At 44.3% G+C, this 142,234-nt stretch overlaps 2 long non-coding RNA genes across 2 annotated transcripts; both read left to right on the top strand.

Moving 5' to 3' along the window:
* The first annotated feature begins 54,853 nt into the window (after positions 1-54,853).
* On the top strand, positions 54,854-110,478 carry LOC308071981. The gene is made up of 2 exons (XR_013931452.1): positions 54,854-66,295; positions 67,502-110,478. It is a non-coding gene; the product is annotated as an uncharacterized lncRNA (long non-coding RNA).
* A 7,172-nt stretch (positions 110,479-117,650) lies between these two features.
* LOC308071982 lies at positions 117,651-136,684 on the top strand. Its single transcript, XR_013931453.1, has 2 exons — positions 117,651-122,409; positions 124,149-136,684. It is a non-coding gene; the product is annotated as an uncharacterized lncRNA (long non-coding RNA).
* The last annotated feature ends 5,550 nt before the right edge of the window (positions 136,685-142,234 follow it).

Here is a 142,234-nt window from a genome sequence, read left to right as displayed (position 1 = left end):
CCACTTTGACCAAGCTTTGCACAGACACAGGGCAAAATGGCAGTAATTGTTCCTGAATGAAAAAAAAATAAAAAATCTCAGTTTATACTGTGTGGTACAGCACAGAGAGGGGTGGCATGATGAAGCAGGTATGATCAGTGTGGTTTCAGCATGGCAGGAAGGAGGGACTCCCCTGTGGAAGGACATTTCTCCTTCTGAGCTGAAATCTGGAGCAGAACTGGCCTGTAATGGACCAGAACAGAATATCAGTGACATAAAAGTTGTCTGGATTCAAAATTGCATCACACTTGATGAGAGCATCTGTCTGTACCTACCATTGCTGTGCTCCCCATGGTCCCAGTTACTCAGGGATTTTAATGCAACCTCTTTTTATCAGCTCTTAACTGTACTTGAAGGAAGAGAGAGAAGGGAAAAAATTTAGTCCATTTCCATAGCTATATCTCCTTTTGCATAATCCGAATGATAATCTGACACCAAAGTTTCTGTAGTCAGCTGTTCCTCAGAAGGGATGAAGCAAGAAAAATTTCTTGATGTTTCCAATTACAAATGTAACAATGTCCACAGAACAGAAACCAATATCTGTCTGTAACACAGACAGGTTGGAACAGAAGATGTAGAAGAAGAAGAACAGAAACAAGACCACAACACACATGTACAGAGATGCTTCTGACATCTATTCCCCAACAACCCTCTGTCATTATTTCCTGGAAAACTCAATTGGCTTGTTTGGGGATGAAAAAAGGAAAAAACTCAAAACCCAGAAACAAAGAACCATGTGGCTGAAGAAGGGGAATGTTCTTCCCTCCCATGATCTCCAAGGTTTTTGGAAAGCTGATCCCTTTCACACAGCTGGACATCCTTGTGGGATCTAGCAACACATAACTCCTAATGACAGGTAGCAGATGGCATTTGTTCATTTTATCAGAATGTTGATATTGTTAGTTTTGTCAGCTCTTGGACCTGACTCCCATGTCAGTTACATTAGCAAAGTCGGGCTGTTGCTCTGCATCTTCTCTGGGGCTGCCAAGGACAGAATATGGTTCACTTTGGGCAGTCAGGTCATGTAACATCTTTCTTGTTTCTCTGATTGCAGGAAGCAATTGCCCACGTCTGGAGGGAATACGATTGGTGTGGTAAAATTGGTGCCATGTGGAATCACAGAACAGTTGGGGTTGGAAGGGACCTCTGGAGATCATCTAGTCCAACCCCCTGCTAAAGCAGGTTGTCCTAGAGCAGGTTGCAGAGAGTCACGTCCAGGTGGGGTTTGAATGTCTCCAGAGAAGGAGACTCCACAGCCTCTCTGGGCAGCCTGTGCCAGTGCTCTGTCACCCTCATGGTAAAGAAGTTCTTCCTCGTGTTCAGAAGGAACTTCTTGTGCTGCAGTTTGTGCCCATTGGCTCTTGTCCCATCACTGGGCACCACTGAAAAGAGCCTGGTCTCCTCCTCTTGACACTCGCCCTTAAGATATTTATAGACATTGATAAGATCCCCTCTCAGTCTTCTCTCCTCCAGGCTAAGCAGACCCAGCTCTCTCTGCCTTCCCTCATCAGGGAGATGCTCCAGTCCCCTCATCGTCTTCACAGCCCTCCGCTGGACCCTCTCCAGTAGTTCCCTGTCCCTCTTGAACTGGGGAGCCCAGCACTGGACACAGCACTCCAGATGTGGCCTCACCAGGGCAGCACGGAGAGGGAGGATCACCTCCCTCGACCTGCTGGCCACGTTCCTCCAAATGCACCCCAGGGTCCCGTTGGCCACCTTGGCCACACGGGCACACTGCTGGCCCATGGGCAACTTGCTGCCCACCGGCACTCCCAGGTCCTTGTCCACAGAGCTGCCTTCCAGCAGGTCAGCCCCAGCCTGTGCTGGTGCCTGGGGTTGTCCCTCCCCAGGTGCAGGAGTCACCTAACCCACACTGCCTGACCTTACCGATGGGGACGTTATGGGGGACAGGGTCAGAAGTCTTGCTGAGGTCAAAGGAGACAACATTCACCACTTTTTCCACATTCTGTAAACTTCCTTCTGCTGTTTGAGTTTAGCCAGAAGCTCCTTGCTCATCCACTCAGGCCTCTTGCTTACTTTGCCTGATTTCTTACTCATAGGGATGCCCTGATCTTGAGCTTGGAAGGAAGGATGCTTGAATATTAGCTAGCTCTCTTGGACCCCCATACCTTTTAGCCCTAACCCATGGGATTCAAGAAGCTTGTAGGTTCATTTTTTTGGTCACCTGTGGCATTTTTGGGCTTCTGTTTTAAAAACAAAATCAGCAACCTGTTCCTCTCTACTAATTTAGTCTTATCTTAAATGTGTTCCTGCTTCCTGAAGGCTTTTGTAATCAAGCCTCACAGGCTGTTTGACTTATCAGATGCAGTTGTAGATGATAAGGTGATGACTTATAGGAGCGATTAGTCCAGCCAGCGGAGCCACTGGACACAGCATGGTTTTGCCAGAGTGGTTTATGGAGAAATGTTATCTATTTAGACATCGGTCTTTCCTGAGCTTGTTTTAACATTTTTTTTGAATCTCTCCCTGCCTCCCCTAAAGTCCTTGATCCTGGTGTCTCTCCGTGGGGGGCTGTCCCTACTTGTCCTGAGAGTGTTAGTGCTGTATGTCTGTCCAGGGCAAGGGCAACACAGGGGGCTGTCAGTTAACACTGTGAAGCATTCTCTGCTCCACTTCTTGTCTGAGACACCTGAGATAACCTCAATATAGCACCAAGTGTCACAGAGCTGAGTGTCAGAGAACATCAGGCACTTCACAGAGCTCATTCCCAGGAGCTGCTGGCTAGGCAGCTCTGTGCACTGGCAGCCTGGGTACAGCCTTGGTACTTGATAAATTGGGTGATGCCTTGAGAGCTGGCTCCAAGAAATAAACCACACATGCACAGATACGTCTGGCTCAAAGGAAGGGAGGCTAGAGTGACTATCAGCCAACCTGATATGTTATTTGTTTTGGACTTCTTGGGGTAGATAAAGGCTCTGACATGATGTAAATCAATTCCCTTTCCTCTGCCTGATTTGGTCCTGCTTGGTTTTTCTTCCTGCCTCCATTAAAACTCTACATGGCATTGCCAAGTGGCAAGATTTACATCCCAACCTGGGTCCACCTTCAGCAGCAGCCGTGTAAGGTGGCTTGTCCTGTAGCGGCTGGAAATGCAAAGGAAGGGCACCGCTTAGTTTACTCCAAGTTTATTCCTGTTTTGAAGATTTTTCTAGCTTGTTTCCTGAAGGATGGGGAATTTCATGCAGTTTCATCATTTTTCATCATCTCACAGGGATCTGCTTGTGGCTTATTGGCTCTGTCCTTGCAGCCAGGTGGGGTGGGTGAATCAAGCCAATGACGCTGTTGTAACAGTTAAAAAAGCAGTTTTATTGACTTTGTTGCTTATTTTCGTTTGAGAACTGCTCTGAACCAGGTTGACAAAACAAAGATAATCTGTATTTCTAGCAGGAAGGCTTGCTGGGATAATTGCAGCTCTGTGTGTATGCTGACCAGCCCCTTTCACTGCATATGCAACTTTCAAATGTGTGGAGTGACAGCTTCTTTGGGCTCTAGCCAAAAGACTGGGATGCATTTCCCCACCACGTTTTAGTTAAGTGGAAAAGAACAGCCCTGCCTGCACATAGTGTGTCATGAAGCCTGTCTTGCAGGAGCTATAAAAGCCAGGGTCTGGGGTCTGTCTCCGCATGAGTGTTTCAAATACTGACCTGGAATATGCATAAAGCTACGCCAGAGCCCCAGCAGCGGCTGTCAGGTTGTATTCAGGCAGGCTGTGGGTGCCAGGGCACAGAGTCGGACACGTGGGTTTGGCAGCAAGAAAGGGGCTGCTTAGCCACAGGGTTCACGGGAGACCCTGACCTGTTTGTTTCTGCTCAGGTGGAGGTCATGCATCATCTAACTTGGTTAAAATTCTATTTACTGCAAGTGAGGCAAGTACAGCCTAAATACTCTGGTCTCTAAGGATGGTGTTTCAGCTCCAGCATGTAGCCTTGGTTAAAATGCATTGACTTCTGGGCTGGTAGGCTGCTGCTGGGAACGAGTTTGTTTCAGGCTTTGTCAGGTACTGACACAAGCACAATGCAGCCACATTGTGCAGTGCTGGAAAACCAGGGAGGATTAATGGGAAGTGAAAGTGATTCAGCCCTAGGGCCTGAGAAATTCTCCTCTAATGCCCGTTTTCCAGCTGAGCAGTACCTTGACTTTAGTGGAATTACCCCTGATTCATACCAGTGTACGTAAAAGTCCTGGAAACAGACCAAACTGGGGTGAGTTTTGCATCTGCCTTAGCTTGCTGCTCACATTTTAGTTTTCCAATATCAAGGGTGACTTGGATACCAATCCTATTTTCTCTCAAATCCCAGAATGCAGGTCTGTGGAAATATGGTTTGGATTTGGGCCCCATCTCTGCCAGCCAGTCCTAACTTCACCATCCATCTAAAGAAAGCCTAAACCTGAGCAGCTGGTGCCACTGAGGAAAACAAATGAAATTTGAAGGCTGTGTTAGGTTTAAGACTGGAGATAGAGACTGGAACAATGAGAGGTTTACAAGCACGGCTTGCTTTGTTAATAGCTCAACAGAGGAGACATCAGTTATCTTAATGTGATTCCTGCCCTGGTAATGTTCCTTTAAGAAGAGCAAGGCATAGTGAGATACTGTAAGGTTTCATTCCCGCTGATGGGGTCTTTGCTGTGATGTTGTTATTCTGATCAGCTTTGGCATGGTATAAAATCGCACTTATTCTCCAAGTAATCCGAGAAGCTCTTCAGAATTCATGAGGTTTAAGTCCAAATAATTACATTTATTGATCTCTGCTATGTGAAGAAAATTTTCAATTTATTGCAGACTTGTTTGGTGTTAGACCTCAAATTAGGCCATGTCAGGAATTTCTCTTTTTCTGTCTCTATTTTTTGATGATTTTGTTGGGCGTGAGATTGTTCACCTGATAATAAATGCTGTCAAAAGTATTGTCACTGACAGGTAAACTGGGATGCCTGGTGCCAGCAGCAAGCCCCGGGCCAGGCAGATGCTGTGCTGGTCCAAGGGGAGGAGAGAGGGGCTCAGGTCTACATCTCAAATCTCTGATGTTCTGCTCCCCACCCTGCCATGGCCTCATGGCAGGAGGCTGGGGGCTGATTGCTCTGATCGTCTCTGGAGAATGAAACAGGGATAGTACTTCCTCCAGTACGGTGAGGTTAAAGCCCAAGCACTTGTAGATCCCCAAATGCATCCTCTGCCCAAAGGCTCCTCCTCTAGGAAAAGGAGGCTGGTGTTCCTGCTGGTTGTGCCAGAACTAAAGGGGAATCACCAGTATGGCTTAGCAGTGGCTAGAACATCCACCTATGCTATGGCTCCATCTAGAATAATTCCCAGAGGTACCAGATCTTAATCTTTGCTGGTCTGGGGCTGCTGTAAAGCACAAGTGGCTTAAAGGTGTCCTCATCCCCATTAGCCCACTGCTAAAGAACCCTGAAACCACAGTGAGGGAGAGAAACACTCCATCCCTGAAAAGCAGACATTGCAGACCAGGCCTGAGGTGTGCAGACACAGCTCCAGGTGTACGTACATGTACCTTGGAAGAGATGAAGTCAGGCATCAACAAACTCATCTGGGCAGCACAGTTCTGTCAGCACCAAACTTTGGGTTTGGAGTCAACTACAAATGACCAACCCGGTGCCTGCTTGGGACCTGGGATGGATGGTAGGGTCCTGGAGAACTCAGGTTCTGGACACAGAATTGTAGAATCATTTAGCTTAGAAAAGATGTTTAAGATCATCAGGTCCAGCTGTTAACCCAGCACTGCCAAGTCCACCACTAACCCATATCCCTGAGCACCGCATCTAGGCATTTTTTAAACACCTCCAGGGATGGTGATACCACCACCTCCCTGGGCAGCCTGTTCCAATGCTTCATCATCCTTCCAGTGAAGAGATTTTTCCTAATATCCCATCTAAACCTCCCCTGGTGCAACTTAAGGCTGTTTTGTCTTTTCCTGATCCCTTGTAACCTGGGAGAAGAGACTGCCCCCCCCCTGCCCACAGCCCCCTGTCAGGGAGCTGTAGAGAGCGATAGTCTCTCCCTTGAATCTCCTTTTCTCCAGACTAAACACCCCCTGTTCCCTCAGCTGCTCCTCACAGGACTTGTTCTCCAGCCCCGTCCCCAGCCCCTGCCCGGCTCTGGACACGCTCCAGCCCCTCAGCGTCCCCCCTGCAGTGAGGGGCCCAAACCCAGCCCAGGGTGCGAGGTGCGGCCTCACCAGGGCCGAGCACGGGGACGGTCACTGCCCTGGCCCTGCTGGCCACACTGTCTGTGACACCAGCCCGGAGCTGGTGGCTCCCTCGGCCCCCTGGGCACACGGGGGGCTCATGCCCAGCCGGCTCTGACCAGCCCCCCGGGCCCTTCCCCGCCGGCAGTTCCCAGCCCCCTGCCCCAGCCTGCAGCTGCGTGGGGCTGGTGTGACCCAGGGGCAGGACCCGGCACCTGTTGAACACACACATTTCTGCTTCTGGAGGTAGGTCAGCAGGTCCCTGACAGAGCAAAACATTTAGTGCGAGCTTTGCCTTAAGCATGGACATTGTCCAGGTGCTTAAAACAAGCACGTTTTACAGAATCGGCTAGCTCAGAAGTTCAGAAGCCAAAGCTGATGCATATAAAAGCCGTAGCAAAAGCCACAGGGCTGTCTCAATATCCACTGCATCATGTGGCGGCTTTCTGCTGGGGAAGAGAGGGCTGCACGGGTTGCTGCTCACTGCCTCCCTTGCCGCCGGGCTCTGCACCAAGCCCTTGGGTGGGGTGGCTTGGCAGGGGCTCCCCATGCTGGGGGCACTGGTTTGGCCCGTCAGAGGCCACAGGAAGCCGTCCCAGCACCCTGGGGCCACGCAGCTCCCTGCCCTGCTGCTTTGGCAGGGTAGCGTGGGCTTTGCTGGGGCTGGGGAGCGATCCGGCAGGCAGGAAGGGAATGTTTGTGCTTTGGGTTTCCTGTGAGACTGGAAGGTGTTGGCAACAGTTTAATAAATGATGCCTTTCTCCAAATATGCCTTTAAATTTAGTTCTCAGTTTAATAAGGCAGTCCTCACATGTTCTTTCAGGGCACATGTATTATTTAAAAAACATTTATAAAGGATTAAAGTACTCTGGAGCCCCACTGACATGAATCTCTGTCATTTCCAGTGCCAAAAGCCAACACAGTCCAGCTCATTCTAAGAAACCCTTTTCATCTGTGTGTTTAAATCTGTCAGTGGGAAGAGTTCTAGACCCACAGCCTTTTGTCTATCTACAGGAGATTGTATGGGGTCTTAAATATTGCTGCTGTCTGGCACACTTCTGGAGTATGGGCTTATGTCAGAAACACCATCTTCAGCTGTTCAGGGCCAGCAGCAACCTTGCTGGGCAGTGGGAGGGTGGTGGCCAGCTTCCCTCTGGTCCCACGTGAGCACCCCTTATGCAGTCCAGTTGTGCTGCCGTAGGCATGCAGCTGGCGTTGGGGTGCAGCAGGGCTCCCTCCGCTTGGGCTGACCTTGCTCTCTCTGACCAGCAGAGCTGCTCTGTTAGGCAGAGGGGGGACATGGCAGGAGGGGCGGGAGGTCTCTAGTTTTCCCACAGAGCTAAGTAGAGAAGGTGGGATGACAAGGAGAGCGAGCCAGGCTGTGCCTGTGGTCTCAGCCTGCAGAGAGAGGTAGTGGTGGGATGGACAACAGCCCAGCCTTGCTGGGCCTGGGGGGACACCTTCCCAGGAAGTGTCTGTACCTGCACACGGGGACGGTGACAACCCTCGAGCCACTGGCTGGGCTCCATCTCAGCTGCCTGCTTGACTCCATGTGCTGGGGAAAGTTGTGGGGCTGGGAGGCTGGAGAGATTTCTCCTCACCATCAGCATTGTAGAAAGCAGTTGGTCATTAACGATCAAAGTTTTGCTGGCACCTAAGATCTTTGCAAATTATTGTTGTGCGCTACTCCTCTCCTGCCCTTTCTTTTCTCTGTGCTCCTTCCCCCAGGCCTTTGATTCAATAAATCAAAGCTTAGTGCCAAATCTTGTTACATTCCAACTTCCCTGTTATTCCCTCTCTGCCCTTTGGGAGATGAAAGTTTGGAAATGTGTATAATAATGAGGGTTGTGAGATGTGAATAAAAGAAAGACATGAGAAATGTAAACTAGGAGGATGATCAAAGATGATGCATTAGCTGTGATGATGAACTATATTGTTTCTAATAGGGTGGCCAAACCCAGACAGAACAACAGGAAAAAAATCCTTTCTCTAGTGCTGCTGATAAAGTCTCAGCCTGCATTGAGAGGAAGCCAGAGTGAGTGTGATACCTGCACTCACCTTTGGTGGCAGAGGTGGATAGTCTCAGCTCTTGAGGCAGCTGAAGGGCTAAAACATCCAGCAGAGCTGGTGAAAAATATCATAGAATCGTAGACTGGTTTGGGTTAGAAGGGACCGTAAAGATCACCTAGTTCGAACAGCCCTGCCATGGGCAGGGACACCTTCCACTAGACCGGGTTGCTCCAAGCCCCATCCAACCTGGCCCTGAACGGTTCCAGGGATGGGGCATCCACAACTTCTCTGGGCAACCTGCTCCAGTGTCCTGCCACTCTCACATAAAAGGATTTATTCCTAATATCTAATCTAAATCTACCCTCTTGTATTCCTGTTTCTTTCATATTTTTTTCTTAATTGGAAAGAGGAAATAACATTAATTATTTTGATTTTATCTTTTATTGTTTAACTGCCATCTTTGGAACTTGACAAGTTAACAAGTTTTTAGTATGAACTTTTTGACTTTTCTCTCTGCTGTTCACCCGCTATTTTCATTTTCACCATCCTATTTTTTTTTTCTTCAGCAGAGTGAAGGGAAAATAATAGAGGTGTGAATCCAACCCTTCACTAAGTTTTTAAACGTCAAAACCCCCAAAAGAGGGAAAAAAATTCCTGATTTCCATTGGAAACCTTTTTCTAACAACTTTTTCTAAAAAAATACCTTCCCTGTTTCCCAGGCCAAGCAATGCTGTGTCCTTCACCATCTCCTCAGTGCCATGCTTCCTTAGCTTCTGTCTTTCTTGCAGCTGTCTTCTACATTTTCATCTGCTTCAATCTTCAGGTCTGGTGCACAGCCCCGCATACCAGACACCAGCCCAGCCCTCACTGGGGTGGGAGAGCACAGGGAGATCTCCTCATGATTTTTGCAGATGACACTGAGTAAGAGATGCCAGAATGAGACTGGATTCACCTTGGGTTTGCATTTCACTGTATCCTGAAATACATGCTTCTAACTTACCAGTTATCCCCCGTCCGATGTCTCAGCATTTCCTTTCTTTTTTCCTAGTTTCATATTTTGTTGAAGGCTTTATGGAAATGTGGCTTGTTGATTTCAGACCATTGCTCCAATTTATTGAGATTATTTTGAATTCAGGTCCTGCTCTACAAATGTGCTCTTAAATGAGAATGATTTGCAGATTTTATAATGCACACTCTTCTGTTCTTCTAGTTACTGATGAAGAACTGGAACAGATCCAGGACTGGGACAGATTCTTCTGGGATCCAGATGAAATCTCAGACTGGTAGTTAATTACTGACACTTTGTCTGTTTACTGTTTTTTTTCCTACCTAGTTGCACTGATGGAAATTTCACGTAGGCCAGTGACTCCCACATCATCATCATCTGTGAATTGCTGATGAGCCACAAACCCATAGCACATGGTCTGTAGTCGATCCAAGGAAGCATTCTTCCTTATGAATGTTTTCTTATTAAAAGTTTAATGGTAAAGACAGACAGTATTTGCAAGGGAATTTATGGCCAGTAATGCTCAAGGGTCCAAAAAGCCAAACTACTGCTAAGCTAGACTGTACTTCCTTGGTTTGCTTATGGCCATGTGGGACAATATTGAGAGCTTTGCTGAAACGTATTCCTGCTCCTTCTTCCTTACCCACAAAGCTAGTTACCTTGTCAAAGAGGAAAATTAGTTTTCTCTGGAATGAACAACTGATTTGACGTCCTTTTCATTGAAATGAACAACTGAAATGATTTTTTGCTTGCAAAATTCATTATGCTGGGCTGATTTTTATCAACTGGTTTTCCTTTGGGTTTTTATATATTGATCAGGTAATAGCCTGTGCTAGTGTTTTTCCAGGGAGACTAACTAGTTTACACTTTTCCATGTTCTCCTTCTCCCTCATCTGAAATAAAGATATTATATTTGCTCTTCCTGTGTCTCCTGAGATCTCTCCCATACTATGAATTTCAGGGATGAATTCTGAACAGATCAGAGTTTTCTACAGCTGGTACCTTCAGTGCTTGAGGGTGGATTTCAGAAGGCACTGACAATTTGACCATATCTCATTTACCTCTAGATTTTTTTCTTTCTGGCTTACATTTCTGTCCCCTTGTTTGAATCAATTTTTGAAGTGTGTTATGAAGCCTGAAACAGAGATGGATTAGGCTGCTTCATCCTTCTGTATATCAGCCATTGTTTCCTCTTTTCCCATTGAATAATAGCCTGTATGTTCTCTTTTTCTACCTCTGCTGACAACCTAGCACTTTTACTTGTGGCTTTTTGCACGTTACTAATTGTAATTAATTTCGTGTTTTAGCATTTCTGATTTTTATGCTGTTCTTTTATGCTGGTCCTTAGCTTTGTGGTCTAGTTTTCACTTTTCCTGTAATTTCTTTTTCATTTTCAGGTCCCTAAAGAGCTCTTGACACAGCTATAATGGTCTCTTATTCTGCTTCCTATCCTTCTATCACCATTGTGCTTTAACATGTTCTTTCTCAGTAACTGCCAATTTTTTTTGCTCTCCTCTATGCTTAAATTCCCTTCTCTGGAGACCTTATCTGCCATGTTGCTGGAATCTGGGAGGGAGAGTACAATTTCCTTGGGTTCCTGCTAATTCTGCCTCTCTTTCAAGGAACAGAGGGTGCCAGCGTGTCAGAACGACTGCACCCAAATGACTTCCCAGCTGAGATTTTTAACTAGCAGCTACCTACTGGTTGCAATCAAGCCTAGAAAAGTGGCTCCACCAGCATCTTCCTTCACTGTTTGAAACAAATCCCCCAAACATTTGAACAACCTGGCATACTGCCTGTCCCTGCTTTACTTCTTTTCCAACGTTTCTCGTGCCAGATGGATATTGTTACCCACTGCCAGCCACAGTGCTGCCCTTTTGCTGCCTCTGTTAATTTATAAACACAAGAAAGCCAAGCTTCAGCTTCTCCTCGGTGAGATGGGGTACAGCAGCATTTTCTCTTTATCTCAGCCTTAGTCTTGTCTTTGCTTCACTTAAAAAGCAAACCCAAAAAATCCTTGGTTTTGGTTTTGTGTTTGTTTTTTGGGTTTTGTTTTTTTTTACTTCAGAGTCAGGTTACATGCGATCCTCCATCTGTTTTCATTCTGCCAGTCTTTTCCTGGGCAAACTGTACTTTCCCATCCCAACATCCCAGCAGTAACCCATCATCAGTGGCATGTGATATGACTCCCTACAAGGAGCTCCCATTCTTCCTTGCTGTTGTTCATACTCCCTGAGTGAGTACAGGCCACTCACCTGCCCCACATGCCGCCCTCACGCCTCCTTCACCTGACATCGCGCATCTTCCATGCAGCGTTTCCTTTTCCTCACCAGTAGGTTTTGCTCCCATGTCTTGCCAACTCAGTGAAAAGCCACTGGCACCCAGAGGTGGGCAGGTGAGCACGTGGGAACGTGCTTTTGCTGCTCACCCCATGGATGCACCCTTCGTGCTCCCACCCGCACAGTCCGGGGAGCAAAGGCGGGTCCTGTGGATGGCCAAAGGAGAGCATATGAGGCAAAACTGTTAACTGGTTTTCACACACAGTATTAAAAAAGCCCCAGTGTTTTAGTGTCTGCTGTGAAATTTATTGTTTTCCAATAAACTGAAAATGCTTTGGTTAAAACCAACTGCTTTATCTGTTTTATTTTTCCTTTTCCTTCTCTGAAAATTATCTGGAACTTTTGGGGTGGTTTTTTTGTGGGCTTGTTTTTGAGTTTGGTGCTTTTGTTTGTGTGTTTTGTTGTTGGTGTTTTTTAATTTTTTTTTTAACACCCTTAAAACACAGAGAAAAGGACACTGTTCTGGATAAATGTCTATTTTTCTGTAAATGGCTTTTATAGAAGGTATTTAGCTGGCACTATAATTTAGTGATTTCCTTTTGCTAAGTACAACTTACCCATCTTCTTTTCTTTATCTTCTCTCCCCAGCTTCCCTGGAAGGTGCTGGGAAACCATCCTGCAGATCCTGTGATACTATCAGCTGCATTTACAAAAACTCAGGTAAATATATTTGCCCTTTTTATTCTCAGTTTAATTTTATCCTTGCTTGTTTTAATATGAGCAGTTCTCCTTATCTAAGGGTGGGAGGAAGGAACTAAGAAAAGAAGAAATAAAAATCTATAGCAGAAAAGCCTTGCTAAGCAGGGGCATTACCTTCTCCTCTCCTTATCTCCTGTCTTCCTGGTGCATATCCAGGAGAGATTTGAGCAGAGCAGAGGAAATCCACTGTCTTCTTAGCTGAACAGTGGGAAGGAAGGGAAGTGAGGTGAAGAGAGAAACAGAAAGACTCCAAAATGAGGGCAAAGGAGAGAAAAAGAGTATTAAAAATGAGAAGAGAGTGTGCAGAGAGGGATATGATGAGGAAAATAAAATCCTTGGAAGTGTGTCAAGAGGAGCCCCAAAGAGAGAGGGAATGATCTTGCCAAGTAGTCTGAGGAAGGAGCAGTGAAGACATTGGAGGAATCACAGCACTTTTCTTCTGCCCTGGCTCGGGACTGCGTAGCTGAGGGTGAGAAGGCATCTGAGGAAATTGCAGGCAGTTGGGATGAGAGGACAGCAGGCTCAGGGGCTGCAGCCCAGCAGTGTGGTGAGGCAGCATGGTACCCAGGAGGAGGGCTGGGGGGGCCACGCTGATGCTGTGGGAGGGAAGGCAGGCCACTGAACGTGGGGGCAGGGGCATGCCCAGCTCCCCATCGCATGCTGCTTTTAAAAGTTGATGTAGTACAGCCCGTGAGACTGTAGCTGATCAGTTTTTGCCCACACACTGTTCAGCTGGTTTCTGATTTCACACAACAGATGTCTGCAGCAGTGGTACAGCTGCTAGAGGGGCTGGAGCAGGGCAGGACAGAGAAGCGAGTCGTGCTGCTGTGGTGAACTGCTGCCTACTGGGAAACACTGGGGAAACCAGTGCATCCTGTGGTGTTATGTGCCTCTGATAATGTAACTTCTAGATCTTTCTCGGCCAAGAGACAAGCCTGTGGTGTATCGTCGGGGACTGATGACATAGCACCAGCTGGGCACCAGAAACAATTTTGTGACTGTCTGCTGGGGAGCTAAGGGACTCCAACCGTTTGTGTTGGCTGACTGTCTCAGTCTTCAGAGCCATATTCCTGCATGCCCTCAGATTGCTACCCGACTTGCTAACAGGTCCTTCTTTTGCTCTGATCCCGTCTGCCAGCTGTTACCTGACAGCACTCCTGCCCCAAATCTGACACCGCTGGGTCCATCAGATCCATCTCTGACGGCCAAACAGACATCCTTTGGCCAGGCACCGGGGAGCCACCCTGCTCACCAGGCAGCCCATGGACAGGGCTGCAGCCTCAGAGCAGGCTTCTGGGGTTCTGTCAGCTCAGGCAGAAGCAGCTTCTGTTTGTGGTTGCTGAAGGCTTCTAGTTGGGTCTCCAGCATACTGGCTGAGGTGCTGTCTGTGAAATGAGCAGAATGGGGCCCTGGCCAGGGCCCCAGGTTGCAGTTGCAATATTAATGAAAACTGCAGGGAGCATGGACTCTCCCTGGCTCTTTTTCCAGCCTGGAAGTGCATGGAAAAATCAAGGCAGCAGAGCTGGCACTGCAGGTGTCCCAGTGCTGCCTCACTGCTGTCCTGGCTGGGATCAGGGGACACAGATGTGACAATGAAAGTGCTTATTATTTTTCATTTTTATTGCAGGTGTAACTTCTTCATAGGTTAGTAAAGTCTCATTTTGGGGCCTGGTGATTAGTTCTGATCTGGTCACTATCAGCTTGCCATTATCTCCACCAATGATGCTTCCTTAATACCTCTGAGAGATACCAACTATGGGTTTACCTACCAGCTGAGGAGCCCACAGAGAGCTTTGTGTTCCCTCAGTCTGAAAATTAAACATTTGGATGCTGGTAGCTGTTCTGCTGGCAGTTTTTGTTAATGATGAAGAATTACCTATTATGCTAGCGCTAGGTGGCTTTGACAATTCCATTACATATTACTAATAGTGCTATTAATGTATGGTAGCTTATCCTTGTCATTTGTGTGTGTGTGTGTGTGTGCATATATGTCTGGGTGTACGTGAATGCTCAGTGGGAAACAGTAACAGAGACAACAAATTCATTGGCAGAATGCAGCAGCCACTGCTGTCACCTCTCCCTTCCTCCAATGGGGAGACCACACTGGCATAGTCTGCCAGGGGAAGACCTGGCTTTGCCTCTGCTGGGAGGAGAAGCAGGAGTGAAGTTGAATGATGTGAAAGATGCTGATCTCTGGTACCATGGCATCCTCCTCTGCTGCGTAGTCTATTTGCAGCGGTACAGGGGTGACCAAGCAATGGAGGGTGCAACTGCTTTGCATTGCCATGTCCTCAGCAGCAGTTTAGCTCATAGGATCAAAAAATGAAATAAAATTCTTGCAGTGCTGTCATAATATAAAAGACATTGATATGACGTGCATGTGACTAGTGCAAAACTAATCCTTATTTCAAGGTTTCATGGAGGTCGTACACATGCAGCCTTGAGGGGAAGGGATGCATGGGATTAGGGGGACTGCAAGCCAGAACAATTGGGGATTTTTGTCAGTTCCCATAGGTAATGTAGGGATATAGCTAATCTCTTCCCAGGTGCTGAGTGGGCAGGGATGGGTGGCTCAGCCCAGGGGCAGGCTGCCCTGCTCGCCTCCCACAGCCCAGTGGCATGGGCAGCTCCTGCCCAGCAGGTAAGCTATCACCAATGCAGAAAAGGAGGGAGGGTGGCTGCTTTGGTTTTACTTCTCTGAGGCAGGGAGAGAGCTTGCAGCAGCCCTGTCTCTAAGCCCTCTGCCTGACTGGAGTCTTTAAACATCTGTTGATGCAAACATCAGAAGCGTGTGTGTCTGTCCACCCTTCTCACCCCTCCAGTATCTGGACAGTCCAATGTATGTAGATTTATCCCAGCAAGGGGAAGAAAAGGTGGAATATGTCTGCTGTCCCCAGAGTGCTTTCTTTATACAGACCCCTTTCTTTTCCTCCGTACCTGCCTAATTTGCATGATGTTTAAGAGCAAAACTCTCCCATACAATGCCTTGAGCAGCACCAGGATATTCCAGCCCTGGCAGAACCTTGGGCGTTTCTACACAGCAGTATGAACATTAATACTTTGCCTCGCTGTCTTCTGCTGATCTGGGAGCAGGACTCCACTGCAGGGCAGTATCAAAGGCTTTTGTAAGACACAGCTACTGTCTTGGGCTGCCTTCTGGGCTCCAGCACTTGCTGGGGTCATGGCAGTCCTACAGAAGCTAAGGACACAGCCCTCACTTGATCTCCTGTTCTTTCCTTGCATCCCTCTTACAAGGAACCATCTTCTGCTGTCTCGTGCAGTGCTGGGAGTAGGTTTAAACATGTCAGGCCACCTAGTTCTAGCCTGGTCTTTTCTCTTAGCGTTGGTGGGCCAGAACAGGATGAGAATGTCACTCTCTTTTTTTCCCCAAAAATTTGTCTCATCATGAAATACCTGGGATGAAGTTTATGAAGCTTCTGAAAAAACACCTCCCTCTCATTTTTTTCCTTCCCGTTGTTTTGATCTTAAACCATCTGCAGAAGAAATATGTTTAGAAATAGCTTGTGTATCAGTGCAGGTGAATTTTTCTGTGTCTTGAAAAATGGAGTAATACTTTCCTACAGCTATTGATTGTCATTCCACATCCATGCTGTCCTCCTAACTTCAAATCAATTTGTGCTTTACCAAGCTCTTTGATGTCATCTTATGACAGAACGCTAAGTTTTCCCCTTAAAGGCTATTTATCTCTGTCTCTTTGTAAGGTCAGTGAAAATCACTGTACTCTGGCCCCCCAAAAGTAATCCATCTAGTGGAGGAAATGATGAGGTAGTATTATGTCTGGCAGTCTTTTTAAACAAGTCCTCAGAAACATCAAGAAAAACCTGATAGATTTGGACAGGGAGGGGGGAGTTGGGGATGTTGCAAGAGTTGTTTGAAAGCAATCAAGGGAAAGCTTGGAGTTTATATTCCAGGAATGTCCCCTCTTCCTGAATCTATTTACAGATACTTTCTGCTGCTACTGAAGGGGGTGTGGGAAATTAATAATAATCCAAGCAGGCTCCCAGGTGACGGCTGGCCATGAGTCTGAATCGGAAGGATAATTTATCTCCTCCGCCACTTTGAAGCCTTTTAGCCTGGGGGAGATCCCTTGTCTAATGAAATTAATTGAATGCATCTACAGTCTGGGTACTTCATCTGAATTTCAGTTTTTACCTCACTTAGAAACTGCCAGGTATCCACTCACCTCCAAAACACCCAGTGCCAACACAGCGCGCATCGCGCGCTGCTCAGTCTCATGCAGAATAAAGCCTCAAGTTCAGATACAGCCTCCTGCTGTCTCTACCACTGTCTGCCTGTGTTGCCACTAAACTGCATGCACTGCATGTAGTCAAATGATCAAATACAGTTAGGAAAAGTTTTAGAAGAAACTGTCACAGGCCATTTTTAAGCGCAAAGTGATAACGTTCTGGAAAACTTCTGAACAGCAGGTTGCCAGAAGGTAGAAGATTGTAACTGAGAAAGGGTTTATTTTCATTCTCTTCTTATGTTAGTTATTGACAGTTATTAGAGACAAGACACTGGAGCAGCTTCATCTTTGGCCCAACTTACAATAGTAATTTCTGCACCTGCTGCTGGCTCAGGAGAGTCCAAAGCTCTTGGTGGAAATGATATATCAAACATAAATCTCCGATGCCCAATTAAAGTATCCCACGCTCCTTTCCCCAAGAAATGTACAACTTTCAGATCAATCAGACACTGAGAAAATGAGAAACTAAGCTGTACACATCCATGTGGTTGTGGCTGCTTGTGTTGTGGATCGCTGCAGGAGCCTCCTCGCCTAGGTGGGAGCTGCCTGGGAGCTCTGCAGTGGTCAGGAGAAACATAGCTAGGTGTCCCCAGGAGCAAGTTGATCAAAATTTTGAAGAAATCAGTAGAAAGGAGAGCCCCACTTTAATGTAGGTCTGATGGGGAATGATGAAGCATTTAATTGACCAAGAGGAAATGGGGGAAATTGGTGACAGGCAGTGTAAGTTACCATAGATGGCTAGACACTGTAAATGGGATTGTGTCATTTCTTCCTTTTGCTCCTGCTACAAGTCCACAAGAATGCCACTGTTATCTGAATATGCTTACATTTGTTTTCTGTTCATTTTTTCTGCAGCCTTCTTTTCCCTTCCTTCACCAAGCTGCGTTCAATTTCTATGCTTTTCCTTTGGAGCAGATTACCTGATTTTATACGGATTTATTTGTACGTTGCTCTGAGATTGCATAAAAGTGCCAGCAATGTGACAGTGGTTTGCGTAGGCATGAATGCTGTATTATGTGGATAGCCAGCAGCCCAGCTTCATCCCAAATAGATGCAGATTTGTTATGTATAGATGTGTGCTTATTTGCTGAATACTTATGTCCTGTCAGCTCTGGGAGCTTCCAGGAGGCAGTTGTGTTTGCGTGACAGTCTTGTTCCCAGGAAGAAATAAAATGCTTGTGCAGAAGTGCTGGCCCTTAGTCAGATGAGGGAGGTTTTTCTTTTCCCATGTAGGTTACACTGAAATTAATACTGAGAAAGCCAAACTCTGAGTAGCAGAAGCCTGATTTTTGTGTGTGTGTGTTGCGTGTGTGATATTTTATTTATTTCTTTTTTAGAGGGACCTCTAGCTGGTATGTTCCTCTCCACCAGTGAAAAACAAAATGATATTGATAGCTGGCTTCTGTTAGATTCAGTGGGAATCTGATGTGCTTCGATGCAGTGAGGTGGCTAGGTGAGCATCTGAGCATGCATGTGTCCTCCTCCTGAGGCATGAAGACACACTCTTACCTCTTTCGCTGTAGGAGGTAGTGCTGTTCTGCTGTGCCTTGGCTATTCTGTAAAGATATGTGGCCCCATTCATGCATAGCAAGGTAGAAATCCCGTTCCCCTGTGTCATTTCTTTGCCTTGATGTTGCAGAGTGAGCTATGTATTGGTCATGTACTACAGGGCTGACTGTGACCCAGAGAGACCCTCAGGATCCTTTAAAAGGGGTGGTACAGGGAGCATTGCCATGGCAGGGTTTAGCAAGCAAGAGGTGGCCTTAAAGACGATGTGTGCAAAGAAATCTCCCTGATTGGAAAGTATCAAATGTTTCATGTTGGAACAGGAGTTCATTCCTCTGCGTATGAATTTCAGTCCTATTGGTTCCAGCTGAGGTCCAAAGTTTGCGAGTCTCATCCTGGTGTGCCACGTTGCAGGCATTATTTATTTAATACATCTTTTCTCACCTGTCACTCCCTATCCTGTTCCTTGTCCTAACAGGCACCATTATTAGAAGCAATTAAACAGCCACCCCAGTTTCTATTTCTGTATTCTGTAGTGCTGAAGTACTTAATCAGAGAGTGGATCAATACTGATGCCTGTTCTGCCTGCCATGCTCCCCTCAAGTGAAGAGGCCATCAGCAGCAAGGGGTAGCAGACTGGATATTTTTTTAAACCTCACCAAAGTTAGCCTTGACATTTGCTAAAGGTCCAAGAAAATGTGACACACCCACCCCTCAAAAAACCATCTCTTTCACTTTTTTTTTTTTGTAAAAGAATATAAACAAGAGAAAATGATGCAACATTTTTCCATTATCTGCACCCCTGTTTAAAGCAAACGTTCTTCCCCAGATGATGTCTAAGCAAAAAAAAAAAAAAAAAGGGCCAAAGTGAATTGGCTTTTATAGCAGACATGAAAGGTGCACCAGTGCCCTCTGTAAATACAGACAGTGTTTGATCTGTCTGGATCCACTGTGCAATGAGTGAGACAGCTTAATGACAAAAGATTACGCCATCCTGGAGAACTTCCAGCTCCTAATCCCGAGGGGAAAACAGCAAATCCACCTCAGCTCTGCCAGAGGAATTTTAATGCCCACTTACAAAGCTGTGTGGAGGGAGGCAGTGTGGCTCTCCCTGTTGCTGCAGGGACCAGGGCCTGAGAGAGAGGTTCCTGTGCAGAAAGGTTCGGGAAGTGCCGGGGAGGAGCCCTCAGGGACTCTGCTGCCCCATGTCAGAGGAAGCTGTGGGACGTGTCCAGCAGGAGGGAACCCATTGCCAGAGGGGATGGATGGGAGGTTGCTTGTGAGCAAATAGCCCTGAACAGGCTTATTTTTCAGGCTAAACCTACATTATTCATAGAACGTGTAAATCTAATTGAGTTCCTGGGAAAGAATGCTCCTTTGTCCTCTCTGAATGTCATACAACAGTGGGATGATGCGGGAGCAGCAAGGGAAGGACCTACATATTTTTCTCTGAAGACCTATTTTCAAAAGCTCCCTTGGTCACACAGGAAAGGAGTGTGGTCCAACAGTGGGGAATCCAGCTCATGAGTCTGCGGGGTGCTGAGCAGACTCAGATGTAGTACTGGTCACAGCACAACATGGGCTGAAGGGCATCAGCAGAACTGAAAGGAAGTGTTTGCAGGGTTTGCTGTCCGTATACTGCTGCAGTCTTCCTCCCATAAGAAAAACCACTAAAAATAATTCCAGCAGAATTGTATTTCTCCTTGGTAAGTGTGATGAAGGCTGACTTAGCATGGTAGGTCTGACTGATGTAGATCTGGCAGCTGAGCAGCAGCCTGTCCAATACCTGCAATCAAAACTGACGTATCAGAAAAAAAACTTTAAAAAGAGGCTTGTGGGACTCTGAATTCCTTTAGGAGAGGTGAAGTTTAACCAAACATTTCTCCAACTGTTGTTGTGGCTGTCAGTGCTCCTGTCTGCCCAGGTAGACCTTCTGCTTCTACAGCTTTGTTTCACACCTGTATTTTAGAAGCTAGAGCTGAATATAAAGGACGCAGCTCTTCAACAACTATAAATGATATAGCGTCAGACCTGATGTTGCTAATTTGTACCACTGGAAGGGCCAACCTCCCAGATGATTTTTGTGTCATTCCTGCCTGAGCATCATTCTGAATAAATCTGGACTTGAGTGTGAACCTGGCAGCTTCTCTGAGGGCAGGTACACACCATGAGGGTTGCTGGACTCAGAGGCAAAGGAATCTGTATTTTGTTTTGTGTGAGGATAGTGAGGATTGACATTAAATCTCTGATGGTTCAGAGATCCAAGACATACCAAGAACCCAAAAAGAGTTTACTTCCCTTTCATGAAACAGTATCAATAATACCATATACTGACACAGAATTAATGATGTTGATATTAGAATCAGAGATTGCAGTTAAAATCCCAGGGTCCCAGTCCCTTTGTACCAGCTGCTTCCTGTACACGCAGCAAGAAGCTTTCTGCTTTACAAAGCCGATTGCCTTCGTCCCCCAGAGAGACAAAAGAAGAAAAGACCTAGAGAAGGGAAATGGTGATGACAGATGTAAGTGAAACCGGTATCTGAATGGTAGTCTAGTTGTCCTCTCTTCCAAATGCAGCTGCTGGAAAAATAATGCAAGCATTTCTTTGTGACTAGCTAGAGGATGGAAAGGCTACGTTAATTATATGCCAGATCTGGCACAAAAGTAAAATTAACAGTAGTGTCCTCTGCTGCATGAGGCATCTGGATTAGTTTCCTAAGGAAGATCTGTGACTGCTGTAGAAAATGAGACAAGTGCTAGTATAGGAGCTTGGCTTCCCAAAAGCCCAGTAGAAGTTGTATTTATTCGGTTTGTTGTCTTTAGTAATGTTCATGTAGGCAGAAGGAATACAGAAAGGGATATTTTGTTGTAATAAATACAGAATATTATGATTTCCAAAGATTAAACAAATAAACCCTTTGCATCTTTCATGGAAAGACAAAACAAAAAGTTAACCTTGGTCAGACTGACTTCAGTCTTTTCTACTTAAATATTTTCTGCTAGATGAACATGACTGTGCTCATGCAACCTTGTGCCGATAGGGAACACAAGACTGATGGTGCCAGCTGAGTCAGAGGAGAGCCTCTGCTTTCCAGAAACACTGTGCAGCATGAAGATGCTGGAGACCTAATGCCTGTGAGTGATAAGCTGGCTCAGTTATAATGATCCTTCCTGATCAACAGTGAGAAGTTTCCTGGAAAGGTGTATGTTCAGGGCGGGAAGACCAAAAGGCAAAGCCTTTCCTGTGCAGAGCGGAGCAGTCCTGTGGTGGAGGACAGCCATGGAGCTGAGTGGTGCTGCCAGGTGCCCCTGTTCCCCTATGTCTCCCCATACTCCTATTGCCCTCCCTGCTCTGCTCCTTGCCACAAGCCACGGAGCCCTTGTTTCAGTCCATGATGCTCCTTAGCTAGGAGAAATTCCTGAGTTTCATTGCAACTCATTAATGGCTTTTTTAGTGTTGCTGGAGTGAGGGATAGGTGGGAGCGTCTCTCTGAGTGAACAACATGGAATGATTAGGATCTCTCCCTCTCATCTGCCACAGCACCAGCTCATGTCCCTTCCTCTGGTCTGCCAGAAATCACATTTTTCCTCATATCCAGGATATTCTTGCTGACCCAAACCTATATAATCCCCTCAACTGGGTGACTGCAGTGAGTGTGCTTCCAGCTATCTGGGAACGGCAGAAGGGAGGTGTTTGGCTGTTTTTCCAGATAGTGGGAGCCCTCTGAGCTCCTCAGACTTCATGGATGGTCAGTTCAGGTCAAGGTGATGATTTTTGTCTACATGTATTTTTATGCTTTGGCTTCTAGGTACCTGAAGATTTCAGTAGTCAAAGTGACAGGGCTTCAGAAGCTGTTCGCTGGACCGTGTGCTCCCGTGGATCTTGAACTGTCTGGATTTGATCATCTGTGAGGATATTTGCATGGGTATCTTGGATACATGTGACCTGAATGGGTATCCAGGTTGATTCTGAAGTGATTTCTCTGGGGAACAGAAATTTGTTTCCTATGGCTATTACTTTGTCTGCTGCAGAGTGTCTCTAAGCTGCCATTTAGAAGTGATGTTTCACTGTTTATTACTGCAAATGTATCCAGAGTTTAAAGAAAAAGTTGCATTAGCTGAACAGCAAGGGAATAGCAGAGATCTGTGAACCTTGCTGCCTGCAGTCCCCTTGCTCCTTGCTCAGTAGTGAGATGGTCCAACAGAAGCAGCCCCCACCAAACAGCACATCGTGAGTCACCATATGGGGCCAGCGGGAAGATGTGCCATAGCTGCTGGCAGCCACAGCCTTCAGGAAAGAATAGCAAATAGCATCTCATAGCAAATGATGATGAGACAGGGTCAGGGCATGCATCATTTTTGTAATGTCGCTTGGTACTTTCCAGCTTTCCAGCAGCCAGGAAAACAAATTGCCTCTGGGCATAGCAAAGGTCAGGGTTGCCGTCAGCTAAGCAAAATCGCTGGCGGTAATAGTCCCGTCGACATTTCCCTCTGCAGCAGCTGCTGTCAGCACAAGGTGCTTTCATTAGCTGTGGGCTGGGCTTTGGTGGGATCATTTTGTATTTCATTTCAGTGAGAGACACTTCTCACCTGTCATGTTCCTGGTGAGCTACTCCCCCCAGTGCAGCAAGGACAGGGGATGAGAGGCTCACAGAGACAACCTGCATTACAGTGAGGTGTTGGAAGTGGCCAGATGCGCCATTGTTTGCAGGGTGGCAGGAAGGAAAGCCAGCTGGTCCCAACAGCCCTTTAACTCTGCAGGTGCCCCTCTCAATGGTGCAACCCAGAGGAGTTAACATCTCAGCGTAGGTGTTCACCTTGCAACTTCTCTGATGGGAAAGCTGATTTAGTAGGTGCCCCTGCCCTGACCCTTTTTCCTCTGCACTGCTTCCTATTTCTCCTTTTCCCCGTTGCCTTGCACTGCCATTATGGTTTTGGTTTTGAAGTTTGGTTTTAAACACCTCCCTTTCCGAGGGCTCATTACTAGTGTGTGCCAGATGCATTGAAATGTCAATAAATGGTCCTGCAGCACTGCTGGCTGCTGCTGTCTCCTCTGGTATCGTCAAATTAAATTGCTAAGTGTCAGCCATGGAATGTGGGACATACTTCATGGGTCAAACCACTGTTTGTCCCCAGAGGCAGCCTCTGTTTGGAACTAGGTATATACTTGTAACACTGCTGCTTCTCCAGAGAATGGGAGCAGATAGGCAGGGACCTGGCTGATGGGATGAGGGACTTGAAAAATAGGGTGCGAGCCTGACCTTTTCTTCAGTTCATGGCAAAAACAGCGGCAGCAGAGGCTGTGCAGGGGAAGAGGAGGGCTCTGGGGCTGGCAAGCCAGCTGCCAGAGCACTGTTTTCATCTTGCCTGCTTTGTGATCAATGTATTGGCTTTAACATCTGTTAACATGGACTGCGCTTTCAGAAAGGGAAACAGAACCCTTCTGTGGCTGCAAAATGCAGAGCTGGGAGACACGAGTTCTTCCTCATTTTCCTATGGACTTGATAGTTGGGCTTTGCTGAATGACTTAGTTTGAATGACTCAGTCCATTGTGCAGCGATTTGCAACAGGGCACAACGTTGAGTCAGGTACTGATGCTCTGAGCTGGTAGGTTGCCACCTGACTGAAATGACTACACCAAGTGCAGGGCTGGCATTAGACCCCACAATCCTTACCACCTTGGAAAGCGGCTGTCTGTGAGTATGAGCTGAATAACTGCAAACCTGTGACACTGTTTACCAGTGTGAGAGCTCCTTTTACCTGATATTTGAGAACTACTTCCCTTGCGATATTGAAGTCTGGGACTCCCTTAATGTTGAATAAGAATTCCTTACCTAATAAAACAGCCCAATGACTTGCAATTGTGTATTTAGCATCTAACTGAATGGCATCCAAAAAAACTTCTTTGCATTTTTGCCTGCATCATCTTGCCTCCTTTCCTGACACACTCCTTTACCTGCCCTTGCTGCCATGCTCTCTTTTAAGTAATTTCTTATGATCTCTCCACCATCAAATTAGAGGAACAACCCAGAGAGGCATCATGGATCTCAGCTATGTGTTACAGCCGTGTAAATTCGCTTTGACATTCAGCCAGCCTCGATTTCTCCCTGCCTGCAATGGGAGTCAGTGAGCTGGAGAAGAGGAGATGGTTTGCATTATGCAGCCATGACAGTGAACCAGCACGAGCTTCATGCTGCAGGGGAAGTGCTTTATGGGTCTGGTTAGGTAGCAGCAGGCAGGGAAGCTGAAAATTTGGGCTTTGGAAAAGGTGATCCTGGAGTGTGTGTGTAGGGTTTGAAGCCTGAGCCTGTGGCTCCCAGTCCCATGAGACTGTGCTGCTTCCCTTTGAAAGGGGCCAAGCAGTGTATGAACTGGTTTAACTAGTAGCCATATAAACTGTGGCGATGAAAACCCAAAGCCACTAGTCAAGGATAAGAGGGGATAACTCTAACTGCACATAATCACATTCATTTAAGTAAAATTCTTCGGTCTGTTTTATTAGATGAATGATCATAATTGCTCCTTTTGGATGTAGAAGCTATGAAATTGTTTAACTATGTTCATCGTTCCCCTGTCATTAGAAACCTCATGAAGACAGCATTACTGCTACATTTGTAGATAAAAGCTACACACACACGTGTGCGCTTAGTGCAATCATATCTATGGCTGGCGAATATTAACAGGGTCAAAAAAGCAGGCATTCAAAATGGAAGCAGTGCCCAAATTAACACTGCCCACGCAAATTATGGTCTGTGCACCTGTGCTCTGATAGCCTTTAGTTACATTATTGCATATGTTTTATGTCTCCTTTCAGGGCTCAGGATACACAGCGTCCATTTAATGAGCAGCTGTTCAATATTTTGTTTTACTACCACTGGCGAAGACACATCCCCTTTCCTTATTACTGGGAGCTAATCAAACCCTGCTCTGAGGACAGCATGAATCATTTCCACTTCTTTTTTTTTTTGTGCAGTGCTTGCCACTGATGTATCTGAAAACTTTCCCCTTTAATTTGTCTTTGGATGATGGGGTGCTGTTTTCTACTCTTTGCAACAAGTGAGCTGAGGGAAAAAAAAAGTTGAAGGGGGCTGTTAGTTTTGGATGCCCATATGTGATACTGAGAGCACCTTGTAAATAAGCTCTGTTCACAGTGGGACACCACTGTGGTCTGCAGCTGCTTTTTGTGTGCTTCTGCCAAGCAGACCTCCAGATAAAGTGTCAGGGAGCCAGAAAATAGCCACATGAATAAAGATTACTTTAAGTTGCTTGCGCAATGTTTAACACCCTTTTGTGTTTGCAGTCACTGTCTTCATTCTCTGCAAATCTTTCAACTTAAAAAAAAAAAAAATAAAAGAGACAAGATGCTAGGATAAAAAGTAAGGATGAAGGAGCATAAGAGGCCTTGTAAAAAATCCTTAGGAAGCAGAAAAAATCAAATTAAATTAGCTGGCTAGGGACTGCATTATAATTGCACAAAAAGATTGCATACAGATCTTCATTTCTAACATTTCTGTCCTTTGCATGCTTTTGCTGAATTTGAAACCAGAAGTATGTTCTTTGCAAGTGGGTGTGCATGTATGCCTGAATGTATGTGTGCAATTCCCTAAATTTAAAAACAAAGTAGCTGAAAACAAGATTTCCATCATGTAGCAATACAGGACTGGGTATGAGCCATCACAAGGTTTGGAACATTTCCGTTGCACAGCATGGACCTCCAGCTTCTGAGTTAAAGGAGTGTCTGATAGCAGAAGAAGGTTGTCATCATCAGCTTTAATTCTCTGTAGGGGAAGAAGAGACACTCTGTCAACATCTATTCACAGATCCTTGCCTTCAGCAGAAGACTGGTGACAGTCAGGAGCATGGGCTCCCCTTCGAGATTCTCAAGGTCTGGTGTTCTGCAAACTCTTCTGCCAGTGAAGGACAGCATTTGTTACGTCTGCTTTGCTTGCCATGGAAGGAAAAACGAAAGAAATCCAAACAAAACTGGTAGGAAAGACAGAAAATACATGAGCGTTCAAGAGGAATTTTCTAAGTGCAGCTGAATGTGGCAAAAGATCTGTCATTTCAGCTTCTTTATTCTCTGTGTGGGACTTGCTGAATATTTGTCAAAAATGTACTGTGCTGAAGGTTTGATTTAAATACATGTTGTTGTGGGCTTGAAAGATAGTTTTATATAGAGAAGAACCTCATTAAATGGCAGTAATGACCAGAAGTCCCAGGGTACACTGATATATTCACAAGCCAGTTAATCAAATACACACAGGAAAATATACAGTGACCCCTAATGAGAATGGTGCCTGAAGCCGTTGTATTGTATTTGTAATTGATTTGAAAAAAATTTTTGTTTAACTTATTTTTGATAACACATGACAGTGAATTAGTGACTCCACTGAAGTGCATGTTACAACGCAAGGGGAGCCTGAAAACTTGTGATCCCGGTTCTGCTTTTCAGTCCTTGCTAGAGAATGGGGAGAGAGCCCTGCATCTTGATTCAGGGGTATTCAACAGCGAAGTGTTTGTGAGTGAGCTTTTCAAATCATCTAATCTAATCATCAAGTAAAACAAAAGCTGCTAGACTTTGTCACGCCTATGTAGTGATTAGAGTACTAAATGGTTTTCATGAGTGCTAGATGTTTCAACAGAGGAGCAGAAGCCTCACAGAGGGCAATTCTGGAATCAGGTTTTTTTCCTTTCACCTGTCCTCTTTGCATGTCTCAGTTATTATTTCCTAGTATTATCACATGTTGGAGGCTACTCCTAGTTCCGTACAGAAGTAACAGCCACTGGAGCTGAAAGTCTGGTTATGGAGTGAGGCAAGACAAGGACACGAGCAGTGGGACTTTCTGGTCACATTGTCTTTCACAGGACCATCCTGATGGCTGGTATCTTCCAGGAGGTATCTCTGAAGGAGATTGTTTGACCAAGACAAGAGCTGCTGCTTAGAGAACATACACACAGAGGTGGGGAAAAAAGGACAAGAGGCGGCTGCAAGAAGTGTGTGTAATCAAATCACCAAGAAGGCATTGCAGGTAAGAGAAGTGTGGGAAAGGGATGCAGATAGTACATGGCAGGAGGCTTGAGCAGAGATGCCAGCAGGGGCTCTTTATCTGTTTGTATCTTGACTTCATTACAAAAAATGATGTTGCCTACAGAAACGAAGACAGCATTGTTTGATGCCAAGAGGTTTGTTGCATGTTATTAAATAAATCATCTTCCTATTGTATGATGAGTTCTCAGGTGTTTTTTTGCCTGAGGTCACCCAGATTCTTTTTGTGAACAGCTGACTGTTGCAACACAGCAAACTTTGTCTTCCTGTTTACTCCATCTTCACTCTGTCTCAGCTGTTTGAGACTTAAATTATTTCCTGGCTTGTGAATCTCATTATGTATTTTCTGTTTCTTGGAGCTATGCTGCTTGTGGAAAGCAAAACTGCAAAGGAAATTTTTCTCAAGGGAGGTACCACAAGCCCCCAGGAGCCGTTTAGTGTTTTGCAGAGTGACTTTGTCTCCTACAAGAAGTCAGCTGTCTTGGCTGCTCTACAAGCAGGAAGAAGGGGACCACTGTGCTACCAGTAATGAATAGGATGCCATAGAACAGAAGATCTTGCATCTCAATGGGGTTGTCAGGTTTGCTCATTTTCAGCTAAAGAGTTTTGGGGTTTGGTTGAAAAGAGCATCCAAAGCCTCCTCTGTGCTTTACAACAACCTCGATGACCACAGCTGGCTACCAGGCTTGCCCTGGCATCAAGAACACGGTGCGATAACCTTAGGGAAGTCATGGCTTTCCATAGGTCTAGCTGAGGTTCTCTGCACGCCGTTGTACTGCTGTGTTGGGTTCAGACCGCCAATTTTTGAATCTCTAGCATAAAAAAGCAGAATAGTTTCAGCTGCTTGTACTGCAAAGAATCTGAGTCTTGAGCAAGTGGGTTTTGCAGAAGTTGCCTACTGTATCCTAGATCTGACAAAGCTGGTGAACTGTTGACAGTTTGCTTTAGAAATTATGATGAGCTGTTCTGGACACATCTAAAGTAAAGAAAGAAAAATGCTGTATTTTTATACATATATTTTGGTCAACTTCAACTTCTTTAAACTTCTAGTACTTGAAAGACATCTTCAGGTACCTGCAGATAATTTGCATCTTTTGAAAAAAGGCACGGTAAAAAAGGCAGAGGTCAAGTTATCAAAGAAAAGGGGGGATGCTATGGGTGAACTTTGCAGCAAACTTCCCAAGTGTTTCCTCCACCCATACATAACCCACGATGATGCTGAATCATGGTGAGAAGAATCTTCTTTCTATGATTTTAATGATAATTGCTGATATGCATATGAAAAAACAGGTGCACGTTTGAAGCAGCATTGGTCTCATTTTCAATTTTACTTTTGAGTTTGAGTTGAGATTTTTCCTTTTCTCTGTTAGCTCCCCAGCCAGGCTTTGAAATACGCTTTATGGAAGATTTTGTATGGGACGCCTATCTCAGCTTGAGCAGAACTCATTAATCTTCTGTGGCACTGAACCGAAAGGATTAATGAAAACGCCTCTTCTGGATTTGTAGTTATTTTGACCCTTCATTTTTATTTCTGATTTCCACTTTGAATTATTACTAATAAAACTCTTGGGACTCACCACCCACCATGTAATTAATTAGTGATAATTTTCCAGTGTATTGGGTGTGGCTGAGGTGGGGTTAATTTTCCCCACAGCAGCCCCCCCAGTGCTGTGCTGTGTACTGGTGGGCAGAAAGGTGGTGATCACCCACCGGTGGTTTGGCTGCTGCTGAGCAGCGCTCGCACAGCATCAAGGCTGCCTCTCCCACCCTCCCTTCCGCACCACCGGGCTGGCGGTGGGCAAGGTCTGGGGAGGGGACATAGCCAGGGCAGCTGTCCCGAAGTGACCAAAGGGGCATTCCATACCACGTGACATCTTCATGACGTTTTCTCAGCAATAAAATCTAGGAGAAAAGAGGGGGGGGGGGGGAATTAATTATTTATGACATTTGTCTTCCAGAGCAACTGCTACGCATTCTGAAGCCCTGCTTCCCAGGAAGTGGCTGGACATCACTTTTTTTTTTTTTTTTTTTTTTTTTTTTTTTCCCAATTTTATTTTCTCCTCCCCGTCCTGCTGAGGAGGGTATTGATAGAGTGGCTTGGTGGGCACCTGGCATCCAGCCAGGGTCAGCCCACCACATCCAGGAACTGGATTGCTCCATGGATTAATTTTTAAATCACTGGTGAGCTTATTGGGAGTCTTGTCATCAGCAGGGTGCCTCTCCAAGCCACAGTTTCTGGAGGCAAGCCATTACATGAGAGCCTCTGCTTTCCTGAAAATTAAAATAAAACAAAAATTAAGGTCTCAAAGTCTCAGGTTGTAACAGTAAGCCTGAAAGTCTGACACAGCCATGTGCTAATTCTCACAGTTCAGGACAGAGAAAGAAAGAGAACAGCATTGATTTGTAAGTCTCATTCTTTTTACAGTCGTGATTCTTGGGTATTTGATTTCTGATTTTTGAATTCCTCAAACTGTCACCCTCAAGATTTCTTCAACAGTTTGGTCATGGTGGTCTTCCAAGCTAGGCCGCTGATGTCATGTGCAAAAGGACATTAGGCAACGCAAAAAAGAATAGGACATCTCAGTCCAAGTCTTAACCACAAGGTATCCATTTATATTTGTTCACCCAGGGGTTTCAGGAAGGTTGTATTTGTGTTGTAAAGGCAGCTAGTTCTACCTGTTTACAGGATGGGGGGGGGGGGGGGGGCGGGGCGGGGGAGAAGAAAAAAGAAAACCAAGAAGGATGCCTCTGGTATAAATTAGCTCATCTTCAAACTAAACTTAGGAACGATAATTTGATTTGTGCCACCCAAGAAACATACTCTTGGCCCTCACTGCAGTCTGTTCAGCTCTTCTCCGTCACACTGAGCAAAGAAATTCTATCACAAGGAGTGGTTATTAAACCTGATATTTCAAGAAAGCTGGCTTTTCCACCTAGTAATAGCACCTATATATTTTCAAAAGTGACATACTTCAAGGTTAAACACTGACTATGATTTTACAAAAGCTTGTATTACTGCGGCAGCTTTGTGTGTAAACATTTGCAGTTAATTGCAGGAAATCTGAGTGTAGTGTCAAGGCTAAAGAAACAGGTAGAAGCGATTTACACTTCAAAGATTTCTCAATAAACATCAATCCAAGCATCTTACACTTGATTCCACTATAGCTTATATAGGTGTAAACGAGGAGTAATTTTATTGAGGGCATGAACTGTGCAAAGCTAAAATGGCACAAAGCAAGCTCCCTGAAGACTGTTTTGCTTTAGCAGAAGCATTACTGGGACTTCTTATGACTGGAAATAAACCATTTCACTTAGTGGCTAACACTGAAACCTGTGCCAATATGTTTGTATTTATTTGATGATGTGCCTTCAAACAACCATGTGGAGAGAGTCTGACCATAGGTATGATTGGGATAAGGATTTTTGAAACAGTTATGAGAATACCGACTTCCTCTGTGGAGGGGTGCCTAGGTAGGGAGAACATCAAGTGGCCACTTCGTATTCTTGTTATTAAATAACTGTCAGCTGAAGTAAAAATAGAATTGAATGGAAAATGTAAAATAAAAAGTAAAACATTCTCTTAAAATGAAAACAATCTCTGAACTGTGGGGTCTGCCAGTCAATGGATGTTCGTGTTTTAGGGCTATCACGCCAAGATCCACAAGCTTCGAAGTGTTAACTTGGATATGTAAATTTTGATTTTCTGACTGTTGCAGTGTTTTCAATACCAAGGGCATGACAGTGGTGTAGGGGAAAGGGGAAGCAGACCCGCTCCGCATTGAAAGTGGTACTTCAGCTGTTCAAACAGTTCAGAGATGCCAGCATGGGATGACACTGCTTTCCTTTCTTCCAAGGGATTTGAATGGATTACCAGCACGCAACTCATCTGCAGGCTGTTGGTCTTTATTGCCTGAGAAGTTGCCTTGCACTGTCTTGTGTGTATAGCATGTTTGTAGAGCAAGTCGGGAGTTCTCTGCAGTGGCATTGATATTTCAGAATAGGATATTATTATCTGACCTTGTCATTCAAGATTCAGGGGAAACATCTGAGTGTGAGGTTTTCTTCTTAAGATTAGAAGCACGGACCTGCACAGTGTATGCATGAGTTAGTCTTTCATTATTGGACTGGTAAACACTGCCATTTTTGTTTGCAAATGCAAAAACTGAGTAAGCTTGACGTTTCTTTTAGGACGCTTCTTGAAAGACAACATTTGCAGGTGACTCAGAAAAAAGTGGTGTGTGGGGAGAGATTTTGAATGAACTTTAAAACTGCTTAGTATAATTAAAAAAATTTAATACATGCACAGACACATGCTATTTACATCTAAAGACTATCTGTGATATTTATTAGATTGCAACTATGCCTGAACAAAGGAAACAAAGAAATTCTGCTTTCCCCTTCTTAATAGTACTAGTGCAATGAAATGGGAGTCTGGATGGGAAGGATAAATCTGGTTTTATTGTACAATTTGACCGATTTATCTGATGGATAGTTCAGTTGATGATCCTTCTGCTAGTTACCACAGGTGATTAGTGCTGTGTAAGTTCAAAGTATTTTGGGAAGATATGAGCCCAGTATTCCTCTCTGAGCCAGTATTTTTTTTGAATTACAGAAAAAAATTACACTCAGTCATTTTGCCTGAGTGCTTCAGGGACAACTGATCACACAGCACCGTCTTGTGTGGCAGTGAAATGTCTTTTCTTCTCTTTGAGGTTTGACTTCATTGCTCACAATCCATGGCAAGGGGGGGTCAAACGAGAGGATGGGCATGGCTTTGGAAACATCATGATGATATTGCAGCTTCTTCTAACCCACAAATTACCTGTGACATTTCACTTAAAACCTAAGGTGCCATAAAAGAAGGTATCCCTGGCTGCAGCAGCATTGACAAATACACAGGACAAGCCGTGCAAGAGAAAGGTTTTTTAAAGTTAATTTTGGGAACAAGAGATTTGTGGGGATGGTGGTCCTCTCAGAGGAGTGAGGAGAAGAAAGGAAAGGCTCTCAGAACCTCTGGTCCTACCAGTGCTGGCTCTCACTCCTGTTTGTGCTCCTGCCTTGAAGCAGAACCTTCCTGAGGCACCGCCGGCACTACCCCTGCCTCCGCTTCGTGTTGTGCCCCATCAGGGCGCTGATCCCAGTGCTGCTACAAACCGAAGGAGGCACAGGGTGAGTGCATGAATAAAAGCCCTCCAAGGCGGCTGTGGACATGAGGGTTGGTTGCAAGGGATGACAGACTTCCCAGGGAGGAAAAGATGCATGAGGAGATGACTGGAGACTGCTGTGACACTGGTGCTGCCATCCAACATGTGCAATAGCAAAATGAAACTGTGACTGGCCAAGCATCAAACTTCACTGTTTATTAATATTGTCCATAACTCAGGTTTTTTTTCAAGCTGCAAGCTGATTAATCATATTCTCTTCTTGCTTAACATTTCCCCTATACTTTCAAACAAAGGTATTATCCTTAGGCCTTCCTTTTAAAATGTGCCAGTGCGTAATGCTGTTTGTGCAAACTGGCCAAGGCAGCTACATTTTGAAGCAGATGTAGGTTTCTTACACGTATGTGCAGACAAATTGCGAGTCAGCATGAGCTGGTGCAGTCTGATTTACCTTCTCTCTGGAGACTCTGGTCTCCAGCCATCAAATTACCTCTGAAGACTTCAGACCAAAGGGTTTTATTTTCAAGCCCTTCATTAAAAGTCACCTCTTCCCAGGCTCCTGCAGGTCCTGCTCCTTCCCCAGAGATATGCTTACCAGTGAATGACACTGCTTTGGTACTGCTAAGTAGAATATAAACAAAACAGACACTCGTCCTGCCAACCAAGGTGCTTCAGAAATCTCTGGCCCTGATACACTGGCCAAGTCCTCCAGCTGCCTGTTGGTAACCCCAACCTGTGGTGCTGCTTGGTGTGGAAACAACATTACGGCAGATATTAATAGATGCCTTCAGGACACAAAGCTCTTCTCTTATCCCTCTGTAAAGCAAGCCGCACTATTTCTGCTCTGTAAACTAGAAGTATTTATGCTCCTGCACACGCAGATTTGTTGCCATTGCGCTGTTTGTAGTCCGAAGTCAGATATGGGATTACTGCAACATCTTCTGTACTGTTGATGCAACAGAGCAAAGCCTGTCTGTCCTCTTTATTGTAGAATTAGGATTATAACATGTAGGATGGAAGAGACATTTCAAACTTGAGCAAAAACCTGCCCTGTTACTGTGTTACTGAGTCCTCAGAAGGTCTTGAGAAAGTCATCTGATCTACATCTTCTCCTCTCCTCTGTACATGCAGAGACTGCACCAGTTCTGTCCCTAAAGCAGAAGCAGTGTGGGCTAATTAATGAATATTTGTAAAGTGCTTTGAAGAGGAAACCTGCTACATCTTATAATTACCTGATACAAGCCAAATCCCAGGGCAGCACTCCAGATGGCTAGTGCTCCATCCTCCACCCCTGCTGCTGAGGCCAGTAAGGGGAGTGATCCTGTGCTCTTCCAACAAAGCGCACAGGGAGCCCCTGGGGGATGCGCATGATGTTTTCTTGGAAATGAGATTTTATTTTTTAAAATGAAAGAATAATTTTGTTATCTCTGCAAAACTAGATGTTTGAAGTCTGCCTGTTTCCCTTTGATCTTCACTGCCTTGCTTTTTTCATTTGCAGCCAGACCACCAGGCTGAAAGTAGCACAGAAGAGGGGGCAGCTGGAAGGAAAGCTGAACAAGTGCCTATCCCAGCCCTGCTTTTACCATTATGCATGGCTTATGGAGAGGTGATCTCCTTAGCTGCCTTGTTGCAAAAAGCCAGAAGGGATTTCTGGGTACTTCGCATGCATTTCTAACCTTAAAAGCACTGATCGCTATTTTTTTTTTAATGGAATAAAAATCTGTTGATGCAGAATGTATCATGTACAATGCAACAATAAGTTGCCCTGAACACATGGAGCCTGGCTTATTTCTTCAGCCATGCCAAGACCTCTTACCACAATTGCCTTTGCTACAACAATATTTTTTTCCTTAACTTTAAAAGCTGTCTCTAGTGAGCTATTTATGTTGCCTAGAAGGAAAAGAACGAGATTGCATAAAATTTCAGAGAGTGCATTCTGTGATCAATGTATTTTGTAAGAAAGGCATTCATATAACACAGGGATAAAAGTTGGGAAAGGGTTCTGAGAAGAGCCGAGGGGATGATCAGAGAAAACAGCCCTTCTGGGAGCTTAAGCTGTTTGTTTTTCAAGAGAGAAGGTTAAAGTTTGGCTCGAGCGGTCTGATTACGGCATTCATTTAATTTTCAGTCTCTGCAGTTCAGGTGTCTATCTCTGAGCGTAGCTGAACCACACTGAAGAAAGGCCTGTTTCTCATCCTGACCATAAAGGTGGCTCAAGCAGATGCAGACCTGTGGTCTGGTTCACCTTCAGTCATGTGTTCAGTTCATAAGACAAAGAGAGTCAGGGACTGGGAATTAAAGCTGGTCTGGTTTATACTGAAAATATTAAACAGGTTCATTACAATGAGAGTAAACAAAAATCGGCATGATGTAAAAGGCATATGGTGAATTCTGCTCCATTGTAGACTGGAAAGTCTAGGCAGATTGTTTATCTTTCAGTGGTGACTCTATTCAAAGAATAGTGAATCTGAAAAAGTCCTCTAGCTGATGGCACATAAGAGGTCAGCTTAGATTATTTGGATGGAGCTTTCAGGCCAAATGAATCCTTCTGCTACCTGTTCCTGTGAAAAGACCCTAAAGCTCAAAGTGAAACTCAGTATCCACCCAAATTCACGTGGCTTCCCACTGAAACTATGGGGATCAGAAAACAGCAAATACTTCTAAGAAATGATGCAGCAGTCTGGACTGTCTGAACATGTTTGCAGAGAAAAATGGATGAAACTGGGAAACTGTTTTCTTCAGTATTTTGGGACCTGACATGAATTAGATTCTCATGCATGCTGGGAGACATGCCCTGCCCCAGCAGCTTCAGGCTTGAGGGGATGTCTCCCTGTGCTTTCCTCCTGCATGGCATCATGTATGCATGTGGGCTGAAAGAGCCTGACCTGGGGAGATGTGCAATAACAGTTAAAATCATCAGAACTGCAATAAATCCTGCTCATGGAGCTGTGATGAGTAGCAAGGGCAAAGATCAAACCTGAGAAAAGTGTTACTATGGGTGTGAAACAACAGAAAAGAGAGGAGTCTAGACACTGGAAATTACCAAAGAATCACAGGGCAGCAGTGGTACTTCCCTCCCCTCTTCCATCAAACATGAGCTTGTCTCCTCTTTCAAGCTGAGAATTTGCATCTTGTCTCTGATCAGCCCTCAAAGACAGCCTCTTCTGCTGCTGGTAAAGGTACTCAGCAAGCCCTTTTCTTTTGTTATATCCCTTGCCTTTTGGGAGGACTTCATGTAAACATGCACAAATACCTCATTATCCTTTGCTAGGGCTCTCATTACATCCCTTGGTGCAGCCCGACAGAAAGGTTAGGCTGCCTGATTTGCAGAGGTCTGCCACCTCCCTCACTGACCAGTATTACCCCATTATTTCCTTGCGCTCACCTGGGCTTGACCCACTGTTCTCTGTCTTGGATAGCTTGGAAAAATATCTGCTCTCTACACAAGAAGCTTTCAGAATACTGTATTGAATTATTTATTACATGCTCTGTGTTTACATATATCAAAATACATACATAAGTATTCATCTATTCGTATACATGGAGAGTCCCTGTTGCTTGTGTGGTTGTGTAAATGGTCTTATCCTGAAGATGTGCCAAAAAAGCGCCTGGTACCAAACTGGTCCCTCACAAATCCCAAACAAGCTTTCTGTTACCGTGAGTCCCTTTGTGCATGTGCTATCACAGTATATCGTTTCAGCTTTCTCCTCCCAGACCCAATCTTTCCTCTTGAACCCTCTCCTTTCCAGGGCTAAATACACTTCCAGATTAGGCTGTTGATTTGCACTTCTTTCCATGCAGAACCTACCTATGTGCCAAACATAACCAATATTTTAGGTTCTTTGGCCCTTATCATCCTGTCTAACACCATCTGCTGTAGACAATCAACTTGTCTACTTTAGTGTGCTCTTTGTGGACCTCTTTCTCTGTCAATTTTATGTTCACACGCCACAATAATGCAAGCAATATTGGATCATAGCTGTGCTGACGCAGGTCCTTGTGGCTACATCTTCTTCCCTGAGCTGGCAAGAGCTCTTGACAGAAGAACATTTGTGGATTACCTGAGATACAGGGAATGGAGAACCTCCATCAGAAGGCGGGGACTCTAGCTTTACTATCTGAGTACTAAACCTGGGCTTTAAGGATATACATAATGAAGAAGCTCCAGTGGCCTTTTCATAAAGAGCCTAAACCAGTGGTGGTTTTGGCAGTAAAATAGTTTTTCTTCTTTCTTACCATCAGTGCTCCATAGCAGGGACACAAAGCTCCGGTTTCAGAAGCAAAACCAAACATCTTCTGCAGTTGTCTGTTCTCATTACAGCCTTAAAGTTGTCAGAGGAAGAGGTTAAGGCTGTGTCGATTTTGGTTTTTGCTGCTGTCTTTGTCAAGACAGTGAATTGTAACAAAATCTCAAGACCTGTTCTCTTCTCATTAGGTGCTCTTTTCAGCCTGAGAGTTAGGGGAGTTGTAATGAAAACAGACATCGATGCAGAATGAGCATGTTCCTACTGATGGCTACCCCAGTGCCAATATAAGTAATTTAAATTCTTGACCCTGCTGGAGCTTAGAGATATGTTTGTACTGAGTGGAGAAAGGGAGACATCTATTCTGGGTTCAGCAGCCTCCAAATATTCCTTAAGGCAAGATATAAATGAATATATAGAAGTCATCAAACAAAAAGACAACACCATGAATCAGTGTTTGCCTCATTCACGTGTGAACAAAGTCTACCTGAGTGTTTGTGCATACAGAGAAAACACATCGTTAAGCAATTCCTTCAAAAATGCAGTGGCCAGATAACACGAGGTTTTAGTCACCACTAAAAGGGATGGGAGTGGTGTCTTCAGCTTCAACAGCTCCTGGTGCTGGAAGAAAGTCTTAAAACTCTGAAGTCTGCCTCTGGAAAATACAGCTGTCTTTCCAACAGGAGTTGTGTTTGGGAGATACTGTCGAAGTCCAGTGCCTAGAAACCCCCAGCCCAAGCTCTCAGGACTTGCTGTACCTTCTTTCATGCATAACAGGTTGTGCCCATTGTTGCAGGACTGTAAATTAATTGATTACAACATTGTCTGAGACTAAAAATTGCTCAAACAGTGGCTGGGACTGATCCAGAAATCTGCAGGCATGAAAAAAGTTGCCATGTATGTCTGAGATGTGTTTAGCTGTCAGCTGCCTTCATAGTAGCCCAGGGATCCTTGCAGATGGAGCAATAATGCGTCTTGAGTCATTCATTTTCAGTACTCTGATTGCAATGGTAACCTGATCTGTGGTCATAAACAAGCCTTTTTAACTCCAGGTTTCTAAAACCTTAATCTGAATGCATGCTGTAGCCTCACAGAGCTCAGAATGACAGCTAGCATTATATAAGTACACTTGCTCTTTTGAGATGGTAACATATGAAATGCCTGCATTAAGGTGTTAGCTCAAAACTACATCCTATGGATCAACACAAAGCCGTATGATTTCTTACTCTTTCCATAAAGTGATCAAAGCAAGTTATGTTACTGGAAAAAGTTAGTACAACCTTCTGTACGCACTGCCAGTCATCCTGAATGTTGGTGTTCAACCTGTCTCCTGATTTGGGTGTTTTAAACTCCATTTTGTGATATCATTAGGACATTTAAGCTGGTATCAACAGTTCATCTTTCATTAAAGCTTCTCTAAGACCTATAGTGTTTGATGCCTTAGTAAAGCCTTTATCTGAGCAATATAGGAAGTGATCAGTGCTCAGAAAGACCAGAAACATGTTAGCAGATAGGAAGGGACCTAAATTAATTCTAATCTTGCTAATGCTATTTTGGCTGTGTGCTCTTTTGACTTAGTGTTAAGGCTTTGAAAATAAAAGGTTAAAAAATGTTAGTTTTTTGCTAGACCTTCAGTTCCAACAGGCTGAAGTTTAGGGCATTTCATCCATCAGGATTTTTTTTTTTAGTTTGTCTGTATTGAATATCTGACCATCGATACGTTTTAAGTGAAGGTGGAGATTAGATTTAAGGTTTACTTAGGGGCAGAGAACAATGGAGAGACGAGTGTCCTCTCAGTCTTTTAGAATTGGCAAACATCATCCCTTATTCTTAGTGCATGTTCTAAAGAAGGTGCACCATGAAACTGGACTCCTTATTTTGTACTTTTCAAAGCTCCAGCCCTTAGCCTAGAAAATGGCACCAAAATTGCACAGTATCACTTAGGCCCTTCAGATGCAAGTGTTCATCCTAGCCCAGTGGAATCAAGAAGATCCATCAATAAACCAGATTAGTTGCCTTTTCATTTTCAAACTATAGACTTAGTTTCTACACTAACTACAGGCTTGGATATAACAACAGTTAGCTGAAATGCAGTAATCCTTAAACCCTTGCTAACAACGGTCATGTGTACCACAGGCTAACAAACAGGAATCTGGAAACCCCACACCTTGTTTTTCTATCCCCTTATGTGAGTCATTATGAGCTGAAAGTATGAAACAGGTGATACTAGCTGCTCTACAATGTCTCACAATACACCAAATGTGGGACTGATCATGTTTGACAGATGACAGCAGGCACCATAGAAAATCTGGCAATAAACCTATGTTTTGGGGTTTACTTACCTTTTTCTTTCCCCTTCCAAATCCCTATCTTTAATTAAACCTAAAAATGATACCTCGGCGGCTGATACCTTCAGTGAAAGTACTGACCTTCTTGACTTGAATTTTGAACGGAGAGAAGTAAAATAAACTTTATCCCGCCCAACAAGTACTCCAGAAAAAGTAGTTTTGAAAGACATTTAGTGAAAAGGGTTGGCTGTGGGATTCAGCAAGTAATTAAAAGTTTGCAATAGAGACGTTGCCTGCTGTTGCATGCCTATGTATAGATACATTCCAAGATGTTAAGAAACAATGACAGGTAGCCTGCCTACCAAGAAAAAACATTCCCCAGATTTCAACATGGTCTCTAAGCTTAGCGGTGGCTGAAAACAAATGTCCAGTGCCTTCACTAAGTGTAAGTCATTGGTCCCTGCTGACAGACCCCCCCCCCCGCTCCAGGTAAGCGGGTGCTGAAAGTGCAAGGTGAAGCCTGAGCTACTCGAGCCTGCTTTTTTACCCTACCATGGAGCTCATTCTATGTGTGTGCTGTAACTACAGGTAGATTACTTGTGCCCGTGCCAAAGGTGAACATGGTGAACATCCCTGCTGACATCAGTCCTCCTTCTAGCCCAGCATGCCGTGAGATCTCCAATTAGCCGTCATTTCCTCTTCAAACCCTTGTTTCAAAGTCCGAACTACAGCGTGGCCTGAAAAGGTGAAATAGCCATCAGCTGCATCAAAATAAGTTTGTTTTTTTTCTAATTTGAGCACACACCCATGACCCTGTTTTCAGTCTGGCTGAGATTTTGTAATCTATTAATTTTGCAGGAGTGTGTTATTGCACTGTTGCTGACTTCCAGCTTCAAATGCCAGGGAACAGCCTAGGGACTCAACTTCCTGCCCTATGGAGAGGCGTCCCCCAGAATGAAGGACAATAGGTCCTTATTGTTTGAAACCAGGTCTGATGGTCCCAGGAGGGTGTTCTCTTTCTGCTAGTGCAGCTTTGGCATGGGCAGGGCTGCAGTCATGTATGAACACTAGGGGAGCAGAAATGTTTCAAAGGGAAACCCAGGAGTGCATCAGAGGCTCAGACTTCTCATTTCCTTTGATTAACGTCTTCATTGTACTGAAGCAATCAGTATGCAAGTTTGGGGGGAAAAGAAGGGCAGTTTTCCCTTCAAAAAGACTTAGGAATGAGTGATGACAAGTTCAGACTGATTGATCCAAAAGAAAAAACTTCCATCTTCCTCTAAGTGTCATCTCACTTCACTGAGAGCAAAGTGAAATGCATGCACATAATTAATAAAGTTAATAGAATGTAGTGCCATTTTTAATATCAGAAACAACTTATTCATAGAGGTGGCATTCTATTCCTCATGTTCCTTCTAATACAGCTACACAACTGATATACCTAATTTTATAATGTTAACAAACAATTAACAGCCAGTGCAGTCATGCAGTAATGTGGTTATGAACATTTATGTGGAATATTATAGATATAAACCGCCATGAAAAGATAGTGAACCTAAATCACCCACACACATACACAGATACACATAGACAAAGACAAAATGAGAAAGAAAAGTGTTGGGAATGATATTGCTTTCCTAAATGGAGTTAACATTAGCATGCATGTGTTATTACTTACAAAATATAAATGATGTTGACAACTCCTTTCCTAGACCTATGTGTGTTTTTCCTGAATTTAAAAGAATCCACAGAGCACCAGCAGCTCATGCAGAGCCACTTGTAAGAACTGCACACTTTACAGCCTTCCTAATTAGACTGGCATATGGCTACAGAGCTAATCCTCCTGAAGAACCCTACTCCAGCCTCAGTCAGCTTTTTCAGCTAACTCCCATTGGAAAATTGGAGTCCTCCAACAAAACAAGACTTATCCAAAAAGTGGATCATGTATGGAAGCACATCTGAGAGACAGAGACTCTTTCACAAAGTGCTTTACTAACTGCTCAGCTTCCCTTGGGGTAAAGGTACTTAAATTTTGTCACCTCTGCTGAAAGTTACCTTGACAGAGTGATCTGGAGAGAGGCCAGGAAACCATGGTCCAGACTACTGAGAGAGTTAAGAATTAAAAAAACCCCACATCATAAATTCCCCCAGGCCCAGGTAGGGCTTGAACAGCTCCTGGCCAGTGACAGAATAACCAAAACCCTTGGGAAAAGCACCCACCTCCCAGAGGCACATCAGCTCTTGCTGAACAGAGACCACACAATGCTCCATCATGTAGCACCAAACCCAAGGGGCTTCTCTCCAAGGTCTCTGCTCCCTCTCTCTCCTCTGCTGGATGTGACCTACTTAAAGCCAGCTCCAGAGAGGAGGCAGAGCTGATGTCAGCCATGCAAATCAGGCTGATTTATATTCTGATGCAATCAGCCACAATCACAAAATCCACTTAGCTGGGTGAGGACTCCAGCTACTTTGTTCAATTACACGATTATCATATTCCATTTAATCCCCAAATCAATTCCTGTATTTAGAATTATTTAAGATGCTTCGGCAATTATACACAATTAGGTCCTATCAGTAAAGTAAATAAATGATGTGATGTGCCAATCAGATGGCTGCAATGGCAGCTGAAGGAAAAGGAGCTCCTGAGTCTTCAGCTGAGGATGCAAACGACTGATTGAGTGTTACAAAGCCTTTTATTACTATGTTGGTGAGATGAAAACCACGCAAGACCAGATCAGTTGTTAACCATTCAATGGTTTCAGGACTGTACTACCTCAAACGACTGCAAAGGTAATGACCGCTCTTTTTTGTTGGATCACTTGGCCCTTTCATTTCCCTGTTTAATATCTATAAAAGGCTCTGAAGAGATGAAACAGAAGAGGCAAGTGTCTGATTTTTCCCATGGTCAGGAGCTTCCCACAGCCTGCAGAGGTGGGGGTTCAGACAGGTTTCAGAGGAACAGGGGCAAGCAAGAGTAGACTGTCTTAGTACTAGAGAAGAAACCTCCCCTGGCAGCAGAGGGGGTGTTCCCCGTTCCCACAGGGACACTGTGCAGGCTCACTGGCCGGCGGTGTAGGACAGCATCCCCTCCAGCCTTGTGCAATCTTCTTTTTCCACAGCCAGACTGGGCTGTTTCAGGGTCTCCTGATTCACTCCTGGCTTCACTGAGCCTGTAGTTGCGTACAGCCTGTCACCATCACGAACGTGCTTTGCTGTAGGAAGAGCCATCATTTTTTAAATATCAGCTTTGCTTTTTGGCCATTTTAGTTAATTCTTGTAGCTTTTACTTTACATCAGCTTGGATATCTGGCTTTCAGGCACAGAAAATCATTCAATGCCATCCCACGCTGCCTTGCAGAGCAACAGGCTTTAAAGCAGGGACCTGTAATGCCAAAGTGCAGCGTTCTACAGCTTGAGCTGAAGAGCAATTCCTTCAGCTGGTAGCACGAGCAGACTATTGTCTCCCACGCAGTTTAAAAGAAGCATGACATGGTGTACAAAGCTATGATGTTTTATTTAAAAACAAAGGCTATTTTATCATCTATCCCTCTTCCCCTTGAAAAATGGTAGACCTAAATGACTGGACAGCATCTTTTTCAGCTGCTGAGTAGGAATACCAGCAAACACACTCACCTACAGAGCTGCTGTGAGGGGATTACTGGAAAACACCGTGTAATTAGTAGTTGTAGTAATTACAGTAATGTGTTAGATTTGGCAGAACCAAATTGCATCTGGTGGGTTAAAAAGTCAGTATGAAATAGCCTTTGCTCCCAGGCAGAGATCATAAAGTGTCAGCTTTGTAGCCAGGGCCTGGGGTGTCAACCCCCCAGCACCCCCCACACACTGTCTGGTGGCTGGGCTTGGCTTTCTCTCTCCACTGCTTGGCCAGGGATGGGCACTGGGAGAAGGGGCTGCCTGGAGCCCTTTCTGATCAATCCCATGTACACAAAAGTGCACTTGCTTCTTTTTGGTGCCTGAATTTTCCCTGGAAGAAAGCAAAATAAATCTGAAACTTTTCATTTAGGCTGGTATAGGTCAGGAATGACTCACTGGGCTCAGCGGGCTAAGTGATATCAGCAATCAACCTCTTTGTACTCTGCCCAGAGCATGCAATTAAATAGCTAATGGTTAGCAGGCGATTGCATTTAATCTGTGTTCCCCCAGTTTGAAGTGTTATTGCAGGGGAGATTGTCTTTTGCTCTCAGCCTTTCAATTTGTCTTCCTGTTGGACATTGAGAAACATGTCCTCAAGCGAATGCTCTGCTTGCAGCAGAGTAGGCTTCCCGGCCATGCTGTCCACCAGCTCCCACCAGTGCTCCTGCACAGCCCATGGTGCACAGCCAGCTCCTTGCCAGCAGCCAGGTGCAAAGAGTCACTCCTGGAAATTCAAACTGAGGTGGAGGTTCTTTCAGTTCCTGCATTTAGTGGAGGACTTACAAGAAAATATATTTTTCTCAGGCTTTTGGAGCAATCTCCAAATTTCCTCTGACTGAGCTGGCAAATAATGGTGTTGGAGCCAAGCAAAAAACAAGGTCGGGCTGCTTAAGAACAGGAAGATGACTCGCCCTTAAAAGTTGGTCCTCTGCACTCTGTCGTGACAGGACAGGGGGAAAATATGTTGCCTGTTCACTTTTTTTGACTTTTGTTTAGCATTAAACACAACAACATGGGGCAAACCCTGGATTTACTAAATAAGAGATTTCACAAAAGGAATGTGAACTCATCAAGAGACAGACGTGAAAGAGGAGCCAGGAAGAAATTAGGGAAACTTTTCAAAGGCCACCCAGAGAGTTAGAACGTTGCAGTCAAGATGCCTCTGGAGAAGTGCTGAAGTCCTGCCCTGTTCGCTCCCTGCTCCCTGCTAGCTCCCTGCTAGCTCCCGAGTACATCTGACTGTAGAACAGCAGACCACCGAGCCACTGAACAGTGCTAATCTGCCACTACACTTTCACATAATGGATTTCAGGAAACAAACAGGGAAGTTTGGGGGAAGGACACTTACCTACAGATCTCCACATTTCCTAAAGCAAACAGCTGGAGTTGGAAGAACTTTGCGATTTTCTAGTTGTGGAGGATGCTGAACATTATGGATGATGTGCTGAGAAATATATTAAGTACTCGTCTATGTCCTGCAGATGATGCTGCAGTCACTCAGGCATAGTTATTAAGAACCAGCCCAAATGATATTAATAGAAGTAAAACATTACTGCTTAATGATACTGTGCCATTAAAAAAGCATCAATAATGGCAGGATGGCATTACATGTATAGATAAGCCATTGAGTGTCAACAAACTAATGAGTTATATTTATATCCCTGTACAATAATGTTTATCGACGTGGTTGTGGAAAACAAGGGAGACTGTATGTTTTATGAGCAGGCCTAATATTAGAACTAATTGGAGTCTGTGAGCCAGAACATCTCCCTCCACTAAATACGTCTGCCGCAGAAATCAGATGCTTTCGATGGCTTTGCTCTGAGGCTGTGTGTGGGAAAGTGCTTTAAAGAAAGAAATGTAGAAATGACCAAATCAAAATTTAACCCATTTTCCCCATGGGTATTCTTTCTCCATTTTGCATAATTTTGTCCTTCTTAAAAAATGATTGAGTTAGATGTTTCTTATTTTTTGAGTGGCCTAAGCTAAATCACCTCATCTCTCTTCTTCCCCGTCTGCTAACTCTTACGAAGACCACCTTTGAAATTAATATATTACTCATTACATCAAGTGTGCACTCTACAGCTTTGTAAAAGCAATTAGCAAGGAAGACTGGCAGTGATGCACACTGCAGATGTCTTCTTGGATACCCAGCAGCATCTTGAGCTGGACACAACACTTCTGTCCAGAAATCTTTTCCCTGTTTGTTAGACCTTAATGCCTCAGTGCAAGGAGGGCTGCTGTCACCAGGAAGGGTTTTGGGTCCTACCTGACTGCCAGTCACTTACAAATGCCTCAGAGATGGCTGTGGGTGACTAGGGTTTGAAAAATAGCTAGGGGGTTCTTAACTAGCCACTGCTGAATTTGTAATGCTATCACCTTAGGCCTGTTATCCTAAATCTGGGTTCTCCACCTGGTGTGCAAAAGCTGACCCCCACACAAAGTCGAGGTGTTTGTTCATCACATGTCTGCGCAGAGGTGGATGCAAGGGAGTAATCTACAAAGCTAGCGCACCTCAACACATAGAAGAACTTTTTATACACTTTGAACAATTTTTTACAATTACGTTTAGTCACACTTAATCCTTACTGATTTTTGCAAGCCCCGTCTCCAATTAAATGTACAGCATTCTTTTTTCTCGCCGCACATTCGGTGGGGAGGAGGCTTTCTTAGTAGGGGGCTCTTTTTGCTCAGGGTGGAACTTTTAGTATGCTCATTAGGATAGTCCACACATAGATTCAGTAATTTTCTGTTTAGTCCCATCAAGCATTTGGTTCTCCTTGAGCGTATCTTTTTGTGTCACAGCTCAACATATTTATGGTGTCTGTTCCTTCTCCCAAGGCCATGTTTTGTTAACTGTTTATAAAGATTTAACTAACATTCTCCGCTTTTCAATTTTTTCTTGTTTTTCACTATAGATACTTACATTTTTTCCCTCTCTTTTTCTTTTTAAAAGTAAATAATTCTTATATCAAATCCACCCTTCCAGACTGTATAAGAGAAGAATTTATGTTTTTCCCTTGTATTAGTCTTATCTTTTCAATAATTGGTCCACCCAAGGTCAAACAACATCCCCAGGTACATTGAATTAATACCTATATACTTACAAATATTAGAACTCTGACACTCACAATGCATATCACTTTCTTTATCCATGAACTTAAATCTGATACCTAAGAGGCCAGCCACTTCCATGTTTATGTAAAGCTAATAGTAATGTCATTCTTTTGGATCTGGTGTTAGATATTCTATCACTTTGATAAATATAGCCCACTTCGATGCTAAAGCCATGTCAATCTAATTTACCTGTTCCTTTTGAGGCTGGGAGATCAGGGGTATTTACTTCCCATCCCTGTTCTTCTATTCCTTGGCTTATATTAAAGGGCATATTTATCCATCATTTTCTCCAAGATACATTAGAAAGGTATTCCTCTTTCCGCAGCTTCTGGGGAGTATGTGCAGAACCAGCAATTGGTTCTGTTTACTATTTGTATTGTTTTCTGTATTTGTTTAAAAATGCATATTTTCCTCCTAAGGATCCTTTATTGGCTGCCTCTCAGGGCTCCTACATTGTTCATCACTGTAACTAAGCAAAGGATATCAATTTCTAGCACTGTTTCTTGTTACAAGCAAATTAATATTTTTTTCTGGATGAGCTCTATTACTACTATTCTTTTTACTTCTTATTACTATTATTAGTATGCAATAATACAGAATTACTTCTTAAGTACAATATAATTCAAGATATGGTTTTCCTCTTTGAAAGCAGAGGAGACACCTGGCAGGGCCAGTGCCCGAGCCAGGGCAGATGTGGTTTTGCAGCTCTTAGGCTGAGTGAGGAGACCTATGAGTGACTTTTCTCACAAGGCTTTGATTCAAAATTTGGCCATTGTTGCCACCATCTCCTCTTCTCCTGTTTTTCACAGCGACTGCAGATGCCCACCATAACCACAGGTGGGAGGAGAGGGCATGGGTCCCTTGGGGGATGCAAACAGGTGTTTGGTACCTGTTAGCCCCGGACAGGACATTTCAGGGAACCCATGCAATTGGGTCACTAGGAAGCTCTGGTGATCCAAAATGGGCATACTAATCGATCTTAAGTGTTGGAAGGAATGTTGTCTAAGTTGCTCTCTGAGCCTTTAATGCCAAGGGTCCACCTAAACAGGGTTGTAGGCCAGATGGTGTTGCCCTGAGGTAATCTGTCATAATCTGAAGTCACTCAATGGCTGTAATTTCTATGAAATGATAACCTCACTCCATGCAGAGGCATGTCCTTTCATGGTAAGAAGTGACCTCGTGTCTTGTTCTTGATGGACAGATATAACATAGATGCACAGACAAATCTGGGCTGTTTGCAATGCCTGCTGCCTCGGGATGGAAACCAGGGGAAAGGCTCTGGAAATTAGGGCATTAAAGCAAATTTGTCTTCATAGTGGTGCTGTACCTCTCTGCAGGAGCTGGTGGGCATCCATGCACTGTTCTTGCTGTGCCTGTTCTGGGGCATGCAGGAATGCTGGTCAGGCTTCTCCATGGTTACTGGCTTTTCAATAGTAGATTGAGTGACCTCAAGGCAAAGAGGAAACCCAGCCCTTCTGACTTAATATTGTCAGTCCCATGTGCAATTGATTTTATAATTCAAAGTAAAATGGCACCTGCAGTTGCAGTCAGATTTGCTGAAAAGCCTGTAAGAGGTTTCTGGTGGTAATATCTGAACTGCTTAACTGCTCGGTTTACTTGTCCCCTGGCATGCAGGAGCAGCATCACTCTCTGAGGGGAGATGGAAACCCCTGAGCTGTTTCTGTGTGTTGCTTTCCAGACAGCTCACATTGTTCTCCTGTCGCTAGTACAGAAGGCTGTAGCTGGTGCTCCCCATGAAAGGCTTAAGATATATGAATGCTGTGGTAATGTCTGGCCTTTATCTCTCTGTAACGATGGGGGCATTTATTACAGCTTCCTTCACTCTCCACACGTTTCTGTAAAAAATAATGGGGCCCCGCACTGGTGCCTCTAGTTCTTCCTTGTATCCAAGAAGTGCTTAACGCAACAAAGTAGCTAATTAAACATTTTGTCAGTGTGACATTCAGAAATAATTGAGATTTCTAATGATAGTGCTGTGATAAATGAAGGAGTTAATATATTCTGATGGCACCCAGACAATGTGGATAAAACGATCAACCTGCATCTTGGTTCCTTTTCTAAGCATCCCTTTTTCTCCTCCTTGAATTCCTGTTGCCTCTCCAGGCAGAGCAGATCTTGGAGCTGAAGAAGCTGAGATCTGCCCCAGCTGGGTATCTCAGTAGAGACAACCTGAAAATAATAGAAGTCTCATTGTGGTCTTCCTGAGTTCCCATCAGATCCTGCTCCCAGGAAAAGGCTTGGCTCAGTGTACCTGCAGCCTTCAGAACCCCTCTTCAAAATGATTTCTCTGTGTTAGAGTGTGCAGGGCAGACAGAAGCATGGTAGAAGCAAGAGGAGAAGCGACACAGAGACACATGTGCATACAAGCACAGCTCACAATGCAGCCAGCTAGACGGGAGGAAGGAGAATCGCCATCTGGCTGGAGCAATATGAGACTTTTATTGTTTTCCTCTGCTGCTGACAAGCTAAAAAAAAACCCAAACCCAACCATAGGGGGGAAAGCATATCTGATGAACTTTAAGGGGACAGAATCTGCTCTGCTTTGTGCTGGTGTAAATCCTGGCTTGGTCTGAATGAGCCACCATGCAGATGCACCTGGGCACAACCTACTGCAAAATTCGGCCCTGGAAGGCTGTAGAAAACCAGATTTTGCTGCAGCTGTGGGGTGATTTTGTAAAAAAAGTATGTTAATTAAACCCTGAATGGCATTTTTATTAAAAGTCTTTGAGTAAATGTGATACTTTATCTCCCTCCTGGTGTGCGCATGAATTTAATGCTCGAAGAGTGTGTTGGCAGAGCTGGAGGCTGAATTCTGTTTATTCATGATGTTCTGATACCACCATCACTGCTGCTGCTGTCGCCCTAATGAGCCCCATCAGCATCTCAGGACAAAGACATTTACCCACAGAATGAGCTTGGCCTTGTGAAGTCAATAGGATGTTAATTGTGCCTTCTCCATCCTTCTTCCTCTTCACCTCCCAGACACTCTAATTCTAGCTTTCAAAAATGTTTCCAGCCCAATACTTTGTTGAATTCAAGCCTATGCCAAGAAGAATAGTAGTTTTGACAAATCAATGTTTTCCAATGAAAGGCTGATTGAGCTGAAACATTTCCAGACCAGCTGTACTAAGGACAAATTCATTAATATATGCCTTTGAGCCTGCTTTGTTTCAGGTGTCACAGGAAGATAAATGCTCTGAAGTTTCTCCCACATCAGGTGATGCGCTCAGTTACTATTCCAGCAGGGCCACGCTGGAACTGAGACAAAATGTGATTGTGGTGATCCAGGCAGGAGCTCAGTAGCTGGAGGTGGCTGATAGTCATTGCTACTCCTGGTCAAATGCACACTGGAATTGCTGCTGCTTTTGGAGGCGGTGGATGTGGGGACTGCAGGCTGTGATGGGATCTTTCGTCCTGCTTTGAGCAGGGTTGGCTCTGTCTCTGTCTCTCCATGCCTTTATCTGCCAGAGGTGAATGCAGCTGTTACTGTGATAGCTGGCAGCTGCTGTGAACAGAATAATGTTGCAGGCTGACACTTTTTTCTGCAGGCTTTCCTATTAAAGATGGAGTTAATGGTTGGTCAATGGTTGCTCTTCCTTTAGTCTTCAGGAATCCCCAAGGATCAACGCAAGCTTGTATATTGTCATGGTTTGTACGTTGCGGGCTTGGAAAAATAAGATCATGCAAGAGAATTCACCCTTCTCCTCGCTCACACTTCTCTCTAAAGATACTGTGATTATTGCAGTCTTGTTACTAATTATTTGCATTTCAGATGCACAGAAGAACAGCAAAAAAAAAAAAGAAAAAGAGCCACCATGTGTGGATTCTTAGCATTTAAGCATAGCAGTATACACTGCTTGCTGCTGTTTGTTGTGTTTCACACACACGATTAGCACACAGAACTGCACAATCAAATGCAGCATCTCAGCAGAAGGTTGGATTCCGCCAAGCCTTGGCCTGCATGTCTAGCTGAAGACCTAACCCTGAGTGATAACCAGGAGATAGTGTTTGCAAGGTGTCAGGTGAAGGGCTTTATTGAAGAAAATGCCTTGACAAAAGCGATGTGAGGACTCCCGTTGTAAGCTTCATGGCAGGAAGCACTGAAAGCACACAGTAAAACTACAGAGCAGCACTTATTGAAGCAACAAAAGCATATACCTTTATCCCACAGTATGTAGCAGACCCATGGAATTAACTGACATGGAATAGATAGGCAATAGAGTTCAAAGGATGGTCTATTTGCCATATATTCTATTTGCCAGAGTCAAACTCTGTCAGAAGTAGCACCCACTGTTCATTAAGCATTTGGCAATGAGCAACCTCCGTCCCTACCTAGAGCTTCACTGAAGCAGATGCTATATTGATGCATGCAGAGAGTCACTCCCAACCCTAAGGTATAAAAAAAATCTATGTATGAGTTCAAAGAAGGGATGGCAGTATCGATAACCAAATCTCATTGTAGTTCTACCTTTTCGATGTTGTTGTTTGTGCTATTTTTAAAAATAAAAAGGGGCTTGGGAAGAAAGTTTCCTGAAAGAGAATAAGCAAACAACATATCCAATGAGTATTCAGAAAGTGTGGATTAGGAGAAGGACATTACTTTTCCCCTGAAGTTTCAGGTGGTGGTTGCTAGAGACTGGGCAAAAGGTACTGTTGTCTGATACAGAAATTCTTCTTTTGTTGAAACAGAATTTCTGTTGAGAGAAGTACAAAATAGACAAGAACTGGAGAAATGGGCCAGAAAAGGTAGTATTCATCATATTGTCTTTTATTTCCATTGCTGATTAATCAGACGTTGTGAGACCAACCACTTGTAACCATGTGACTGTCTTTAAAAAATCAGGAGCCTTTGAAATAATAAACGTTCACCTGATTTGTTTTCAGTTGTTTAATCTTTTACGGTTCACCCCGTGTGCTCTGGGTAAAATCTGGTGCAGCCAACCCAGCGTTCCCTTGCAGTCCCCGCTATACCAGCGTCCTGCCGGGGGAATGGCTGTGCTGTGTCCTCGGCAGGGTCTCAGCCCCACGGGTGCTGGGGAGCACCAACAGCTGCTCCATCTCCAGCTGCTGCCGAGAGGAACTCATTTTAGGGCTGAGGAAGGCAGAGCTGCTCATCCATCCATTTTTAGCCTTCAGTGCGAGTCACTGCCCACCATGGGGATACGGTCCATCAGAGTGCATCTCACAAAGGCTATTTGTTCAACATGAGCTGCGACCAGGCACTTGTAAGGGGTAGTCCTTCAGGCTGTCTGATTTCATTGCAAGCAGAGGCAACACAGGAGTGAGCAGGGAGTGTGGGAGTTGAAACCTGAGGAAGGAGCAGAGGGGAGCCAAGGCAACTCATCTCTGCTTGGAACAGAAGCGAGTACCCGACATTGACATCTGATTGCTGTGTGCCATCCATTTGAGAATCCCAGCAGAGCTGAAGTTGTATTTTCCTCTCACAGGGAGGCAGTCCCAGCAGAAAAGTGCCAGATGCCAAGATAATTTGAAGAAATGGGAAGAATTGGGCTATTTACTGGCCCGGAGATGCTTTTAGTTTCAGCTGCTATAATTTTCAGCTGTCTCAATGAATTTAGGCCAAAAGGTCTGCTATGCAGCTTAGTCCGGACAATATCAGGCTGTAGAAAATACTTGCTGGGTAGCATCAAAGTAAGGGTGATGGCATTTATTGTATTTCTTCTGCCCCACATCTCGTGTGCAGTCCCTCTCAAAGGCAGGATGACATGTGACAAAGCGTGGCCAAATGACTGGACACATCCCAAGCTCTGGCTGTTAGCGAGCCTCTGAAATGGGCCATCGCTGCTTTGTGTGCTCCCTGAACGTGGGCAGGAAGAGTTTAATTCCTCCCGCATTCATGAGCTATCACCGAAGGAGCTAAACAGCAGTGGAAATAACACAGAGAGGAGGAATCTGGTGATGTTGTGGATCGGGAGATCATGACTAGTTTTAGAGCTTGGATATAGAGGTATTTAGAAATTGGCATTAGGACTGGGAATTCACACAGGAGGCTTGTCAGCAAAGGCAGTTACTGGTTGCTGTCACACGTGCTAGATGATCAGATCCCCGTCTCCCCCCTGCCTAGGAAACTCCGCGGCTATGGGCTCTTCCTTCCCTTAGAGGGAGCTCCAATGTCACGTTCCTTTCACTTTCTAAGAGGACAATTCGTGTGAATGAGCACAGGTAAATCTAGCGTCTGTCTTTCCCCTGACTTGAGTCCTGCTGCTGCCACTCCTGGAGTCCCCATCTGTATGTCTGCCTTGAAATCCCCTTATCACAAAACCTGATCCTTATTCTGTGACTCTCCTGTCTCAAGCTACACCAAGGCTCTTAGGACCCACACATGCCTCAGGCAATGCTGTGGTCTCATCTCAGCTGGCCTTGAGAACCTTTCCATGAAGACCAAGCACAATGTATCTGAACTGGAGCCTCATGGACTTAAACATGAACCCTGAAAGCATGGGTTAGCTTGGCATGAAAGCTCCTTAAACATGGACACTCGCGTGTGGGTACACACGTCTATTCACATACATGTGTGTTCTCACAATAAATATTTCAGTGTTTTTGTCTGAAAAAGAGAAAAAAAGTTTCTTAGGCAACTCTCCCACTGACCCAACAAAAAAAACCCCAATCCCAAACAAAAAAAAACCCAGATATTTTTCATATAGAAAAAGTGTTGCACCAGAAATGTAATTCTATTAGAAGACTAATTCAATGGGAATTTTTTTAGCAGCTCAGGGAAGCTTCCTGGCCTTTTACTGATCGTTTGAGTGATCAGTTCCCTACCTCTAATTCTTTCCTTGATGTTATTTTTGACTGTTACATATTGTCATTAAGGCATAGCAGATACTGAGGGTTAGCTTCTTGTGTTTGTAGTTCAAACTTCAGGTAGAGCCTTTCTCTTTCTTTCAGATGTAATCATGAATATTCACAGCTGTGCCGAATACTGTCCAGGTGTTTGCCTATAAATAGTCACAAATCATTGTTGTGTGTGAGCATAAATCTGCGTTATCTAAGCATGAATGTGAAATTGTCTAGATAGATCATGAATATTCATTGTCTAAATAGACTGAATTGCCCATAAACTCTCTCACATTTTAGCAGCTTGATCTAACGGTTCTTTCACAATAAGTCACAGCTTTACAAGTGACTGGTCAGAGTGGAGACAAAAAGATTTATCATCGAGCACAGCGGTTACTCATGATGTTCTGATCAATGTATGAGGCAAGCACAAAGTCATTCTGTGTTTTCTTTCTCAGTGTATAAAATGAGCAGGACACGGTCCCATCAAACTCCACTCCAAATTCCATATTGTGTGTTTTCACGCTTGATTTTCTTTAGGCTCAACTTGATTCCTTTATAAGTCAGGGCAAGATTTTCTTTCTCTCAGAACCTCAGTCACAGTGTACCTGGGGCTGTATCACTTTGTATTGCTGTAAAAGACCAGCTCTGATGCCAAGTAATGAAGACTTAACCCCAGGAAGTCTACAAGAAGTGTAAGGTCCTGCTTGTTTCTGTGGTTGTGCCAGAGCTGTTGTGAAAACCAGGAGGAACTGGTTTATTCCTGGGCTGCTTGAAAGGCATTTGGTGCCATTGGAAAAATACCAGGGGCAATGTTTGTCTGCTCCACACTGGACCCCCGTCTTATCTGATAAACACCTTCTAACAAATACCCACATGATGAGGCAGGATTTATAGGAAGAAGATAATATCTTGTACTAGACCATTTGATAGAACTGGGAATATCACTCAAACTTTAGAGCTTTTAGAGATCTATAATGCCCAAAAAGCACTTGTGGGTTTTTTTTCGGGAAAAGATGAGGGGATGTCTCTATCACATGTAAGTATCTACCTCGTTTAACCTGTATTTGTCTAACTTTAAAGGAAGTAGCCCTATTCTCTGTGCCTCGGTTGCCTTTTGGTGAAGTGGGTACTGTTCATTGTCCTTTCCCATGAACTGAGAAGGAATACACTATAGCATGAGGTACCCAGAGGTGGAAATGGCAAGCATGAGAAGAAAAGGTGTTTGTGCCTGTCTTTGAGAATCCAGGAAGGTGACAGGCACAGGAGCAGGGGAGGCGAGATGGTATATTTTTGCACTTAACGTTCTCAGCCCCCAGCAGTGAGTGACTAGTGACTTCATTGAAGAAACATCGCTGGAAGTCCCTCTCCATTGTAGTTTAATTGAAACTCAGAACGTTCTGGTTCTCTTCATCTCAGATATAGCCAGCCCAGCCAACCGTTGCATTTCTCTCATTGCTGCTGCTGCTTTATTTCCTCCGTGAAATACTCTCTGGGCAGTGGGGGCGGGAATCACCAGCCAGCACAGTGGTCAGGCTGGCTGTGCTCAGTCCAAACTCCACTAGAGCTCACTGGTGGTGTGAGTGAAAGGATAATTGTCCATACCAATCAGGATACTGTAAAAGCTAGGAGTTCTTACCTAAACCCATGGAGATGTCAGGAAATAAGCTGGCAGTGTTTGCTTTGATGGTACAATCCTTCTAACATGCTTTTTCCTTAATGGAGGGTTTCCTGTAGAGGAATTGGGTGCAGTGAAAATTCTCTGAGGTTGATCAGTAAGTACAATTTTAATACCAGTAATAATAACAACATGGTAGACTTCAGAGGAGCATTGTTCCACTGCTGAAAGAGAGATGATTTACACGTGAAATGAGAGTCCTTGACCTAGAGATCAATTTAACTTAATTGCTAATGCCATTTGTTCTGTTTGTCATTGCAGAAAGTCAGGGTGCTGTATTTTTCTAGTTCACCTTTCTGTTTTTTAAGGAAGTATAACTGGGTTCTGACACAAAGCAGGATGACAAGCAGTTAAGATCCCTAGATGTCTGGTCAGATGTTTCTTTTCCAGGTTTGTGTCCTTTGCTGCAACCCAAATGACTTCTTCAAATTCTTTCCAGTTTTCACTTACAGTGATGCCTGTGCTTTGAGCTAGTGATTTGCTGAAGACAAAAAAATCATAAAAGCCCAGACAGACAAGAGACGTGGGCCTGGTCAAATGGAGGGAAGAAATTGCTTAACAGTAAACAGCACTGCATTGTGCAGCACCTTTGGCTGACAAGAGGGCAGTGGCCTAAAATCCCTTTAGGAGAAGATGAGGATCAGGGAGAAAAATGAAAAATGGTCTTAAGAGCTTCCCAGAGCCAAAGCAGAGATGAACAGTTTACTGGCTCATACCTGCAGGACAGTGACATGCTGAGTCACTTCCCGCCCCCCCCCCCCAAAGATTAAAAAACCAGGCTGTACTCTTGTTCAAGAAAAAACTGTCAAACTAAATCCCATGGGAACAAGGGTGATCCTGATCCTGACAGGATCCTGCCCATGCCTCTGGGAAGCATTAGCTGTGCAGGCTTGGGTGTACAGCAGCAGGATGGAAAAGACCATGTTAGTGCTGGGAATCACAATGTGGTCTCCAGAGCCGTACAAGACCTGACTTAGATGTGAAGGTCATGATTACATCTCTCCGAGACTCACAGGATCTGAGCAATGTAGATGCTAAAAAAAATAATGATTTTAAGTAATGTTTCATATCATAAAGCTGCTACCTTGCAGGTCATTTCAGCCATCTCAGGGTACTCACAGCTGTACTATAGCATGTAATAACTTGGGCTGGCAGTTGAGAAATTCCGCATGTCCCCAGAAAAGGAGTGGGACTGCTGGCAGCTGCGTTGGAAGCTACTGGGGATATCAGGACTGGCTGCTAAACCCACTCTGGGGTATAAACTGAACACTGAAAACATGGCAACATCACAACTTTGCAAAGCCAGGACTCATTAAAAGGGCAATTATATTTCCTAAATGCTAACACCGAAGCAACTGTTCAGCATAGCTTGGGAAAGGGGGATATCTGTATGACTGAGCCAGAGCATGTAATGCTTGAGCTGTACTTTTTCTACCTCTCTGCACAAAAAACGCACAGAAACTGGTGTTCTACTCAGCTGTGCTTAAATCAAGGACTCCCAAGCTTTCATTCTGGGGAGCTATATCTAAACTGGCAGGTTGCTTGGGAACCATCAGAGACTCACTAGTCCTATTGCCACAGTCTTGTAGCAATGACAGCAATTGCTATCAAGAGGGAAAGATGGATGCTGCATCTGAATATGCTTATAAAAGGCTGCACGTGATCAGGTGCTGTTGTTTTAGGAGGATGCATGTACACCTGTTTTGGCCTTGAGCTTCATTTGCTGCACTCTGTTCTTCTCTTTTCCCAATGGTACCTCCTTGAGGGAGTGGAGTAACAAGTAATGTTGTGGCCCTGATATGAGTCTCTGCCCTGGGAAGAAATCCAAATCTTTGAGTGTGTCGCTTACTTCAGAGTCAGATCCTGTCACATAAGAGCCATGTTTCCAGAGCATCACATTGAATATGGCTTTTGCCCTTCCTTTCATTAATACCTGTTTTCCTCTCCATGTGTCCAGATCTATGAAGCTGTGAAAATGGATGTGGATGGCCGCACTGCACAACAGGCTATGATGGAATTGACCCATTTAGCTGTTGAACTGCATGTGTAGTGACGGGAATTACCCTGCTCTTTCCCGAATAATAAATCTTTACAACTTCAGAAGGTGTCCTATACCATTAGCAAAAGTTTCTACTGAAGAAATGGATAAGTTGAACACCGATTCAACTGGGAGTAGGATGTGTCTTGCTGTTGGCTGAGGATGCTCAAGCTGGTTGTTTTACGAAGATAAAGTGTCATGAGAAAACCTTAAATAGTTTGTATTCTCTGATGTTTTCGGATGAAAACAGCAGCTTGAGTTTTTTCAGGCTTCCGTGTGCAAGGGGCAGACCTTGTGTTCTCACCTTGCAAATAACAGGACTGTAATTTGAACATTGTTTCTGCGTAAAAACTGATGGAGAGTTGAGAATGAAGTGTGACATTGACAGTGTCCTTTTAACATTTTGATTGGCAGGTCTCTACCTCCTGCCACTCACAATACTCAGAGAGGAAACTATCTCATTAACAACAAAGAAAGAAAAAAAAAAGAAAGCCATTACCTTGTGTCATCTGAGCACAAGTTATAAGACTTTGCTGACACCTGCAAAGGTGGAATAAATACCTGCGTTTCAATCACTGGGAAAAGAAGCCCATGTACATGCTCATTAGGGTTCAGAATTCAAATGTTCTGTGTAGGTCATTCCTATTAAAAAATTAACAACTCAGCCTAGGACAGAAAAGCAAATATAGTGATCCAGCAGTGCTCTCCCCCAGGAAGCCAGTGACCAATGACATACGTGTCAGGGGCGCGCAGGCTCTACGGGCTACTCGAGCACAGGGAGCATCAGGCAGAGCATCCTGTAGCTGGTAAGTAATAAAGGGTAGGTTTACGTTGCTGCAGACTGTACGTATTTGGCTTGAACTGGACTGCATGGGTACCTAAAAGGAGCAGAGCCCAGCCTGATGCTGCCTCTGCCTCTGTGACTTAGTCAGAGGAGGAGATGTCTCTCAGCTCTCCCCAGGGACTACGAGCACTTGAGGTGTGGCACCATGGTGTGGGTGTGCATTGCTGGGGGCTGCCTGAAAACAGCAGGACCAGGGTGTGCTGGGGGTGTGCAAAGGAAGAGGTGCGAAACCACCACAGGAAACACGCTAATTCAGATGCAGCAGCAGTACAGCACTTTCTGCCTGCCTGCCAACGGCGATGGCAAATCCAGGTGCCCTTTCACAACCTCTGAAGCAGAACGCAGCATGTAACAATGGAGAGAGAAATTAAAGCCCCTCAAAGTAAAACTGAGGGGAACGGAAATTAAAACTGAAGGGACAAGCAAGGAAGAATTGCTGAATAACCCTTTGGAGCTGGGACATTCAGGTACGTGTTGCAATTTGGGTGGCAAGCTGCAGGGATGGATACCTGTAGTGGTCCATGCAATGCTTTAATTACGTCGCCTGATTTTTTTACAGTGCTCCAGATAATATCCTCCTTCTCAAGTTTGCAGTGGCACTTCTCTATTCTTTGGACCAAAGTATATTCATCTTTTTGTTTGTTTGGGGTTTTTTTTGTGTATTTTTTAATCACCCAGATGTATTTTTCCTTTAGGGAAAAGTAAAATAAAACCTTACCTATTCTATAATTAGAATTCAGGTTAATCTTCCTTGGACTGGTGTTTTTTCCCCCCTCTATAAATATATGTAAGAATTATTAAGTGAGAAGCTAGAATACAGAGGGGGTCTGTTGCTGCTTTTTCCTAGTGCTGCTTTGCTTAATGGACCTCAGCAAAATTTCTTCAGACACCATTCCTTCCCTCAGTATTCCCCTTCATCTCTAAGAAACCCAATGCTTAAGACAATCTCAGAAAGATTTCCAGGACAGAAGGCAACAGCATGAAAATTTTGGGAAAATAGCCCCATTTTCCACAGTATGAGCAACAGCAGTTAAACTACCTCCTCCCTGCTGGGAGGGCCTGATGGGCCCTTTCCCTGATCAGACAGATCACCTCTTAGAAAAAATTGTCTGTCGTGCTCATTCCCTTCTTGTTCTGCACACAGTTTCTGAACTGCTTTCAACACCTTTTTGGTGGTTTTCTCCACACCATGTCCACACTAGAGGGGCCAAACCATGTTGTTATCTGTCTCAGGCTGATATGGTTAAATGGAGGGCTTCTGTGCAAAGCTAGATTTGACCCTCTGTAGAGTTTTTGGGTAGCAGTGGTGTCCAGCAGGTGATTACTGGAGCTGGATATTTCTGCTGTGTTTCCAAGCCCTTCACAAACCTTCATCTGTGTGCCTTTGCTTCCAGCTGGTTTAGGTGGTGGTGTGCTCTGGGAGGGAACAAATTCTTTCTGGGAGCGTGGTAGGATGCTCAGAGCTCGGGGCTTTTGGCATGGCTGTGACGTCCATCACTAGCTGCATTGTCCCCCACAAAATGGTAGTCTATCATACAGGCACGCACTTGCATCAAGCCAGATCAGCTCCTTTTCTTGTGCTGTTCCAAGCCTTTTTAAACTTTTTTGTTTGTTTGTTGGTTGGTTGTTTTTTTTTTCTGGTTGCAGAGCATAGTGTTAGCCGTGATGAGTGCTCGGGATCTTCTGCTTTTATGCTGCTTTACCTTCCACAATAAAGTTCCTGTTCTCTCTGCAGTCCCTGCTTCTCTTGCTGAACCAGAAGAGGAAGCTGCAGGCAGTGCCATGGAGGAGGGATAAATAATAACTTGTAAATTAATCCCAAAGCAAGATGACTTCAGTTACCACAATCTTTTCCATTCTGTTTTCTCGCTTTAATGCAAAATGAAAGAGATCCACACCCCACTGGAAATGCAGGTAACTTTCGTAAGGCACTAATACCACTTTATGGTAGCATCATTATCTTGACACCTTAAAGGAAACACCTGAAAAGGCAGCTGTTATATTTCCTAGTATGCTTTGCACAGCAACATGGGTCCTTTCTCTGTTTCCCCTAGATTTGTTTGTAAAAGAATTTACCTTCTCTTAAATAAATGCCAAAGATTAAGCTAAACAAGCACCACTTTCTGACCCTTCTCCCTGGCTCTCTGCAAGCCCCATGGTCCCAGTGGGTGGGTCTATCCCAAATCTTAAGGCCATCTGAGTCTTGCATGGTGTACAGACTATATGATCCCCTGGTCTTGAATACATCTGGGTGCTTATTATGAAACCTGCTGTGTGCAGGTCAGCTCTGTAGCAGGAGGGCAGGCAGGATACACAGCTGTATTAATTACCAGCAGCTCACTAATGACTGTCTTTACCCAGTGGAGAGAATGGCTCTTTTCTTGGAGGTGAAAACAGTTATTTGGGTGAGAGCAGCAAGAACGAGAGTTCCTGCAGGGATGTATGCTACTAAAAATATATATTATATTCAGTATAGCTGAATGGGATACAGTGTTAAACCTTTTTTCTGAGCTTGCTTTTACAAAGACAAGGGATATGCAGCTGTACCAACATCTAAACAACATCAGTTCATGCAGCGACATTTTATGTAGCCTGTTTTTAATATTCCCCTGTCACAGTATAATAGATGCACTTGCTGGAGAAAACAGAAAATTATGTGGTGGGCTGACCCTGGCTGGGTGCCGGGTGCCCTCCAAAGCCGCTGTGTCGCTCCCCTCAGCTGCACGGGGCCCGTGGGTCGGGGTAAGGGCAGTGAGAGATCCAAAACAGATTGACTTGGGGAAATTAATTTATTACCTACCAAATCAGAGAAGGGTAATGAGAAAGAAAACCAAATACTCCTGAGTTCTCTCCCTCCTCCCCACAGCGGCGCAGGGGACAGGAACGGGGCCGGGGTCAGTCCCTCACGCTGTCCCTGCCGCTCCTGACCCTCAGGGAGGCTCCTCACCCCCTGCCCGCCCCAGCCCGGGGTCCCTCCCACGGGAGAAGGCCCCCCACGTCATGGTGATGTTAGTGCACTCACCTGCTCTGCTTGCTTTAGGTAACTGACTTTTGATGTACTGAGTAATAAAGACCCAGCCACTTTTATTCTACTTTCGTAGCTGTAATTCTTATCTTGTCACCTCCTGGGGTCTCACGGAGAGCACTACATCGCATTCTCCCATGAATCCACCTTCCCCTTGCGACTGCAGCTGTTTCTGTGCTAATTACCCTGCCTAGCTCAGTTGGTTGAGTGCCTCTGTTATTAAATAAACACTGCTGTTGTATCAGCCTCTGGTGAATTTCTGGAAGCGCTACCCTAATGCTTGGAGCATCCTGCTGCCTCTAAATCTTGTGGGATAGATGTGGGAGTATGATTTGGTGTGTGTATGTTTTTATAACATTCATATTTTTACAATTGCTTCTGTAAGTGAAGGTTTTTTTCTTTTTTTTCTTTTTCATTTCCATTGGACATCTGTTCTTTGTTGCTGTTCAAACTTTCTTATTTCCTAAGGGTCTCTATTTTCTGTGTTAATATTGCTCAGCAGGAGAGCATATTAGGGACTCGTTCCACCTATGTAGGAGGGCTAAACCACAAAGTATGTATTCTGTGTTTCTATAAGATAAAGAATGTCTCTGAATAATGATGGGCTTCTGTCATCATGTAAGAGGAGATGTATGCAGACAAAGACTTGCAAACCCAACTCCTAATGGTTTCTACACCCAGCTTGTTCAAGCTTGACTCAAAAGGGCCTTGTTACCTTCTTTTCCCTTGTGAGTGTGAAATGCTCTTGGCTTGATATGGCACTGTTGGACTTTGGCTTTCCTAGTTAATTTTCCAAACACAGGGAACTGGGCTCAACCTCTGCAAACTGAACCAGTGCCTGGTAATTTAATCCAGACTGTTTTACACATCGTTGCCAGCGACAATCAGCTTGCCTCTGGAATTTAGTGGATTGCTCTAGAGTTATTGTGTGGTACAGCTGGTTGAATAATGAGAAAACTTGTATGACTCTGTCCTCCTGAATGAGATTCATGGCTGTTTGCAGAGGCACTGCAACTCATTAATCACCAATATCCCAGTGGCTGCTGGGAATTTATGAAAATGTTTGCAAATTGTAAATGTTTCGAGAATACATTCTGGAAATGAGTTATTTGCTATTTGTCATTCATTGGTCTCCTGGCTGGAGGCATATCTCACATAGAAGTTTCAGTCATTGGGTCCAAGAACAAAAATTATGCCATATGACTATTCACACATCATGAGTGACTGGGAACGAAAGTGAGCCATTTGTGAACAAATTACATTTTGGAAATTATTTATCTGTACTAATGGGCAAAGATTTATAAACATGAGTTGAATTGTGCATGTTTGGAGCAAGTCAATACTTTTCCCTGATGCTTTCTTCTTCTGTCCAAGAATCTCATTTTCCATTAAGATACATGATATATAAACACATAAAATTTTAGTCTCTTGCCTGTGCCATTGGGAGAAAAATCTTCGAAGTATGAGCAGGATATAACCAATACAGTAATGTCTTCTTGAGCCCACAAATAACCTGGTCCCTGCAAGATACATGAATTGCCTCATTCATCTCAGCTGAACCTGGTATCTGAAACTTAATGAGCTTGAGAATGATAATGACTGAAATATTAACGTTAGTATTTTGGTGTTTAGTAAAGTCTGCAGAAAAGGTGTGTGTGGGAAATGGCCACATTTGAAAGACTAGGAGAACCTGGAGCAAGCAGCAATTTACAAGTAGGATGAGTCTGCAAGAGAAGTGGAGCTTGGGAATATTTCCTTCACTTGATTTTCCTAGCTTCAATCCCTGCTTATGAATATTGAATGCTTTGACTAGTTTATGAATGATTCATCAACACAGGCACATACACAGAGTAAAATTGGGAAAAATGTTTGCTTTCACGGGTTTTATTTAACCACTGTTTTGCTTGAGACAGAACAGAACTCAGGGTGCACAGAGGGATTGACAACGAGGTGCAGCTGCTGCGAGTCCCATGGGGAGTTTAATTTTGAATGTTACTTCTCCTTTCATCAGTAGCTAGCGGTGACTTTTGTGCCCTGATGGACAGATCATGCAAGGAGATAGGTGTCATGCCATAGGACTCTGAACCTGTTATCGTCCTCAGAGAGCTTTGCATAGTGGCAGTACAAGGGCTGTTGGTTTGCTTATGCATTTCCTTTGCAACGCAGTCGTATCACATCTCTGTCTGAATAATCTCACTCATTATTTTCAGAAAAAGGTAGAGGTGCCACAGGAGATGTTGAGGGCAAGAAGAGCCTCCTGTGAACTCACGGGCTGGGATATACCAAGCCCTTTAATGCTGGTGTATTCTTTCAGTCAGGTCTTGCAGAACCTACATCAGGCCCGCAAGGTGGAAAATCCCTCCATCTCTCCGTGCAGTCCAATTCTATCCCACAGCAGCACTGCAGCAGGATTGGGGATGAGGTGGGGACAAAGGAGGGTGCAGACATGTCCTACATTCACAGCTGAAAAGAGACATAACTAGAAATAAGGAAAGCATCTCATGCATCTTCTCTTCTAATGTATGAGACGGAGTTCGGCACTGGGGATGTATCTGCCACAAGGGATCATGGAAAACAGAATGCTCCCCTTGCACATGAGTGGTGTCTGAGACCATGGCATGGGAAAGTGGCCACAGTGGTGAGGCAGAGGGCAAGACACAGCTCCAGCTGCTGTGGAAGGCGAGGCAGAAGGCTGCTGTTAGAGGGCCATGTTAGTGCATGGCACTTGGCAGTTGCAATAACAGGGCTGGTGCTGGGAGGAGGCAGAGCTGTGTCTGAGTATCGCTGAAGGCAGACAAGAGCTGTGATATCTGCTCCTGTCTCTGCTTAGCTTCATGTCTCTTTCTTCCCCAACCCATCTGTGTGATGAGGGTAATAATCATTACCCACCTTTTGGGAAGACAGAGGAACAAGACTATGTGAAGAACAAAAAAAAAACATAGTCAGTCCAAATAACAGGAAGGACCTTACGAGGAGATCTGTAAATGTAGAATTGAAGTGAAGAAGATGCTGAAATCAAGTGCTTTGGGTGTTTTAGGTCAGTCAGAGGAAAACTGGGAAATGCTGGACCAGAGCACATACAGAAAAGAGGAACATCCTTTCAGGAGACAAAATGAAGTGGATAAAAACTGATAAGGCTTTTCTGTATTTAAAGTCTTTGACTGTGTAGATGGGTGACTGTTTATCCTGCTGTTGTCGGCTCCATTTCAGTGATGGCCACAACACTTCTGTGTGTGGCTGGGAAAAAAAATGATAATAGAACCATCTGGAAGTAATGAGTCAAGGATAATGTAAGATGACAGTAATTAATTCTTTGAAATGAAATTCCACAGAAGGGGGAAGAAAACAAGCAGAAGAAGGCTTGGGAATTATGCCAGCTGGGAAGCACAGGGGATGATTCTGGGAGTGTACAAACTTCAAATCCTTTGGAAATCCCTGCATACACTTAAGGAAGGACCAAAGCTGGTCTGAAGGTTCCCAATATAACATCTGGGTTTGTAGGTGAAGTTGCCTGTTTTGTTTGGGAAGCATCACTTAAGTATAGAGTTTTTATTTGGTTAGTTTATAAAAGAAGGTTTTGGGGACACAGAAGCAGAGCACATTATGGAAAATGCTACACTGACAAATAGCCTAGCTCCTGATTCTTCGCGTTGCATATATGTTAGCTTGTCCCTAAACCAGTCTTATATTCAGCTCATTTAGACACCTTTAACTCCATTTGATTTTAAAAATTATAAACTATCTTTTTAATACAATGCTTTTCAGTGACAGTCTAGAGCAGCTAGAACCTCTCCAACGGCCAGGTACAGAGGTAGTGAGCAAATCCAGTGAAGCATGGTCTCAGACTTTTCAGGATTTTGAGTTTTTGTGGGATCACCACCCACATGTTCTGCTGATCTTAAAGTTAAAAGTCTTCCTTTATGGCCTGGGAATGGACAAAGGGTTCAGGGATTTCCATCCCTTTTAGTGATGGATGAATTTGCCATACCTGAATGGGACCCATCTGGAGGCTCAGGTTTTACCATCTGTGGTCATGGTCTGTGTTGCAGGTGCGACCATCTGAGTCAGCCCTTTGACCCCAGGCTCTGGGGTCCTTATCGCTCTGAGATTGTGTCTCACTTCTCCATGGAAGAGGACGGTGTGCACCTGTGTATAATGAGGTCCAAACTCGTTCTGACACTGGAAAAACTCAAGGCAGTAGTTTGAGCAACCCTTACCCTGGATTTTCAGGAAGGCTTGGGTACAAGCCTTAATCAGCCTCAATATGCAGACCCCTGTAATTTGGACTAAAGGGGTTTCTCTGGGGCTGGCAGCAGCAGTATGCTGTGATTTGCAGTGCAGATCAGTTGCCAGAGGATGAAATAACACACACTTTACAAGTTATTTATTTCTGGCCCTCTGAAATCAAGCCTCAAAACTCACCTTTTTTTTTGTTTTAGAAGAGTAACAACAGGTTGCAGCAGAGAAGATGGATGCTAGAAACGGAAGGAAAGATACTTAGGCTGTGTGTGCGTTGTGCAGTATGGGAAAACGCCCCCCAAAACCCACTGATGGGCACAATTAATTTTCCCTAGAACTGCTTGATACACACTAAAGACACTCAGGTGGCAGGTGTATCGTGTGGGTGTTTCGGGTACCAATGGCATTTAAACGACTATGCTTAGGCAACTAAATTGCTCCTGGCACATTTAGCTGCACAGTACTCTGCTGCACAGAGGTCTAAGCCATTTCCACACCCTGCACAGTGTCTAATGTGCACAGACCTTAAAAAGTTTCTATGTGCCCCCAGGCCAGCCCCAGAGGAGCTGACAGACACTGGAGCAGCTGTGGTGCTCTTAGGTCAACTGCTTCAGGTCGACCCGCTGTCAGCTCCTTCTCTGGTAGCCTTTCTCCTTCCCTCTCTCTCTCTTGTTATGCCCTGCTGGGTTTTTGTTCTTGCTGCAGCTGTGGTGGCCGCAGGTTAATTTTCTGAGCGCAGAAGCAGGCAGCGTTGTGCTGTGCTCCTTCCCAAGGATGGGGGTGTCCAAAATGGGTGGTGGTGTGTGCTGGATGGCCAGATGATCCTAATCTCAGGGCAGGTCTGCAGTGGTTTTAAGGAACATGTCCAAGGCTAGATGGGAACACGGGCTCCATAAGTAGTTCTCAAGGTCATGCTCACTCAACAGCCAACTCCAAATGTTGGAGGCATGAAGATGACTGACTGCTTTCCTTGTCCCCTGTCATTCCCTGGGTGGCATCCCTTCAAGCAGAGCACGGCTTACTCTTTCCCTCCTCATCCTGCCTTCTTGTTTCTCTCTCCCCAACACCAGTCACCCGCTCTTTTTCCCTTTCTTTCCCAGGCTATTTTAGCGCCAAGTTTTTAATGCCAATTTGGAGACAGGACTCTTATTCCTCCCCAGAAACGGTTGGAAATGCAGCTTCACCCCATACAACCTCTTCTCTCAAAATCATCAAAGCTGATAGCAGCATCACTCTCCTGCATCCTGCCTGCAGGTTTTGGCTCCCCACAGATGGAGTTTTCATTTAATCAAGCTCAGGCTGAATGAAAGCAGCACTATTAATTAAACAATGGCCCATCTGGTACATTGCAAATATCTACACCACTAGGAGATTAATATCAATTATATCAGAAGCTGGAGGGATGCTAAGACCTGCAGAGACTCACTGTTTGGGTTGTGTTAGAAACCAGACAGAGGGTGAGTGTGGTCCAGTGGAGAGATCTCTGGACAGCCAGCAGGGAAAGCCTGATCCTATTGCCAGCTGCGACACTGATACATTTTGTGCGTCTGGACAAGCCGCTGCTGGGAAATTTTCTTCAGGTGAAAGCTGAGGAGAATTTGGTGTCATTCCCAGTCATACCGTTGAAAATACTTCCTGCAATACTGTGCTCCAGAATTTTTCCACTATAAAATGCTGTAAAAATATTCTCCTGTCTTCAGAACATGTATTAGGAGCTGCAAAGAAAACTGTCTAGAAGGACTAGGGGTAAAAAGCTGCAACATGTGGTTTCAAAACCCTAGTTGTAGTGTCCCAGTGTGGTGTGCCATCTCCTGGCTCCAACCCAGGAACTCTCCCCTTATCAGCTGGAAAGATCTCACTCTAAGCTCATACTTTGGAGAATGCTGGTTTGGAAACTAGATTACTTTCTCTACAAATCATATACCAGCCTACTGGTGCAGCCAGAGATGTCCCAGAATTCTTACGTGCATTTTTTGGTAATAGCAACTACCCAGAAATCCAGGAAGGCCAATTGGTGTGGAGGCACAGAGATGATTTCTGTCACAAGAGTGGTGAGTCTGGCACAGCTGGCACTGGAGCTGTACGGATGTTGAACCTCCACTTTTGACTGTGGTGGCAGTGCTGGGTTTGAGTGAAAATTAATCATGGCAGAACATGTCATGGGATTTGCTTATGAGGGCACAAAGAGGTGGGACTAGAATTATATATATATATATATATATATATATAAAAGCCAGCTCTATCATGTTATTTTTAGAGCAGCAGGCTTTATCAAGGCAAAGAGTTATGTGCAGTAAACATTGAATGGCTGTGATGAATAGCGATTCAATCAGAGATGGAGAAGTGTCACTTCATGGTAAGAAAAGAAAACCTATGTCAGTGCTAGAAATAGTGACAGTAGATTTGTTATCAGATATAGGAGCTTTGCTATCTTCCATGTTTTGCTTTCAGGGACACTTAAAGGTCACAACAGGGGCTTCCTGAGCAAAAGTCCCCTGTCTAGGACCCCAGCCAACAATTCACACTGGGCCTTTTTTCCTGAAAGGCAAAACTGATTTCCAATTACAGGTCAGCCGACTTTTTCTTGAACGGGAATTAAGTCAATCAGATGCCAATAATATACTTTAGTTTTTCTCCCTTAATAGATTTCAATAATTACTTTGGCTTCAGGCTGAGTAAATCCAATGTCAGGCACATTGGCGTGTTCAGATTTAAAGCTGCTTTGGCCAGATGGAATAAAGTAAGTGTGGGAGAACTGACTTGGAACAAATAGAAACTGTCCCAATCCTCGGACTTAATAATCATCCTGGCTTGACAGGGTTTCAAGGCTAGAGGAACGCTTAGGTGAATAAATGCTCTTTTGCATTTCCCCACTCCTGAAAGGCTCCTCAGAAGTTTTGCGTCCCAGATGAGGCCATAGGTGGGTAGATATATTGGGACCTCTAATGGGAATGCTGCTCCCCACATTAGAGAAACAGTTTCATGAGCCGATGACAGAACTTTGTGCTGCTCAGTGCAAGGATGGGGCCCAGGTGCAGCCTCACATACGCTTATAAAAGGTGTGAAAAGGAAGGGCTTTGGGCTTGGTTCTGCAGTTTCCAGCTTATACTGGATCCTGCTGCATGGGACATAACTCTTGTTGGGATGCAACAACAGCCCAGGGGAAGCTTACTCTGGGACATGGCTTATGGGAAAGCATTTTGATGCAGCTGTCCATATTATCCTGCAAACAACTTGCTAATTTCCTTTGCTTTTAGGGCATTAAGGACATAGGGACTTCTATTCTGCAACACAGACAGCCTTTCTCTTCTCCCTTTGTTGCAATTCATTGGGATTTGGAGAGAAGGATGGCTCATGTTTGCAGGCTACCGAGCTGCCAGCCCTCTTATGCAGGGAGAGTTGTCCTTGGCTTGACACAGGGACACATGAATGTGGCTGGTTTGTTCCTGCAGAAGTCAGACTCCCTGCTCCCCAGTGTATAATGGAAGAGTCTCCCTTGGGAAAGAACAGTCGTATGAGAACGGTCTAGAAAAAGGCAATGGAAGGAAGCAGAAGCTCAAATGCTGTTTAGCTGTAATGCCTTCCCCTGTGTGCTATGGGGCCTCCCTGAGAATAAAAATTGAGCTGGCAGCTGTAGCTGAGGAAACCTTCAGAGAACTGGCATCTTCAGAAGCCTCACAGATCTAGGACCATGAGGAACAAAGAAATAAAGTTGACCTTGTAGATGCATCAAACCTATGCAGGATTCTGTGAGATTTCTAAGGTAAAGGCTCTCGTATATCTAATTCAAGGCAGGCAAAAGGCCTCATGTCTGCTCCAGGCTAATGGTGTACATCTGAGCGGGTTAATTATTTTCTGCTGACCTCATCAATCTCAGGTCAAACCGGTGTTCTCAACTAATTGAGGGTAAGGCCTCCTTGGCAGAGAGAAGCGGCTGTATCCACCTCTGAGAAAAGACCTGGGGATGGTACACAGCCATGTAGATCTTGTTTGCCACATCTGTCCCCTTGTAAAATCTACATGTTTATTTTTATTGATGTTTTTATAGTTTGACAAATATTTTTCTGTGAAGAGAAACATAATTAACTTAAGTCATTTATATTAATCAGAAGGGGGAAAAATAATGCAAAGTGGGTAATTTTGCACTGAACAAGTTGGGTAACCTAATGAATATAAATGATGCTGATTTATGTGTTTACGGAAAAGTAACACTGGGCTGGGGGGGTGGAGGAAGAAAACAGGCCAGGAAAATGGACTGTTAAATGATGTTCTATGATTTCTGTGGAGTCCTGCTCAAGAAGTGTTTCAAATGTAAATGCAACTTCTCAGTGTGCTTACTGGGACTAAATTGTTGAGAACAACAAAGCAAGACATTATTAGATTCACTTTCCAAATGATGGGATGACCCTCAGTCCCACAAATGAGCTGCACTGCTAAGTGTTTTCACTCATTTACTTGGCTGGGCAAGGCCATATTTCTACCAGGGAGATGGTGCATTTTGCAAGAAAGCAGATGCTGACCACTGCCTTCTCTCTGGGGCTTGCATCAGATACTAGTGGGGAAAAAACGCAGGGTTGAAATTTCAGCCTCATGGAATTAGTCTCAAAATTCCTATGGGATTCAAAAATGCCAGACTCACCTGTAATGCACTGGGTAGCTGTACAACTAGATGTATATACATTGAGGGGAATTATCCCTAATCCCATTTGATGCCCTAAAATGAGCATATTGAAAGCTTTGTAGGTGTGTATGTACTGAAAAACGTCCTGCTGTTTAAAAGAAATGCTAAAGCCAATAGGAACAAATTCTTTACCTTCAAAGCCACATCTAGCTTAGTATCTCAGACCTGGCACAGGCACTTGAAGCATCAGGGGAAAGCTAAGGAAATCCTAATGTACCCCAGCAGTTTCACAATGGACTCTCGTGTTTTTTCTCTTCTAAATGAAACAGGGGGAAATCCAGGCATAAGGCTCTCAGCTTCACATCTCCAAGAGGAGTCATTACCTCAAATATTCAATGCCCTTTTATCAGAACCCGTCACAGCTCTGAACATGGCAGTCTCAGGTTCACAGCTTTGTTTGCTCAGGTTGCCTAACACAACTAGGTTTTGGAGTCATATTTTATTAATCTTTTAAACAATCAATAATTAAAAGCAATATACTTGGTTGGAAAGCTCCTTTTATCCCAGAGGATTTCAGAGATGTTTGCAGACTGCATGCGGGGAGCACAGGGAGCAGAGAACCACCTCTGTTCTGGCACAAGGTAGAAGTTTAACAGTGCACGGCTTAGTGTGTGCTGGAAAGTAAATGAAAAATATCACTTGCTACTTCATCTTCAGCAAAAAAATGTGGGGAGATGAAATATAATGATTCTGTAATGTTTCTGCAGGCATTTGTCCAAGACTGCAGAGCACTCATGATGTTATAGTGAGGATGGGACTTGGGTACTACTGAAAGTAAATTCATCTTTAGCAAAACCAGCCTGTTTGTACCTTTTAATGCTTGTTTTGATGCTTGTTGCCTGCCCTTACTGATGTGGGGATACGGCAGGTACTGCTGTGTTTCCTCAGTGCCTTCAGCAGGCGGCACCTGGCAGCACTCAGGTGGGTGTTGATCTCCAACAACTCCAAAGGTTTGATCTGAAAACAGAGCAAACAATTCTACCTGTAATGGTGATTAAGCACAGGCATCAGGTACTATGGGAAAGGCTTGTGTCTGTCACCAAAATGTTGCGGTCCAAAGTGGATGTTTTCTACAGATCAGGCCAAACAGAAATTAATCAGGAAAGCCCTAATATCTCTGTCATGTGGGAGGCTGGACTAGATGATCAGGATGTGGTTTTTTTCTGGCTCTGCTGTTTGCAAAATGCTTCGCAGTTCAGACTTACAGTCCTTTCAGATTCCAAAGTGTTTTGCTCCCAAAAGGAGGGATCCATGCCAGTTGTTCATTTTCAAAACTCTTTGCTTTAATGTTGCTGTTCAAGCTTTTCTGCTAATATATACCAAGAACTGTCCATTTTCATTTTAGTCTTAAAGGCTGCTGAATAGTTAATTCGAGGAGCTTTAATGAAGAATAAAAGAAAAGTACCACCCACAGGCAGAGGACTTGCCTGGTAATCTTAATTGGCAAAGCTTGTCAATGTTATAAATGATTGAAAGACCTGATGGCTTTCCGGGATCTGAGGCACCAGGGCATCTTTCACTGTCCCAAGCTTAGTGTTGGTACTGATTAGGCTTTACAGGGAGTTGTAAGAGGCAAACCCCTCTGTCTGCTAAGATCTCTTATATCCCTTGTGTTAAGCACGGGAGACACCTTGAAAGAACGAGCAGAACTAGCATACAGTGTGGTGTAAACACCGGCAACTTGGACTGTTAAATTACCAGGTGAACCACACTCAGCGTAAGCCTCTTTCTGCACCCCTGCAGTGTATGTTTATTGAGGTCTTATTCTGGTGCAAACAGATCATCGCTTCAGCTTGCACCTGTGAGAACCTTCTGGACCTAGGCAAAACCTGAACTACTTCTCCGGTGCAAGTCATGCCACATCAGGCATATCATTGCTGTTGTTATTATTACTAAATCTGTTCACCACAAAAAATGACCAGTGGTTTGGAGTGCGAATTTATCCATGGGACTCTTGGTACCACCAGACCCTTGAACAGAACCGGATGGAAGCTGCTCAACAGCAAAATTCAGTGCTTTGCAATTTATGTGAATTTACAGAGGTCCCAGAGAATTGCCTTTCTTTGCTTTGCTGTTTACAGTCTTTGGACAAAGAATACAAGAGCCTGTGAAAACAGTCCCTGTTGAATGTTGTCAGAATAGTGATTGGTTTTTCCACAATGTTTAGCTCCACGGTCGTCTCTTCCTGCCTTTCAGGTAAACATGCAAGTGGCGTTGTGCTGTAGATAAGTGGTGTCGTCTGGGAGTAGGCTCTAATAGCGTCAGCTCCGCGGCAGCCTCCCACGCGCAGCTGAGGTGGCACGGTTTGAAGTGTGCTCTGCTTTTTTACGCAGAAGTGGGGATAAGACTGGCTGGTGGGAGTCAAAAAAACCCAAATCTTGGTTTGTTTTTCAGAATAAGTTTTGATTAGATAATTACTCCTGCAGAGACCCAGCTGCACTGCCTGAATTCAGTTTCATCTCTCTTTAAACACTGCCACCTATTTCTGTTCCTCCTTCCCCTTCATTCTATGATCCTGGCTGTGGCTTTACCTGTTCTGTCCTTGAGTTTCTCTACAGCTGGGAAAAACTCCCCAGCGTGTGCTACTCAGCATCAGGATGGTCTCTTCCCTCTCAGCCACTTTCATCTCTCCTTCAAATGCACCTTTCCTCCTGCTCAGCTTTTGTTTCTCTGTTGAGCATTTTATTATCCTGAGGGTCAAGGGCACTGGATAAAACCAAAGGATTTAGGCTTTCATTTTCCTGTACAGAAATTTTCAAGGGGCTTTTGTGGAGTCTTCCAAAGGATACAAATTGCAAAGCAAAACACTGCTTCTCCTTTTGAACACCAGAGATTAAGCGTATGGCCACACAAACACCTCACATCTCGCTGCATGTCAGCAACTTCACAGCAGCTGCTGGTGTGTATCCTCTTTTTCCTTTGTGCAAATGAAAGAGTGTGCCCCTCTTACCGTGGGAAATAAGCCACCTCTTGTTTGCCACGGGCTAAGAGCACACACAAGATGGGCAACCATAACCATGCAGCCGGTGTGCTGCAGTGTGCTCTCCGCCTCTTCGCGTGATACCTCGTTCATCACGAATGTGACTCCCTGTCACCCCACCGACAATCGCATGAAGCCTTGAACCCTCCTGTTCCTTCTCCAGTCTCTGCGTCTCACTGACTCCTTCTGGTGTTTTCTGTCATCCACATTTCATATTTTAGCAGCCAGGGGAGCCACTAAAGTTATTTCTGATCTGAAGAGCTGAGAGTGATAACCAGAGTACAGCAGAGCTTTGATTTCCAAAGCGCTTTGCCTACACACACATGGCAGATGACAGAAAGTTGGTAGGTGACAGTCTGCATTTTCCAACCTGAAGAAAAACTGCCCACCTGTGCTGAAAGGAACATATCAGCTATGGCTTGTGGGTGAAGTGCTGTGCCAAGGGCCATGCTGTGCACAGAAGGAATGGCCTTATTTCTGTAGGCACATTGCCTCATACTGGGACTGGACTAAGCAGTAGGACATGGTCCTATATGACACAAGAAACCGTCGACTGCTGGGAAAATTTAAGGGCTGCAGGCAATCTTTTTGTTGTCTTTCTTCTGCATCTAGTATATAGTTTTGGCCACCACTGAACAGACATGAGAAATAAGACCCATTCCTGGAGATCCGTGATCATGAATATGCTGCTGGAAGTGTGTTTATCTTGTTAGATGTGCTATCTCAGTTGAATTTCTATATAGAAAATGATGGCGAATAATAGTCAAAAAGTTTGCCCTGGGGAAATGGTGCCTCTTACACAGGGCTCATATGCCTTTTAAGATCCATTTGGCAAAAAGGTGCAAACAATTTCAATGTCATTATTTTAGCTGATTTTGATCTTACTGAGACTTTATACTTATAGTCACATTTCAACAGTAATCTCATATTATTGTGCAAATATGAGCAAAGAATTTATGTTTTACAGATAAAAACTCTGGCACAAAAGAGGAAAATGGTAAACTCAAGGTCAACTCGACCACAGTTCAGGACTTTTGTTATATGTCTTGGCTCCCCTAAAAACACCCTTATTTTTTCTCTCTGCTTCCTCCCTGAATTTTTACTACCTATCTTGTATTTTTGTATGCTGCTCTGATGCACTATTGAACAGCTAACACATTCCTTTCCTGAGGCGTATCACTCAGGTGGTAAAATTGTCCCTGTGTTTCAAAGTCTGCAGAGCATTTTGAGGCTTTTTCTGGAAAAAAAGATGTTCCTGAAGTTATTTCTGGAGATAGGAGCATGCCAAAATGACCTTGACTTTGAAGACACTTCTGAGACCAAATGTTACTATAGTTGTAATGCACTGGAATAATAAAGCAGCTGAATCTTTGGTCAGGAATTCCTAAACTTTGATGTTTGGCTCAAGTGCATTTGGAGTCCTTTCTAGACAGTTTCAATGCTGAGGATTCTGCTGGTACACAGTTGTCCGCAGAGTATGCACCAGTATTTCTTTTATGGGGGGTGTTTAATATCCAGAAAAGCTAAGGAACACAATGTATATTTTCAGATATTTACTTTCCCATGGAAATAATTACTGTAGCTAGCACAGTGGTCCTTGGCAGAGCTGGAAGGCTCTGTGTGATTCCAACAAGACAAGAACCATCAGTGTCTTGCAGATGATCGTGTGCAAGGATCTGCAGCAACACTAGGGAAAAAGCTGGAGAAGTTTTTTTGCCTTTTTGTTTTAATAGGAAACTGATGCTGAAATGGTCTTTTTGTGATCAAATGGACCACAAACATTTCTTGTTGCCATTGGTTGTAAGGGTCTCATGACTACTACGGACTGAGCACAATTTCTGAGGTTGTCAGATGTGCTTATTCATTTGTTCCTCACATGCTGTTTTAAAACTGTACCTTCATCTAGTGCTTCACCTGAAAAGTGTGTCCTAACACTGTCCACTGGCAGAATAGGAACAACAAAATTCTTATTGTCCCTGTTAGATGCCCTTGAGCAGCTGCAAACTGGGGGTGGGTTGGTGGTGGTTGAGGGGCTTTTGCCATCAAAGAAGATAGGCTCATCCAGGACTGAACTGGCAGGGCATTCATATTCCCGTACCATCATGCAGATATTCGCAGACAATTAAGCAGGGGAAATGAATTTAAAATTGAATACTCTTTGGTACGGCTTCTTGAAATTACTTTTATTAATCAACATTGATTTTTAAAATATTTTTTACATAATAGTGTCATAATTTTCCTGTTAAAGAGAGTAGCAGGGAACTTGGCAAAGGCTTGGGAGCTAATGAATCTGATTTTGTATTCCACGTGCCATGGCCCAGAAGCCAGGCTATGGCAGATTTCTTTATTGAACCTTCAGGCAGGCTCTTTGCGAGAGTCATTTTGTAAATGAGGGTTTGTAAGCCGTGACCATGGAAAAGGATCATTGTCCATAACAGTGGATGGTTCAAAGGCCTGATTAATAGTAGTGAACAAAGGCTTTCACCTTGAAGGTCACCAATTCAGATTTAGCCCAGTCTGACAGTGACAGCAACTTCTTCATTTCTCAGAACCATAAGGGACAAGAATGATGGACAGAAAGTCAGGCAGCAAATTGCACCATAAAAATATACACAGGAGGTGTGAGGGAGAATACTCGCTTCTCTAGGGACTTCTAGTGTAAGGGCTTAATTTGTCTGCTAATCTCCCCAGGGACCAATTGTGTTAGAAGGCTCTGCAATGCCTGTAGGAGAAGCCCCTCTCTCTATGTGGTCCCTTTAGGGAGCATAAATGAACTAATTAGCTTAACTGGGTCATGTAAGTACTGCCCCAAACACAAACCCTAGGGACAGGCTTGCTGGGAAGTCAAAGGAGCAACTGGGTGTCACCAAGAAGTGTTTTTGCCATGCAGCATGTGTTGTGGCATGTGAGGCCGTGTGCATAGAGGGTCTACGAGCTTTTCTCACTTCCTTGGCATAGGTATTTCCTATTTCTCTCCATTGCTGTATCTCTTTCTGTCTTTGGATTCCTATGTAATTCCTGTGTATTTCCTGGACACAAGTTGTTTCCTGCAATAATACAGTGCCTGGGTCATGGAGGAGAGCTGAACCTCTTACTGTCTCTGATTGCTATTAAAAAAGAAATATGCTGCACAGTGGATAAGGGAGAGATAATTTCACTGGTGCTGCTTGTGCTGACTCTCTTTTGTTGAAAGATGTTGGGGAATGCATTATGACTTCCAAGAAGATGTGACTGGAACAGATATGTGCAAATTCTGGCTTCTTATAAACACGCAAATCCTGTGAAGATTTGTTCATGAAATGAGAGGTTGACCCTGAGGAAATAAAAAGATTCCTTACCACCTTTAAATGGATTTATATATACCTACTGGACTAATTGGCCAGCCAAGAATCCACAGAAGATTAGGAGAAAGACGTAGATATTTGCATTCTGTAGTGGATCAGTGATGTGGCTAGAGGTCAAATGAGGGGGGAAGACCAAATAAAGCACACAATAAAGTGGATCTCTAGGAAAGGGAAGGAACTTGCAATAAGGCAGTACATTGCTGATTATGCAACAGCTAATCATTCCATTAATCAGAAAATCAAAACCAGACTGCTAGATGATTGGGTCAGTGCACTAATTCTCATTAGCAACAAAGGGAAAGAAGGGAGAGAGGGGTGGCTGGTTTGCCTTCCTCATGCTGCTTTCTGAGCAACTTGGGAAAAGAAGGTGCCAACAGAACATGAATGTGAAATAAAGTGTGAAGGATGGTGTAGCCATGACTCCTAGGACAATGAGGATGGGGGTTTCTGCAAAGGACTGAATGAAGTAGTAAACCCATCTCACCATCATGGAGTAGGTTTGCAGTTGACAGTTAGACACTACTGAAGCCATGCCTGAAGATGAGCTTACCTTGGCCACATGTATCTTCACCCTCTGAGTGACTACATGTGAGGAAAAAACACTGTGAGCATTGTTATCTTAATAATGTGGAATAAATCCTTTATTTGAGAGGGCTGTGGCTCTTGAATTAGGGTTGGAGGCCCTGGCATCAGACACTAAGATTGCACCTCCAGAGAGATCAATGCATCCGTGCAGGCAAAATGGAATTTTAACTTGTTTGGAAAAAAAATATTGCTCACAATGATATTTCCTTATGCTTCTCAAACACTTTTTACAGCACACCTCCAAAGTGCTTTATAAACGTCATGAATTTAGCTTCAAAACATGCTTTATCCTTCTTAGCATCGCCTCATGCTCACCCTCATCCCACTTTTGTATGTTACTGTGGAAGGTAGGGCACGAGTTGCAAAATGTGAATTTAACAGTGTACCACTCACAACTGGAATGAACCGCCAACTGCTAATTATTCACTGGAAAAGTTCATGGGTAACTGTGAATAACAGATACATCTGAGAGTTTTCCAATCTGCCTCTGGAAAATTCATATATACAGAATGGCAACATTCATTGTAGGATTTATTTGTTGTGAAGTGTTTACTTGGCTCTGCTCCCGTGTCTATAACACCAAGCCAAGAACAGTAGGACCCAAACAGGCTTTCTTGTGAGATACCCAGAGCTTCCTTTTTCAAATCTGGCCAGGAAATACAAGAACAGCTTTTCTTGTGGCTTTTTAGTATTTCCAGTCTCTGATCCCCGAAGCACAGAAGCAGCAGAAAAACAAAAAAGTAGATGAACAGAGAAGAGGTTCCTTAGAAAAGCTCTTTATCAAACAGAAGTTACTGGTACCCAGTAGTTCTTTCATCAAATCCAGTCTGTGCCTGTGTGTCATCTTGCAGTAAACCACACTGAACAGATATAATGTTCCTTTTTGGATCCTGCACATTTTGAAGCCTCCAATGAAACTTCAGGTAAACGCCTAGGGGTGAGGTGGAATCAGCACTGACATCTTTCCTGAACCATTTCTTCAGTGTGACTGGAGAGAAGTAAAATATATGCTGCTGGAATACTGCAGCAGCCCTGCAAGAAACCTTTATTTAAAGACACCTGCCGACACCCAGCACTGTGCTGTCAAAAATCCACCTGACCCTGCCTAGCCCAGATGTCAGCTAGATCTGTAGACCTTCTCTTGCCACCTCTGTTCCTGGATACTGTGCAAGGACTGTCAGCTTGAGCTCTCTGGGGTGGTTTTCAGTGTTGTTGACTCTAAAGTTTTTGAAAAGAAATTGTCCCCGAAATCCTTAGTTTGGTTTACAGTCACAAATCTTAAAACTTCTGGGGATATTTGATATTTTTGGCGCTGGTTATTGAGCAGTTTGTGTACCCCAGTGGTCATATTTTCACATGACTCAGCAACTGCAAGAGCTAGAGAGACTAGAAGAACAAAAAATAAAAGATCCTCCTGCCATCTCTAGACTCCAGGAGCCAGAGGGTTAAGTATAACACTGGTTTCATGAGAACGGGCTGTGCTGGTTTTGGCTGCAGCAGAGTTAATCTTCTTCTGGCGGAAAGTGAGCGAGTGGCTGTGGTGCTCAGCTGCTGGCCAGGGTTAAACCACGACAGTCCTTTTTGGCACCCAGCGTGGGGCTCAGAGGGTTTCAGAGAACAACAGATTTGATTAGAATGTGCCAAATCAAATTTATAGCTGTTATTGCTGTTTAGCTATTAATTGGTAGGCTTCTGTGCTCGCCATAGGGCTTGCTTGCATTACTGTATATTAGTCTAGTGCTCGTTCATGGCTGTTTTTTGCTTTCATTGCTTGCTGTACTCCTTATCACCTTACTGTGCTGTGCCCGGAAACATTTTGATAACAGCAATGGTAATATGCCTGGGCTGGCAGATGGCCAGGGCATCACTGTTGTTTCTGTGCTGCTGTGCTGGACAGGCTGGAACTCCAGTGTGAACTGGAGCCAGAGGGACTGTCACCTGTGGATGCATCCATGTGGGAGCAGGACACCTCAAAGCATCTGTGGTTGTGGATAAGTCCATGCCAGAGTAGGTACATATTGAAGTGTCTGTGGCCCTGGTTATGCCTGTGCTGCAGCAGGTATGCCTCTGAAAGAATTGTGGCCCAAGGACAAGCCCGTGCTGAGGAATTACACCTTGAAGCATATGTGGCTGTGAACAAGTCCATGCTACAGCAGGTACAGCTTTAAGCATCAGTGGCTGTGCATGAGGTCATGCTGGAGCACCTCAACATGTGTGGCCATGGGTAAGCCCACAACAGAACAGGTACACCCCCAGAGGGGTTGCAGCCATGGGTAAGGCCATGTTGGAGCAGGTTTACCTCTAAAGGGATGATGGCTATGGGTAAGGCCATGCTGGAGCAGGGCTATGTCTGAAGGCATTGTGGCCCATGGATAAAGCCATGCTGGAACATGTGCACCTCAAAGTGGCTGTGGCTGTGGGTAAGTCTATGCCGCAGCAGGTGTGCTGCTGAAGGGGCTGTGGCTCATAGCTGAGGCTCCACGTGGAGCAAGTACATCCCTAAGGGACTGCAGTCTTTGGGTAAGTCCAAGCTGGGAATGGGCAAGGGGCAAGGGGCAGGATTGCATTGCAATGTTAAACCCTATAAACTGGCCCAAAGGGACCAGAGACGGACATGGCAATGGAAATACCTTTAGATTTTTGTAACCCATGATTTGAGTTGCATGTGATAGGAATTATTATAGCAGGAACCACCTGAACTAATGGAGAGCAAGTGCAGCAGGCACCCGACTGAGCTGGCTTTGGTGCCCAATAACGACACAAAACACACCACCTCTTCTGTCCTGGTAACCAGCATAACAGGTGGAGCCCAAAGTCATGGACTAAATGAACTCAATGAACATTTTGTGGATATTTGTGGACATTTTACGGACTTTTCACAGTGGTGGTCCATAGACTAAGGGAATGATATCTGTGTATTATAACAAAGAATGAGAAGGGTGGTGGTGGGTAATACAGATGTATTGGGTAGTGTGGGATGTGAGCATGATGTAAGTGGTATGGAATAAAGGGTGGAGAATATGCTGGTTTTGGCTGGGGATTAGTTTTCTTCATAGCAGCTAGTATGGGGCTATGTTCTGGATTTGTGCTGGAAACAGTATTGATAATACAGAGATGTTTTTGTTAGTGCTGAGCACTGCTTGCAGAGCCAAAGCCTTTTCTGCTCCTCACATGACCACACCAGTGAGGAGGCTGGAGGCACAAGGAGCTGAGAGGGGACACAGCCGGGACAGCTGACCCCAACTGGCCAAAGGGATATTCCATACCATATGGCGTCATGCTCAGCGTATAAAGCTGCGGGAAGAAGAAGGAAGCAGGACACGTTTGGAGTTTCAGCATTTTGTCTTCCCAAGTCACCGCTATGCATGATGGAGCCCGGCTTTCCTGGGGATGGCTGAGCACCTGCCTGCGCTGGGAAGTGGTGAATGAATTCCTGGTTTTGCTTTGCTTGCATGCACAGCTTTTGCTTTACCTATTAAAATGTATGTCAACCTATGAGTTTTCTCACTTTCACTCTTCTGATTGTCTCCCCCTCCCACCGGGAAGCGGTGAGCGAGCGGCTGTGTGGGGCTGAGTTGCTGGCCGGGGTTAAGCCACGACACTGGAAAAACTCATTCATGTTCTTTCTCTGGAGACTGGCCTCATATAACATTTTCTTCTCTGTTTCTAGCCCATGTTTTTCAAAACATTTCACTCTTCGTTTTCAGCCTATGTGGTGACTGCAGATGATCCCAACTCCTCCCTGGTCCCCTGCCGTGTTTTGACTTGGAAAGCATAACGCTTTTAGGTAGCATGCTTGGCTGCCTAAAGATGCCACCTATAATGGGGAAATAATCTCTTGAAATGGAAAGGGAATATTAGCCTGGGCTTTGACATGTCAGATCTGAGAGGAGAGTGGAAATGTTCTGGCAGTGGCCTGAGGCAGAGCCAGGCTGGCAGGGTTGCCATGGCAATCAGCTTGTTTATCACATCAAGGTCCCTGTAATGAAACAGCAGAAGATGTAATTCAGAGAGCATTGAAAGTAAAATATACATATCAGTGTGTATTAGGTTGCAAGAAAAGTGAGCAAAGAGATTGAACTGTCTCAGTGGTTTATGAATAAATGGAAAGACTGAATAAAACTTTTGGTCTGAATAAAACAAAGGGCAGATTTTTCAGCAACTTCAGTGTCAAGAGGTGATACTGATCAAAATACAGGTATTGTGGCATAAGTACAAACTGAGAAGGGTATTCAGATGTGCAAATTAAACTTATACTCAATTCGCGTGAAGAATTATCCTATGTTGATGAATGATAGCTTTTCTATTCCTCTCATTTTCATTGACAGAAAAGGTCAGACTATAAGAAATTAGTGTTAATTTGGGCCTTGATTTGAGTGGAGTGAAATAACCCGTAAAAGCTGTGATGGCTTATTGCATAAGACAGTGTTTGCCTATAGAATATAGATCTTGTGGGAGGATCCAATTTTAAGAATGGAGCTATGGGATAGTAACAGATGGATGCTAAAAATTTTTTAATTCTTGCACTGTTTTTGATATAAGCACAACTCTGTGCTATGCAATATTTAACTGGTTACAAAGGGTTGCAGGATCAGCCACCCAGTTCAATTTGGAAGAAAGACAATAGATTTGATTGAAAGAAATGGGCAGCTCCAGACATCTGTTTGTACGAGATGTCTGCTGTAAGTGCTAACCTGCTTAACTAGGCTTTGAAGTTCAGGCCACACATTACTGGAAAGTTTTTTTCCCCTGGATTCATGAAAAGTTTCTGCACTTCACATGTGACTTCAGAATCAGTAGGTGCAAATGACTCGTGCAAAAACCACGAGTGTTACACAGCCAAGCATGGGAGACCTTGAGCAGGGAAATGTGAGCAGAGACCCCCATCCTTCCCACAGACCCTGGGACCCCGGGTGTCTCTGCAGGCTCTCTGCCTCCCCGTGCAAATGGCCTTCACACAGCTTATTGACTGGGTGTTTGCATGCACCACTGCTTTAGTTTGCCTTGGAAAACTTCAGAAACAGAGAAATGAGTGCGTGAGAGGAACTGAAAGCTGAGAGTCAGGGTCTGCTGTGGCGGTCTTGCCATAAAGGAAGACAGAGGTCTGGAAGGGTTAAAAACACACACAGCTAAATAAGCCTAAAACATGCACTGAAGTATAATGTTATAACTGAATAAATTATATGCTTCAAAAGAGCTCTGCTTACATATTTAGCCTGTGCTGGCTATGCATCTACTCACGCCGTACTGTGTATATTTGAGTGACTGGAACAATTCCCGAGGTTAATTACTAAACTAACCAAAGGCCTTGATTTATTTGGAGCTGATGGAGACCACTGTACTTATTCCTCAAATTTATCAAGCAAACACAATTATGTTGGTCATGACACATGGCTTGACTAATAGCACAGGCATATTGGAGTAAAAACCCTTTGCCTTGGCATGTGTTGCTCAGCCATGGAGAAACTCTCATGCGCCATAGGATGGGAGGTGATGTGGGAGGGAAAGTAAAGACCACCCGCTGGATATTGTCCCTGCTGCCGTGCTTTTAAATTACATTGCATAACTGGAAACTACAGAAATATATGACATTATCTTCTTCTGAAGCTCAGGATATGTTTGCAAATAGTTCTTGCTAAATGGATTTCTGATTGCAGGATACAAAGCAGCCTAGTTGTCTATGGCAGGTGGCTCAATGAGCTAGATAAGCGCACACCATTGAGGTCTTTGAGATAGCAACTGAACCAGCTGTCAGTGAACTTCCACTGTAGTTTTCAGTGGGAACAAGAGCTGTGAATAGCTGGAGAAGAATGTCTCCAAGTCATTTGAGAAGTCTGATGTAAGCTGCTGATCTAACGTCTGCATATTGGCCTTTGCAAAGACTGGCAGATGCACAGTGTCACTGCATGCCAACAAGCCACTGCCATGTGAATCAAAAGTTCTTCTCACCAGCTCGCCTCCTCTGCAAGCCAGTCTTGGTGCTTCATCTCCTCATCTTCCACTGCATGTTGCTGCATGCTGCACAATTTTCCTTGTGTGACAGAAGGTTTCTCCAGGAAGATCTTTCTTTGTGAATATCTTATTAACTATGCATTCTGATAGACACGCATAAAATCACAAACCTGTAAACAGATATGAAGGCAGGGCAATGAATCTATCATTTCCAAGGTTGGTTAACTTCTAATCTGAAATGCTTTTCCACTTCTGAAGTAATAATAATTATATCCTTAAAAAATGTGATTATGTTCCTGATTCAATACTAACTTAGGTGTGCGGTTATGGACATCCCTATTTAATAAAGCCCTTAAATATATGATTAAATCCTGCTGAAGCCCACTCTTAAGAGTTTAGCTGAAGTGGCACTTAATTCATTACTGCTTTAATATACCCTCTGTAAGTCCTATCTAAATATGAAATAATGAAGCAGGAAGTGTCATCCATAACACCAGAACGATGGCATTTATTAACAGAGGTAGTCCTGAGCACTATCTACTTTTAGAATAGTTCTTCCTTTTTGGTTGATCGGGGCTGCATCCTGGCTGCGCTGTAGGAGCAATGGCTGCAGCACCTTTGACATTAAATTTCTCAGCCTCCTGTACCATTTTGGCTGTGAAGAAGGGGCTGGCAGTGGAGGTGCAGTCCCAATCTCTGAGCATCCCATCAGGTGCCGTACAGGCCCTGGCAGCAATAGTGGTACTCGAATGCCAGCTGGGGGGTGTGCATGGGGACATGTAACCCACAAGCAGGGATGTGGCAGGTGCAGGTCTCACCAACCTCCCCTGCTTCTCCCTGGTCACTGGATTCCTGTCCTGCCCTTTGCCGCCCACTGCCAGCTCTCTGCCAGTGACTGAATTTGTGTTGTCCCTGTGCTTGGGCTTTGCTTTTGGCTGTAAAAGTTGAACAGGACAGCCTGAGTGTCAGATGGCTGCCCAGTTTATCTATTTTCAAGTGGGAAAATGGGGGACCTGATTACAGAGCTAATGTAGGAAGACTTGAGCTAAGAAGCTTGAGAACTGCCGATTTAGAATAATAAGTTTCTTAAAGAAAAGAAAACAAAACAAAAGAAACCACCTTTGAAGTGTGGACAGGCTTTATGATGATGCTTCTACATTTTGAACATGTGGGTGTTTCAAGTAGCAGGATTTGACAGAAAAGCCAACCCTGCTTTATTTACAATCTCTTTATCTTCTGGAGACCTGGTATACTTTAGCAATCAAAAAACAATGTAATTTTGACAATTGTTTAAAAAAGAAGAAAAGGAGAATGGAAAATAAGTTAAAAGCACTTGTTTGTCTATTACATATTTATTTTATGCATTTTTGTGATCAAATGGGTGCTTTGCCAAACTTGCCCTGGTCACAGATATCAGCCTCCTTTTCTCATGAACTGATGTGAATGAAATGTTCAGTCATTTGCTGGAGTGTAAAGCATTTTCCTTTTTTAAGTAGGAGCCAAATTGCAGGAGTCAGTGTGTGCCAAGGAGAAATAAGACAAATGAACCTCTTCCACCATGCCAATAAGCAGTCAATGCAGTCTTTGAGGACAGGTTATCTAGATGCATAGAGCTTATGACGTAGGCACCCATAGTGCTATAAAGTCAAGGAGCTTAAAATCAGGCAGATAAACCACAATTAAAAGAGGTGTTTCCCATGGAGAACCACAGACAGTGGTCTGCAGCAGCAGGTGGAAGAAGAAGAGCTTGACATATATCTCTATACTACTAGGAATGCATCCCAGTGACATCCTATACTACTTGCAGTGTGTTGAGCCACCTGGCCCTCTCCCAGGACAAGGCCTGGTAGCCAGTGGGGGACTCATCCAGCGAGAGAGGCCACTGTTACTGAGCCTCACTTCATTATCTGCTGGCCCCTCGTTTGGAGTGAGCTGCATTTTGCTGCAGCTTGTCATTGCTGGGCCTTGTCTGCATGCAGGAATAACTCGCATTCAAAACACCTAGCTGTCCCTGTGCGGCACTGGTGAGAGCTGGGATCGCCGGTCCCTTCAGTAAACTCCTGCATGTCTTAAACGGCTACTGATCACCGCTGGCCCAGGGAGCTGTGCTTGCTTCCCAAACTCGGTAGAGGTTTCCTGGCTCTAACTCCCATGAATTATTCTCCCTGAGCCTGAGTTGTTTCCCCAGATCCTATGAAGGGATCTAGGGATGCTATGGCTGAAATACCCTAATGATTCAGGATTGCTATGACTTAAAATCCTAATTAGATCCCTCTGTGCATTATGACTGACTGTCTAATTGTGGGATGGCCTGATACGCTTTTCAACAGGACTTCTGTCTCATTCAGTAAACATAATTAGTCCTGCTATAGGAGCTCCCTTTGGCTATAATTCCAGTTCTCAGATGGCCTCTGAGTACACACCTTGTGCCCAGAGTGCAGGTTAGGGAGACACTTGGATGTGTATCAACCCCTTCTTATGCCCTGATGTCCCCGTAAGGAAACTTTGGCACACAGCAAAGAAGGAAACCACTGAATTCTCAAAAAAAGTGTCTGGTCTGGATAATCAGGGAAACAGGGGTTGTGAATGCCCCTGCAGGTAAGGCAAAACACAGCTTACGTGACCCTTACATGTGGACATTTGGGAGCAAATGTTCACAGCAAATGCAGCAGGGATCTGGAGAAGGCGGTGGATGGGGTCGTCATGGTTGAATCAGTGTGATGCTTCCTGGAAAAATGGATTCTGCCTGTACTGCAGCTGCAGGGCTTGTGTGTGACGCTAGGCAGAGAGATACTAACTCTGTTTTCCATATCCTGCCTGTGCACGATGCGAGCTGCAGAGTCTGCTTTGCAAAACAGGGGAGAGAAATCAGCAACCAGACTCAAAGCAATTAAAGTGCCACAAAACCTAGCATCCCCTACCAAATCAGGACTTTCAAATGAAACATCCAGCACTGCTGGACATTTCAGATGTAATATCTCACTGTCTCAGTTCCCCATCACCACGGGAAGTAACAAGACCACATAATTTCTCAAGATTTTTTGTGTCTATCAATTAATTAGTTTTTGCAAACCACTCAAACACTGTAATGATGAATGCTTTAAAGAATTTATGATTAATGTTGTCTTCAGATTAAGTCTTCACAGGGTACATAAATAAGGCCTGGGGCCGTACACAGAAAAATGAGGATAGAATGAAATACTGAACAGCTCCTTCGGCGGGGAGCAGATCTATTGTGCACTGCAGGTGGTGAGGGTGCTTGGAGGTGACATATGTGGGCATGCAATTAAAGACCATGACAAGCGCTTTGCCCACACAGGGCTGAAGCAAGCTTGCACAGACCTCTTTTTATTGTTATCTTTGAGTTGCAACTTTTCAGATTTTTAATTCAGTGAATGTGAGGGGTTTTTATGTACTTCATGTACCAAGACACAGGCACAACTCAGAGTTAATTTGTTTGTGTCTCGGTACACAAAGTACATTTGAAAAAGAAAAAAAAAACCCTCTTACATAAATAACAAATGCTGGAAATCACACGGCTGGTAGTGACATGTTAGTGCGGCCTTGTCATGAATACTATGGGGGGCATGGTGCCCATTAAGGAGTAACGATATAATATTCTTTCCCGGGTCATGTTGCATAGTGTTCCTGTGCAAACTCCTCCTGCCTCCAGCCCTGGGTATGCATGGGATTATCTCAGCATCCTGTATTCCTGGGCAAGGATCCACTGGTGAGCCATCTGCTGACTTGTGAGGAAGGACTGACGAGCCAGCTTTCCCCTCCATCTTGTCCACTTCAGAATTTGGGGGCTAAAATGGTACCCTGGCTTTCTCACCACTGTTGGCAGTTCAGCTTCAATTTAGTGTGAACGTGACTCCTGCGGACGCCAATAGCATTAAAACACTGGGCTATGCTTTCTGGCTCAGCTGGAGTGTTTCAGGAAGCCTATGGCGGGTGCTTCCAGGCACAAATGGCATGGTCATCCAGGGGGCTGGCACTAGCCCTGCACCCCCCCAGTGTCAGTGCAGGGGGAGCAGCAGATGGGGCCTGCTGCTCCTGGAGACATGGCAACTGAGCTGGTGCTGCTGGCAGAAAGTCCCAGGGAAGTAATTCAGAATAGCTCAGGCTTCTCTGTAGGATGGTCTGGGCTAGCGATGAATTATCAAACAGGAGCCAGTGAACTTCTAACCTTGAGGTTTACTGTTCATCCCCAAGGCTAAATGAGACTAGGTTGTAATCCAGCTGAAGCTTAGGTGTCTTCTATCCTGGCTTCCTTCACTCAGGTGCCTGCAAAATGTGGGTCAAATCATCCGGGGTTGTCCTAACCTCAGAGAGCCTCCATGGGACAGCGAACAGAGCATCTCACCTGCGGAGGGCTTCAGGCGTTTTTTCTGCACTAATGCTTCTGCTATAGCTCTTCCTGGGAGACCGACCCAGGATTAGCAATGGTGGATTTCTTCCTTTCATCCTCCTTCCCTGCCATACGCACGGTCTTGCTGCACAAGATCTGAGCACACTTTGGCACAAACCAATGCTTTGCTGTGGAGGGAATCCAACCTATCCTAAATTACAGCTAAGCCAATCAGAGCTTGCCAGTTCAGCTCAAAAACAAACAATCCCATCTAATTTTCTGCATGTATGTTTTCCCTGCATATTCTTTAGCTTTGCCTTGGCATTTCTATAGCAGCAGGAGACTATTATCTTGTCAACAATGGTCTATTGCATTGACATTATCTCTTAATTACACAATTACTTTGTTATGTACTGTAGTACGAGTAATAAAACATCTGAAGTACTTCAAGCAAATATAGTTTTAAAGGTTTAAAAGAAAAAAAAAAAACAATCAACCCTTGATTCAAACTCTTTGCTAAGTGTAAGGACTTTTTGTTCTCTTCATAGGTTAAGGTAGTAACTCTACAATTAACGCTAGGAAAGGTGTAGATAAAATGTGTTTTTTGTTGGGATTGGGAAAATGGTGCTGCATCTCATCCTAAAAGACGTGTCAAGTGAACCGGGCTGCTTTCTTCACATCACTTGACATATCGCCATATGAGCCCTCAAAAATGAACTGGGTCCAATCCTGCTCCCGCTGTGTGTCTAGATTCATCCTGACAACACACTGCATGGGCCAGCCACGCCATGGGGGAAGCGCTGGCCTGACTGCAGTCCTGGGTACCTATGTGGTCGCATCCCTCCTGCACCAGATACACACCTGTGAGAGCTCTGCTGGTTTTTCACTCCAGAGATGCTGACCTGGGATACCATACTGGCACTGCTGTTGCCTGAAAGTATGCTGGAAACACAGCTCACAGCCAGGTACTCTGATAAGCTGCTCCCATACCTACCAGGTTATCTCTCACTGGCAGCTGCATCATGCCCCAGACTTGCTCCCAACAAAGTCAATGATACTTTGTCGTTGACCTTGAATGACAGCAAATGCATGACTTTGTAGCCTAGACAAACCTGGCACATTTTGCAAGTATTTTATTCTAGAAACAAGTCTCCTTAGTCCCTTAAAAGTCTAACACTGCTGACTTTTAGACTTACTACTTTTTCCTACAAACCTCGCTTTGCCTCCTGACAACATCAATATCTTAAAAATAAATAAATAAGCATACAGTGCAAGCACCTAAATTGAAAAGCAGCAGTTGGCAGAGCCATACATCTTTAATCTGGATTTAGTCAGCCAGATAGAGTGAAGTTTAGCAAGACCCCTCAGGCAAATCATTCAACAAATTTACTGTACTGCACTTAAGAAGTCCATCAGTCCTTTCCCCTTTACACAGGTATAAAAGAGCCACGAGGCAGGAACGCTTCCAGTCACCACTCCTACAGCTCACTTCAGCCTCTCTTCTAGGATAAGGGAGGAGGGCAATGGTGGCTCTTGGTTAAAGCTTTGTGTGCCAACACAAAGGAGGGGGCAAGCTCCCAGGGCTGGTGGGGAGAAGAGGTGGGATGAAGCTGGAGGAACAGCCTGTGGGTGCCAACACCTGTACCAGTTTCACTGAGGTCCTTGCATTGTGTCAGTGTCTCTCTGAGAGGAAATGCATTTGCAGAGGAGATTCCTGTTTCTACAGAGGGTGCTTGTTTGGCTTTTCTTTTGTTTTGGGAGGACCATACAGGGAGGATTTGGGGAGGATGACTTAAGCAGGGCTGATTTTCATGTTTCATCTGTGCATTTCTAGCACTGCCAGTCAAGGACTGAAAGATGCTTCCAGCTGCTCAGCTCCTCATCCACTCCCATTGCCAGAGAATTTTAACTGGGACCCTTTTCTTCGAGTAGCTATTTCTAGTAATCAAAAAGATATCATAATGTTGCATTACTGAGAGATGGAAGAGAGAGGAAAAAATGTAGGTCTGTTATACATCACTTGGGGAACTAAAACCAGCAGCTCTGAAGTACTATCTGAATGTGGATGTTGCAGTGATGAACAATGAATAAGGCAGTGAGCAGAGCATGTAGGCTTTTACACCAGTCTGTTTCCTTCCTTGGGCTTCTCATCGAGTTTGCAACATGCGCTTTAACAAAGATTCAATGGCTGTTTTGCACTGAAATATTTACCAGAACAAGAGATAAGTCTAAGCTACACTGAGATCTCAGCCCCCTGTGACATACCGGAGGTGGGTCTGAGCCCATTCAGACTTCGCAAAAGTGTGAATATTTTTAGGAAGGATTTTGGAGGCAGAAAATATTAGCATTTCTGTGGGAAGGAATCTTGTGCATGGAACCAACAGGGAGTGAGTGACAAAACCAAGAGGGGAACACTTTTTCTTGCACAGAAATAAATGTTTTCTAGTAGCCCCTGGATAATGGGTCAGAAAGCAGATGAGATTCATTCGTCTTTTGAACATGTTCATGCCCATGTGGCTGTGTGTTGAATGCACTAACTGCTCTGGCAACACTGGTCTCAGACTCTAAAAATGTTTTCACAATAGGATCTTTGTGTTTGCTCCTTTTAACTTGATGAAGATATAATGCCAGAGAAGTTCAAAGACAGCAGGTGCTGAACCTTGGATCCCTTTTTTTCCCCAGATGGTTGCAAATATCAGCTGTCAGCTAGCTTATGCAAAATAATTCCTTCTGTACGACAAGAATAAACACTTTTCAAACATCTGCATTGAAGAAGAAAAACAGAAGACGATGACAATTAGAAAGATGGGGGGTCAAGGACAGCATAAACACGTAAAATGTCTGGGTAGACCTGTAAAGAAAAGGGCACGCTTTGTGAGCTGTGCTGCCACAGGTGCTGTATACTATGGACAAATGTGCTTGTTTTCCCTTTCTTCTCTTTGGCACTGGTGCTCAGATAGGTCCTGCCCTCCTGTTCCACCTCTGCAGCTCAGTGAAAAGTGATTTGTAAGTGTCTTCTAAGACATCTAATTTTTCGAGCCTCTGATACAATTTAGTTTCCAAATGTTCTTCATAAAATTTGCTATTTTGTGGTTAAAGATGTTTATTCAAGTGTAAAGAGCAATCCTTTGTTTTGGCAAAAAGTCTATGTGGAATGAATTTAGATTGCCGTAGTTGAGGTGTTGGTTTTTTTTATTTAAAGGTAAACATGAAATATTTTGACATATTTTACAGTTGTTTAACTTTTTGTTCTAATTAAAAAATGCAATGAAAATGCAGGTTTTTTGAGCAAAATTCCTGACCTGTTCTGTTATTGTATTTTGCCTATTCTGCATATATGATGTTTTCAGCAATAAACAGCAAACAGCCCTGTAGGATCACAGGGGAACTTCGGTCTTTTCCTCTCCTCTGCCCTGTTCCTCCTGGCTAGGACCTACTCTACAGTATAACATAAACATTTCTTTTTTACTCTCTTTCTTCCTTCTTCAGTCTTGCAGCATACCCGCCTCACCCTGCTCCCACTCTTTCGAATCTTTCTGCTTTGTCTGCTTTTCTGCAAATGAATCATTTTTTTTTTTTGCATCTGTTTTCGTGAAAAGGAAAAAACAAAGCAAAACAAATGAGCTCTGTGAAATGTCAAGGAGGCTGTTAAACAACAGTCTTGAAAATGGCGCCTTAATTGCATCACTAATGGGACTTTTTATCTAATTGAAAAGCAACGAAGCACATCATTTTTTTGTTGTAGTTTCCATTAAGCATTGCCTGAGAAGTGGAGAAATGATAAGGAACCACAAAAGAAATCTTTACAAGGGCTGGGGATCTAGTTGCCAGAGAGAGCGATGTGCCTCCCTGGGGACCTGGCTGACCATTTTACTTGCCATCCGAAGTGTCAATGCTGCCTGCAAAACCCAATGGGAGGTTTAAGGAGCCATAGAGAGGGAGTGGTGGGCAGTCACTAGGTCTGCATCAAAGCCATCTATTCACAGGGTGGGATAATACCAGCTCAGGTGCAGAGAACTGTAAGCCTCAAGTTTGTGGGGTTTGCAGAGCCTGTTTTTGTAAGAGCTGCATTGTTTGACACCACCTACCTGTGCGTAGCTCATGTGGGCAGTAGCAGTATCAACTCTATTTTTTGATAAACTTTAATGAAACCTTGGACCATAGATTCAAGCACATAAAAAAGGTGCCACGTACTTAGGATACCTATGGGCTCCTATACCAGGCTAACTGCCCATGTGAAGACTGACTCGCACATATACATGGGCCTTGACATGTTTGTGAAGCACTGCAATTACCGACTCTAGGATGCGCTGGGCATGCTGTCCCTCTGCAATTCCATTTCAAAACACATGCACAAGCAATCAGTGTCTCTCCTATGAGAGTGGATAAGCTTGTGGAAATTGATCTGTGCTTGTCCAGTAAGTCCTGCCCTACCATCTCAAGAAAACCTTGGCAGACTCAATCAATTCCACAACAAGCAGCAAGCTGACAATAAAACTTGAGGAGTGGAGCCTGGAGCAATGGCATCGTACATCCAGAATTTAATAACATGGTCCTTCGGGAGAGAAAATGAGATGGGATTCCCACCTCTTTGCTCTGTGCTCCTTTGGGAAGAAGCATACTGTTTGGGGGGGGGGGGGGGGGGGGGGGCGGTTCTTGGGCTGTGGGAATGGGAAACAAGGGACCCGTCTGGTCTGGTAGGTTAACACCATTGTGCCAAACAGCTTTAGCAGTCTGGCCTTGGAAAGGATATGGGACATCAGCAGTAGCTCTTCTTGTCCGCTTGTAGGGGTGCAAATACACCACATCTGGTCCTGGGACAATGGGGATTCCAGTGCCAAGGCTTCTACATGATCAATTATAAGGAGAGCCATATGGTTTTCTTGCCTTTGGATGTGATTTCTATTTGAAATTAGATATCACAACAAATTTGTCTGGAGGTTTAGAGCTTATTCACACTAATATTTATGAGTGACTGTGGTGGATAAATGAAACAAATGGTAGCTTAAATTGTGCTAGGAGAATATGAAGGATCAATTCAGCAAACAAAACAGGCTCTGATCTTGTTAGCTGTACAAATACACACAAAGCACATTCAGAGAATAATAAATATCTCAATTCAGCAGCTTCTTTCATTCCCTGAAACTCCCCTAGAAACTGTGTACCCAGACATAGATCCCACCAGGCACCTCTTTGGCTATGTATAGTAACTGCAAGTGGTGCACACAGCATCCTTCCTAGCAGCCTGTCCTGCAGGTGCTGCACAATTAACCCAAATCAGATATAATTGCAAATTGAGTAATTGAGTAGCAATTGAGTAGCAAATGCTGCTCAATTGTCCAAGCAAAGAACAGACTATCTAGTGAACTGGCTGGGGAACATAGCTTGGCAGAGTGCAGCTCCTGTGTGGAGAGCTGGTGTGGATAATTTTCTTTTTATAGAAGAGTGTCAAGGGACATTTAGTGATAATAGGTGAGAATACTCAGAATTTGTGTCTCATTTGAAATACCTCTGTTCCAACAGTGGACCCAGTCTGTAATGATACACTGGGCTGATGGTTTGGTAAAGACTCTGGCAGCAACACATGATTTACTTTTTCACCTGTACCTCTTCCCATGCCAGTGTGTTTATTTTTTTGAGAAACATTCTGACCTCTAACAACAGGCTAAGCAGAATTTCACAATAATTAATAAAACCAACTGGGCAAATTAATTTTGCTTAAAAACAAAACAAAACAAAACAAAAACCCAAACCTGATTGGGATAAAAAGTCTCAGCATTGACAGTCTCCTCAGGGAAATTCTGCACAATTACCTTTTGATACCCCTGGCATTTTCCAGCAGCAGAAATCCTGCAGTGTTTCTGAAACAGAAGCTGCTGTGCCAGCTTCCTCCACGCAGCCTGGCTCCACGGCAGCTGTCAGATGTGCTGCCGGGGGTCTGCAGCTCCCAAAGTTTTTAGGCACCGCCACTGTGCATCGTGCCTTACTGCTGCACCACAGAGGGGTCACTTGGTATCAGGCAGTGATCTGGGCCATGGGACTGGGGTCCAGGGGCGGTTTTCAGACAGCTGCCTTAAGCTGAAACTTACGGGTGGTGATTTTGGGGCAACCTCTGACATTTCTGATAGTTCTGCAGGTACAACTCTGGGGATCAGAAAAGGGCTGTGCCGGGAACACAAACGCGACAGAGTGGTGGCATGCAGGGGTCTGCTGCTGGGAGGTGCATCTCTGTGGCAGCAGTTTAGCCTCCTTCTGCAGATGGCAATGGAGGCATGGTGGCCTCCGGAGGCTGAAGTCCTGGCTCAGACCTTCACAGGCTTTTGAGGCTCCTGCAGTGAATGCAGGCAGAGTTTCGCTGTCAGTGAGATGGGGAGTCTTGGGACCTAATGAGATGTACTGTTTGGGGGCTTGTGGCTAGTTGTGTCCCTCCTTCATCTTCTTTTATCTTTTAATTTTTAGTCAGATAAAACAGTGTAAGTGAAAAGAATAGTAGAGGTGTTGAAGGAAACATTTTTTTTTCTTAATTGTGATGTGAGCAAAATGATGCATTTCACTTTAAATGAAAAGTACTATTTGAGGAACAGAAAATGTCCTGGAGACTGTTTTCTAAAAACAAACTTCTATTCTTTCCTTCAAAAGATGTTGCCAAGAACGTGCTCTATTTCTGTCTGGCTGTACTGAGGATATATACAAATATTTCCCCCCTAAAGAGTAAAGAGAACTGTGAGTCTTTTCAGGTCACTTTCCATGATCCTCCCTCCTCTCCATCACCTTTTATGATCACCCACCTCTGCTGTGCCAGTGATGCAGCCCTCATCCCTCACTCATGACACTGCCATAGAAGTAATCCCACTCTTGCAGCCGTCTCCCCGTGAATGGCATTGCTCCTCTCTCTCCTGTGTGGTGGCACTGCAATCAAGCGCAGGGGCTGACTGTGCACAGGAGAGGCACCTTGGATGGGGCCTCCTATTATGGTCCATCAGACTCCCCTTTAACATGGCTCTGCCCTGATTTCAAGGAAAACAAGCTATGGGTGAGGGCTGAACGCTGTTGGTCAGCCCGAGGCTGCTGCCTCCTTGCTGCCTCAGGCACCCCCAGGTGCCCACTTGTACCTTGCCCACCCTCCGTGCAGTGGGTCAGTGCTCTTCTGGAGGGAGGGGGGGGTGGGGTGGGGGGCTTTTATCCTTGGCATTGGCCTCACTCTGTACAGACAAGCAACAACAATGTGTTCAATGGGCTGCCTGGGCTGAAAGTGTGTAGAAGTGTCTTCAACAGCCTCTCTCAAACTGAAGGGCTCAGCCTGCAGAGGTGCTTACAGCGGAAACACTGTCAGAAGGGAAGGAGCAAGAGACTCTTGGAGCTAATAATGATGATAATGTTACAGAACTGAAAAAGAGGAGACAGAAGTCATTAGGAATGAAAGAGTTATTTAAGTAGAATAAGAAGGTATTTTTAGAGAACCTGGATAGATTAGCAGGGGGAAGGCTGATGAAAAAAATATACACAAATAGGCTTATCATTAAAAGTTGAATTAGTAAACATAGTTAAGAGGATTAAAGAGAAAAAAAATAAGCTAAATAGCTGAGATAGGAATAGTGCAATGGCTTTGAGCGGGTTGTGGTTTATCAGCATGCAACTTCTGCTCTGCAGGCAGAGAGCGCAGAAGAGCTGGTTGAGCAGCAAGCCCTGTGACACAGTGGGGACTACTGGTGCTGGGCATCTCCTGAGGACTTCTGCCATGGCACACGCCTGTGGTGAAACTGTGCCTGAGACACAGGGGATCCTCCTCGTGCCAGGGATGCCGCTCCAGGTTTTGGAGGTAGAATTCCCTCTTTATAGGGCCTGTTAACAACCTTCTACTAGAAGCTGCATTTCTGCAAGCAGTGTTTCAGTAGACACTAGGGACTGTATTTTCAAACATGAGTGTTTGCATTTATTGCCATGCTTTTTTCTAGACAGATATTTGGGCACTTATGGTGCTTAAGCATGTAATGATGGCATTAGTACAATGTGCTTTTTAAGAAAATCTGGGGGCAAACCCCATGACAGTATAGACAGTATGCAACTTGACTTCAATTACTGGGCAGTTTCCTTTCTCCTTCTCATATACTTACCTCTATGAATTGTTCTGCTGGCATTACTAAGTGGGCTTTGACAGTCCTTTGGAGAGCATCTAGGTCTCAGTCCTCTAGCAGCACTTATTTACTGTGTTTTAAAGCTCCTTTTCATGTAGAAAGGTAGTGATTTCCCAGTAGAGACCAGTCTTCCAGTTACATGACTGTAACCCTTGGACCCTGCAGCTCACATGTTGCAGAAATTCCATGGGTCTGGATGGCAGAAGTTGCAAATCCCAGCTCTTAGACAAAATGCAATACTGGCAAAAGTTGGACTCATTTTGTTCATACCTGTTGCACTCAGTGTCCAAGCCACTAAAAGGACAGCTTTAGAAATAGTTACCAGCAAGGAAACCTCCAGGTCTTTATGTATGTTATCCCTACACAATCACATGTGCATACAGCTTTCGTGATTATTTGATCCTTGCAATAATTAAGACTATTTCTTGATAAAATACAGGGAAAAGGGTTTTCCACTCCAAAGTAATCTTAAATGTTCACGCTGAAACAAAATGTGCTATGCTTTGAGTTGTCCAGGCTTCCCAAGAAAAGCAATGGTAATTTCAGTCCTATTATGTGAAGTTTATAAGGGTATAAGACGTCTCTAGCACTATACTTTCTGTTTGATGAATCTCATTCTATTTGCTGCAGTAGTTGCTCAGGGTTGTTCTAAACATTTGTGTTAAACTCAGGGGAAATGAAGGGGTACAGAGCAAAAAGGAGGTCTCCATAGCAAACAGTCAAGGAGAAAGAGAAACAGCCAGGATGAAGCGGGATGTGCAACTGTTTCAGGAGGTGGGGCTGAGGGATTATGGGAAAGCCTGTGCAAGGGCAAGAAGGACAAAAGAAAGAGCAAACACTACCTCAAGACCCCCCAGCAGTAGGTTTTCCGAGATCTGGTGGCTTTATTATTGTGGCTGGGCTGTAAACAGTTGGCAGCAGTGAACAAAGGCTGGCCTCAAGTTCAGCCCAAAATTTCAGTTTATGATGTGACCTGTTTGATTTCTGTCTTTGGGAATTGTTACTCTTGCATATATTTATGTGTGGTTCTTATTCCTGTCATTTGCTACAACTCAGTTATCCCCACAGGCATTGCAATTACCGGGGGCTGAAGCTTTGCTGATACTCTGTGGCCTGTCCTAGGAATATGAGGTGCTGGGTTCAACGTGCATATGGGCTTGTATGTAAAGCCGGTGGAGATGGAAAATGCTGTTCTGAGGCCATCTGCAATGCCTCAAGAAAAATGTTCTTTATTTTTGAGTGAAAACAAAGCCCTGTGAATAGCCCTGTGAATACTTTTTCAACCATAACAGAACTCTGTAGAAACACTTCTTTTCAGATTAGAAAAGCTTATCAAGGTATTTTTATTTTTCTGCTAAAGCCTATTTCCTGGTCTAATGGGATCATCTCACTTGCCTCTCAGAGATCTTCCTGATGAAAAAGACCCTTAGTTAAAGCTAATGTTTCCATGAAATGTTTCAACTTTGACAAAACACTGCATTTCAATAAAAATGCTTAATCAAAAATATTCTGGCCAGCTCTACATATGCAGTCCTTTTCATTAGCATTACAGAAAAAATATTTTCCACAGAGCTACTTATATTCTTAAACTGTCATTTTGCCAGCAGTGAGCATTCACGTCCTGCTGGCTGGCGCTGCAGCCCGGATCCACCGAGATGTAAATCATGAAACCTACATTAGCTTCAGCGATGTGCTGTAAGAAAACATTTATCCCCTGAGTCGGCCTGCCCCAGAGGAGAATCTAACACATCGATTTGGATTTCTTTTTGCGGTTCACTGTCCTGCATTCCTCCTCTGTCCTATTGTTTCCTCTTGCTCCTTTGCCTCCACTTGAGAAGCTGCACGTAACAGAGCGCAGGATTTTTTTCCTCCTTTAGCAAGCTTGACTGAGACTTCCATTTCTTGCCCTGCTTGTTGATCCAGCGGAGCTAAGCTCATATCCTTCATAATCCAACACGACATGACAAGGGTCTCTGGGGACTATCCCTGCACACTACATGAATGAACAGTCCTATAAATGGTCAAATAGTTTTCCACCACTTTGACCTCTCTCGTGTTGCTCAGCTCTCAGAAAACGAAGATTACTCTGTTTCAGCCTATAGCACATTGAATTTGAAGAGCTCTTTTGTTCCCTGTTCTTCTTAATGATTGTTGATAAGTTATAATAACCATTTCATCAAGAGATGTCTGTGCTTTCTTCACCGTGGGAGATGCTGCTGTTGCTGTTCATGCATGGGGACACTGCGTTGGAAAGAAGTTACAGGTGTGGCTTTTGTGATGCTCAGCAACTGCCACCTACAGCTAAAGCTGTGAGATCTGGAGCAACCAGCCATCTCCTCCTGGGCAGAGCCGGTAGCAACACCCTTCAGAGGATGCAGCCTATTTTCCTGTGAGTGCAGAGAAGGACAGTGGCACAGCAGTGACCTCTGGGACTAAGGATCAATGTCATTTCCTTGTTGTCCCTCTGACCATGCGGCCATTCACCTCTCACCTTGGAGTAAAAAGTCCTCTACAAAAAAGCATTTGGGCAATCAGCAAGGACATGGATGTCCGAAGTGGGAGATGACTCCCGGGGGTTTGGTGCAGGCTCTGGAGGCATGTGTCCCAGCTGCGTGGTCCCTGCCAACTTACTGGCATTTTGGTTCCCTGCTGCAGGACCCAGCCTCGCTCCCTGCAGCCCCAGCAGCAGGAAGGAAACATTCTGAAGGGTTTCAGCCCAGCAAAGGCTGCAGGAATTAGTCCCCACCTTGTTAACTTTGCTGGAGCTTTGCTATCACCTGGGTGCAAAGACCTATCAAGGGGATTTCTGTTGCATTCTGTGAGCAAAGCATCTGCTTTTGGGATGGTTCACACCAGGGCAGATGGTGTAATCTTCCAGCCCTGCTTCTCTGTTCCCATCTCTATTGCAACCCCAGCACCCTGAGGGCTGTACCTATGAACCACGGAGGAAAAATGCTGGTCCTGGAGTCATCCCGGGTACTGCCTCCCTTGCCTCCAGGAGGTTTGTGATGTGGATGCAATTTATGAGGCAACAAGGCTGAGCGTGTGCTCACCTCACTCCAGGCAGCTCCTGAGCAGCAACCAAAGAATCCCTGTTTTCACCAGGGCTAAAATGGTTTGGACATGAGCCCATATCTCTTCATACTGACCTCAGCTTACCCTCTTTCTGGGTGCAATATCTCATGGGAAAGACTGCCAGGGCCATTGGCTGATTCTCCCTCTAATTATGCTGTGCAATAACAGTGAATAACACTGTTTGAAAGTGTCGTTTCCCTTCCTAGCTCCAGATCTACTCTTTCCCTTGCTTTTTTCTCAAGTATTTTCTCTTTAAGTGCTTTGTGGTGCTCTCTCACCCTTCTGTGCACACCTGCCATGGCTATCTTTCAACCAGGGGGATTTGAAACGATTAAGCATGCAGAAAATATTATCAGTGTCCTGTTTCCTCCAGAACCCTGAAAAAATACAATTTTCTGGTATTTTCATTTTCATATATTTCTCACTGCCTGCTTGCAGTGCCTGACCTGCAGAGACATTTTGGAAAAGAGGATCAACACCTTTGTGTAGCTGTTGGCCAGGCAGTCAGAACTGAAGCTGGAATGCCATGAGTGGAGCTGCATCCCCCCGTACTGTTTTCTGCAGATGGAGAAGCCAGCCTAGATAAAGGGGAGCAAAGACATTCCCTCCAACTCAGAGCCAAAATGAAAAGAAAACCCAAGTTAAAAAAAAAAAAAAAAGGTTTTTTGTAATTTTAATAAATTTAGTTTTCTCTTTATTTTATTCTCACCTTCTGAACTTTGACTGCAACAGCACATGGAAAGGATCACAGCAGACTATCCCTGACCAGGAGGACAAGCATAGAAGGTATATGCAGACAGAAGTGTCCAGTTTTAGTGAGGCCATGACTTGCAGGACCCCGAAAACTTTTACTCTGCCCTAATGGGAATTCTCACAGAAGCAGGAAACTCAGCCGCTGAATGTAAAGCACCTCTGCAACTGTTAATCTTCTTTGTTATTGAACCTCCCTCTGCCTCACACACTTACTATTTGGCCATTCCTTCCATTTTGTTTTGCAATGTTGGTGTTGGTGTCTCTCTTTCCTGTAGTAGCACACCTGCTTTGTGATCCTTTTCCATAAGCTGTCAGAGCAATTAGCCTGGGACCCTCCTTTCCTGTAGTTAACCTCCTGCGCTTACAAGAAAGTAGAAATTTAGAAGAAATTATTTGGGGGCTAGTGATAGCTGAAAGGTCCCGAACAGGGCAAGGACATCTAGAAAGACTCAGCCTGTATTAAAACCAGCCCCGTCAACCCCCTGCCACATTGCTTGTTTTGTGGTAGAAATGAAACCTCAGTTTACACCCAAGGAGAAAGAGCTTTTTTTCCAGCTACTGCACCGATTTCCTGCAGTGACCTACATGTACTCTCCATCATTTTGAGTCTACTACATCTCTCCTTTACATCTCTCCAACCTAATCACATCCATTCCCCTTCTTAGCTGCAGCTTCTCTCTTACCACTGTCAGAAGACTTCTTCTCCCTCTTTTAATCTCCAGCCTCCCTGTCCCCCTGCCGCCAGAGCAGCAGCCACAGCTGGCTTTTCTCCCCCTCCCTGGCTTCCTCCTGCAACTTTGCTGCCCCTGTCTGTGCCTTGCACCCGTGCAGCCTTGCCTGTGGGGTGCATCTGCAGTTGCTCTGTGTGGTCTGTCACAGCTCAGCTCCTCTTGCCTTCCCCAGGAGTCCTTCAAAAACACTTCACAACGGTTCTGACCATGAAAATAATGGTGTGTAAAAAGTTTCAACAAACAAATAAATAAAACACTTTCTGGTTTTGCTGTTTCCAGAAAAGAACAGAGAAATGGACACTAGGAGAGTCCTTGCAGGAGGGGGAGGGGGGGAGATTTTTGTGAATGAGTGGAGGGTCAGATCAACCTCTTACTTTCCAGTGGACAAAACATACGGCAGCGCTGTAGCTGTGAAGATCATAAAGGGTCAGAGTTACATGCCTTCCTTCTCATCATCCTTTCAAATTCTGCAGAAATCTCTCTGTTGGATTTTATTGCTATTTTCTGTGGCAAATTGAGGTCACTCTGCTGGGGATTGTATAACATTCACAAGCATGAATGCGGGCTGATGCTGCCTGCCAACCTTTGTGCCCAGTGGTGGTACAAGACCTGCTGCTGGTGCGACCTCCCACATGTGTAAGTTCCTCCTCAGGCTGGTTAACAAACACTCACTTCTTCCAGAAGCAAAGGATCGTGTTCTCAACCTCAGCACCCAGCCGCTGCATTGTTACTGTAACAATAGTGCTATTGTAACTGGAAGGGGATGACGTTTTCCAGGGATTCATTGAGCAAGAAAGGCTCCAAAGTGTGTGAGACCTGAAATGAGCAACAAATGACAATTCAGTATAAAGTCATTCTCTTGTCTTTTGGGAGAGTGAGAGAGAATAATATGATCTAATAAAAGGTATTACATTTCAACCCTACATACCTTGCCTCTCCAACACAAAACCAGGCTAGAACAACTTTATTTGGCCAAGACGCAGGTTTAGCAACTGGTGAATTGTTTCTAGTTGGGCAGCAGGCAGTTGGAAGTGTTGGAGGCAGTGAAGGGAGTTGAGAATATGTTTATCCAGTCCTGGTGCTGATAAAATCAACAAGCTTTCTTCTCCTTGCACCACCATTGCACGGACCTGTGCTTGTTCACGTGTTAAATGTGCAGGCACGACTGCTTGAGCCAAGGGTTACTCAGATACCTGTGTGTTTAACTGCATGCACAGCTGCAGCATTAAATATTCAGGCAAACAACTCCTGCAGCTTTTGCCTCCTTTCAAAGTGTGACCCAGTGAACCCCTGCAGGCTGCCTGAACTGCGGCGAAGCCTTGCCAGTTGGGCACTCTATCTGTTTTAAAGGCCAAGCTATCAAGTCTTACACACCAAATCTGCAATTCAAACAGACTCCTCTTCACATTCCCCAGCCTGCATTTGAGACATTCACCCACAGCCTCGTAATCTTGCTCCCTCTTCATCATGTCACCTGCTTGAGAAGCTGAGATCTGGCATGGGTGGAAGGTGGTGAGACAGGGTCCTCAATTTCCCAGCCTGTGACAGCTTCCCTGGGAGGATGTGACCCCATTTGTCACTTATTACATGTGGGCTGGGAAAAGGAGAAAACACCTGCTTAGACTGTTGTTAGCTTAGGAAGAACCTGGGTCTTGCGATTAAGGGCACAACTCAGGGCTCCTGTCCTCTGGCTCTGGCTCTGACACAGATGTCCAGGTGGCCTTGGTCAAGTCACCTCACCTCCAGGGGAGTCTGGCCCCAAGCTGTTTTCCTCCATCTCGTTGCCTACCTCACCTCTTTGTGTCAATGTGCCTGTGTAACCCTGAGGACTGCTACTAAGATGCCTGCGCAATTAAAAAAAGTGAGTTCTCTGACACTGGGATTGTGACGGATCCACCTGCCATATTTTCCACTTTCACTGGGAAAAAAATGGGGTGTGCCACAAAAGAAACCAAAAACCAACAATGGAAATCTCTGCTTGACTTTGTCAGCTGGAGCAAAGAATTACACTGGCTGCCACAGTATGTGCTGCCTCATGTGACACAGTGCTGACCCCACGCTTCTGCAACACCAAAACAAAGATATCCCAATTCCGAGAGTAGCTTTTGTCACCACACTCTTTTTAGGTTTTGGATCCGTAGTTCCAAGATGGGAATACCTTTGCCCTGCCCACCACTCGCCTCCTGCCCAGCCCATCGTAATCTATAGGCAAGCTTGAAGAGGACAGTTGGATTTGCTCACTCTCTTTTTTGTCTGTGATTTGAAATCTGCTGCATTTCTTTACTGTTGGAGAAAAAAAGATCTTCCTGTATATTAATGTTAAGTCTGTTTTCACCCCACGCCTCCATCCACATCTCCTCTCATTCCTTTTAAAGACAGCTTGACTGCGGGTGTGAAATACAGTGTGGGGAGTCCGTACATTACTTCCCTTGAAGTAAATTAAGATTTTTGTTATTTAGCCATCATTTTGCCTGAGCTATTTACGTAGCCTTTCCCAGGTGCAGGCCTGCGCTGTTTGCTGGGAGATTCAGGACCCAATTGAGCTGTCAGTCCCTGCTTTCCTCCTCAGGGTAGTCGCTTCAGTGCAGCCACTGTCAGCCTACACCTGGGTGCAAACCAAACCAGGTTTGTGCTGAATGAAAAGTGCAGCCATTACAACACTCCATTTTCATTTGCTCACCAGATCCTCCAAGGAGACCTCCAGCTATCAATTATTTGGGAAATTGGAGCCATCTGTGGGGTCCAGGGAGCTTTATCTTTGCATGCTGCGCACTGCAGTGATATGAACTGGGAGTCCCATAGGAAAAACACTTTTATTATTTAAAGAGCTATTGGCTGTCATTGCTTTGCCCTCCATTGAGGTCTCTGTAGCTTTCTGATTGCCTGGCTGTTTAGCTTTACACTGATTTATTGTACTTACATAAATAGGATGACTAATGTGTTTTCCAAATGGCAATTCTACACCCAAGTGTAACCCCCCTCTTTGTTCTGCGTGAGCCCTTGGGTGTTATTTTCTTTCCCGTATCCATCCTGAATTGCCTTGTTTCTCTTGGGCTTCAAGGGTGTCTCCAGTATCTTCAGGAAGCTTTGCTTGCCTAGCAGCAGCCGCTCATTGCTATGCAAAGGGTTGTGGTTTCAGATCCTGTCTGGATTACTGAGCTGCTCCCCATGTGTGGCTGCAGAGCTGCAACCTCACCAGCTTCTCTCCCCGGCAGAGGCTGGGAGACTGTGTCTGGGATCACCGTGTCCAGTTTTGTTCCCCCAGTACAAAAAAGACATCAGCAAAATGGAACAAGGTGGTCTTGGTGAATGATCACCAGGATGGTCAGGGAGCTGGAGCACAGCATGTAAGAGAAAAGGCTGAGACTGGGTTTGTTCAGCCTGGAGAAGAGAAGGCAAAGGGGGATTTTACTGGTCTTTTCATCTGGCTAAAGGAGGGTTTAGGGAAGATGGAGCCAGGCTCTTCTTAGAGGTGCACAGTGTTAGGACAGGACGCAAAGGATACTAGCTACAGCAAGAAAAATTCTTTTTCATAATGCAGAATAAATTCCCAGGAAGCTAGCACAGCACTAAAACAGGGCCCAGAGAAGCTGTCAATCTCCACTGCTAAGGAAATTCAAAATTCAAGTGGACAAGGCCCTGAGGATCCTGCTCTAGCTTTGAAGTTGCCCTGCTGAGAGCAGGGGTTGGAGCAGACAGCATCCCGCAGTCCCTTGCAACCTGAGTTATTCTGCGATTCTGCCCTCTGTCCCTGCCTCCCAGGAAAGCGCTGGGCAGAGCAGGGGAGCCTGGCCCAGCTCTGCTTTTTGTGGCTACCCATGTGAAATATTGTTGGGAAAGGAGATCTTGAGAGGAGGGGGAATATAATTCCCTCTCCCTATTAACAGTACCTGGCGTGACTGTCTTTTCCATTTGGCCAGAAACATTTCTGCAGGGAAAAAAGAGAAATTGGACCCTGCCTCACATTTTCAGAAGTCCTGTGCAAATGGTCTGACTGCCTGTGCAGTCTCTGCTGAGCTGGGCTGAGCTAGAGCCGAGCAAGTTGTGGGAAAAAAGCAACAGGTCAAACAAATTTGTGAGGAAGCTCTCCCAGTTGTGAGTTCAAGAGAGAGGAGGGGGTTTATTTATTGCATAAATCACTGTCTTGCGCTGTCTCTGTGTTTGTCTGTGGCTTTATCTATTAAATGGAGCCATTAGAAGAACCAAAATGCTCCCTAGAGTCATTCAGGATGAAAACACTTTCCCTGATGTCCTAGCTACTTCTAACCACCAGAAACAATTTCCTGTCTCTCTGAGGCCTTTGCTACACACAGTGAGTAAGTGATGGGCTGGGATGGCTGAGTGGTGCCATCCTAAATCTCTGCTTTGTCGCGCGTGATGAGTTAGAGTAAATGCAATAAATTGTGGTGTGTTAGTAATGTGAAAAGCAATGAAGCAAGGCCCAAAGCAAGAGCAGGCCACTTTGCAAATGAGAAGTCTGCAGCTGATAGTCAACAGTGATCAGAAAGCCATGGCAGGCTGGTGGCAAATTGAAAGCAGCTGCAGGCTTTGGTCCAGTCTCTTGCCAGAAGCATGTGTTGGGTACAAAAGGGCTGCAACCAGTGTGCGTGGAGGAACATCCTCCAGCAACCTCTGCTTTCTGCTTTTAGGTGCTTCATACACATCTGGATGAAAACGTATTGTTGGAAGCCATCTGGGGGATCTTGGCTCTGGTATGAGACTGGTGCAAGTGTAGTAAGTAAACTTGCTCATTCTTTCTTACCGTGTTGCTAGCAGAGTTAGTGGGAGTATTTCATTTAGTGTCAACACGATTAACAATCATTTCCCCCTCAGTCAAAGTCTGCATGAAAATCTTTTCCCTTAGAAGACATTTTCCTGCTTCTCTGCTCTGATGGGACCTCAAGCCAGACCGAGAGTGGAGGTCCCTCTGTCCATGAGAGCTTATGGTAAGTTCTGCCAAAATTCAGGTGGTTAAGCCCCCGAAGCCAGGTTGGTTTAGGATGCTGACTAAAGCAATTAACTTTCTAAGAGATGAAGGAAACTCAGATAAGGCAAAAGAGAAATAAAGGGCTTTAGAAAGAAGAGTGACCTGACCGCAGTGTCTTTGGCCCTCTACCCCTCTTGGCCCTGCTCAAGGTCCTGCAGCAACAAACCTGTCACTTGGTCCCATCTCCCCCCTTCCAGCATCTCCCTCTTCTTGCAGGCTCCAATCTCCCATCCCCATGGAGGCACCTGGGTCATTGCCCCAGGGAGAGCCGTGTCCCTGCCCCATCCTCCAGCCAGCCTCCACCCAAAGCGACATCTCACAGCTGCCAACAAGGAGATAAAACAATCCACCTCATGAAAAAGCCCTGCTCTCCCCTCCCAGGCGGGTTGGGCTTGCTGCTTGGCCTCCTGCAAATGAGCCCCCCGGGGCTCTGGCAGTGCAGGGGTGCCCTGGCTTCTGAGGGGTGCCTGCGGTGGCCGTAAGCAGGTGTGGGAGCTGGCGGCAGTGTGGCAGTAGCACTGCAGAGCCCTGTAGGGTGTCACCGGTTTGGTGCTTGTGAACCCTGCTGAGCCCCCTGGGCGCACCCCGTGATGGCACCGGCTGGCGGGGACACGGCTGGCACTGCGGCATGGGCACAGCCTGCCCTAGCTGCTGGGGCAGGGCAGCCTGTCCAGGGCGCCGCAGGCAGGGGAGCAAGGTGAGAAGTTATTCAGTTTCTAGGATGCTTTGGACAAGAAAGCAGGTTTGTGGTGGGGTGAGGAGCATGAAAGTGCGATCTGTGGCAACAACAGAGCATTTGTCTGCTCCTGTGCCCATCTCCTACACTGATCAAAATATTTTTGGACAAGAAGCATATTTCCACATCAGAAATTTAAAAATTCTGAGAGACAGAGAGAGAGAGATATACCTTTCTCTCTTTTCCACCCTCCCCACAGCTCACATTGACGGCTGATCTCTCTTTGTTCGACTTGTACAAGACAGACAAACAGCCCTGTGGTCAGCCCATATCTCCTTCAAAAGCCAGCCAGAGAGCCCAGGTCCCACCTACTGCCTTCCTTGCACTGTCAAAACCTTGCAGTGTTCCCCAGCCCCATTTAAGAAATATGAAGCTGTGACCATGTTTATTCATTCAGTAACTGTATGGGATTTATTTTTTCCTTTCCCTTCCCTGACCTATGTTGAAGCATGTTTACACACTCATGCATGCTGGCAAGCTGAAAAACACGCAGGCTACAGGGAGCATTTCATGTAACACCTTTATAGGATTAAATATTCAAGCAGTTCCATTAATCTTGCACTTAGCTGCACTGAACTGCATTACTCTCACCAGTGACAGCTGGAGGAACAAGTGCCCAAACACATTGCTAATGTGTTTACACTCCCTTCCTACTTTGGAGTTCCTGGTAGTCTAATCTGGGGAACCTCTTACGATGCCAACATCCACCTCTGGAGACTGCTCAGTCCTCAGCATGCTTTGCAAATTGTTTGTTGAAAGAGATCCTCTCTTATTACTTCCCTTCCTTTGCCTTCCAGTGGGCAAGCAAGCAGCAAGCAGTTTGATCCACAAACTGTGCAGAACACGAAAGCAGGAGAGAGGGAATGTAAGCAAATGACCCAGGCAGAGGGGATCCAGGTCCTCAGCTACCCCCTTCTCCATGGCTATCTCCTTCCAACTGGGATGCAAATCAGTGCCTTCTTGGATCATGGCTTTGAGATGTCAGTCACAGTCTCCCAACCCATTTCTTATCCCAGCCTGCTTCTGCCCAGCTTCCCCACCAGCACGGGTGTGGTTGCACAGGTTCGGCTGAGAGGTGCTGAGTGCTGCACTGGTTTTCATGCATTGAGGCTCTGGCTCAGATCCATTAAGCACACCTTGTATTTCCCTGACTCCTCTGCAGTTCCTGTCATGTACAGGAGCGACAGCGCTGGATGTGAGAGGTGGTTCCTGTTCCCGGCCATGCTCTATCCTATTGCAGGACAATGGCAGAGTATGTCTACTGAAATGAATGATGTGTTAGTAAAGTTGACACAGGTGGGAAGAGGAGAATCAGGCTTCAGGTTTGTGTGCAAAGTATAATCATCTCGCGGTTTCTGCAGGCTGCATAATGAACCTGCCCAATGTAAAAATAATGCAGTTTCTTGTGATTCTGGAACGCCTCCTCATTAAAATTGTACATTCGCCTTTCTTTAAAAAGTGACATGTGAGAATGTGTTTATTGCATCGTATTAAAAAGCAGAGAAAAATTGCAAGGACCATCTCACATTGCCAGGTACAGCAAACACTGTTGGCATCCCTAATATCAAAGTTTTTAATTTGATAGTTTATATTCCATTAGCATCCCTCATCTATCAAACCTGAAGTGCATAAATGTAGCGTGGCATACAGTACTTCACATTTGCAAAGACAGTGCTGTGAGATGCATAAGAAAATATTTCTTAAGGCTCTAAAAAAGCCATTTTCAATATGATCTTGTATTTGCAAAACTAAAAAAGGACACTGGAAGTGGATGGGCTGTACCAATATGAAAAAAACATTAAAGGGTTACATTTTACAGACTCCTCACAAGCACCTGTTTGTTTACCTACTGACCAAACAATTGCCTTATCTAATGAGCCCTCTATTCTGTTATTGCACGGGCCCCCAAAATATCACTAGCACTTGTTTAGGAGGCAAGGAAGAAAACAGTGCCCACAAACACACTTCCCTGGAGGGAAGCTACTTCCTGGTGTTTCAGATTGTGATCAGCATGTGATGAAACATTGGTGTCCTTAGTCTGGTGAATCCTCTACTTAAAATTTTCAAATACTTAGAGGTCTTTAAAGGTCTGTATTTTGGGGTCTAAAATAGGTAATCCCATAAAAAAGGATGATTTTTTAGCTGCCAGGTGTCAAGCGCTCTCTGAAAATTAGGGTCCTTTTAAAGGAGAGTACCAAAAATCCCGCTGTCCTAAATCACTGCATGTTTTGGGAAATGCTGGCTGCTGCTTTTGGAGGAGATTAATAACCTTTTGAGATGAGTGCAAAATGTTATGTCTCTTTTCATTTCTGTGCAGAAATCTGTTGATTCAGACTCCCGTGGCAGGGAATGCAAGGCATTACACATAAGGTTAGTAGACCCCTGTTACTTATTTGATTTAATACATAATAGGGGACATTCCACTAGTCCATTTTACACTAGTCAATAACATAAGCACAAACAGTGGCTGAATAAAATTAAAAGAACACAAAACCCCTAACACAACTATTTGTCTCAGCAGCATACTGCTGTCCAGTTGGACTCTGTTGCAGAAAGCCACTCAAGCAAGGTCAGACTTTGACAAAGGACACATACTCTGTGACTACTTGAGCTGCTCAAGATAAAGTGAAAGTAATCACCCATGATTCAAGATAAAAACCTGTTTCCACAGAGATCCCCATCCTTTCTTCCTCTGCTTTGTGTACAGCAAGCCTTACATCGATTCACCTGTCATTAGACAATGCTTGGACCATTTCCTGACTTAGCTACACAATATCTTCTCTTTGAAGGGAGATTTCATCTTTGGTGCTATAAATAGCATGATGGTCTCTGACTCTTATATGCCCTCAGTAGTAAATGGGATTAATTTAACACTGGGATGGTAGGTGCAGTACGGGGAGGGATCACTCCATCACTGCTTGACTGCTTCAAACCACTGCTCTGTAGGCTAACCTGGTTTGAAGAGGTATTGCCTCAAATCCTCCCCCAGTTTTGTTCCTGGCTCACAGGGGTGGTACCTGTGGCTGTGCTCACACTGTGGTGAGCTTACATAAGCCAGGGCTGCTTGGTAACATTTCAGATGGTGAACAAAGTGGGCGAACTCAGTCTTTCTGCCTCCTGACATTCTAGGGGACCCGACTTCTCCCAGAGACATCAGGAATCTTGAAGCTCCTGGGACTGACTGAGAAGCAGGAGGTACTCTAAGCACTTGAGAAAGTGCCCAGCTGGAAGTCAAGATTTTGGGATGCTCCAGGTGGCAAGTCTTTCCATAGTGCACTTCATCACTCTTCACCACACAACGCTTCAGGGCTCAGCCTGTATGCAAGCCTGGTGTCTAGGGAAGGAGCTACGGAAAAAGCTCTGCTTCAAGTATTCATGAGATTTGGGGCCAAGTGAGCAGGCTGGGATTTGCACTTGCATTTTATGCTCTCCCCTGTCTCTTTAACTTGGACAAAACAGAACATCACCCAGCATGAGAGAATCCCCACACGGATTTGAAGTAGGCAGTTGAGCCAAAAACCTGGATACAAACACAGTCTGTGCATCAGAGTGGGGATTTGTTTACAGCCCCAGAGCACCTTCTGTGTCTTCATCTCTGCCCAGTGGAAACAAGCAAACAAAATGCACCAAAAAAACCCTCCAAAAACCACCAGGAGAGACTTAGCTACTGTGATTAGCAGAAATTTTGCAAGAAACAATGGAAAATGACAGCACGCAAATCCCAAAAGGTGTTGTTTCAGGCAGTGCTACAGATGTGAGCACAGAGAGCAGATGTTTTGAGACCATTCGGGAAGGATTGAAGTCAAACAAAATCAGTTGCGTTATGCTAGTTTAGAGCCACCAGGTAGAGCTGAACACCTTGAACCATGAATCCTGTAGACCCTTCCAGCAGTCATCAGCAAACACCCACACGTGTGAAGAGGCTGAATCCTCCACAACTCAAATTGATACACTCATATCAAATGCACTCACAGATCCCTAAAGGAAGCTCCTCATGAGCTGAGGATGACAGGACATCTGCCAAGAGCCATGTGTTCAAAGTAAACTCGTTCATGGTTGCATCCATTTCAGAGTGGGATTTCAGCCCTGTGTGCAGGGGTGGGTTTGAAGTCTGTTTCGGGGAATCATTAAATTCTTAGCTCACCTTTTCTTCTTCACAAGATGGCAATGTTGGTATTGTTTACATGCGGACTGAAGCGCTGTCATGTCCTCACCTGCTCCAGGCCTCCTGTCTCCATCCATCCAGTCTCTGTCCTCAGAGGTTTCACATATAACTTTCAGCTATAGTCAGTACCACAGTTTGTTTTGATAGCTTCAGTCTGTTTGCATCTCTGCAGTCTTTGCATTTAGTGAACTAGTTACATTGTACACCACGTGCCTGGTTGCAACCTAATCTTCTGGCACTCAGCTTTCATGCAGTGTGCCCCCTTGTACCTCCTTCTTTTCCCACAGTACTGCTGGCATAGTTGGGGTCAGCTTCAGGCAAAAGTCCTCTTCTGGAGGAGGCAGATCCTAGGCTTTTAGGTCACAGCTTCAGCTCCCTTTTCTGTCTCACCTGTAGATGTCAGGTGTAAATTGCCTCTGTAATTTCCTTCAGGATGTCCTCAAAAGAGCACTGGAGGCATCTACGTTTACCTGTGGAAATCCATCTTTTGGAAAACACAGGTCCCCTGATACAACGTACAGGGATGCAGTTGGAGTGTGGCAGGCTGGAAGTGGAGTCTGCACAATGTTTCCGTGTGAAGGGAAAATGCATTTCTGGAAGGGGACAGCTAGCACCTTTCAAGCCCAACTACCCTGTACATAATTAGCACCTCTGGTGTTGTTGCAGATGCCCTTTAGCTCTTCTGCCTGGGCCCTGAGCCCAGAAACACGCCAGCACCATTAGGTCCCATCTAAAGCGAGACATCCGTCTGGGGCTGCAGAACCAAATCACAGCCTCAGGCGTTGTAGCCCTCTGGTGCTCCCTGCTAGGCATATCCCATGAAAAGCAGAGTGTGCAGCATGGATATTGGCCCATGTCCCTCCGGAGTGGTGGCAGCAGGTGGTGTGAGACCCTGCTCCTCGTTCAGAGCACAGGAGGCTCCCACCCACGTGCTTTGGGGTCCTGATGGCTGGTGCTGGGGTCCCACACCTCTGCTGGTTGCTGCTCCTGGGGAAAACCACTGCCGTATTTCACCCAAGCAGGCAAAAGCAAGCTGGCTCAAGACCAACCTGTGGTGTGAAAAAGGAAACCAAATGCAGAAGAAAATCGCTCTCAGTTTCAAAAGAAGTTCATTGAACTGGTCCCAAATCACAGCACCCGGTCTACCTGTTGCTGCCTTAAATATGCACAAATAGAATTGTGGGCATTGCATGGCTAAAGATACAGAGCGACACACACACATTCAAATAATTATATATGTATATATATGCATTACACACACTTGAACTCACCCATATATTTATATTAATAAATTTGAACTGCATTTTTATATAATTCTGTTCTACTGCAGTGAAGAAGGTGAGCTTCTTTTATTGAAACCAGCACATGTGAGTTTTTCAGAGCAGAAAAACAAAAGAACAAAACCCTGCAACCTCACACTGCCCAAGAGTGGTTTCTAATTACAGTCACTGTTACAGATCACCACTGCTGAGGGATGCAAAAGAGAAAAGCTGAAAGATGATGGCAGAATTGCCGGCAGCTTTCAAAGCAACCTGTGGACTGCTAATGCAGAGTGTGGAAAGCTTTACTACCGAAAGCATCAGAGCATGAGAGACCAAGAGAAATAGGGAAGGGAGGAGAATACCATGGCCTGTCACACAGCCATCAACAGGGCCCCAAAATGAAAACTTTTCAGCTACATTTAATCATTAACTAACAAACAAGCAAATAACCTGAAATGTGAGCTGCTAGCAGACCTATGAATAGTAATAAGGATTTCTGTGAAGAGAAGAAAATATATAATCAGAAAAATATATTTGACATTTATTCAATAGTTTGCTGAAACATTCACACCATAAACCAGAACAGACCTAGTCTCAAGTATGGCAAAATAAATCTGTTTCAGTGCACACAGGGAGCTGTAGGACCAGAATCCAGATAACTGAGCCTTTTTCACTGTTTTTTTAATACTGGTTTTATGGTATATTTACTCTGCAGAGTTATTGCAGCACAGTGGAATGGAGAATGAGTCTTAGTACATTAGATATTTACAGAAGGAAAGCCATTCAATGTTAGCTACTACATAAGTAAGAATTGTCATACAGACCAGTAATACCACCCCAGAGACAGACTGCAACTACTAAAAGTTGTCCATTTCTATGTTTATTAACCTTTAGCTAGCATTTATTTTCTAAACTAAACTTCAGGGGCTGTCCTTGTTTTATTTTTTTTACTTATTACAAAAGCGTAATAGTTTTCAATCTACAACATCTCAACAGAGTTGAACAGAGATGGCTATGACCTGCATGGAGGCAGATGCTCAGAGGAACATGGGCTTCAGATAGAATCCTGCCCCGGGCAATATGGGACACCTCTGGGTTAAGAAAGGAAAAACAGGAGCAAAGGATATGCAGGTGATGGCAGGGCTCAGAACATAGCAGCAATAGGGGACAGTGATCAATGGTACCAGCAACACCCTGTATATGGACAGCCTGGGCGTAGGAAAAAGTTGTAGGACCTTGGAAGTGGAGCTTTAGTCTTTTTTTTCTACCATCCTTTAATGGGTAGTGTAAGTGCCCTTTCTGAGAAAAAGCTTTGCCCATTGTCTTGGGTGCCAGGTTGCAGAGTCATGATGCCCTAAAACGTAGTGAGGAAACAACTAACACTAAATCTGGCTCTTTGAGCTCACCTGCAAATCAATTATGTGCACACCTGTCTGCAAAGAGGGGTGTGCCCAAAGCCTCTCACTTAAGCCAAAGCTTAAGCGTGGGGGAAGAAGAGAGGGTCCTCAGATGAGTATGGATGGAGTGAATGGCTTGGTGGAGTGTGAACCAGCTGCAAAGGTACTTTGCTGCATGTTCTGGAGCAGAACTTGTGTGGATGAGTGATTGTATATAACTGGCACTTGTGTATGCAGTGGGGGATCTCACTTGGGGTCTGTGCCTTTATATGCCACAGGTAGGATCCATTTTTCTTAATATCAGCCATTTAAAAATTATCCTGAGGTCATCATCTAGGCTTGTGTAGGTAGTGAAGAGAGGGAACAAACTAGGATGTGATTGATGAATTTGCTTCCTGAAGTGCTTTTCTTCTGTCTCATCCAGGTTATTTGGAGAGTTGTCTAACTTTAAAATGCTTGCAATTAAGAGAGGTTTCCCACCCTCAATAGGTAGGACTTTTTGCTGGAGGTGTGGATGGATTCCTCCAAGGAACTTTGAGTTTTGAAGCATTCTACAGGGGAAAAGCAGACAAAACAAGTGTTAAACAGAGAAGCAGTCTCAAGAAGAGACATGAGGTTAAACTGACCTCAGACCTAGTGAGAGTCTAAGGCTTAAACTTATAGTAGGTCTTTAAGACAGGCATTGCATATTGTTGTATTTAATTAGTTGCAATGAAATAATGGGATGAATGAATTGTACTGAAAGTTGAGTTGCTGCCACATCAGTACTGTCACTGCTGGGCCAGAAGTGGGACCTAGAAGTTGTGGTTTGTTTGGGTTTGTTTGTGTTTTTTTTCTCTCTGTACCAACTTATTACAGAGTTGCTGTATGTTCAGGCTGGGGTGCGGACTGGTCACTCTGTTCAAAGAGTTTTATTTAGCTCAAGCCTATCTATCAGTGCCTCTGCCAGACAGTGGCCAAGATCTGAAAGAATGTGGTGAAAAGCAGATGCAAGTGGAAAACCTTTGCACAAGTGGATGCATCTTTGATGAGTTCTGCAGCACTGTGTTCCATTTGACTCTGTGTATAATGAAGATCAGCCACTGTATTTGCTGATCTACAAAATCAATAGCTAAAAACACAACACAGATGCTGTAGGAACTCTGGCAAGAAATGATAAGGGAATGAAAAATTAAGAAGAACCTAAAGGAAACCAAGAGCTGAGGTTGATAATATTAAAATAAATTATCAGATTATTAAACCTTGTCTACCCAAGACAGAAGTGTTGCCTTCCACAGAAAATTCTATTTTTGCTGGAGGGGAAAAAACCCAAAGGATCAGGCTGGAATTTTTCTATGAAGAAATCTCTAGCTGGGTAAACCACAGAGTATCCCAAGGGAACTACAGTTCAGCTGACTCATCGTCTCACTCTTGTATATGACATATGCTCCACAGCCAGACTTCAACTCCTGCTGGAAGCCTGTGGGAAGGAGATTTGCAATACGCTACCTCCCTCTGCCAGGAGGAGAGTTTGGAGTGCAGCAGGAGAGATTTAATAACCAGACATTATGATTTATAGGCATGGAGATGACATGGTGCCTCAATTAGAGCCTTCATTAGGCTCCCTGGCAGCACTACGATATCTAAACACCTGGGTTTTCAACCAAAACACTCCTCCTTCTCCCACCCCCTCCAAATGAGAGCAACTTCCTCCTGCAGCACTGAATTTGTTATTTTGGAAGTTCGTGTACCACCTATCAGGGAGCCCAGTGACAACATCCCTCTGGCATTATTGTGATTTCCCCAGTTTTTTCTCTTTTAATCTGATCCTTACCTTTCTCTCTCTTGTAGCTGCAATTTTCTTCCATAACTACCGGCCTTCTTGTGTTCTCACTTAAATAATCAACATTTTTCATAATTGTCTTGTCATTTTTTTGTACGCCTCCTGTAACAGGCATGATCATTTCCACATGCCCTTAGCCCCTTTCCACATGCAGATACTGACTCATGGCTGTTCAAGCCTACGCTTATGCCAACATCAATATGTTTGGGAAATTAATTCTGGGTTTAGACTTGTATCCAGGAGAGCTGAATCAGGTCTGGAGTTGGTTTTTTTTCCTAGATCTTTCTATGTCATGTGATATTATTTTGGCCTATATACACTTTCTTCATGTATTTATTCAGTATTTATTTGGTACTAACTTTACCCCAATTTTGTTCCACAAGAGCATCTTTGGTGGTATGGGGGAGCCATCATTTATGAATGGGGAAATGAAGCACAGAGACATTCGCTGACTTGATGAAAGTGACAGTAACAAAGCCATAGCAAAAGCAGGGAATTAAACTTCAGTGTCCTGAGCTCAGGCTTAAGAATGGGCAGGTCCATTCTTCAAGGTCAATAAATGAATGTATCACCAGGCATATACTAACAGGTGGTTTTGGCAATGCCATTTATCAGAAAATCCTAAACATTTCACCCAGAATTGACCTGCAATGTCATCTGTTACATTTTTCTGTTTTGTGATGTGGTTTTGGTTTGTTGTTTGTTTTTTTTTTTTTTTCCTCTCTCTCTTCATGGAGGAGAGAAGGAACTGAATTAAAGAAATGCAGTAAGGCACATAAGTGTTGCTTCTCATCACACTCAGTCCAAGGCTACTGTTTTTTCAGGAGGAGAAAAAGGCTTTCTTATTTCAGGGAGCGGGAACAGTGAAGTGTGCTGGCTGGGGAAGATTAAGGTTTCACTTCTGCAGGCTGCTCCCTCAGTGCAGAAGAGGAACAGGTGTCTCTTCAAGTGTCTCACTGAAAGGAAAAGCAGACTGCATTACCAGCTTCTAGCAACTTGTTTTCCACCACCATTTTTAAAATTAATATGTTGCTGTGCTCTTTTCTACTTCATACAGCTTGTCAAGGACTTTTCACATTACCTAGAAATAGCATGTAATGCTATGTTTTCATAAAAATAGACTAAATAGCTTGTTGCTGCTGCTTAAATACTGTCTACTTAACTCCCTGGTATCCAGATTTTTGCAGAAAACAACCTATATTGTCAAGAACCAGCATGATTTTAGAAATCTTTGGCATAATTGTGATAAAACATGTTAGATACTTCAGGTGTTAAGAAGAAATTCTTCCTTTATGAAATGCCTTTGCCGTATGTCATCGAGGACTTTATACAGATAAGGTGCAGCTAAATCTGTCTGCCTGCTCTGGGTGTGTTGGTGCAGTGACCATTTAGCTGGGTCCATGGGCTGAAATCTTTGCTGACACCTTTCACCGACACCAGCCGAGTAAGCGTGCATTACCCCAGGTTGCATCAGAGTGCTCTCTGCACAGCGCGTAAGCTCTCCCCTGGATGTAGGTTGCAAAGTCCTTCAGTTTTCTTGACATCTCCTCCACCTATAATACTTCTCTAAAGACAGCTAGTAACATCTGGCCTTGAACTAGATACCTTTTTGAAAACCTGCCAGCCCCCAGCGAGCTCCCAGTGGAAGTGCCAGTTCTTCTTGTCATGATAATTTTGTTGCTCTGAACAGCTGCAATATAATTCCTTTTTAACCATATCAGTGCTCTTTACTTTTCACCCAGGAAGCAGCCTAGGTGCTATAATGTTGGCATTTGCTTCATTTTTGTCCTTCTGCTGCTGGGTTGGAGAATCTAAGATAGCACTGTGGATTTTTTTTGCAATTTGGGCTGCTCGAATCTCATGCATCATGAAATACCTTACTACTTGTACTGATTTCTAGGCTCATTTCAGGTATAGAGATGAAGACAATGTAAAATGACAGATGGACATATACAAGAAAATTGTTGATATAAGCAACTCTACACTAAGGGTTGTCATCATAAAATGGCACATATTTTTGCTAATATTATTTGCACAATATCATAAAGTGGTGATTCTCTGTGGACTAAAGTATCACTTCACTTTGAGTGTCATAACTTGAAGTAGATTGAATAGCTGATTCCCAACATTTCTCGGTATGTATAACAGTTGAGATGCATTCACTGTCTCTGGTTTCTCTTCACAATTGCTTGTATTTGGAGCTGCTTAGAAGATTTACAGCAACATGTCGGGAGCCTTTCTTTGCCCCCTCCCTTAATGCCTTTCAGAACAGGAACCAACAGACTTCATTTACTACAGACTGAGCATCTTCCCAGCCTTATGTTGAAACTTTGTATGAGCAAAATTTCTGGTGAAAAGTATTTTTTTATTCCCTGACTTCACAGGCGTGGCATAAGTACAGTTGTAGAGGTTTAACCACTATCGCTTCTCAATGTTTATGATTCTGCTTTATAACCTGAGTGACATTTACATTTATGCTTGAGCTAATAAAAACTCTGTGTGCTGCCTGTGAAGGAATTGGATAAGTTTGTCTCAGAACATATGATGGTGTATCCAAGCCTTTGCTTTTCTAGAAATCTCCAGGATTTATGTTTTCTATAGAGGACATGGGGATTGGGGTGGTTTCTAAGGCAGAGAGGCCCACTGGAGAAGGACTCTTTTTTTCTTCACTGGAGAAGTTTCGAGAAGAAACTCCCCAATCCCTCTCTATCACATCAAATGCACAATGACAATGTTTCCCTGTGCCCCTGTTCTCTGGAGCACATCAGGAAGGCAAGGAGGTAGTTACAGGCTGGGAAAAGCACAACAGCTCTGGCAGTCCTGGTCTGCTGCTTCAAAATCCTTAGCAGCAGCCAGGATGTGTCCCAGTTCATCCAAGGCACGCATCGCAGTGGAAGGGACAGTAACATGCTTCAGAGACAGTAAGGGGTGGTGTTCAGGTACAAGAAAGGCCAGGATGGTAAGATGAGTAATAGCTTTTATTAGACCGGCCCATTTAGTTAGGAAAAATGGACAAACTGTCAGGTTTTAATCAACCACAAACCAACTGGCCAGACATATGGCTGCATAAACCATTATGCCCTGGCACTTTTCCATCAAGCATTTGCCTGAGAATTTTGCATTATAAATCTGGAGAACTACCAGCTTTACAGAGACAAGAAACTACATAGGGAAAATCTCCTACTGGGATGCCTTTCGGTAAGAGGGCTCGGACTGCTTGGGGTAGCTACCAACAGATTCTGCAATTTGCTGCCTCATTTCGTTTTCCCAGCCTAGTACTATGTAATCAATAATATCCTGCAGTCCCATAGACAAATACTGCAGACAGTGTACCTACCTGGGCTTGTGTTGTTTACTTTTAGCTGTGAATTTCATTATCTTGTAATTTCCTTACTTACTGCTCTACCGGGGATAACGCTGGGTTAATCTGTCCCCAGTTCTTATAATCTGGTAAGGAAAGCTTTAACAGTAAGAAATTATCAGTTTTCTAATGCACGTTATTGCTAGTGTAATTGAGTGCTGGACTTTAGTTGTTTTTTTTTTCCTATCCGCTTTATTCTTCTGTCCATTTGTCTCACTTTTTTGAAGGTAGGGTTCAGGTATGATATTCTATATGAAGGTGAACTCTGAGGTCCATCTGGAAAGCAGTGATTTATATTGTTTTCTTGTAATTTCTTTTCCCATTCCTAACCCTGGTTTAATACAATTAAGACATTTTAATAGATTTACAATATTTTTTTACAAGATTCATCCTGGAGAGAATACTGATCAGTTAATTACACTTTATGCCCTTTGGCTTTAGCAAGAGAAATAAGAGTAGCATCAAGGTAAGGCAAATATTAGGTGGTGTGCTCTTATTATAATGAGTAGTCTTTCATAAGTTAACTGAACTTAGCTAACCAAGCTGACACACGATTGGGGTAGTGAAAACAAGGCTGACATATTAGCAAGGGAATGAAAAGGAATTCACTGTAGTTCACAATATGCAAAACCAGATGCATAATATTATTAAGGAGTTAAAGATCACAACTTCCCAGTGGGATGAATATTACTGTTGCAGAGAGACTAAAAACTGAGCTCATGTTCCCCATAAAAAGTCATATAAAAAGGGTGAGGTTTTCAGACTAGGTTGGTTAGGTTTGTACTTTAAGAGCAAGTTATTTAAAAATATTGATGTGAACTGCTTCCAATGAAAGCAGTGAATAGCTGAATAAAACCATAAAACATCTTTCAAGGCATGTCAGAAGCAGTCTGATTTCAGAAGCTATGAGACAAAATCAGGCCCCGTGTGACCTGCTTTTCTAAAAAATGAAACCACTTAATGTGGATGCCTAAGTAGGGATGTAGGTTCTGCATATAGATATCTTCATTAAGAAGTTGGGTTTGAAAGTCTGTTACTCTCCTCTGGATAAAGTTTTTTACTGAAGACCTGGAGTTGTATCAAATGTTTACAAATCCATGTATCTTATCCAGCCATCACTATATCTGGTGAAAGCTATTACTCACTCCTGAATAATACATTTGTTTTTATCCTGGTTTTAAAGGAATCATTTTGGAATGTGAATATAAAACAGAAGTCAGTGACACTCAACTTTCATAGCCATAGCACAGAGGATACCTGATCTAGCTCCAGAACGTGTTTGAACGTTGTGTATTTAAAACATAACCAGTGCGAACTTCATAGTACAATTAACAGAAATGTAGGTTGTTACTCAATGTAGAAACTAGTCTGGATTTATAACTCTTCTTCTCCTTTCACTAGAAAATAATGAACTTAATTACCTTCTGTCTTCCTCTGGTGTAAGGACAGAATAACCCAACACAATTAATCACACAACGTTGGGCAAATTCCTATGCTGTCAGTCATATGGTCGTGGAAATCAAAAGGCTTAAGAGGCTGTGGACAACCTGTCCTTCACCAGGCAAGATGTGCTGACCTAGTCTTTATGCTTTCCGCCTGGAACAGACTTCTGTTCTTCCATACCTGCCAAATAAAACTATTTTACACACATCTCACTCTATGGTATGCAAACAAGTTGGATTGTTAGTCTAGATTTATAAACGCAGTGAGGTGTGACTCAGTGAAGGGAGCTCTAGCTTATTTGACTTAGAGAGGAGATATGTAAATTGCCAGTCATCTTCAATAATTCAGTCTGATATGACATTATGATGAAAGCTGAATAAACTGCCAGCAGCTGTGGCCTTCCCTTCTGCACTTATGATTTACAATTAAGACTTTGTTAGAAATTATTTAGTGGACTTCACTGTCTGACGGAAGAAGCTTCTCACATGGCTATTATTAATACTCCATTAACAAGCATGTGGTGTTAGCTGAAAAGAAAAAAGCAATTTCCATGAGAGGAGGCAAACAAGTTTAAAAGCTCCTGCCCTCTTTGCAGTGGAATAAACGTGACAAGCTTGCTGTGAACACAAAAGACTGAGACGTTAGCAAGACAACAACCATTAAGCTATTAATAGTTTTCCTTTTTATTGGCTAGAGTTTTAAACAACACAACACAATTCATTACATCTTTCCTGATACATCTCAAGCTGGATCCTGAAATGCTTTTCAGTGTTAAATAATACAACATAGTAGACACTATAAATTACAGGAAATGGTGGTGTGAAGGATGTTGGATGGTGAATAATTCACAAAGACTAGAACAGAGCAAGAGGGGAACAATGCTGGAGCATAAAATACAGGGGAAAAGAAGTTTTCAGAGGAGATCTGAAGAGTTAGTGGAAGAGGCATGTGGATAACTGGCTAGCTGAAAAAGTTCACATAGACATAGTCCAGCTGGCTGGACAAAAATGCACATCGCTCTCAGCTTATCTGAAGTAAAGCAAAAATACACTATCCTTGGCTGTTCCTGTTACACAGTAACAGGGAGATTGCGGTGGGAAAAGAATGTTGCAGGTGGGAACAGATAACTACAGAAGAGAAACTAGAGGCGGGCTTGATATTTAGGCAACTAACCAATAATGAGCTTAACTTTTGTAATATGTATGAGCTAATTATAACAAGGTATAAAAGATGACTGTAAGGCACAATAAATGAAGTCTGCTGATCACTCATATTGAGTGACTATGTCTTCCCTCCGTCGCGACAGAGGCAGGCTCAGGAAGCTATTTCAGATGGCTTGAAAAGCAATTTCTAGACCAGAAATGGACCCGTATTGGTAGAACAGACCATTTGTGACTGAGGTGGCACTGCTTTAATTAGTGGTTCAAAACTGTCCAGGAAATTTTGAAACAAAATGGCCTTTAGAACAAACCTTTAGCATGAGTGGGGCATTCACTTCTCCATGTGTCTCCAGGGAAGGTCAGAGAGGAAAGACTGCTTCTCCAGTCCTGGAAGAGATCACACTTTTGTCTGGTGCTGGAGCAGGTTTCGAGCAGCCTTGCCTGATCACCTCCTCCAGCCTTGGCTGAGGGTTTCACAGCCAAATTATACATCCTAAGGAAAGGAGTTTTACCATGGATGAGCTTATGTTACCCTGAGCTCTAGAGTTGCTGCCATAATAAAGAGGCACAGGAGCACTTCTGGGTGAGTAATGAGCTGCTAGAGACAGCTGATGTGCTGGCCTCTTGAATGTGAAGCAAGGGACTGCCATGATGTGTTTACTACCACCACCAGAGGAGCAATCTGGGATGCCATTGTGAAGTGTAATCAGTAATAAATGATTAATTAATGATTTTTAAATGGGTCAAGTTTGATATGCAGTGGTGAGGACATGAATGGAGCAATTATTAAAAAATTCATGTGTTCTTGGTCATAGAACTGATAAAAAGTGCTCTTCGATTACAAAGTGGCAAGCAGTTCACTTGCACACTGCATTTCTGGTTTTAATTGCCAATAAATGATGCTGTGACCATGTTTTTCAGGCTCTCTGAAAGCACTCAGCTGCCATTTAGCGCTTGTGGGCACACTGGCAGAGTATATTTTCCTGACTGCTTGGAGACTGATTTAAATGCCTGAGGTGTAGTCTCGGCTCTCCTCACCTCTTCCTCCCTTCTCTAGCCTCCCACCCCCAGCTTTTACAGTGTCAGTCAACAGAGCACAGACTAGGAATTAGGAGATTTAGCTCTTCTGCCATTTACCTGGTATCTGGTCTTCAACAGATCAGAGAGACATACATTTAAGAGTTACTCCATTGCTAAAATGGAGGAAACGATGTAATCGCCCACCTGCACAGAGCACTTTGATATCTAAAGATGAAAAGTGTTATCATTAATTTCTGTTTTGGAGAGCTTTGCAGACCTGAAGAGCCTGATTTGTGCAGTAGAGCATTAAATCCTGTTTTTCTATAAAGTAAAAGGGAAGACAAAATATAGACAGTTGATTCAATTTGGGCCCCCCTGGAGCTGCAGTTGCAATTTTGCACCAGCAGAGAGTTATACCTACTTCACTGCAATGACAGTAGGGACATAGATTAGCAGCTAGGGCCGTATTTCCAGGTATGGATTGATAGTGAAACATTTTTTAATACCAGTACTTGAAATTCAATGTGTATGCTAAAGAGAAGGTGAGATAATTTCTCAGTAAAGGAATTGCTTCTGCATGGAGGAAGGTTTGTTCCTGCAAGCTGATGCCAGCTGGGTTCATCAGAGGGTATGAACAAAGCCACTGCTTGGTTGGCAATTGGGAATCCTTAGGTCCCTGTAGCTTGCTCTGGGCTGGTCATCAGAGCAGTCCTGCTGGAGGCAGGGAACAAACACAAACTTCCCCAGGCAGAGGAAGGAACGGAATTCCTCTCTCCAAGACAGTAAAAAAATGCTTGAGCCATCAGATGTCAGGGTGTTCTGGGACAGAGCTCTCTGCGCCTCCGGTGCAAGCTGTTTTGCTTCTGCATGACTTGGTTAAACTTCCCTGTCCCGGCACGGCTCTGCAGGGCATGTATGCTTAGAGAAAGAAAGGCAATTTCCAGCCACTGCTCAGAAAGGGGCTTGTGACATAAAGCTACAAGTCTAAGAGGTCAGGTCGGTTCAGGTTGGTGAAAACAGAGGCATGCCTCAGTGCAGGCTGAAAACAAACGTGGGTTCTTCGAGAGTGGGTGGGAGGCCTCAGAGCTGCTTCTACCCACTTGCCCTGGTGATGCAATCCTGCGCTCCCCAGCTGTGTTGGTACTCCCTGTAGGACAGCAGGCATTTTGTGTAGGTTTGGGAGCCCTTCCAGCAACAGGGAGCATGACTCCTCTATGGGGGCTTACTCCTAAGTTTGAGCAACGCTGCGAGTTTCTCACTGCTCCAAAGAATCCCACTTCCCTGTTTTCCTGTTTGTCACTTTACCAATGGATTTTCTTCTCCTTACTTTGACATCTGGGGTGAGAAAGTTTTTCACCAAAACCTGGCTCCATTTCACACATTTCTGTTTGTTCTAAAGAAGCAGCAGTTTCCAGGACTTCTAGGCAAAGAGAAAAACCTTAACCATAACAAATTTTATGGTAAAAACAGACACTGAGACACAGAGAGCAGCAGCAACTAAGGGCTGTTCCTTGGGGCATGGAGTGAGAGTTCAGCTGAGACTCAGCATCATGCTCCAGCAGGGTCCCTGCTGATGGGGTCTGGTTAAATACTGTATATCGCAACGGAAACCACTCCTGTAGGGTTCAGGTTACAGACTGAAGCTGTTTCTCACTCCTTCATGGACGAATGCAGGGTATTTGCTCCCCAGATGACCCCCACTGCACACACCGAGGTACAGAGAGGTTCAAGAAACCCTAGAGAAGTCAGCTGAGCTTCTTTTCCTACAGGGGTGCGTGTGCTGGGGGTGTCTCACAGCCTCTCTCCTGTGCCTCTATGCCTGGCATATGTTTTCAGAGACAGGTGGAAATCGCCAACCTAAAACTAGGGCTGCCTAACCTGGCAAATAATACATGGGTGGATATTTCTCCTTGCTGGAGTGCAGGTCCAGCTGAAAGTTGTTGGGTGTGTGCTGGAAACTCAGGCATCTACAGGTATATAGAGTTTCTCACTGGAAGGCTTTTTAATGTCTGTTAAGGACAAAATAAAAGGTAGGATGGAAGAGAAAACTAGTAACAACTTCATTCCAAACTATCCATATCCAAGGCACCTTAAAAAAACAGAACACTACTAAAATCATTTAAATCCCCATCTAGCTGTAGGAGCCTGACAGCAGCAAGGAGCTGTGGCCATGATGGGTCTCCATCCCTGTTCCTCAAAGGATGAAGGTCCAAGCAGAGCCTGGGGTGAGTACAGGAGTAACTTGAACATTCTTCCAGACACATAGGAAGCTGGAGGAGTTATATAGTTTTTGGGTGGCAGGCAGAGAACAAAGCGTCTTTGACAAGAAGGTGATTTTTTTAGACTGTTTGCCTTGCTGACAACATTAGCATTCTGGGAAGTTGTCTTGAAACTAGGAGTGGGATCAGCCCAGATCTTTGGGCTGTTGGTTATTTTTTGCAGCTCTTGAAACCATGCCTCTGTGACAAAGAGCACAGGATTGCTTGCATAGTTATTTTCAAGAAGTTTCTTGAACAAGTTTTCAAAAAGTTTCTAGAACAACTGGTTCTGAGACCTTTGGGATCACTTTGCCAATCTCCTTTAAGTGCATAAGAAAAATTCTGTTCTCCCATAGAAAGGAAACCATTTTATTTACTTTTTTTTTTTTTTGTGCCATGATAATCTTTGGAAATAAAATCTAAACCTGTGAAAATGCTGGAGAGACTATTAAATCCAGGCCAGTTCAAACCACTTCATCATGAACAGGATTTCAAAATGTTTGCCAGAGGGTGTTTGGTGTTGGCCTATTTCTGATTCAAAGTAGGCTGCAGCTGCAGGTTGCACAAACAATGATGTGCTGGAGCAGGCTTAGAGAACCTGAAATTTGGTATCAAGTTTTGATCTTGATGCACTAAAGCTGTATGCCCTTGAAAGAACAGCTTCTATCCTGGATTCTAGCCTTTCCCCATGGCAATGTGAGCCTTTTTTTTGTAAAGAGCCTTACAATTCTCATATAAACAGCAATACTGGGAAAAGAGGTAGCAAAAGTATTATGTGTGTATTGCTTATGGGAGGTGAGAGAAATATTTGAACGCATTAGATGGTGGGTGAGTGTCAGATCCAAGTTTTGAGAAAACAAATCTTTGTAGAGTGCTCTTTTGCCCTGCCAAATCCTCCTCCTCTCAGAAGGCTTTGGTCTGAAAAAGAAAATTACCGGGCAGCTCCAAAGGAGTAAGCTGGTTCCCTGCTGGAAACAGCAGATGCCCAAGATACCACAGTTGCTGCTCCGTGCATATGCTGATTTCCCCAAAGGCATGGCCTGGGCTGCTCCCCTCTTCGTCTTTTTCAGAGGAAGAAAGACTCAATTATTTTCATGCCAGATGCACATGGTCATGCACGCTCAAGCCCTCACACTGCAAAGCTCTCATTCTGCGCCACCCCCAATTGAGCCTCCAATCTCTCTTTAGAATTCCTTCAGAAAACATGCAGTCCCTTAAGACCTGAAGACGTGCAGAGATGTTGTAATTCTACCAGTCCTGGACATATGATTTATTCTCATCACCTTGTCCATAACCTTCCATTCATTTTCAGCTTAGTTGCAGCTCCCTCTCTTTCTTTTCCCTTCCCATTTTCTATACCCCCACTAGGCTTCAAAATGAGAGATAAGTTTCAAGAAAAAGAAAAAAAGAAAGCAAAAAAAGCAAAGAGAAGGGTAATACCTTTTCTACTCCAAAATGTTCCCTGCTGGACTCCAGCTTATGGGTGCAGGGCATTAGTCCATAGGTAAAACCTTGATCACTAAGATTTTCTCCTTAATTTACCTATGGTGAAGTTCTGAAAGACTGGGAAGCTTTTTTCAGGAGGGTAGGGCAGGAATTCAAGGAGCACATGGCAAGCAGGTCTCACTGATGCTCTGCTGGTGGTCTCAAAGAGCATTGGCTGCAGTTGCTTTGACTGACTGGGAAATTGCATCTTCTTTTTACAGATGGTGAACTTGGCTTCCTTACCTCCTAGTTCAACAAGTCAGCAGCAGCAGAAAATGCCTCTGGTTCGAGAATAACTATCAGCTTGACTTGATTTTGTTTCTGAGATTTCTTTCCTTTCTGCAAGCTTGGTGCTGTTCCTCCTGAATATCTGGCTCCACTGTGAAAACACATTTATGTTTAAAGATATCCCACAGAGAACTAATGGGGTAGGTCAGAGAAGCATGCAGACACGAGGGTGCTAGAGTTATTACCCTCCTAAAACATTTGCCTCTATTGCTACGGCTACTGAGATGGCTGCCACGTTCCCTGCCAGAGGTGGTCCAAGCCTGGTGACTGCTGTGCTGCATGATGCCCTGCTTTAGGAAAGACTGCAAGACTGCAAACATGACACTTTGCTCCTACCAGCGGCCATTGAGTGTGCTGGGCACCAGATAACCACAGGAAACACAGAAGAATTGGAAATTAGTGAAATATCTCTTCTGTCCACTTTCCTTCCTGGTCAGGATGCCAAATGTAATGGGTCACACCTCCCTCTGCCATGGAGGGGGGTGATTTCTTATGTCCGTGAACAGCAAAGTTGCTAAGACACTTGCAGGAAGAACAGGCCCAGAAACTTCCTTGCTAAAGAAGGATGAACTGAAGAAGGTTAAGAAGATATTGCCCCCGATTAGATGACTCCTCACTCCAGGCTGCAGAGCTGTTGGAAAGCTGTTGGACCTTCAGAAGGGGATGACTGCATTTTGCCTACCTGAGCACAGGGCAACTTTGCTAGCAGAAGCTCTACCTGACAGAGACCCTGCAGCAGCTGAAGGAGCTCCACTACATCTAGACACGGGAAGCAATATCTTCCAAGTTCAGAAGACCAAGCCCCTTCTCTTTCTCAAGTCACTTGGCTCGTACCACGTCGTATTGTGCCTCACAACAGGGGAAGGCACATGGCCCTGTGGCTTTAGAGAGGGGGTGAACTTTTCTGTGGTCACTCAGAGGATGGGGACAGGGCCACCCACCTCTGGAAAGGCACAGTCTCTCTGGTCTGCTGGGGTGTCACGCACACTCATGTTTCACACCAGCCAAGCCCACTGCTGGCCACGTTTCCCTGGTGGACTTGTCACTACCCAGCTCCCCTGCTGGGGTCTGGTCTGTGCTCACCTGCGCTTCCTGGGGGTCTGGTGGCTCATGTCATCGTTGCCTTGGTATTCCTGCTTTTAGACAAAGTCAGTGCTGGCAAATGGCTCTGAGTTGGCAGCCCTGGGAAAAGAAGCCCACCGTGCTCTTGGTCTTTATTGTTTGTGCTGCAGTAACGAGCTAGTGAGGTCGGGACCTTCCCAGCTGTGTGCCCGCTCTCTAGCAGGTAGCTGGTGAGAGGCAGTCCTGCCTGGATGAGATTATTCTCCTAATAACGAGCACTGGGAGAAAGAGAAGTCTTAAGAAACTCCTTTACAGAAAAACATCTGAACATACCGATTTGCTTCCTCAAACTATCAGGAAAATTTTGGGGAGTACCAGCAGGTGAGTACAGGTCTTCTGAGGACTGGTGTAGTGCAGCCTTCTCGCATCTGTATTTCTCTGTAACAGCTTTGTCTTTCCCTGCCTTTTGCCACACCTCTGGCAGCTAGGGAACAGCCCGGACCCCCTGACTTCTCGGCGTCATTGAGAAGAGCCACCCAGCTGCACTGATGGAGCTATTTGTGGTGGCAGCTTTTGTGCGGCACCACTGGGGCTCAGGTCAGTAAGTGGAACATCCAGGAAGCTTTGAAGTATTTTTCATCTGCAGATACTGATTTATCAAAAATTAAACTCTATGTGGGACTAGCTATCCTTTTGGAAAATAAGTTTGTTTCTTGTATTTCAAATATTTTTTATCTGTGGCTTTTTTGTTGTTTTTAAATGGAAAAAAGGTGATGTGGAAGTAAAACTTTTTGGTTTCCATCTCATTGCGCTACTTTTAAAGATTAAAAATTCTCATGAGGCTGAACATGATGTACATTCAGTACACATCTGGTTAGTCACCAGATGGATGTCATCTGGGAAGGACTTTCACTGTTGTTTGTATCAAAGAGATATCACTTAGAAGCTCACAGGATAGGTGTTTAGGAAGCATGTTGCTGCTGAGATGAATGCAGATATTAAAGATGGGGCTCATTTTCCCTTTTCAGCCATGGCTTCCTTAGCTCTTTTCATTTAAAAACTTGAGCTCACCTACTTAGCATTTCCTTCCATAGCAGTCAAGCCAACCACGCACCCAGAACTGCTGCACTTGGCACTGCATAAGTCTGAGAATTCAGCTGTCATTTTCCCATTTCTCTGTGATTTCCCCTGAAGCCCGACACTCCAGCCTGAAGTTCCACTAGAAAGAAAGCTTTATTTAGTGTTGTCTAGAAAAATAAGTAGCTAAACAAACAAATAATCAGCTCTGAAAATTCACCCTTATTTTATCACACATGCTTGAGACTTAAAAAAAAGTTTTCTTACAAATCTCAGATAACAAAATGAATATTATATGACTGAAGCTTGCTCTGCTTGACGGGGAGAATTTTTTGACTTCTCTGTACTACCAGTATTTATGAATTCTTAGGTTATTTCTGGTTGAGTTGCACCTTACTCTTAGTTTTTGCCTTTCTTCCCATTGTAGAGTTTGGTATTAGTATTTACTGTTCCCTTTATCAGGTTTGTATAATACAATTGCTGGTGAAATATACAATAGGTAGGAAATGAGAGACTGAGTATTTTCATTGTACTGCTTTACAATGTATTGTATTAGCTGATGTAGATGAGGGGTTCCAGGAAGGGACTGGAAGGCTGGGCATGACTCCCAGCTCTGCTGCTGGGTGGTTTCAGCAATTTTCTCTATCTTAGTTCACTTATCAATAAATACAGACTATGACACCCTTCATCACTGTCGAGCACTTTGCTATCTACTGATGAAAAAGGCTGTAAAGACTGTGTAATCAAGGAGGAAAGATGGTGAGAGCGAAAGAGAAAGAAGTTGCACTAGATTACAGAGCAGATGAAGTAGATTAATCCCACTCTATCTCAGGTTCAGTATGTTTCAAGGGAAATACAAGATCTGACTTCATGCAGCCTTCATACTTAAAAATAATAAACCAAACTTTCCACTGCAGTGTCCTTCTTTGGATTATGTACACTGATATAGCGGTTAAAACAATCACTTTTCACAGCTTATAATGGCAGTTCACTTGGTTCTTGTACTTGACCTGGTTTAGATACTGAAGCCAAAGCACATCTATTTTCACTCTTGCCTTGCCTTGTCTTTATTTGCAATCATGTATTTTTTTCCTCCAAAACCAGTACCACTGAGGGGGAAAAAAGAGTCTCTGAGTGCAGTTACTGAAGTTGCATAAATCTTCTGAGGTGTGGGCTCTGAGGAGACAGGCATGAGGTACTGTGGATGGATGTATTGTAGATGGATTTGTATTCAAACGGACTTCTAGTCCTCAGCTTCTTTCAAGGAAGGTGTATATGTGAAACACCATGTCCACTGTTCTTTTCACCAGTGCAAGGTCAATTAAACTGATAACAACAACAACAACAATAATAATAATAATAATATCCCTTGTGGGAAGTGTAGTAATCATCAGGTGGGATAGTTCTCTCTCTTCTCCCATGCCTGACCATACAAACAGTGGTTTGACCTTTGAGTCAATTAATAACGTTGAACGTGAAAGACCTGGAAAAGAAACAAATGCTGCACTGACTTTCATGTGTTGCACTTGGCTGGCCCCATCCTTTGCTGGCAGGGAGCCTCGAGCAGCAGTGCGAGAAGAGGTCAGCAAGGACCCACTGCATGGCCAGGCAAAACTAGCCAGGCAGCCAAGAAAAGTGAGTTTCCATGCTGTTGCTTTTGGTGGTTTTATTCCTGGGTGTATCTTCTGCATGTCAGTAGCAAGCTCCTAGCTCGGATTCCAGTTACTATAAAACAGAAAATTGTAGTTTGGGGTATCAGGACAAAATGGTCAGTTCCCCTGTGCCCATGGCAATGTGCTTTTCACCTTTCCCCTGCATCAGTATCCCAGCACAGCCTCCTTCACAGTTAGTCACTGCAGGGATCAGAGGGACTTTAGTTCCTCAAAGAATCAGGCAAGCAAACCTGTAGCTTCTGCAGAGAATTGCCTGCTTTCCCTCCTCTCCACATCCCTCATCTGTCCCGTGCTTATACCCATCTGGTGCTTGTCTACCTGCAAAGCAGTTGGTGGGTTTTAGGGGTCCCTTGGCTGCCTGGCCCACACAAGATCTGCTTTTCTTCACCCCTGCTATAAACAGATGACTTCTCACTGGTGGTTTTCACCAATATATGTCTTTTGCTTTATTCCCCGCTCCAATCTCCATGCACAAGCCTCCAGGTAGGAGGACAAAAATATTGCCATATTTCAGCCCCTGTGTTTCTGACTTTATGCCTATTGATAAGTGCTCTTCCAAGGGACACAAGTGCACATGTAGTGCACGTAGTGCAGCTGAGTCAATAGCTTGCATGCAGGTGATGAGATGCTCTTTCTGATGGATTGAGGTGTCCCTGCAACCTTACATGCTTTTTAGATTATTTTTATTTCTTTTGTGTGTGTGTGTGTGTGTGTAAAGGCTTCAGGCAGTATCAGTTACATGGGAAAGCTTATGAAGGAAAGGGAAAGAAGTTATTAATTTCTGTTGGTGTCCTTTGGCACCTCCTCTCCTTTCTGTTGTTTGCAGCAGAAAAGGGCATACAAGCTGGTCTGGAGAGTCATTGCCCTTCCTTTTTATTAAGACATTAAGCCAATAATAAGTTTGTCTACTGAAAATTCAGAGAGCTGAATAAATGATTTATGAAGTGCTTGGCATAACAACTTGTGTTGCCTGGAATGAGTCAGTCTTTCCAAATAGCCACAGAGGAATTATCTCCTTCCTTTCTTCCTGTCTGCACATTTAAATGTGGCAAAACCCCAGATCTGTCTGGGAGCTTATCAGCCTCTGCTGAGGGGCAGAGTGAGAGTAGGTCTGAGCTTGTCTGCACCAAGTGATGGAGGATGGCACAGATAGGCAGCTCTGGCCTTGGCTGCCTGGCACTACCCTGTCCATGGCAGATCAAGGCTGCTCCTGAGCTGCTGAGTCCAATGGAGAGCCACATGGCACCTTGCCCCGGAGCTGAGTGCTGCCTGCATCCAGCTGGGGCTTCTCACGCCTCATTTCCCCCACTCCATGCTATCCCAGTATCCCATTAAACACCACAACTGCCCTCATTCACCAAGCTGTCACTCCATTTTCATTCATGACCCACTTTTTCTAACAGGCTCCTGTAAAGGAACTGGCATGAAAGCCTCCCAACCCTACGTAAGCTACAGTGCCTCACTTTTTAGGGGCCATAACATGAGACATTCATATCATGCAGACCACTTCATCTTGGGGCCAAAAGCATTCAGAGTACTTTTCACTGGGCTTTTCACTAGGTCCAAATCCCACAGCTGTCTCCACATCATTGAAGCTCTATGCCTATAAACAGCATTAATATTTTTTACCTGACAATAGATGGTGCTCTTTCTATAATTATCTGTCTCCGCAGTCCCTGCATATACCATTTTTTTACTTAGAATGAACATAACAGATTATCTTTGGTTTTGGGCATTACAAGATACCAAGCAGCAATGGTAATAAAAACCACCTGTAAACAAACCTGTAGCATAGATAAACTCTGTTATTGCTGATCTGCAACAAGGACTCAGAATAGATACTCAAATATTAAGTGCTCAGGTGACGAGGAGCATTTAGATAGAGGGATAAATACAACAAGTCACGGAAATAATAAGGAATGATCCAAATCTCTTCCCTAGCTTGCACCAAACAAAGCTTCAGCTGGTTCAGAAAAGGTTTGTCATGGTATTTTCTTCATTCTGTGTTTGAATAAAAAGGAAGGAGATGCTAAGCAGTATCAAGTAAAATTCCTTTACACTTTTTTCTTTCCTGTATTGATTTTAACTCTTCGTAAAGTCCAGAAAAGAGTTCTGGGCTTTCAGGACTTAAGAACATCACAATTGTAACTAAAATCCAAGACAGTAACTTTTCCTAGCCAGGTTTAGAGGAGCAAGAATCATAAAATACCTAAAATTTACCCCTCAAACAAAACACAGCGAATAGCATTTAAAACAGTACCATGACTTTCAAGCAAATACAGCAAAGTGGTAAATTTTTTGGCCTGGCTTCCTCCCATGCTTCATGTTATTTGTGCCCAAATGAAAGGCTTTAGCCTGACACCAACCTCCAGTCCTCTCCCATTCACATAGGTTGCATAACACCTCTAGTTTTCATTCTAAATTGAATTTATATTTGAACTTCAACTTGGAGGACCGGTTCCTCAGGCTCTTTAGAAACTGAATGAGAGTCTTTAGAGACTGACTGAGCAGCATCTCAGCCCTTGGTGCATTTGAGCCCTCCAGGTATATTCCTCAAAAATGCCCTTTTTTGGGCTCACAGCTTGCAGCATAGAAGTTCTCCAGCTAATACATGCCTTTGTAAGCACAGCAGGAATGTGTGGCCTGTAGCTCCTTGAGGGATGCATCCAGCTGTCCTGCATCAGCCTTAAGCTAAATAGCAGTGCTGACTCACTCCTCTCTTACCCTTCACACCGTGCCGTGAGCCCTCCTGCTCTGCTGGGAGTGCACTTGGGGAGGCTTTAACGGTGGTTGACCCAATGTTCTCAAGTCTGCAAGACCTGCACAGGAGCTCCTGCCACCTACTCCTACACATGTATCTCCAGTGCTTAAATAAGGAGGAGAGTCTTGCTAAGGTAACGTCTTTGCTGGGTGAGGAAAGGTGGACTTTTGAGGGGAAAGTCACACAACATGAGCCAGGAGCTTTGTGGTCTTTCTTCTTCCTTCTGTTATTCATCTTCTTGCTGGCAGGTTATACTAGTCTGTTAGCCTTAGGGGCTTCAGTGGTGTTAGGGGTCTCATGTTTCTTCTCTCCTACTGATTTTCTTCTCATTTGGACAAATATGCCATCTTCTATTGCTTATGTTTCTCCCCCCCACACATCCCACACCCCTGCCACTTCAACAGTATCTACAAATACAACAGGATAAATTCTGGTAAAAAGGGCAATTTGTGAAAATGTAATTCTAACTAATTACCTTTTAGCCAATAATAGAAACATTACTGACTTCTAAGAAAAATCCTTAGGTTAACAACATTTAGATAAAGACTTTCCCTATAAAATGAAGGGGAAACGCCCTACTTTTTTCATGGGAAGACTTAACATTTCTGACTGTTAATGTTAGAACTTGGTGAGAAACAATCCAAAATGCTGAGATGAATTGTAGACCAATTAATGCTTTAGCCTAACAAAAATAACAATGTCTTATAACCTTGAAGATTTTTACCCTTGTATTGTACTGGGATAAATAAATTAAAAATTGAAGTGACAATCAGAATGACATAATGATCACTATCCCTATCAAAAGTTTGAATTCTGATGAAAAGGGATTTTCTGGGGAGAGAGGGGGAACATTCTGCTGGTAAATGATCAGGTAACCTTTAACATCTACCAGGACTGGGTATACTGTAAGGAAAAGAGTATCATGCTGGTGACTTACAGATGTCACTCTTTCTTACTGATTTAACAATACTTCCATTGTTCCTAATATTCTTAATTTCCAGGAGACGATAGAGGTTTGCCTTAATGTAAGGTCTAGACTGCAAAGGCCAAGTCCTGGTTTCATTTACATTTCTGTAAACCATTAGCGTCTCTGCTGAAGTCAGTGGGATTATTAAATTTATGCCCCTATAATTAAGAACAGATGTTGCCCTGTGATCTCTAATGCTCCATGTACACCTAATGTGTCGTAACTGGTAATCACTGAGGAGTATCCCTGAAGAAGGCACACAATCATATTTTGGTGGAGGACATAGAGGTAGTCAAATAAAGCAACAGTGAAATCAAATGACCTTTCAATCTGTTTATGAAAGACTGTTATCTCTGCTTCGAGACAGCTGGAACAACAAGTAAGAGAACTTAATCTATATCCCAGAGAGTCTTTGCTTCAGTGAAATCCAAAAATACACACAGGCTCCTCAGCTGTCATGGTCCCGTTTGTTTTCCCTCTACAGGTCTGAGCACTTGAGGAGCTTATGTCTTTTGTGTGCTTAGGGTGGGCTCTCATCAGCCCTTCCCCAGAGAAGGATTCATCTGCAATATACTACAAGCAGTCCTTGAGCAAAGATATAAAATGGATAAGGATTAGCATGATAAAAAAGAACTTTCTTTTTTTGTTGTACTGCAAATAAACCTCGTTACTGGTTTACATGCTTGGCTGCTTGCCTTAATGCAGTAAAAATCCAACAGGATGTGCCATCCTGTCTTTCTGCAGGAACCAGTGGGCCACATCACTGAAAAAAACCCCATCCTAACTGTCCTAGTCATACACTTTACCTTGTCAAGGTAAAGTGTAATCTCCTGCATTTTAGTGGTGTTATGTAGGTAGATTCATGGGCTGGAGGTTTTGAGCCTTAGGAGCCTCTGACCAGATAGATCTCATATAGAAGGTCCAATCCTGTAATGACAGGTTGAGTGACAGGGACCACAGTGCCTCATGATTTTTTTCCCCTCGAGGGGATGAGAGAAAGCCTGACATTTACAGGGGCTCGGACACACTCAGAAACTTCAGTAAGGCAAGGCCTAAGTGCCTGTCAGCTGATCCCTTGTCACAATGTTCCTGTGCGCTCTCTTAAGCTGTGGGACATACGACATGGTGTCTGCTAGTTTGGCTGGTGCTGGCAGAGGAAGGCACTGGTGTAGATGCTCATTGAGCACCCTCAGGCATCCTGCTCGCTCCCAGGATGAGGAGTGCTAAATGTTAGTGTGTCTGCCTTGGTCGGGCTGCCCAGCTGGTGTAACACTACTGAAGCCAAGAGAGCCAGACTCTGCGAGAGTGTAAGCTGGCACAGATCCGCTGAAACAAGTGGAGCCACCACGAATGCTGGTATCAGCCTGTAATTTGTCTCCTGTCAGCTGTTCCTGGGTTTGGCTCAAATTACTGTTCTGGAGGAGAAATGACCCTGTTTTCCAGTTCCCACAGCTATACAATCTTTGGTTATGGATTTCAGTTGCTCCTTGAAGGGTGCAGCTCAGCCCTGTGCATATCTCACAGCGATCAGGTGCACCAGAAATTCTGCTTAATCCAATAAAGGGCCCTGAGGCAGCAGGGAGAGAAGATCACAGTCCGAAAGGATGCAATTAAAGCTTTAATGACCAATGCAGTCCGTTGAAGAGAGATGGAGGAATGGAAGCTTCTGACAGGATTTTTAGTTAAGATGATTATTTTAAATTACCTACTGTCAGTGTTTTCCTGGGTGTGTGAGGTGTCTCTCTACTGCCATGCATGCCGTGCTATGCCAGGTATTTAGCACACAATGTAAATGGCATGCTATGTGTGCTGGTTTTGGCTGGGATAGAGTTAATTTCCTTTGCAGTATCTAGTATGGGGCTATGTTTTGAATTTGTGCTGAAAACTGTTGATAATACAGGAATGTTTTTGTTATTGCTGAGCAGTGCTCACAGAGCCAAAGCCTTCCCTGCTTCTCACACCACCCCACCAGCAAGGAGGCTGGGGGGCACAAGAAGCTGGGAGGGGACACAGCCAGGACAGCTGACCCCAACTGCCCAAAGGGATATTCCATACCGTATGGCATCATGCTCAGCGTATACAGCTGGGGGAAGAGGAAGAAAAAGGGGGGAGGTTCAGGGTTATGGCATTTGTATTCCCAGGTAACCATTATGTGTGCTGGAGCCCGGCTTTCCTGGGGATGGCTGAGCACCTGCCTGCGGTGGGAAGCGGTGAATGAATTCCTTGTTTTGCTTTGTTTGCATTTGCAGCTTTTTTTTTTTTTTTTTCACCTGGTAACCTGTCTTTATGTCAACCCATGAGTTTTCTCACTTTTACTCTTCTGATTCTCTCCCCCATCCCACCGGGAGGGCAGTGAGCGAGTGGCTGTGTGGGGCTCAAGTTACTTGCTGGGGTTAAACCACAGCACTGTGAAATGGTTTATATCAAATAGTGGCACGCTAGTACAGGAATACTAAATGCCTTCTCATGCTTCAGCATGCAAATCCTCTTCTTTCTGTTGCCACCAACACACAAAAAAAATGTTAGTAGAAGAAAGTAGATACTGCTGAAGTGGCTATGAAAATTTGCAAACACCAGGTCTATGACTTTGCACCAGTGTCAGAAGGGTCAATCTTTTCCACTGTCTTTATTGGCTTGAAAAAATATTTAATTGGCTAAAAGGGCTCCCTAGCAGTTTTTTAACTGAGGCTCAGTCTAAATTTTGCTGTGCTCCGATTCACTAAACCCAGGTGCTTAGAAATATCAGCAGATTCAGGGAGTGTAATTCCTGTCCATAAATAACTTTGTGCCTGTTTTGCATAGGAAACAGTTAAAAGGACTGGTTTCTGAAGAGAAAAATGTTCCATTTAATAATTGATTTTTTTTTTTACATCAAAAACACTGGCTAAGATGGTGAGTCACCAGTAGCAGCATCAGTGGCTTGCATTTCAAAGAGCTGCCATAGAAAAAACATGAAGAGTTAACCTAGTAATAAAAGTTTCACAGCCCATGCAGCTTAAATTATTCACCGGGACACAAACCCATAATCATAAATTATAATGTTATGAATGACTGAGGGTTTCTAACAGGCACAATGTAAAAAAAAAAACCCCACACTATGCGAAACAGAGCCATTGTCGGACTAATTAAATGTCTTATAAAAGGTTCTAATATCTGACTGAATTCCCTCATCTCTGCAGGTGTCTTTGCAAGTTAATGTCGGCTGCCAAAACTGGCCAGGCTTGAACTGAGGTTCACGTCTGTTGTTTGTTACACAAAGCAAGGCTGGGGAAGGTTTTGGGGGAAGAAGCTGCTTTCCCTGGGCAGGAGCAGGAGGCAGGAGCGCTCGGTGGCTGGTCTCAGGTAGACACAACCCCTGAGTGTCCCTCAGTGGTGCAGAGCTCTGTCTCAAGACAGATGAACCTCTGTGAAGACAGCTGCTTATTCCACTGACTAAAGTGTAAGAGGGCTCATCTCAAGAGAAGTGACTCTGCCCAGCAGGGCTCTCAAGGGGGAGTGATGAGCCCTAGCCTTCAGCCACTCTGGGAGTTACTCCTCACATGGAGTTGGAAGTGGGTCCTGGGAGAGAAGGAAAGCTTTTGAGTGGGAAGAACCCTCACGTGGCTGCCCGAAAGCAGAATTCCTGTCTTCAGGTCACCCAGGAAAAAACCTTTAAATTTAAGAATAGAGGGGCTGACCAGAAACAGAAATTGTGCTGTAGGTTAGAATAAGAAAAAAAAAAAACAAAACCCAAACCAAAAAAAACAAATAATGGACAAGGCACAGGATATCTGTAACAGCTTCCAGCCTTCAAGACCCAGAAGGATTAGGAATATTGTAGGAGAAAAAGAGAAACAGCTGCTTTCTGCTTAGGAATTTTAGGGTTGAACTGGTCCCTGAAAATAGAAAATAGTGTGGAAAGATGACCTGGTTTTTAGCATTTTCAGTGTTCAACAATGTCTGTTCTTGTGATGCTTGCTGTACTGTATTGCTGTTTTATAAAGCTTTACTGCTTAAACACATGATTTTGAATGATCTACCATTTCATTTGAAATAAAGATCTGTTGCTAGCTTCCATATCTGTGGCAAACAATTGTGACTTCAAAACCTACATAAAATCTTAGGAAACTAATTTAAAGACCTAGGGCTTCGTTTTGTTGTAAGATTTTGGGTCCTGACTGAGAACTGGGTACTGGAAACAGAGAGACAGGTTTTCCAAGGAGAAATGGTGCTGGAAGAAGCCTTCAGCTGAGAGCTTCAGCATTACCTGTGGCCACGAATATTTAACTTCTAAGCACTTACCCACTGATGGCATTTAAAACCTAAAGTCATGTGTCTCTGTTCACCGTGAAGTCTCTGGGGAGAGATTTTGTATGTCAGTTCCTGGGGACAGGGCACGCTGTGGACAGCTCGCAGCGATATGCACATCCAAGCTATAATCTGTACAATCAGCCATCCAGCTGAAGTAGCTGGGTACCACACTTGAGCTAATAAACCCTGTTTCTTCCGCAGAGCCCAGTAGCAGAGGTGTTCTAGGATGTTTAGCATGTGCCTGTCCCCCATGTTGGGTTAAGCCATGAGCCTGGGGGAGCCAGCATGCGTCCCAGGAGCACAGGGAGGGTCCCAGACCCCTCAAAGGTGACACCCTACATAGCATGGCACTGAGAGGCGGCTGGTGGGAATCCCTAAGCTCAGAGGGGTCAGTCTGTTCTGTTGCACTGGGGTACCTTCACGACTTGGCCAATTTGGGGAGCTGGAACCTCTGTGGCCGTGATGGAAGTCCCTACTAAGTTCTGTATCTATATTCCAGACCGTGAAATGGGTGCAGCTTGTTAGAAAGTGGTGATAGTGTGACCAAAATTTCCTACAACCCTGACTTATCAGGGCTTTGGGGTGGAGGTGTTCATTTTACAAATTCCACCAGGCAGACCACAAAGCTTTTAACTAAAAGGTCTGTTTGTTTTTTTAACTAAAAAAAGCTTTTAGTTAAAAAAACAAACAGACAATAACAAACCCTTAAAAAACAGCCATTAAAATAAACACTAGTCTATTGCTCCGTAAACAGAGAAAAGTGCCAAAAATCAAAATAAACAGAAATTGAAGGGGATTATAAACTGACCCTGCCAAGCCCACTGCTGCCTTCCCTCCTGCTGTGGGTTCAGTGGCTTTACCAAAGACAGTGAACCGTGCACAGTCCTCTTTTGGCCCCTGTCAGCCCGATGCTGTGATCTGCCATGGAGATTTTTTGTCTGGACAGTTACCGTTTAGGCAGGTGACATGCATCTAGGAAAAGCTGCTCTTCAATGACAAATCTTAGGTGATCTTCAGTACTGCTGCTGTTGTGACTTCTGCAGGTAGGTTTTAATGCAGTGTCCCTTTGGAGAGGCACGAGGACCTTTGCTGTTTCAGCGCCTGGTGAATGTGCTGGCAGGTAGGTCTCTATCTCCCAGCTAACCGGAGCTAACACACAAGATAAACTGCTCTTGTCTTAAAAAGAACAATACCATAAATAAATAATCAAACAAAACCTGAGATGGGTTCTAAATCTGTCCATGCAGCGTTTTTTGGGTATCTAAGCACTTTTATGCCATGTTGGGAAAGTTTGCTCTTCAAAAACTGCTTCAATTTAAATTTTAGTACCTAATAAACAGTCTGACCCACAGCTCTGTTCTTTAATGAAGCAGATGGAGGCTGTTTCAAGTGTCAGCACTTGGAAATTTGTGATATCAGGAATAATATGTCCCTCTTGTTTGAAAGTGCAGCTTCTGTGGTGGGGTGGGCAGTGATCAGCTGAACCCAGAGGCTTCAGGAGCTCTGAACTGGACCAGTGCTGAGAAGTCCTCTGTGTGCATGTGTGTGTGTATGGGAGGAGCATGAAGTAATGTTATTTACATGTTACAGGCACAGTGATCTCAGTTAATAATTTTGAGTGGATGAGAAAATAGCCCCAGTGGTGGGAAAACAGACTTTTTGGGGGAGTGGAGGTAGTTTACCATGGCAGATGTATGGAAAGGATGCAACCTGCTGAGCAGTCATCCCAGAGCAGCAGAGGGGTGGCAGCAATGCTGTGGAGGAGCTGAGGGAGGGTGGAGAGCCTGGCACAGGAGACTGGGGGTGTGCAGGTGAGGACCCAGGCGTGTGAAAGTATGACCTAGACAACTGTTGGGGATGCAGTCCTGGGGAAAACAGGGCAAAAGCAATGGGTCGTATGGAGCATTAACTTTGAATGTGTGGGACAGACATCCTGAGGCAGTTTGTGGTGGCTGTGGGTGTGAGCATGGGGTCTGGAGGGAAATCCATGAGGGCCACCAACAGCCGCTGGAGCAAAGCATATGTGGCAGGGCCATGGGGCACTGGCTCAGGCCCTGGCAGAGAACAAAGGCTTAAGTTGATGTTGTGTGGGGCAGCTGATGTGGGGTAATCACCATGTGAGGAGTGGATTGTGGTTCTGCGGTCTTGCTCGTGGCAGAGAGATGCTGGATCATGGGGACCACTTAGCAGGATGGTGTGAGCTATGTCTCAGTGCTGGAATAGTTCCCTATCAGGGGAGTTAGGGCTGATTCCTAATTCTTCATAAGAAAAACTTGTGGTTTCATTTGTATCATTCTTTTATTTAGGAAGGGGTGAGGCAGCAGCTCTGAGCTTCATTTCCATTCATCCTATATCTCTGTGTTAAAGGCTCTGCTGTTCTTGCTCCATAAATTCCACTATGGTATCTAACTCCTTGCCAACAGCCAAAAAGTTATCTGCTGAATCAAGCCTTCTGCACTGAAACTTCCGGGAAAGTGAGGGAACAACACAACATCTGTCACCGAAATGGCCTACCAATTCTGAGCAGCTGATTGAAAAGGAAACATCAAGACAGAGAGCTGCTTAGTCCAGAGCTGGATAGGAAAGACTGAGATAGTAACTTCCCCCCAAAGAGTCTCTTCCCCAGGCTTGCTCTTGTGCTGGCTTTGTTCCAGTATCTCCCTTTAATGTTAATACAGACAATAAAAGCAGGCAGACTGAAAAGGCTCCTTTAATATACTACTCCAAGTACCCCCCAGACTGTAGTACAGATGGTACTGGTGTGATTACTTGCTTTGCAGCTGCTGTTGGAAATTTTGACTTCTTTATACCATGTAAAGTTCAGGTCAGCTCTGCTGAACTGGATGGTAATGTGGCATGGAGTAACGCTGGCATCTGCCGCTCCCTCCAGTTCTCAGACCCTGGACTCAGAGGGGCAGATCCTGGGGAGCTGTGGGTCAAGGCAGAACCGGGGACAGGGAAGCAGGAAAATCAGAACAGCTTTAGGAGAAGAGAGGTTGGTTTGTGGATGTGCTGGTACCTAAGGTATCGGGGAAAAAAGGATGGTAGGAATGCAGACAAGTCCTCCACCGCTGGGAAGAGCATGAGAAAGTGCACTCCAGTGCTTAAATTAGTTGATCTCTTTCCCACTCCCCCTCCTTTCACAGCAAGCCCATTTCCTTCTTGCAGTCTTTCTGTCACAGCCTTCCCATTCAGGTGAAACAAGAAGAATGATTTTTCTCTTAAAATTCAGCAGAAGTGTCAAGGCTCAGCTCCTGGTAGAATAAAAAGTGCCAGACAGTGGCAGGGCAAACATCTTAAAGAAATCATATTGTTTCTGGAACTGTAGAAGTGCTACAGACAGCTCTGCATAGAAAGACCTGAAATGTACACTCAGGGAAGGCACCAAAAGAGCTGTACCACAGCAGTGCACGCACATCGCTGCCTGATGCTGGACGGAGGCAGATGGGCCATCCATGTGGCTCAGTCCTGCTGTTCCTGCTTTGCTGAGTCCATGAGGCTGAATGCTGAGCTTCCAGGGGCTGTTCTGACCCTGCTGCTTCCTCTGTCACTCCCCCTTAGGCTTCAGGGGACCATAATGACAAATATCGTGCAGTTCTCAGACAGCAACTGTTGTCAGGACATGTGTGTTAATACCCTCTCCATCGCCCATCAGACACTGTACTGAATCTGCTTCAGCGCCGATTGCCTCTTACCAGCTATTTCTCTTCCGTGGTGTGCGAAAGGAAAGCACTTGCCCAGCAGCCTAACAGATGACTTTCCCTCTTCTCTCAGCAGAGCAAACCTGGGCTTGGGGTTTCCTGAGGGAAGAGATCTTTGCGTTGGAGTGGACAGAGAGATCCATGCTCAACAATCCTCATCATCCTGTTAAGTAAAAACTTCTGGATAAATAAAATAATGGGCTGATTGCTGCCTTCTGGTGATTTCCAGGGCTTTAATGAAGTCAGGGGACTTCAGCTGATTTATCCTAGCTGTGGGTCTATTCCAAATCCATTTATGTGGTTAAGCCAAGTAGAGCATATAAAGGAGCTGTATATACTGCTATGGTGGCCTCTTTTGTCTCCTCTTGCCTGCTTCACAGGGCCTGATCCCTCTTTATGCTGGGGAGATGGTGTAGGAGGTCAGCGAATGAGTGGACCTGACTCCTGTTTCTTTCTTCTGCGTGCTGAGGATGTGAGTGATTCTGCAAGGACTCCCAGGATTTATCACTGGAAGACTTAAGCTCTTTCCAGAGTTTTAAATGAACCTTTTGCATCTCAGATGATGCTTGTAATAAAACTCCCGTCTCCTGGAACAAGTTCTGCAGAGTTCTCTCTACCTCCTTGCTCTGAGTGCTGGAGAGCTCTGGCCTAAGCCACTTTGGATGGCTGCAGAGACCACACTGTCTGGGAGCTAGAGCAATGGAGAGGAGGTTCAGGCTGTAACTACAGACCACTGAATTTATGGAATATATCTAGACATATGTGAAGTTAATGATGAGCAAAACTTGCTCTGTTTGTTAAGCAGATTTGCTCCTCTGACGGAAACCAGATTCCAGCCTCCCAGATTCAGAGGCTTAAAAGTGGATCAAACACACGTAGTGCAAAAGTGAACTGAATCTGGCCCCTGCATCCCGCTGAACCCTCCCCTTCCCAGGATTTCAGTTGGAGTGAGGGAGAAGGGTATGAACTCTCATATCCCTCCTTGTTTGAAGGTTCTGTTTTTACTGTCACATTGTTTATTTTTTTAAGAGAATAAAACAAAACAAAGCCCATTATAATATTTTATGATGCTTTCTCACGAGGCAAAGGTTTATGAGATTGGGCCGAGTGCACTCGGGCTATGTGCTGGCGATACCCAGTCTGGGGAGAGCCTGCTTCCCTCACACCCCCTCGTTGTCCGTTGAGAAAGCTTCTGCCAAATGGTCTGATGCTAAACAGTCCCCAGATGAGTGATCCCAGTCTCGCCGGTTTGAGTCCATTACTTTAATGGTAGTTATTCATCAGTAATGAACCATGCAGTTAACTTGTCAGAGACAGCATAGCTAATTGAAGATGAGGCAAGAGGTTCTTTTAATATTATTTTTCCTCCATTTGCTTTCAATACCTCTTTGCTCCTCAATGAGATCTGATAGAAGTTTTAATTACCTCTGAGAACAATAACTTTATAAAGGCCCTACCTCTCTGTCTGAAGCAGTTTGCCTAGAGATGAGCGATGTTGTATGTTCAGGTCTCTGAAGGAAGCTGAGTTTGGCAGGGATGGCAAATTCTTGTTATCCACTGAAACCCCGGCGTAGTAAATTTTTAAAACTATTTCCATTCTGGCCAATCTGTCTTACCTTTCTGTCTGTTGTAAGTATTTCTCCCCCTGTTATCTGGGTGCTACACACAGAACAGTGTAAGCAGAAATATTAATATCCCTATGAAATATTCCTTGCCCTAGTGCTCTCATCACATTTCGGGTATGGATATTTCTTCCTCCCTTCATTACCTCGCCTTTCATGTTTCTCTTCTCTGCACAGTTTATGCGTCTTTCACAGGTTATAAGTCTTTAGGCAGATGATGTGGAGGACAGACTATAGAAGAAAGCTGAGCCCAGACCTTTCCGTTCAGCCCAGTCTCTCCCACAGTATCAGCCTAGATGTCACAGTAGTGGGAGCGTTAGGAATACACGGATGTGTGAACCAAACAAATGGCGCTCAGCCGTTGCTATAATGGCACTACTATCTATTTCACAATATTATGATAAAACGTTCCCAAACATATAGAAAACTTTTCTTGGGGAAGAATGGTGACAGGAATCAGTAAATTGAGAAATACATATTATGTGGAGACTTGCAAACTGTTTTCATTTTACAGAGTCTTGGATTTCTTTTTGTTATTTTCAGAGTACACTGTTTTTAGACGATGCTCTAGAAATTCTTTGAGTTGCATTTACCAAAAATTAAAAATAAATCTAGCAAGGATTATGAAAGAAACAAGAAATAAAAATTCTTGATGGTCATTTCAGTGAGGATTCTGAGTTTGCTCAAGAATGCCATTCAACACTTCATAAGAAATAGACACTATAATACCATGTTTGCTTTCCAGTGTGTTTAAATAAAAAAGCCATCTACCAATGAAAAACTTCTGCCTTTGCAAAAATTCAATTAGTTCTGCTATATGTTTGAGAACTGGCTTGGATTAAAAAGCACAATGACTTGTCCTCACA

Source organism: Falco punctatus (genome assembly GCF_963210335.1).
Source record: "Falco punctatus genome assembly, chromosome: 12".
Taxonomy (NCBI): Eukaryota; Metazoa; Chordata; class Aves; order Falconiformes; family Falconidae; genus Falco; species Falco punctatus.
Note: the sequence above shows the minus strand (reverse complement) of the source record. Positions and strands in the feature narration are given on the sequence as shown.